Genomic DNA, 144,179 nt, shown 5'->3' with positions numbered 1-144,179 from the left:
AGACTTTGCGCCCGCTGTAGCATTTTAACAAATTTCTTTGAAATTTGGACGATGCATGTAAAACTGTACTCATATAAGAATCAGAAACTTAACTAGGATTCTTACCAAATTCTTGAAACTTAAAGGTGAACCTCATTGAAAATAAAGTTATATATCAATGGAAAGCTTATGATGTCAGGAAGCAGAAAAGAATATTTTTTATTTGCCTAACGTACTAGGCTAGACAAAATCTCCATGCAAAGATTGGATATTGGCACCCTCCCCTAAATTACAAAACGAAATCTTTCAAATTGGGCGCTTTCGTTGATGACGCCAGCTCGGGGACACAGTTACTTCGGGTTTGATTGTAAACACAATGTCCATGCATTACTGTGGCATGCATCGGGCCAATGCAAGAAATCAGTCATTGTCAACTTACTTTACATGAAAAATTTCTTCAATAAAATAAGAATAACATGAAGGAAACATCATGATCAAATCAAGAATGAAGTTCCTGAATAAAGTGTGTGATAAAAATGGAAAAAGTGCTGGCCGGGGTGATTTGGGATAGGCCAAGCCATCCACGATATCATAGGGAATATTACAAAGCACGAAGAGCGAAGATTCGCCGAAGAACCGGAATGAAAACAGATTGCAAAAAATAACTGCTAGTGCTACCAGTTCAGATCGTCACACCAAGTTGAGATAAACTTATCACAATGAGAAAATGAAGGAATAGAATAAGGTACATGTACAGGATTTTTTAATTATTTCTTAGCTTTACAACCGGTCATGTATGATAGGCGAACTCGTAGATACATCCCGGGAGATACATACGGGCCATGAACTCAGTGGCCGTCGCCGAGTGTTCGGTATCCGCGACTGTACTGTACTTGCAGACAAAATGACCGACTTGATATTCACATTCTGATATTTCCAACTTATTGCTACTTCATCAGCAAAATTTATTCCGGTAAATGTTCCAAATATCAAGGAACGATTGATCAAATCAACTAATATACAGAGAAGTGCTCCCGGAAGTTGTGGTTGTGGTACGACCCTTTGTTGTGTACATATCACCGTCCCGCACGCTGTGTACGTACTGTGTGTTATGAACATTGTGTATGCGTTCGACTAATAATTCCATCGTAATAATAAAGCGCCGGTAATTCCGGCATTTTATTCAAAATCTCGGATTTTGACAAAACGACAGCAGCTAGAGTCTTGATTTCTGCAGTGTATATTGGGTTAATAAAGTACAATTTAATCGTGTAAAAAAGGAATTTTAAAAATTCAGTGAGGGCGTCTTCCTCAGCAAATGTTATAATATGACTTTAATATATATGGTATATTATCGTATATATGCACATTTTTTAATCTAAATGGTATTTTACATAGAAGTACAAGACCATGGTTAAATTAAATGTAACATGTGATGAAATATATTTGCATAACACTGTGACACTCTAGGTTTGGAATATATACTGTAAACATTTCTACGAATGGGGAATTCCGGCAGGGAATCTGAAACTTTCGGAATCGGAGTCACAGCAGATTTGAAAAGCGGATTAAAATGGTACCCTAAATGTGTTATAAACAAGTTTAAAACTACCCCTTGTCATGAAAATCAGGTTTTTTTTGCCCCTTAACGCGTCACACACGTAACATGCTCAACCAAGAAAAAAACACCCCTTTTCACACATTTTTTTGGTCACGCATGCTTACATCATTATATTTGAGTGCCCCCCACCCCCCGGATAATGGGATGTACAATGTGACCAGGTTTATGCCATGTGTATGGCATTGACAGAGGTGCTCAAACAACACCACATAGGCTAGAACTATAGCCCCGTTCACACACCGTGATGCTTCTCGAATAGCGAGCATAGCGAGGGCTACTATTGGTGGAATATCTTGGATCATCATACATGTACATTGTATATATAGGTATCAGAGAGAGTACAACACAGTGTGCTACATATGCCTATAAAAGGAAAAATTTCTAGCACTGCATGGTGTCATGCATTGATTGATTCTCTCACATCTGCACAAACAGGATTTTGACAAAACTACAGCACTAGAGAGTCTTGATTTTTGCAGGGTATATTGGTTTAATAAAGTACAATTTAATCGTGTAAAAAAAGGAATTTTAAAAATTCAGTGAGGGGCGTCTTCCTCAGCAAATGTTATAATATGACTTTAATATATGCACATTTTTTAATCTAAATGGTATTTTACATAGAAGTACAAGACCATGGTTAAATCAAATGTAACATGTGATGAAATATATTTGCATAACACTGTGACACTCTAGGTTTGGAATATACTTTAAACATTTCTACGAATGGGGAATTCCGGCAGGGAATCTGAAACTATCGGAGTCACAGCAGATTTGAAAAGCGGATTAAAATGGTACCCTAAATGCATTATAAACAAGTTTAAAACTACCCCTTGTCATGAAAATCAGGGTTTTTTTGCCATGCCATTTAACATGCTCAACCAAGAAAAAAACACCCCTTGTCACACATTTTTTTGGTCACGCATGCTTACATGATTATTACTAGAACTATAGCCCCGTTCACACACCGTGATGCTTCTCGATTAGCGAGCATAGCGAGGGCTACTATTGGTGGAATATCTTGGATCATCATACATTGTATATATAGGTATCAGAGAGAGTACAACACAGTGTGCTACATATGCCTATAAAAGGAAAAATTTCTAGTGGTGTCATGCATTGATTGATTCTCTCACATCTGCACAAACAGGTTATAAATTAGCTAGACTTGTATCCGAGTCTACCTCATCTGAGTCAAGCCGAGTCCATTTGAATCCAAGTCCGAGCCAAGTCCTTTTGTGTCGAAGTCTGGACTCAAGACCAAGGTGCCGAGTCTGAGCCAAGTGTGAGTCCAGTAAACTATATGAATTGAGTACGGCTCAAGTCCTGACTCAGTCCGAGTCCATGTTCAAAATTGAAGTTACAACGTAGGTAAGAAGGTGTAGAAACCTGTCAGCTTCAGGGGGGCTCTGCGTCTGCCCCTTGACCCCAGCCGGGCGCTGCCCCTGGACTAGAGTTGGGCGACTATCACTTCTTTTCTTGGTCGACAAGTCGGCAGCAAATAGTCGCGACTATCTGTGGTCAAAATTGGACCGAAAAATCGGGTCAAAGATTGGTGCAGTAGTCTACCTGTAATAGTTGCAACTAATGACTATTAGCGACTTAGTCGCCCAAACCTACCCTGGACCTCGCCAGGGGCCCTTAAGCAGGCCCTTGGACCCCAGACGTGACACGCTGCATATCGGTCGCTTTTCACCCTAAGCTGGCAGTCCATAACTTTCAGGGTTTTTGATATGAAAGTAGTTCTCATGCCTGGTATACATCAAACCTGCAATCTGATACCCCAGTCCCCCAGTACTGAGGGTACTCAGTACAAATGGGTAGCATTTTCAGCCTTTTGGTATTAATGACCCCTTTTTCTAGGCCAATTTTGGTATATATGTGGGTCCTTTCTCAATTTTTTCGGAAAATTACTCATTTTTGCCTCGATGTAGCCAGAATTTTTTGAAATTTCGCCAGAAGTTGGGAGGAAATTTGTTAAAGGGCAGCTCTATTGCAAAAACAAGTTGATCACTATTCAAAGAGAATAATTATTACATTACAAGTTGACACTTGTTGCAATTTTTTATGCATATTTCTCCTGAAAAAAGAAAAATTGTGTGGGTAAATTTCGGGCTCGTACGTGTTCTTCCCCCATTCGAAGGGAAATTAATTTTCAAGGCAGCGGGTTATGACGTAAGTAAATGAAGCGGACACTATATCATGCTCTCCTCATACAATCACAATCACTTTGACAAGTTTGACATTAGCAACAATGAGTTGTACTATTATTTACCATAACAATACTGCAAAACAATATGCAGACTATTGTTCTCATTTGGGAAACAATGCGTCACACAGTATTGTTACTATATGTTTGCTTTGTAATATTTCATCCAACTGAAACTATAATAACTAGAGCATTGCAATATCGCACAGGGAAACAGATACATGAGTTTGTGGACTCAACACGGTTTATATGCTAGTCTCAGATTGATCACGCTGAAATTCTAAGCTCAAATTATTTTTTTATTTTTTAGCCCAAATATTTCTCATGATATTGATATATGAATTGTAATATCACAATTTACAAATTTATATATATAAAAAGAGAAAAGATTTTATCCATATGTTTTTAAAAAAACATTAAATTTGTAATACTTAATTCAGAGGTTTTTTTCTGTGAACAACAACAGTATACGTTCTGTGCATTGAGAAGTCCCTTCTGGCAAAGCAGGCACAATCATTTCATGACGTCAACCTTTTTCTAGGTCAAATTTGTCTTGTTCGAAGGAATTCATCGCTTAAGTTGTTTTTTGCGGAATATCAATTTTACGCGTCTTATTTTCATTGTCCTCATAATATTAGCTTGCCAATGATATGATGTTGTCCGAGCAATATATATGACCTTTAAAACTAAGACAATTTGGGTTAAATTCTGCCAAAAATTTTGACTGTTGGTATATATCGATGGGTCCAAATTTCTTGAAAAATTGTAAAAACTAAGACAATTTGGGTTAAATTCGGCTGAAAATTTTGACTTTTGGTATATCGATGGGTCCAAATTTCTCGTATTTGTTCTATTCTTGTGATGTTGACCAATCCTTACTTCTTTGATGTAATTTTTTTTCCAGTCTGAGCAATTATCGCATGATACATACATACCTGGTTTAAAATAGCTTCACAGTTCATATTTCTTGGCCCAATTTAATTTGCTAATGTGACAGTAAATATTTGTTCTGTTTTTATTATTTTTCAGATTTGATTTCAAGGAACCTACGGTACCTGATGATTTTATGTATGCATACAATCCATGCACTCCTTTTTCTAGTGGCGATTGTACCAATGTAGCAGTGAGTAGTAATTTTTTGTGTGCACCATGTAATTCTTATTATCTCGCCTGAATTATGTTCAGGGAGAGACTTGTAATTACTATGGTGGGGGTGGGTCCGTGTGTGTGTCCGTGGACGGTGACCAGGTAAAACCCTACAATCGGGGACTTTTGGTGATTTTTACTAAAATCCGGAATTCACCCCAAATGGGGACGTCCCCAATTGTAATAATAGGCGTATGGGGTCACTCTGTGGCTGAAAAGGCCAAAAATGGCATTATCACAACTGGAGACTTCCTTCAAGTAGGGGTAGGTCCCCAATTGTACACACATTAAAAGCCCCAGATGTGTGAAATTTTGCACAAAAAAATCCCCAGTGGGATTTTTTTTTAATGTGTGTCCCCAGTTGGTCACTCAAGCGGGAGGAGGGGTGTGTGTGTGTGTTCGGAAAAGCTTGTGAACGCGTTATCTTGAGAACTGTTAAGTGCTATGATAATGAAACTTAATATGGGGTCTCGACCTGATTAGATTTTGAGCGCAAAATATGGTAATTAAGTACCTAATTTGCAGAATTACCTAATTTGCAGAATTTATGCATAATAGGCAGAATAATAAACAGATTACCTGGAGATCCATATGGGGTACAGTGACGTAACTTGGTGGGGAGTAGCAGGGCCAGGTGTTCTCGACCCGATTATTATATAGCCTAAATGTCACTGTTTTAATCAGATATACAACTTGCAGTGATACAGTATTTGTTTCATCTTGATTTTATTTTTGTTAGGTTTGTCAACGCAGTAAAGATTTATCTCATTATTATAATATTGGCAATCCAAGCACAGCAGAATTTAGTGGTACTGGTGATGCAATAAGCTATTCAGGTGGTGAAGAAGGAAGGTAAGAAAAATAAAGACCCAGTATAACGTAGCTCCCAGTATAGGGCCAAAAGGACAAGCTTGTTTGCAGGAGCAGGCCTGAAAATTAGAGTGCAATGTGCAATGCTTTTTGTTTTCTTTATACAAAAAAGTGCAATGCAGTATTTAAAAAAAGTAATACAGGAAAATAGAAAAACACACGCAAACAACACCATTGGTATCCTTTTAACATTTAAAATAAAACAGACAAAATTCCCAACTGTGCAGTGTTCACCAAAACTACTCCCTATTCCAGAAAAATACAGAACTAATTTTTTGGGATTAAAAAAATATAATCCTGTTTTGCCAAATTAAACATAGCTAAATCCTAATCATTTAGTTAGTCCTAACTGGCAATAAAAGTTAAATTTTAATATTTGGTAAATTTTTGGAAATAAGGGCCAAAAACATGCATTTTTAGGGTGTTTTTCGTATGCTGTGACAATCAAGCCCAAAGACTTGTACCAAGACTAATTTCAGTTTATGCAGTCTAATTTTTGGAAAAGAACTGTTTCATTCTGATAACCGATAATATCATTATCTAGAGAACACAAAAATGTGAAAATTATAGCAACATTTTGGCATATACATGTACTCAAGATTTTGAATGCTTAGACTTGTTCCAAGTCTTTGATTTTTGTGACTCGATTGTCAGAAAATATGCCGAAAATGCATGTTTTTGGCTCTTTTTTCAAGAAATTAGTAAAATAGTGAATTTTTTCTTTTATTGCCAGTTAGGACTAACTAAAGGATTAGGATTGAGATGTGTTTCATTTGGCAGAACTTGATAATCGGGTTTTGATTGAGCAAACTTCAATCAAAACCAAAATTGTCATTGGCGTAATAAGCCCTGGTTTTTGTTGAAAAGGGTTTCATTGTCCTGTAGATCAATAAAAGGTGGAGCCATGCGTGTTGTGACATCAGGCCGACACCTGTTGTGCATCCATGCCCTGTGTCGAATACGAGTCGGCGTGCCAGTAGCCAATCACAGGCAGCAGTTCTGGGGCGTGGCTGTTTTCTCAGAAATTATTGCCAGGAAAATTCATAAGCTGTTTTGATACCATCCGAAGAGGTCAGGAAAATTTTAAAACCCACCCACCACTCCCTTTATGAAAAATATGATATTAAATGGCGTTGTTTCTTTTGCTTTTTACCATTTTGTCCAATATATGAATCAAAATGGAGATAAATTGCTGCATTTGGGCGAGTCATTAGGAATGTTTTCTCATACTTAATAATTAATGTCCATTCCAAATTAGGCTGTTTGGAAATTGATTTGGGTCATCCCACTTCATGACAAAAGGTTAACTGGATAGTTAGTTAAATGCCCGTTTCAAATTAGGCTGTTTGGAAATTGAATTGGGTTGTCCTAATTCGGAAATGAGTGATTGTTTTATATTTAATTGTCCGTTCCAAATTAGGCTGTTTGGAAATTGAATTGGGTTGTCCTAATTCGGAAAATGAGTAATTGTTTTATATTTAATGTCCGTTCCAAATTAAGCTGTTTGGATATTGAATTGGGTTGTCCCAATTCGGATATGAGTAATAATTGATGTAGCTGTATGATGCAATAATTAATTGAATATCCATTGCTTAAAGGGCTATTTCACGTTAAGTGTGCACTTTTCTAAATGGTGCTGCAGCATTTCTGGTTACCTGAATTTGGAGCATTATATAATGTGGGTGATTTTATTAGATGGGTGTTATGGAGGAGAAGCTACAGGAGCATTTTCATGAAATTCTGACAACTTTTTATATCAGATTTTTGCATTTACATGCATTTTCAACACATTTCTGGAGTCCCACTTCATATTTTGAATGACTTGTGAATGATTTCTTAGGAATATAAATAAGCCTCCTTTGTAGCTATTGCTTTGGTAACAAAGTATGAAGCATACACAATGCAATGCAAGTTATTTGGCATAAATTGGTCCAGTATTGCGAAAATTATGACCATTTTTGTAATTATGTAGATTCTGCGTTAAACAAAAAATGCGATGTCCTCTCCAAAACAAGTACTATCAAAATTGAAACTTAATTGGTAGTTCCTGCCAAAACTTGCATCTGTAGAATCTTCAGGGTGTTCCCCAATCATAAAACAGGACAATTAGTTCTGAGGATATTTGTATAAAATATCACAACCTGCCAGTTTTGGTGTCTTGATTCCGCGTTAAAAGTGTGTCCTCTCCAGAACAGGGGTAAATCGGCAATTGACACAAAATCAAGGGTAAATGTTTCACTTTATTTCAACAAAATTAACCTTCTCCTTCCCTCTAACAAGACAAGGCATTAGTTTTTAATCACAATACTCAAAGTAGCCAATATCTGATGATATCATGTTGTTAAACAGAATGTCGTCTCCAGAACAAACAAAAACTGTGGTCCGTAACAGCTCACAAAAAGCATGTACTTTTATTTCAAGTGAATGTTTCATCTAGATATCATATTGACAACACATCTAAAGTGAACATTTGTAGTCAGAAACATCTATTTTCAAGATATGTTTTGATGGTGAAAGTGTGGATTTCATGCCTCACCAAATAGCTGTGACCTGTGTCTGGATTTACAGGAGCCTGCATTAAAAGTAAAATACAAGAGATGGTATTCTTTTCCAGCAGTATTTGTGTGTAATAACATCTGATGAAAACTTTTAGACTGATGAAGATAAGTATGCTGCTTGAATATCAGTGAAAAAAAGTGAAAAACTGATTGTTAAACAAAATGTCCTCTCCATACGTTGGAAAGCACAGAAAACACAAGTTCTACTGAAAAATATGGGAACTTGACAATATTTAATTAAAACACATCAGAACTAACATTTATGATAAGAAAAATGATACACAAGAGGATATACTGTTATAATAAAGTAAGAGTTTCATGTTTTTTCAACAATCGTTTAACTTGCTTCTGGATTTGCAGAAGCCGGCACTTTAATTTTAAAACAAAAAATGTCATGTAGAATGATTAAAAAATGTGTATTATCATCTGATGAACAATGTAAACAAATGCAAATAATTTTAACCCATACATTATTTGAACTACATAGCGCTGAAGTGGTTAATGTTGTTTTGTTAAACAAAATGTCCTCTCCAGACGCCATGCATTTTCCCATTGAAACTTTAGTGATGAATTTAACAATATTATTGATGATCCCACGCTCTGATATTTTGGAATTGAATTTGGTACATCATGAAGTTCTAAAAATCATAGAATTTTTATGAATTTAAGGACTTCTAATTTTGACCCTCTGTGGGACTGTAAGTGTACGCTTAACGTGAAATAGCCCAAAATGAGTAATTGTTAGGTCCTAGCCAAATTATGCTGTTTGGAGAATGGGACAGGTATCAGATGTTGTAGCTGTCTGATACATCTGAAGTAATATACATGTAAGAACCTCAGATGATATAGCTGTCTGAGGTGATATGTGATATTGAATTAAGTATGAAGAACACAGTTGACACTTGATCAGGTATCAGATGTTGTAGCTGTCTGATACATCTGAAATAATATACATTAAAGAACCTCAGATGATATAGCTGTCTGAGGTGATATGTGATATTGAATTAAGTATGAAGAACACAGTTGACACTTGATCAGATATCAGATGTTGTAGCTGTCTGATACATCTGAAATAATATACATTAAAGAACCTCAGATGATATAGCTGTCTGAGGTGATATTGAATTAAGTATGAAGAACACAGTTGACACTTGATCAACTGTGTAAATGAAAGGAAATAAAAGATTCGGATGGTAAAGATCCAGCTCCGGCAATAGTTGTGTTTGGTCTACTTATTGCGTCCATAGGACAATATTTTTTTTAATCCCAAAAAATGAGTGCTGTATTTTTTGTACCGGGGCCAGCAAAGCTGGCCACGGTACTTATTAATTGGTTCAAGTTTGTTGTTGTTTCTAACTTTCTATTTGATAGTTTATGAATAAAGTGCTTTTCAAGCAGGGTCAAGGTTATCTAGCAGCGATCTTGCTATAGGTTAATGAAAATGTTTTGATGTCATTACACATCTATTCCAGAAAACTTACACATGAAAATTAATTGGCAGTTGGTGGGAGATAGAGAATAATTGGCAGGACAATTGGTTCTACATTTAGGAGTTTCACATGATAATAATAATATGTGTATGTTATGCCCTTAATCAAAAGTCTGGTATCAAAAGCTACAATGTATTTGCACACATGATAAACAATTACCTTCTTTTGGATAAGTTGATTAACTTCATATATTTTTGTCTATAACATTATGATGATATACAGAAAAATCAGAAATCAGTAAAATGTAGCTTTGGTGCAGATGTAACGAATTATGTTCCTACATATATATCACTAGTCTTTAACCATGCTATAAACAAAATTAATACAATAGCATTGGGTTTCAGTATGTGTAGGCCTATAATATATTTGTTGTTTATATTTTCCAAAAATAATTATTCTTGATATAGTGTTTAACATTCTGTGTGTTTAAATTTTCAAACCAGATTGTTATGAATTAATCTATACTAAAAGATGCGAATGTTGTTTGCTTTTACAAATTTCATTTGTGCAATCACAATTATACTATATATAGACAGTTTTGACGTAAGTATAGTGTGAGAGAGAATACAAAACAGAGTGTAACATAAACTATTGGGCAAAATCGCCAATGAATTAGCTTCCGAAATTCTTGAGGATGTAGATGGGATCACATTTGGTACCAAATGTTTGGAATCTATTCCATCTTTTTTCAAATTTATGTAACAACGTAAAGACTGATGTTGAAAGAATAGCAACAAATGGAACTTGGCTCAAAATGTTCAAACAACCACAATCTTTACACTTAAAAATTATTTTTACTGTATATTTATATTTTAAAAAAGAAAATGGTTGTTACTCAATGTAATTCATCCTTTTGCGGTACATCCCTTTTAAAGGGATTTTTTTTATAGTATTTGCCTATTTTGTGTTGGGCTTGTGTTTGTTATATTACTGCCACAGCACAATTAGCTGTTGTTGTGTGTATATGTTTTGAGTATAGAAAGACATACTTTAATTATAAAAAATATATAAGTAACAAATGTAGATCACTATTGGAAAGTATAAAAATGTTCAATTTTGGAACTCTAGCAATTGCATACAATAAAACAAATATTTCTGGAATGTTATAAAAGGTGTAGGTGAATTGATGGCACAAACTTGGATGAGTTATTGGCAATGGGTACATTGTAAAGGAATCACTGTGATCTACTTTTTGTTATATAATCTTCACATGAAATCATTCCTGTCCCGGTACATCCCTTTTTAAAGGGTTTTTTATCTGGAATAGGGAGTACATATATTCATGCTTCAAATTGAGCTGAAATGTCAGCATTTTTTTTTTCTTTCTTTTTTTTTTTTTTTTTGGGGGATGGGGGTTGATGGGAATATGTGTATTAGGAGGGGCAGGCTCTGATCTAATACAGTGATGGGTGTCGATCAGCTCAGCTGTATGGTAGATTGACCAATTTTGTAGCTGTAAACTATTGGCCAAATGGGGAACCCCAAATAATATACTAAAATTATGCTAAAATTATTCGATCTTTGTTACTACTGTGTGTGTCAATAAGTCCAAACTCATGCTGTGAGGATATACATTGTACATGTTACCATGGTTACTTGGCCTTATGAGTCTTAAGGGTGTTTTTTGCCTAATATAAGCCAAACAAACTTCAGCTAGCTAGTTGCATCCCATCAACACACCTAAAAATACAAATCCTTATTTTATCATTGAGAATCATTTAAACTTTTCACTTTGTCTGCAATGCTCTCTATTGTTATGATATGTGTCAATTAATGCCACATGACCACTGCACACCGACATCGCCTGGTAAATTATTACATTGTACAGCAGAGAAACTAAAATCAATACCTGGGATCGATACATGTGTACTGTCCTATGCACTATTTGATATTCAGACGATAAATCTTTGGATACCGGGGTAGAAAATGATGAATATCTCCCGTAATTTTTTTATTCTAAAGAAGCCAATTTCAAGGCTTGCACTTGAAAGAATATGATAGTCGTTAGCTTGCATATTGAGAAAGAACCATGCGTTTTGAACTCAAAAACTGACAAAAATTCAGATTTTATATGTGCCGAAAAAAAAAGAAGACAGCTGCCCTCATTCGTAAACACTTGGGTCAAGGAAGATACACAGTACTATAGCGCAGCATAGGCCACTGGTGGAGGCAGTCTAAAAGCAGATGACCTCATGGCGTATACCATGCTCACTGACATCTACAGAGGTCAGGCGCCATGTATTGTCAATAGCCTTAGTCGGATGTCCCTCGGCCCATTATGCATCTCAAAACTATTAAACAGGTCGGAACAAAATGGCCATGCATGGCTGTGGATTCAACCTACCATCATGGGGATTTCTGCCATGAAGATATCGGGGCGATGACACTGTGCACTGCACTGGCATGATTTGCGTATGCATTTGTCAAGTATAGGCTTATAGCTTTACCATGGACCTAAGCATGAAACTTCATGTTTTTCATATGTAGTTATTTGTATGGACCCACTATCTTGACTCTTTAAATGCTTCATATTCTTGAGAATAAATTTCAATCTACCTTAAAGGAAGTGTCCGGTAATCACAACATTAAGTCTTATATGTTAGAAAATAATTATCAAGCACGAATCCCTTGGTTTTATTTAAAACACACTCATATTACCCAAAAAAATGAAGAAAATGAACAGCAATCTCGATCTCAACACGCGATATTTAAAATTCCCACATCGAAATGTTCTAGAGCAATGACGTCATGGTTATTTGTGCTCATTTGTCGCCAGGCTTCATTGAATTATTGGGATGTCATTGCTCAATTTCGGCTCAGGAATTTTGAATATCGCGTATTGAGAGATGGCTGTTTTTATTCCGTTTTTATGGTTAATATGAGTTTGTTTTAAGTAAAACCATGTGATTCGTGCTTGATAATTATTTTTCGAACATACATGTATAAGACATTATGTTGTGATTCCGGACACTTCCTTTAAAGGATGGGGTATTAGGGGTTGGACATTATTTTTTGTGGAACATGAGAGCACATCAGACATATCGAGTAGCATTCTTAGTGTGAAGAATGTCCTTCTGATATATCAAATGATTTTGATAAGGCAAAAAAAAAAAAAAAAAAGGTTTGTCTCACGAACATTTGCCATTTTTTTTTTTTTGGTTTAGAAGCTATGCTAATGCGTTTTTGTTGTTGTTTTTTTTTTGTTTTTTTAGCCTGAGACAAATGAAAATCACAAGACAGGTATTGGAAAACTACAAGTGGTCTTACAATGAAAGAGAAGCAACAAATTTACAATGTTAATATTCTGTAACTGTATTTTATTTGCCTTCCTAGAGCTGATCACCGATGCAGTGCCCAATTCCTCAGCACAGTCCCCCTGTTTTAACTATACTGAATACGAACAATCATGTTGAAATAAATGGTAAAAAATTCGTTAAAAAACAGCTACAAAAAATACAAAAATTTATGAAAACAACATGGCCGCTCTCGGTCGCAGAGTTCTCCGTAGGCTAAGTCCTTTTATATTGCATCCACTTTGCTTCGTCGGCTTTACGCTCCGTGCCGTTGCAAGGATGGCGTGAAACTAGCGAGACTGAGGCTACGGTGTGGGTTACGGGCTATCTGCAACACTAATGGCATACGCGCTGCCTGACATTTTCGATGGTTTTCTGACATTGAGGAATTCATTTTTACTACGTTGGTCGAACTATCGGGAACCGGAAAAATCGGGGGAAAAAAAAAAACCTTTAAAAAAGCGGTCAGCAGCGTGACAAACGCGCTGTATCGCTTTCACATACTTATGCTTGCGGTTCGTGAGACAAACCTTTTTTTTTTTTTGGCCTAATTTGAAATTCGCAATGTGATACACACAGACCCGTGCACGCAGGATTTCATTTGGGGTGCTGATTTTGAAAAAATGGACTTTTTTCCAAGGGGGGGGGCAATTTTGTGAAAAGTGGACTTTCTTCCCAAAATTTTGACCTTTTTTGTCCCAAAAAGCGTAAAAAAAACGATTTTATTGCTCGCTACGCTCTCAAATTCAGAAATTTTGGGACTTTTGCTCTACTTTTCCTAATTTGGGGGGTGGGGGGGGGCATCGCCCAGGTTGGTCCGTGAGGGACACATGCATGCTATTATGCTAAATATGTTTTCTAATTGGCCTTAAAGTGGGTGGTTCTTGGTAGCCAAAGCAGGTAATTTGATCACAGCAAGAAAACTTTGTCAATGGATGGCAAGGTCACGGTTATAAATAATATTTTGTATTCTTATTCCATGTTTATACAGGCAAACAGATGTTCAACTGCTTTGTAATAAGGATGCAAATACTCATAAATATGTGGTTGATGGACAGATAAGTGACAAGCACTATGTAAGTGGTATGACTTCAAAATCGCACAAGGTGTAGGTGACATTCTGTCGGTCGCAACACATAGTGGCGTACGTGAAGGACAAAATATGTTTCCGAGCAAACCGTTTTGGAAGGATATGCTACTAGTAACGGGGTCTATATACTTCTCCACTGTTATCTCTCAGTGGCCCAATTCATTTTGAAATTAAAGTTTAATGTTCAAACTATTAAATTGTGTCTTTAATAGTTTTAACAAGGAATAACTGTTATAGGATAATAGTTAGCTCTAAAGCTATATGCCACTATGTGACTGAATCTTTGGAAAATCACTCTACGCCACTATGTGTTGCGACCGACGATTCATTTAGTGACAATCAATATGATCAATGACTTTCTGTGCGAAATATTTTGCCTAAAAGTGTGTCCTCGTTTGTATATTGGTTTATCAATCATTTGATAGACATGAATACTTTATGTTGAGAGCTAATCAATATATAGCTGTACTGCATAGTACGGAGTTGACAACTTAGCAATACGGTGTGAAAATTATGTGCTACTCTCGTCACACGTTGAAGGTTACATGTACATACATTGCTTGCTGGTGATGGCATGCGCACTTACACCTTGTCTGGGAAGTCCTGCAAAAATGAAGAATCATGCATGTAAGATTTGTAGGATTTTGTGGGTATAACTTGATTATTTATTTTATTTGTTTAAAAATCATGAAAGCAAATTGGCGGGGAAAATATGTAACCAGAATGTGCGAATACGAAATATTGTGATTATGTGCGCGATTTGTGTTGCTTATTAAAGGTATACCAGAACGAAATTCAAATTTGGCGATATTTTTGCCAAACGAATTAATCTGCAAGAAATATTTGGTACATAAACATTATGTAGCCAGAGTATTCCAGTGATATAAAAAACTCTCGACTTTTTTTTGAGAAAAGTGGGGGGATGAGGCAGTGGATCACAAAATGCCCTTAACACTGGGCAAACCTGTGTGAATGTCCAATGCAGTCAAGACGCATTTGGTATCACACCGGCAAACTTGTGTGAACAAAACAAAGATTTGCAATTGAAATTCAACTTAGATTGTTGAATTATTTTGGATTTTTGGTGCACTAAACGCAGACAATTTGGATTCATATTGGTGCAAAAATACGCAAATTAAGACCATGCATCAGATACAGTTTTCACAAGAATTATGAAAGTCTTACCGTTTTAAGATATGTGGACGTTTTGTGCATACTTTTTACATTTTTTTACTAAAAGATTGATTTCTCAGAGTTCACTTTTGACAATATTGCACAATTTTTGATGGTGACAAGATAACTGGAAAAAGGTAAACTTTTTGCATCTTGGGAAGGTTTTCGCATTTTTCCAAAATATATTTTTTAAACAAAAATATATGCCATTATTTGCAATTTTTTGCTGACTAGAGTGACAAAAATCGCTCATGTTTTTTTTTAATATTTCAAAAAATGAGGTGGATTTCCAAAAAATGAAAAGCTAACAGAAAAACTTATACTTATCAGAACTGATTTTTATTCTTCCACCTCAATCAAGGCATAATATTTTTGCATTATCCATCCATCTGTCCGTCCCTCCGGATGCAGTATCTCAGGCATGGATGGGCGGATTGACTTAAGATTTTCAGGATAGATGGGTCATGGTCAGAGACTCTGGATACTTTTTGGAGTGGGGTTTGAGGTCATATACTGAGGTCAAAGGTCATTTGAGGTTAACTTAAGTAAAATACCATTTTTAAAAGACTTTTGGTAAAAAATTAGGTCTCATATATGAACAGTTAAAATCCTAGTGCAACCAAACTTGGGTCACAGCTGCACTATGGAAACCATCATCTATTGGTGGTGTTCAAGGTCATTTACTGAGGTCGAAGGTCATTTGAGGTCAACTTGTAAAATACCATTATTTAAGACCTTTGGTCAAAATTAGGTCTTTTATGAACAGTTTGAATCCCAATGCAACCAAACTTGGGTCATAGCTGCACTATGGGAACCCTCAGCTGGAAGTGGTATTCAAGGTCATATATAGTGATGTCAAAAGTCATTTGAGGTCAACTTGTAAAATACCATTATTTTAGACTTTTGGTCAAAATTTGGTCTCATATGAGCAGATTAAATCCTAATATGCAACCATTATTATGTTTTAATGAATCCATATCAAACTTGGGTCCTAGCTGCATTATGGGTACATCAAGTATTGGTAGTATCCAAAGATGTTTTACTTCAGTTAAACAAGATGATCTGATCTGTACACTGACATCCCCTGTCCCTGTTCTCTTCCATTACTCTCCCCTTAAAGGTGGGTAGTCTAAAGGATCGAGGAGCTGTTAATTTTTAATACATCTTTCTTTTTTCCTTCAACAGAAATTGCAGGTTACCAGCTGTCATGCATGTAGAGGTGGATGTCCAGCAGGTAGTGGCAAGAAGGGTCTAAGTTTTGGTTCTATTTTATGTATACTGTAAGTATTATGTTGCAGCAACGCGTGGCTATAGGTCTGAAACATGAAAAAGGTGTGTATCCACAAAACAAGTTAACCAGGTCTACATGTAACTTGTAAGTCATAATGTACGATCTCAGAATATGAAATTGGTTCCTTTTTTTCAAACCTGATTTTTTGGCATATTTGTAATGTTTACACATGTCCCAAATTAACTTGCACCTAAATGGAATCGGCCAAATTTGTTGTGTATGTAGGTCAACAGAGCAAAGTTCGACATAATGTCATAATTCAATTAGGGATTAACAACGATGCGGCCGCGTCGTCTGCGTAGTTTACTTCGCGAGGGCAGCTTTAGCTGCCCGAGCGAAGTAAACCACGCAGACGCGCCGGACGGGAGCTGTTAAACGGTGATGAACAACGGTGATACGTGATTGAATCCCTTTCAACAACGCAAAGAAGCTAAAGATCGTATAATTCACGATTATTTCACGGGGAAATGTCAGTTAATCATTGTCACTAAGCCTTACAAAAAATTCGATGATTTCTCTGTTAATATCATCAATAAAACTACAGAATAAAACAGCAAAATTTAGCCGCTATCTGAAAATACTGAATTCAACTTGTAAGCTTGCATACGCACAAAGGTTCCAAGCATGACGAATTTTACGGCGCTCTCGCGAACGCGTAGTCTCGCTTCGCGTTCGTTAGATACGCTACAGTAAAAGTGTGGATTCATCACGGATTAACAACGGTTGGCTCCTGTACAAAGGTATAGGAAGAGTTGTTGAAAGAATAATGACATTATGTCCTCCTATAGAACTGTGTGTTAAACGGCCAAAATAACCAGCAGGGTTTCTTTCACTTTACCTTATTATTTCAGCTTAAAATGGACAGAAACCCTTCCCAATAATTATTACTAGCATTATTTCAGCATTTTGAGTATATAATAAAAAATTTAAAATTTGAAAAAAATCGTACATTAAGGCTTTCTCGGTCTAACTATGGATATGAGTATATATGGAGAATGAACTTTTCGGTATTTATATACCTTATTCTATATTACTGTAGATCATGTCAATGGCAAATCCATGTAGCCTAATATTAGATGGGTGCAGTTTAACTTTTGGGCTAGCTTTGCTGGGAGAGGAGGAAAAGAAAAGAGGAGATATATCCTCTCTCAACCTCCATAGTTAGACTAGGTCTAATGTTAGACCTGGTCTAACTTGTTTTGTGCATACGGACCATAATGTTCAATTTTCTCACAGCGACGCCTTCCAATTTCTTCTTTTTGCACGATTGTAATACCCAATGATGTAGGCCTACATAAATACCATGTGAAAGACTAAGCCTGAAATGCTTTAATTAGGCACTGGAATGATAATAGCAATTTTCTCAGTTTTACCTCATTTGTTCTGCTGCCCGAAATTAAAAGAAGACATATCAGATAGCAAGCACCAAACAATATTTGGGGGAAAATAAATATCTACTTTTAATGCAAATCACACATACATTATGTAAAGGCATCGGTGAACATCATGATCCTGATGAAAACATCAACACCATGAAATTTATATGAATAGCTTCCAAGTACAAGTCTCAGAAAAGACTTGAAAATAAGAAAAATGTTTATGAAAAAATTGAAGAAAATAATGTGGAATTTGTTGTTTATTTATGGTTTTTTTGCAGATTTGTAGTACTAGTCTTTGTGTACCTAATCGGTGGTATAATATTTAATAGATATGCCAGAGGAGCATCAGGCAAGGAAGTCATACCAAATGTCAGCCTATGGGAAGAATTCCCATTACTTGTTAAGGTAAGCCATCATTTGTGTCATATATTAAAATGGATCTGGACATAAACATATAGAGGAGCAAAACATGTTAAAAATCAAGTGGAGGTCATTTGAGGTCAAAGGTCATCTAACGGTTACATTTTGAAATTGCCCTGATTTGGCTCAAAGTTGGTGGACCTAAACATGAGGAGGAGAACATGTTAAAAATCAAGTGGAGGTCATTTGAGGTCAAAGGTCATCTAACGGTTACATTTTGAAATTGCCCTGATTTGGCTCAAAGTTGGTGGACCTAAACATGAGGAGGAGAACATGTTAAAAATCAAGTGGAGGTCATTTGAGGTCAAAGGTCATCTAACGGTTACATTTTGAAATTGCCCTGATTTGGCTCAAAGTTGGTGGACCTAAACATGAGGAGGAGAACATGTTAAAAATCAAGTGGAGGTCATTTGAGGTCAAATGTCTCTGAAATTGCTCTCTCTAAAATTGCTCTGATTCGGCTCAAAATTGGTGGATATAAACAGGAGGAGGAAAACATGGTAGAAATCAAGCGGAGATCATTCACTTGGGGTCAAAGGTCATCTGGGTCAATTTTTTATAATGGCTCTTAGGCTCAAAGTTATTAATTAAAAGCGGCCTACCAATATGTGTAATTTAATGATCGCAACAACAGAACCGCACAAGCCGAGAACCGCAGAATCTAGTTGTTCATACTAGGCTGATTTGAAGAAAAATAATGCTTTTGATTGTTTACAGGCGATCCTATCATCTTTGTCATTGTAGTAAAAAAATACCCCATGCAAAAGGCCTTTTGAATAAAGGTGCTAACGGCCTTGGAACTTTTGCATGTGAAGTCAATAGGAATTCTTTGCTTTTGGGGCAATGACAGTATACACAAGACCATGTCTAACTTTAGACCTGGTCTAATTTTGAAGGTTAGAGAGAGGGATCCCTTCAATCTTTTCTTTTCCTCGTTTACCACTAGCAAAGTTCAAAAATTAAACTGCATCCATCTTACAGTAAGCTACATGTACATGTATTTGCTCTGAACAGGATCTACAATAATATAGAATAAGGTATGTAAATACCAAAAAGTTCCTTCTCCATAGTACTAATCTCTATTGTTAGCATCCTCTTATCATCCTCTTAAACCCTCTTATCCTTGGTTCAAAAGTGATAAAAATGAATGACCCATTAAAAAATCAAAACTTTGTTTCTCAGTAGTAACCTAATGTTCACTTACTGTGTATTTCACTGTACTTTGCAGGATGGATTTGTATTTGTGGCCAGCTGCTGTAAGTCTGATTCGTCATATGAATCCATTTAACAGCAACAAAATATGAAATCAATATTTGGAGGTAAGTGATGCTTGAATCATTATTCTGTGAAAAATTCACCTTACCTTTATCAACAGAATTCCAGTGATCATCAGCAAATCCAAATTGTTGGTGCATACTTGGTTTAAGATATTGTAAAGACTCCATTGCATGAGGAACTAAGCCGCTTATGGAGTAAAGCTGTATAATCCTTCATATAGAGGATCTAAATCTTAAATAAAATAACAAAAACGACAAAAAAATGGCCTACAATGAAAACACAAATTCGTTTTATGTGAATACAGATTAAACATTAAGGGATCTAAAATGAGCGTTTATTGCGTTTCGACAGTATTTTTTGTGGGACATGAGAGCACCTAAGACCTATCAAATTGCATTCTGAATACTGAAGCATGTCTTTCTGATATCAAATAATTTTCATTTTTGAAAATCACAATGTAATACAAATTTTATGACAAATTATAAAAATTTGATATTTTTCAAATTTTGATATATAACAGTCCTCGAAGTAAATTATATAAATCTAATGATATATTCTTAAAGTGTATGTAGCAGGAGGAAAAGCCGATGGTCAATTGAAAATTTTGACCTTTCATATTGAAGATATGGATTTTTTCCCAAAAAGACATATTTTTTTTGTGTTTTGGGGAAAAAATCCATATCTTCAATACTGAAAGGTCAAAATTTTCAATTGATCGTCGGCTTTTCATCCCACCTACATACACTTTAAGTATAAATCATCAGATTTATAAAGTTTACTCAAGTACTGTTAAATATCAAAATATAAATTTTAATGATTTGCCATAAAATGTGTATTAAATTGCGAATTTCAAAAATCAAAATATTTGATATCAGAATGACATTCTTCAAATATTCAGAATGCAATCGATATGTCTGATGTGCTCTAGTGTCCCAAAATAAATACTGTCCAAACGTTCATACCCCAGCCCTTAGTAACATATTGCAAGATTTCTGTGCTAGACTAATTCTGTGCAGTTTTATTTGAAGGATAACCAAATTTTTGGCCAGATGAATTCCTCATGAAATGTTGTGACCCAAAACATGGGGACACACGACTATACAGGAATGAAGTCGGATTGCATGAGTATAATCTGCAAAGATATTATACCCACATATTATCAACTCAAAATTGTACATATTAACGCTATGCCAAGTTTGTTTGTTTGTTTGTTTGTTTGTTTTATTTCTTCTTTAACCTGGGACAGTCAATCAGTTGAAAACACAATTAATCATCAGTTCTTCCTTGAGGCACAAGTCCGCCATCTTGGTTTGTTGCTCATGGAGGCATTTATCGGCAAGGGCCCAAAATCAAATGATAATTTGCATAATTCAGTATGGAAGAATAGACTTTTTGCAGGACATCCTCCTATTACAGGCAGGATGTCTTGTCATAGCAGGACAAAGTACTCTATTTTTCTCGTAATTGGAAGACATCCTTTTTTGGGTGACTTTTTGATAAAATGTGTCCTGCAATAGAAGGAAATCCCTTAAAACTATCTTGGTATTTGACTGTTTTAACCATCAATAAATAATTTTTTTCTCATGTACATTGTAGGTAAAACTTTTTGATCATAGTTTTTAATCCATGCAATATAACCATGTTTTGAATGGTTTTTTGAGTGAAAATGTAAACTTTTTCCACTTTGAGAAAGACTTGTACCAAGTCTAACCTACATGTAGGATGTTTTTACCTGGGGAATACACTAGTATACAAATATTAACTGTCTATGAGTGTGATAGTCAAAATATAATCACAAGGTGAAAGATGGATTGTTCCATTCCACGAGCCGGAATGGCGAGTGGAATGGAACAATACATCTTTCACTAAGTGATTATATTTCGACCATGACACAAATTTAAGACAGTTAATATTTGTTTTATATCACTCATGCATAAATTCTATTACTTAAAAATACTATTTAAGAAAAGGAATACATTTTTTCATCAACATAACACCATGTTTTAGCAATTTTGGTGTCCACTCCATAACTAAATCAGCGAGTCCAAGAGTCAGCGCACGGCCTGGTGCAGGCGCACTACGGCGCAGCACTATGATGGTAAAAACTATCACACAGAGAGGCTGATGGTAAAAATGATAAATGGCAATCAACCAATGAACTGTCTAGAATTTATGTATGAATGATATAATACTATTTAGAACATGCAAGAATGCCTGGTTTAGTGTTCAACAGGGTCATGTCAAAACATTGTCCCGCTATTGCAAGATTTTCTTAGTACATGCATGCATTGCATGTATTCTTCCGTACTGTCTTTAAAGTTTGAGCATTTCAAATGTTTGCAAATGCAATGTTTGGTGTGTTTCTGGCATAACACATTGCCCACACAACACGAACAACTACACGCTTTGAATAGATGTTTGCTAGGCGCATAGCGAAATTAATTAAGTGGCCTCGAGTGACACATGAACATGGCGGATACTCTTTGATTCATTGATAATCTCCCATCTAGAGTAAGTGACCTTGTATACCCAAGTGAGCATAGTTACTGTGATTAGAAGCAGAAAACTTTGTTTTTGTTAGATGCAATCACTTACATTGCGACCAAAACCGTTGGTATAGCAGCTGGGAGAATGACCTATAAATCTTGTCATCCGAGGTCAGCCGTCAAGGAAGTTACTCAATTACCCAGTCCCAACCATGACTATTATAATGCTAGCCACCGGCTCCAGTTATGCATTGTTGAGCTACTCTCACTGTGCCCAACAGCTGATTCCTTTTCCAGCTGACCTCGGATGACCCTAGGTCATCAACCAGCTGAAGACCAAAAGTTCTGTTTGCAATATGTCAATGGTTGCATCTAACAAAAGCAGTAAATTTCTGGTGGACTAAAATAATTTGATCACAATTTGAATAATTGAGTTTATATTCCAGTTGACACCCATACACATCCTATGGAAAACATGACCTAAATCTCCCTCACAGGTGTGGATTTCAAATGGAGTCACCCATTCAGGTAACCCCATTTGGAATTCTCACTCCCTGTGTGGAAGGTTGAAGTCATATCTTCCACAGGGGGTGTATGGATTACAACTGGAATACCCCATTAATTCTCCCTGATGAATGACAGTGTAAATAGTGTGATTATGCAATCATTTCTTACCACCATAACTTGTTTTTTCAGATGCAGTACTCTTAGGTTTTTCTACCAGTGGGACATTTTGTGATGGGAAACGTTTGTTTGTAGTTTTGTACATATCATACACAGAAAGTTCTTGTTTGTAATATGATGTCATTTTAATGCTCCCATTTTTATAGGGCATCCATCGGGAAGTAATTTCAAAACCTAAAAAATCACATGTACTGTAGAAATGTATCGTTGTTGGGCAGGAAAAACTTCCAATGTACTTGTGGCCCCTGAACATGCTTAACACAAAACTGCCAGCAGGTTACATAGGAGGTTTTGCTTTAAACATGTTCAGGGGCCAATGACACATACAAGGTTTTTCCTGCCCAATGACAGTATGCAAGTTTGTAGCAAGATGTACAGAGCATAGCATATACAGGTTAAAGAGTTGCCATGATGCCAAAAAATAATTGTTGAGTTGCCCTCAAGTGGGAAAAATGGGAAGGTTGGGTTGTTCAGTCGATTTTCTTTCTTTTCTTCTTTTTTTGTAAACCTTCAGTTTTTAAAATTCCCCACAAATATTAAATAATGCTTCTTCCATTAGGGACATGTGTCAATTTGACTACTGCATACTTGTTAGATAATCAATTTAAGAATAGTCTTTCAATAAAATATTAATTTTAGGTGAAAAACATTCATTGATTTTTTGAACATATTTGTAAAATCATCATTTAAAATGTGACCCTGATTTTTCAAGATTTAGATCACTGAGGGCAACACAACAAATTTAAGGCCTACTATGTGACATGGTCAAGAGGAGTGAGTCTAATGTCACACAGGCCTAAAATTGTTTGATTGGTGTAAACAGACCTACAGCCTTGTGTCCTGAACTCGCCACCCTTAGCGTTACATCACAAACATGAATTTTTACACCAATCGAGTTTCTAATTAGATTATCTCCACAATTATTAACCCTAAACTAGCAAAAGTATACATTTTTGAAAAGCTGAAGGCAATATACACATTTCAACGCAATATACAGGGTGACCTTCAAGTTATACAGGGTGGAATAAAAAAGATTCGGATAAAAAATGGGTTACTTAATGCATTGCTTATTACCAACTTGCAGTAATAAACTGGAAGTAAACAACATTCTTTTGGTTAGAGGACAGGGGGTGCCTATTGACTTTGGAAGAACCAAAATCAGAAAATCTTGACCTTCCTCTTGATCATGTCACATATGGGATGTAACATGAAGTAACATAGCAAAAATAACATCTTAACTTAATTATTCCAGGTTTTGTGGAAATGGGATACATATTGTAATTATAGTTGGGTTAATTATGCGAAAATGCCTTGGCTTGGGTTAAACTAATGACATAATGAAAACATTCCTGTGTTAAAATAGAAATTTTTAAGTAATAAAGTAATTAATAATGTTAATTCATAATACTGTTGAAACCTTGGAACTTTGATGCTCCCCCAATACCCCCTCCCAGGAAAAAAAAATCTGATGCGTCACTGGATGACAGTTGTGGTTTTATGGGTTTTATGTGAGGATATATATCTGTTTGTTACGTGCAGCTTATCTGGGCAAACTGTTGTGCTCCCAGAAAAAACACAGAAGCAGTGAAAATGTTCAGATAATTTTTTGATAAAAACAGCAATATTGATAAAACAACATTTCTATCATTATTAGTTGATAAAAACAAATCCACAACTGGATATTTATGTTGTTGTATTTGTAAATGTTTTACAGATTATACATGTATGTTTACTGTTTACGGAGATAAAGGTATGTTGAAACAATAGGCCAATGTAATTGGTACATTTTGTATGTTATTTGTAAGTTTGTAACATTAAATTTCACCGAGCTGCTGTGTATAAATTGTTGAGATAATTATATTGTTAAAAAAAATATGCCAGGAATATAGTTGAAAACGAATATAGATTATTTCTATCTTAATTAATGAGCAGAAATTTAACACTACTCTATTTTTCGTTCACCTGCAACGTTTTCGTAAGATTGACTAGCTTATTCAGCAAATGGTGATACTGCGCTGATATCTTGTCTACAATCAGAATAGTCCTTTCTGATTTCTGTCTGTACATTGATAGGTCACAAGCAAAAGAAACAAGCGATACATTGCTTTTCAAGATAATCGCTGTTCAAAATCTATACATTACTGCCGCTTTAACTGGTCAAGTATATATCCATCTTAAGTTTGTGTAACTTATGTACAGTATAATTATCTAGATATTGTATTGTTGTGATTTTTGCAGAATGCTGATTAACAGTTGACTTTAACCCCCTGGGCACTACCTGCCGATCTAACATTGTCTCTGATTGGTCAAGTTCATGATATCTTCACTTTAATCACCAATCAGAATGGAGCTTAATTCCAAATAATTCACCCCAATTTTTTTGTGTGGTGAAATTATGCTAATAATGTTGCTGATTGGGCCAATTGATAATGAAAACTTCTTTTTGTCCAATCAGCAGGTAGTTCTCATGCATGGGTTAAACCGTCCCTAACACCTGAGGTGCTTCACACTAGCCGAGCATTAGTAGCGCCCTCACTTTACAGCCTGATACAATACAATAAGTTTATAGTTGGATGTTAATCTGCAATATGCTGTTATCACAATGGTATATGATTTAAACTGAAAATCAAAAGTTTATTTTTATGTAACAATATAGTAGGTTTTGTTAACATTATGATATTGCTAAATCACCATTTATTTGTGAGCACTTAACACTTTTCATTTGTTTTATATATCAACATATATAGGTCTATGTACGTTACTTTATTGTATCCTTTCAGTTCTGTATTGACCAAGTATATCAATCATGCATTTCGCAGAGTGCCGAAAAGCGATTTGTCTCTGTTAAATTCATTTTACACATTCTCTTGAATTAGAGTGCTGGGGATATAGTGAGTAAAAAGCCAACATATATCACCAATTTAACAGTGATTCACCTTAATCAGTAAGCGAAAGTGGGCATGCACGGTTAGGTAATGCACCAGCTGATCCCTGGTATTCAAGAGAATTCATGCCTAACATGATATTAACAAAGAGAAGAATCGATATTCGGCATTCTGCCAGACTTACAACGAATAGGAGATCTATGTATCCTTCCATTATCAGTTTAGGGTTTAAATATATCATCACTTTATTTATGTACAAAGTCTATGTACGTTACTTGTACCCTTTCAGTGCTGTTGAAATGTGGCAGAGTATGTTCAGTCCTTCATAATTGCAAAAACATGTGGTTATCTCAAATGGAATTTACCAAGAATAATTTGTAGAAAAAAATAGCTATGAAATGCAGTTGTTTTTAATATAACCAAAGTATGAATGCTGTCAGTGATTTTCAACCAATAGTGTAACCAGCAGGAAACAGGGGCAGGGAAAAATTAGATTAAAATTGGGATGGTAAGAACAGAATGTATGTTCAATCATCCCCTTTTGGACCCTGTTGTTTCCCGTCCACAACTCTGGGATGATCCATCCACAATTTCTGGGACTTTGCCCCATTAAAATGATCAAGTTGGTTACATACCTGTTGTCAACAGGACAGGGCTGACAGTGACATTTCCAAGATTCTGTATAACATTCTTATTTCAAAGTTGCTTGTTTAAAGCCATAATGTATGATTTCGGTCAAATTTGTATTCTTTATCCAAATTGCTGAAATAATTATTAAATTATTAGTAATAACTGCCAGACAGAGGTTCCAACAATTGACCAATTTCATATTATAAGATCATACATTAGGGCTTGTAGATTGCATTTGAGTTGCTAATGTGGTTTGGGATTCTCTTTTGGTGCCATAGAGATTAGAACAGGAGAGTCTGCACTCAGACATGTTTGAGTGTCATGATTGGAGTGAAAATAGTGTATCTCCGCATTGTTTGCCAGGGAGGAAATCCTTTGTTCAAATTTTTCTGATTTGGGATAGTGCCTTATGCCAAATATGTTTGCTAACTACTATGTAATGCATTATGCCAATTCTGCATGGAATCAATGCCAGAGATAGATTATTTGTTACCCATGCATGACAATCAGATATGGCAAGATATCTCATTGTGTTGCATACACTGGGCTATATGGAGTCTCCCTAGATATATTGTGTGTATCGTCTCAAGTTGAGAGTAACGCCATGTTAGATTTCACAGCACTTTGAATTTGTGAATGTACAAGGTTGCATCGCCAGCGTACAGGAAAATCGCCCTTCTATGCATATGTATACGCCCCACTTGATTAGGTTAACACACTTGATTCAAATCTGCCACTATGGAATCCAACGGGGGTTACTCTTAACTTGAGACGAGATGACTGAAGTTGAACCGTTTCAGATTTTTAGGGTTGCAATTTAGTTGCAGATGCAGTTGGGGATTCTTCTTCTAAAATAAAAGTAAAAAGTGGAATCTCCTTTATCGAATTCACATACATGTACTACTAATCATCGAGCATTTATTATTTTTAACAAGGTCGGATGGTTTACGTTTGACCTTGGCCGCCCACTATGTGAAGAGTAGGCTAAAAGGAATTTAGCATTTTAGTATTATACAGGGCAATGTAGTTGGGCATTCTTGGTGCTTAAACATGGAAAGATACATCTTGTAATACCAGGGTCACATTGAGTGCTTCAGAATATGAAAATGTGTTATTTGTGTTTTTGTTTGTTAGTTTTTATTATTGTTCTTTTCTGTATATCCATTTTGTTTGTTATTAGTAAAGTTAAATCTGTATCAACCATGCAATGGGTTGTGTGCATTTTGCATTACAAAACTTTGCTGAAATTCTGCAATAGGGAAAAGTCCAGATTCGGCTGTCTTTAATATTCTTTTACAAGTACAACTTTTTATTTTATGTAGATACAATTCAGACATGCATATAGTGCATATTTATTTTCTTTAGATACATGTATGTATAGTTTTTTTAGTTTTTCTTTCAGTAGTGTATGGACATACTTCTCACAGGTGCTAAAGTGTGGCTTTCAAGGTGACCCTGAAGAACTGTTCTGTTGAAAACTTGCATTTTTGAGTATTTTAATGTCTGAATCAAACATGACCTGATACTTGATCAGTAGCGTAGCGAGCATATGTTTTAAAGGTCAGGGAACATATTTACAGGTCTCGATTCCCCTGATTGTTCTAAAATTTCCGGCTCGCCTTCTCTCGCCGCAATAGCTTATTCACCAATTTTTCCACTGATTGAGGGCGTTTCCCCCCTACTTTTTGACAAAAGTGGGGGGTATGTGCCCCTCCCCCTTTGTGCATGCCATTGTACTTGATGCCTTGCACAGTAAAACAGCTTCATATAATTGTTTAATTTTGACAATTTACTGTTTTTGAAATTTAACAATAAAAAAATACCTCCATATTATGTCAGTTCCATGAATTCAAATAGCAATCGGTGAGCTGTATATGGTACTTAGTACTGAGCAGGGGGCATCTATTGACATGATTGTTCATATTATAGTTTATGTTAGACTCTATGGAATAGATTACACATGGGGTGATTTCCAAATTGTTATAATTCAAGAACTGAGCGGTCAATTGTCAAAATTGTCAAAAAGTATGTGATAGCTGTTTTATTGCTCAACAACATTTCTCAACTATTTAGTTCTGTATGGTTCAGTCATTAAAATACCATAGTTTACAGTTCTTTTAGGGATACCATGTATATGGACATACTTTTTGCAGGGTGCTAAAGTCAAGAGGTGGTGGGGAACTTAATCTTGCTCATTTCTATCATCCAGAGTGTCAATTAGTATAGCAAGCAATAATTTAATTATGACAAGGTAGTTACTAGTATTAATGACTGGGCAGCAGAAAGAGGTTCTGCTGCTGAACCAGTGGCAGATCCAGGCAGGGGCATACCCGGCCCAAACACCCCTTTTTCGGCTTAAAACAAAAAGTATTTATTAAAAAAACTGTGCCAGGCACTGAACTTTTTTACATCGCAAAAGTAAATTAAATTAAACAAGTTAATCATCATACCCAGTGCCATCTTATACTGTTATCCATAGGCTCTAGGCGCTGCATCACCTTCAGAGACCCTTCCCCTATGTACTAAGTAAAAAAAAAAAACAACAATTTGGCCTTCATTTTGAATCTTTTTTCTCTAAATTATGAGGGGTGCATAACTCCCTCTGACACCCCTTGCTTCATACAAAAGGGGGTAACAAAAACTAAGATTGTACTCCCTCCCACCCTCCCAAATTCCTGGATCTGCCACTGTGTTGATTCACATGCAAGACTATTGTTATTGCAACTAAGGCATTGTATTGTGTACATGTAGTATATCTCAAACCTAACTGCCTGAAAAAAGATGTACATCAGTAGGCCTGTAGCCAGGGCGGTTCTCGGCAGATTGTATCAAAACAAGACAAGTAAAAGGGAAGAGAGAGAGAGGAGGAAAAGAATCGATATCAAAAGAGCAAACATGAGCCAATCAATAACCTGAACAATCACAAGTGATAAACAAATTCTGTTGTTGCACTCATTGAAGTCAAAATTATATGAATATTGGATGGAAGTAGACCTGTTGCATTCTCAATGTGTACAAGTTGGGAGAATGCCTGTCTCATTAAAAGTGTGCATTAATTAAAATTACACCAAATTTAGACTCTTCTACTCCACTCCCCCCCCTCTGTGTCACACAAGTGCAATTAGCTCCATTGATAAAAGATAAAACTGGAAAGCCTGGTTACTTACTGGCTTGCTCAGTATGATTGAATAACAGGGTTTCTTATATGATAATTCATTCAACTTGGCAGGATCATCAGAAAAAATGTCATGACTAAAACCAGTTTCTTATGGAGACAGAAAATTGTAATAAGTATACACATACCCGAGTGTGCCCTGCAGTGGGAAGACACTTCAGGGACACCAAAATTGTGTAAATTGAGTCACCAGCTACTCAGGCCCCAGGGTTTAATGTTTCTGTGCACATCATGCAATAAAATGCATGCAATATACAGAGGGTTGACATGCTGGCTTTAGTAGTTTTATTGTGTCACTGAAGCTCCGTAACAACCGATTGAAATATTATAATAGGGTTTTTGTATTACACCTTGTGCATAGATGTAAATGTCATGTGTTGTAGGAAAGTCTGACTTCAACTTATATTTTCTGTTCAGACATTTTTGGTGTATTTTATTTCTGTCACAGACATGTATATTTTTTATGTAAAATTTATATATTTCAAACTAGAGGTCTATACTTTGAATTTGTTTATATTTCAAACTAGATATAATGAAACTTTAATGCACTTCCAATTCCAGAAAATACAACACAATTTTTCCAAAATTTTAAAAATATTACATGATAACTTTTGATATAAAATTGGATAGTTTGAACCCAATACACAAATTTATTGGTCGAGCTATGAGTTTTAAAATATTGGATGAGACAAAGTCGAGTCCAATATTTTTAAACTCATAGCGAGACCAATAAATTTTGTATTGGGTGAAAAAAAACCATCAAATTTTATCATTATTATGTTTTCAGAATCTTTTCTTGGTCAAAACATGACTTTTGGTAAAAATGTGATTTTTGTTCAAAAATGTGATTTTTGGTTAAAAATGTGATTTTGGTCAAAAATGAGCAAGTCAAAAATGAGTTTTGGTCAAACAATTGTAGAAAACAAAATTTTTGGGGGAAAAGTGAGCCTATCTAACACAGTCCAAGTTTTGAGTCCAAGTGTTGATTATATTGGACTCTTCAACTCCGTACAAAGTATAGGAAGGAAGATTCTGAGAACATAATAATGTTTCAAGTTGTCTGCAAATTCATGAAAATGTGTACTTCATTGGCATATTGTGTAAAAGATGTTTTTGAGCCGTATTTATGCACTTAAGTCTTGTCTAATATAATTATTTTGTCGAACAATATTGTCTTTTTATGGCATTTTTTGGGAATCAGGAGTAGATTTGAATGTAGTTGTATGATAGTAAAACTGATTGAAAATCACTACGGTATAACCAAGATATGTTACAATGTTCATGGCCTTATATTACGAGACACTGGTATAAGTCGTTTGGCAGTATATTTCTCAAGCTTAATCCTATGGGCACTAGTGGCCACATTATTGGCCTCAGAACTATTTTGAAATATTTGACGAAATGCAAACCTGTAAAAAGGTATGGGTAGCCTTATTCCTTTTACACATATGGACCAACTTATAGCATCATACGTCATTGCGTTCAATCACAAAGGTTCATTATGTAAAAAAAGAGACCGTTTTAAACCGTGTTAAAAGTTGCATCCGAATCCATAGGAGTCAGCTCTCAAACAATAGTAAGCCAGGTCTTTGTGTGTTTGTTACAGAAAACCTGACTGCTATGAACTCAGCTGCAAGTTTTAAAACGGCCTCTTTTCTTACGAACGCAATGATGTGCGACGCTACAAATTGGTCCACATGTGTAAAACAAATAGGGCTATACAGATACCTTTTTACATTTTACAACTTATTGAAAAAAGTATGAAGGGTAACTTATAAGTTGCGGACCCTATAGTTAGGACTGAAGGTTGTTATAAGATCTAAATTTTGAATGGTTCAGATGATTTTATCATGTAATTATTCAATCCGCTGGGCACTAAAAAAATTGGTAGCGCCCATAGGATTAAATGCTGGCATACAAACCCAGAGTGGTCACTCATGGGCAACAAGAACATCTCAGGTTTACATAACATCCTAAACTGATATCATACACATTTTGGTGGAAATATGCAAATATTTGACCAAGCTATTATGTTTTTTAAAGCGATGTTGCACTTCCAGGCATGTATACTACTTGCTGTTCAGTGCCCCATTCGGCTCGGGTATGTATGCTAAGCATTGTTTCTGTATTTGGCTACCTGGCATGAAGTTATTTGTCCCGGATTGGGAACAAGAAATGCAGCTGATTCTAAGATCTGTTCGTTCAACACAATATACTGTCAAATGTCATATACCTTAAGATTTATACATTTAAAAGATGTTTCTGTAAAAAGAAATGGTATGAATTGTCAAAAATAAAAACCATTACGAAAATATTTCTAGAAATATTGTATCTTTTGCCTTGTTTAACTTTAGGTGGCATGTTTTGTTGATCAAATCATCTGGGTATGGGTGTATGTAAGGGGTATAGTTGCATCTGCATTCAAACATTGGAGGTATGCATATTATATGCATACCAACTGTAGAGCCATATCACAACTGTGGAACTCCACGGTTGGAGATAACATAAAAATATGTGTCTTTGAGCGAGCCATCAAGGGGTTATAACACCCCAGTTTGTGATACGAACACCCAGGCACGTAGCCAGGATTTTTTGTCGGGGTGCTGATTTTGAAAAAGTGGACTTTTTTTCCAAGGGAGGGCAATTCTGTGAAAAGTGGACTTTTTTCCCCAAATTTAGACCTTTTTTGACCAAAATAGCTTTAAAATCAAATTTTGTGTAAAACGGTCAACGTCCCTGGTTAGGCACAGAAAATCAGAAAAAAATACAACCCTGTTTACAGATCCAGTATATGGTCCCATTTGTAGGTGTGTGGGGTGGGTGTTTATAGTCAAATTGAATGTGTGAGATATCATGCTGAACACAAGACTGCCTCCATGTATATTCGGATTAGGTTTTGAAGTTTTACACACCTAATAACAATGCTTCCAGTTTGTTTTTGTATCCCCTATTTGTGAAGGCACAGATTTTATTAACAGGTCCTTTTGATGAGCCGGAAGTATGACCAAAGCATCTGTGTGTATGGACGTGTGCATGCCTGGCATATTAGTTTCGGGGACTCCAAATGAGCAATACAACAAGGACACCAAGCATGACGTGGCCCTAGACATGTCCTGGAAACGTAAGGTGTTAAACTGAGCATAAGATTTCACACCACCAAATAGAATTATATCGCTGTGCGCCCTTAATTTCACTTCTTAGAAAAACCCATGGATTCTCAATTTAACATTAAAATGAGCAGAAATTTGCATAATTTTAGCCAAATTTGGATTGGTCATGATTAGTAATATTATTTCCTGCAAGTGTACCACAGATGGGCGAGATCAAATAACTTTTAATGATTTTAAGCAGCCTTTTCTTTACAGAAACACTGGCATGGTTTTGCCTGTAAAATAGGCAATTCCCAGACATCGTGAGACTTGAGGGCCAGTCGTAAAAAATAATGACGGTCAACCTATATTTTTTCCCAGCCAGAGGGATCAGGCAAGGGCTGATTTCAACCATCATAGCTGTCGCTTAAAACTGAGTCGCTCCTGTGAAGAAAAAATGATGTTTTCTAAAGGCAAATTTAGCACATATCTCTATGGGACTCTGATTTGGTGGTGTGAGATCTGAATGGAGCTGTGTGTGTGAGTCTCAACTTTTGATTGAGCAAGTTAGCCAAATTTGCGTTTGCATCCACCGAAGAAGTGCATTGACTGAATTTATGTAATTAAAGGCTAAAATTGAAGAGAACTGCAACATTTGCTACTAATATACCAGTGCTAAGGCGAGTTTATGACCCAACATGTGTGTTTGAGTGAAAGATTCCATTTCAGAGAGTGACTTAGGCCCATGCAATGTTTACAATCATAATATTTTGTAAGCTTACATCATCAATGGCATGCAATGACTCAGTGCCAGATAGAGAAGACATTGCAGTATGGTGCTAGGGTACTGGTCGGAACTCATGAAATAGGCGCCTGGATCAGGTAAGCTTACGGTGTGTGGGGTGTGTGTGGTGGGGGGGGGGGGTAGGCTAAGCTTATGATTCCACTACTGATAACCCATGTAATGTTTACAATCATGATGGTATGCAGTGACTCAGTACCAGATGGAGAAGACATCAGTATATGGTGGCACGTGGGCTAGGGCACTGGTTGGAGCCCATAAAATGTGCCCATGGATCAGGTAAGCTTATGGGGGGGGTAGACTTAAGATTTCACTAATAGGCCATATAATTCAACATTTATAATTCAGGCATTGTGGACATGTTCTTCTTTGTTTCTGTGTGTCTGCCAGGCTTCTTGTCCCTCTTGACTGTAAATTGCTGAAAGCCTAAGTCTTGGTGAACTTTTAATTTGGTAATCACAATGCTATCTTCAGTAGATAGCAGATGTCAGAGACACAATGATTCTGCTTGAAATTTTTTTTTTAACCAGCTTCTTGCTCAAATTATGCTAAAAATAAGTTAATTAGATTAAAATAGTCTGAAATTAAGGACAATCAGAAACATGTTGGATCATTCAGATTTCACACCACCAAATAGAATTATATCGCTGTGCGCCCTTAATTTCTCAATTTATCATTAAAATGAGCAGAAATTTGCATAATTTTAGCCAAATTTGGATTGGTCATGATTAGTAATATTATTTCCTGCAAGTGTACCACAGATGGGCGAGATCAAATAACTTTTAATGATTTTAAGCAGCCTTTTCTTTACAGAAACACTGGCATGGTTTTGCCTGTAAAATAGGCAATTCCCAGACATCGTAGACTTCGAGGGACAGTCGTAAAAAATAATGACGGTCAACATATATTTTTTCCCAGCCAGAGGGATCAGGCAAGGGCTGATTTCAACCATCATAGCTGTCGCTTAAAACTGAGTCGCTCCTGTGAAGAAAAAATGACGTTTTCTAAAGGCAAATTTAGCACATATCTCTATGGGACTCTGATTTGGTGGTGTGAGATCATAATACTCCTCCGGGTATATTTGGAACAGGTTTAGAAAAAAAATAGGTCTTTTGGATCAAGGGTCTTTCTTGGCTTTCTGGTTGAAAATTGCCTGAAAAACATACAGATGAGTGGAATGAGCACTGTTTTTCAGTTCGCGCCCAGGGGTCAAACTTAAGGGCTGGGGTATGAGCGTTTGGACAGTATTTATTTTGGGACATTAGAGCACATCAGACATATCGAATTGCATTCTGAATATGAAGAATGTCATTCTGATATCAAATAATTTTGATTTTTGAAATTGCAATTTAATACACATTTTATGGCAAATCATTAAAATTGATATTTTGATATTTAACAGTACTTGAAGTAAACTTTATAAATCTGATGATTTATACTTAAGGTGTATGTAGGTGGGATGAAAAGCCGACGATCAATTGAAAATTCCGACCTTTCGTATTGAAGATTTTGATTTTTTTTCCCAAAACACCAAAAAAAATTAGGTCTTTTTGGGAAAAAAATCCATATCTTCAATATGAAAGGTCAAAATTTTCAATTGATCGTCGGCTTTTCCTCCAACTACATACACTTTAAAATATATCATTAGATTTATATAATTTACTTTCGAGGACTGTAATATATCAAAAATTTGAAAAATATCAATTTTTATAATTTGTCATAAAATTTGTATTATATTGTGATTTTTAAAAATGAAAATTATTTGATATCAGAAAGACATTCTTCAGATTCAGAATGCAATCGATAGGTCTGAGGTGCTTTCATGTCCCACAAAAAAATACTGTCGAAACGCAATAAACGCTCATTTTGGATCCCTTAAAACATCAAAAAAACAAACAATACATATTAAAATACATTATAAAAGTATATACCAGATTGCACATTTTAACAAAATTATGAATACATTAAGAACTACACCAGCTAGGCATAAAATTTGCATACAAACAACAATGATATATGAAAACAGTGATATTGCACTATAGGACATCATAAGGTGAATTTTTACTTGCAAGCATATTTAAAATAACCGACTGTAGCTGGCAACGGATTTTTTGCTCTGGTAGGAAGAAGATTAAAGGACAGTGCACCTCTGGAGGATATCTATAAAACACTGAATTTAGGGGTCTTATGGAGTTGAAATGATCAAGGGTATTTCGGAGCTCTACTTTGGTTAAATTTAGGGGGTCTTTGAGCTGTGAAATCCAAAAGGGGTCTTTCCGTGGTCTCCCCCCGTTTTAAACATTTTGTATAAAAACACACTACAACAACGTTCTTAAAATATTGTCATATTTTTGAATGTTGGTTACCCTTTATACAACCCAACATTTAAACCATTTGAACCTAGCAATCTTTTCTAACCTTTTGCGAAAAATGTCGGAAATGATACTGTTAGTGTTAGTCATTTGATGATCAACAATCTCAAAGTATACCAACTATTTGTTTCCCTTGATTTTATGGCAATAGGATAATTTAGACCCAATGAAAAATACAATCTTGATTTTGTGTGTGCTTGAATTGTGTATATGCCATTACTTGACAGACATTTGCTATGAAGTGGTGCCCTCAATGTGCATGATGTAGGAAGTTGGTGGCTTGCCATACTGACCTGGTGCTGGCTTATTCATGAAAAAATCTTGTCAAAGGTAAGAATTACGAAATATTGACATTGGCCGTTGTTCAATTACTGTGATGCCCTCCATCAAAAAAAGTCTGTTATGACTCGACTCTTTTGCCATCCTGGTGACCTGGAGGAAGTGGACTGATCCAAATATCTATAAAACACTAACATATTCCAAAATTAAAATAAAATACAAGAGACACATAACTACCGTATACAAATGGTTAGACATGATTTCTGCCAAAAATTATACCTCTATTGCAAATCTTGGAAAATTGTCAAAAATACATATCATTTTTTAAGGATCTGATAAAGACCCCTTTGAGAATGTCATGTAAGGGTGGTAAGAGCATGGGGACCCTAATTCAATACCAACAGACCCCCTCCCCATGTAACTGTCAACCAAATATGGACCAAAATGACATGTGGTGGAATGGGCTATTCCATTTAAAATTCACACTACCCCTGTGGAAGATTTAGCTCAAGTCTTCCACAGAATGAGTATGAATTTCAAATAGATTAGACAGTTGGGTAACTTCCATTTGAAATACTCACTCCAGTGTGGAAGATGTAGGTAAACCTATGATCATGATACAGGGGGAGTATGGGTTTCGGGAATGATTAATCCTGACCAATTACATCCGAAAAACATACTCCCTATGGAAGATATTTCCAAAATCTTCCACAGGGGTAGTGTGGATTCAACTGGAATAGCCCAATTTGACAAGCACCTCAGTTTGAATACAAGATTAGACATTTTGAATATTTCTCAACAATTGCATGTCTACAGATAGCTAATAGTGTATGTATTATGTTAACCAAATTGTGATTTTAACACAAATTGCACAAGTGCAAAAACATATCAGCTGTACCAGATGTGCCAATTCATCATGACTCAAAAAAGTAACAAAAAGTTGGAGATGAAAAAGTGTATATTATAAAATGTATACAAAATAAATTAAAACAATATAAAAAGGGGGGAATTTACTCAAGTTTTCATTGCCTTCCCAGTTTTACCTCACCCCCCCCCCCCCCATCTGCCCCAAAAATCACAGAAAATCCACTATTTTGAGCTAAAATTGACCAATTTTAGGATACTTTACAATGTTTTCCCCCTAAATTTCACTTCACACGGGCCCCCTTTCCCCCGAAGAAAATCACTGTGTTACGACTGATCAGATGTATAAATGAATCCCAGTTATGAAATCTGGGAAGTTCTTTATGATCCAACCCTCTCAAAGTGTTAACTGTACATGTAGGCCTACATAAATATTTATAGGGACCTTTAGGCCTGCAAGAAATGTGCAAAACTGTTAGTGGGTATAAAACAATTGAAAAAGATGATGTTTTAAATTTTACAGTGTGATAAATTAATGATGCAAAAATTACCACTTTCATAGAAGTGAAATCCTAGCTGTCATTTATTATGCCCCTCACTTCTGCCTACAAGTACAATGATTCAAAGTCATAGATTTTGATGCATTTGAAAAGGTCTGAATGGTTGCCAGTTTGTAACAAAACATGATCTAGTTTAATGTTCTGTGTGCTAGCCATTCTACATAAAAAGTCAAGTTTTGAGCTATCTCAAGAACCACTGAACCAATACTAGGCTTGTTTGTATTCATTTTAATGCATTTTTCCATGCTGATTTAAAATATGGTAATGAAAATTTACAAAAAAATTAAATTGTCATCTACAGTTGACATCTGCAAATATCGCTTAACCCTCACGTCCCAGTTGCTTTTTGGCGAGGGGAAGGAAAGAAGGAGGAAAGAAAAAAGAAGAAGAAAAGAAAACTTTTTTTCTCGGGTGCGGTTCCGAATCCCTTCGTCTGTGCACTGGCCTACCTTGCCACGGGGAGTAGCTTGCCCGCCAAGCTTTCCAACCCCATATGACTGTTCGCATGATGACGCAATAGCATCACATGGGATACCTGCTTGTGCCTATGCTTTCTGAATTGAGGTTTTTTATGTTTAGTAAGGTTAGGGTTAACTGGGTGAACAGTTATTTGTTTGCTGATCAGTTATTTTGAATTTTCAGGTTGTACATGTACAATATATGATTATATATGTGCGCAACACATATAAATGACAATTAGTATCTCATTATAGAGACATGTGATAAGTTTTTGCCATCTGGCAACCAACAATGTTTTATGTTCAGTGCATTACCTTGTTTTTATGCAAATAAATTCATATCGGGCATCTGTATCAAAGTTCAATTATGCAAAAGAATTGTACATTTTTATGATAATTAATTAGTAGACTAGATTAGAAGGTTACACGTAGGCAGGCAGGCGTACAACACCAATACATAAAAATTGTTGGTTTTCAAATTACACACAGGCAGGGCAGGCAGGGCGTATACATGTTGGTTTCAAGTCTGGATTCTCATGCTCCAGGTTTAAAGCAATTTCATGTCAGGTAAGAACAGCTTTTATTTTGTCAGTATTTTCAACTTATTTTGTTGCCAGGGCCGTAGCAAGGTCGAAAAATGTGGGGCGGCCATCACAAATATGGGGCGGCCAAATTACAAATCTATGCCCATATTGAAATAAAGATACAAAGAAAAACATAACAAATTTCTCAAAAAGTGGGGCGGCCATGGCATCCCCGGCCGTCCCGCTTGCTACGGCCCTGTTTGTGGCTTCAAGGTGTGTGGGACAGTTTTATCAAAATGGTGTCTACCTTATGTGGAGGTACATCAGCCAAACATTTTAATTCTAAGTTTTGATTGGATATCTATAACTTCTGGGCCTGTGTGCATATGTCACCTAATGAACAAATTTAAATTTCTTGAAAAATCTATAAATATTTTTTGTAGTCTGTTAAATCCCAGAAATTGAGGGAGGTGGGGGATTAGAATCAAAACTACAGCAGTATTTTAATAGGGCTGTGCAATATTTACATACATATACCCCAGGGTGGTGAATTCTCAAAATGGTCTAGCCCCGGGGTCTAGCTACCAAAAATTGCTTAGCCCACCTTAAGGGACTGTGCAATAATTATCTGCCTGAGGAGAAATTTCAAAATAGCCTGCCCAAAAAGGTTTGCTCCCTCGTCCTGCCAAAAAAAACACACAATTATTGCACACTCCTATAAGAATAGGTCGATTTAGATTATGCTTTTTATTTTGTCATAAAGTGGATGACAATTTCGGAAATATGAAACTCGAAGAAGATGGAACTCCGCTACATTATGTAGATCTTATTTCAAACACATTAACTTTAAACATACTTAAGAACAAAATATGCATGCAATTATTTGGACAAAATCTTTTCAAACAATATTATTTTAATAACATCTTTTCAAATAACTGTTACTGCAGCTCTTTGCAAAGTATAAACAAAATTTCACAAATGAAAAAAGATAGCTAATGAACTATATCACCAATCACTTGTATTACCAAATTAAAATATGCCTTATTATTATAAATGTAATATTTAAATGCATTTTACACAGTTGAACATATTATTGCATTCTTGTACAAGCAAAAAGGTTCGTACCATCCCCCTAAGGGGCTGTAATAATTATGTGTACCCCAGGGTGGTGAATTCTCAAAATGGTCTGCCAAAAATGCCCCCCCCCCCTTTTGGCTGTACCAAAAAATCTTTGCCCCCTTTCAGCGCACTAAAACCTCCCTTCCCATTTTGATATGGCAAAACAATATCCCCCTTTATACTTATAGTATAATGCTAGTGCAGTGTACAGGAAATTTTGCATATTTGAAAGTTTTCCTACATCTTTTTAGGGTGTAATATAGAAACAGTGCCAAACATTTGTGCCAAAATTCTTATGCCCCCCTTTCGACCTGCAAAAAATTGCTTGTCCGGCCCCCTTTCGACCTGCCAAAAAATGCTTGCCCCCCCCCCCTTTTGTCTTGCCAAAAAAATCTTTTTCCCCCTATAATTCACCACCAGGGTATACATAATTATTTCACCACCCCTTAGGGGCTGTGCAATAATTATGAGCCCTGGGGGAGGGTAAATGGGGAGGCAAGAAATTTTGGCCAGCTGAGAAGGGGCAAACAATTTTGGCACACATTCATGGGGCGCTTTTAAATAAAACGCACTAAAAAGGCTTAGGAAAACAGTACGGAAATGCTTTAATATGCAATTTGATAAAACCTTTTCAGCCTATCTTGTAAAGTATCCAAAAGTCTCCTGTAAGCTACAGAAAACCATGTCCCAGAAGTCTCCAACGATAAAATATGTTTGGGGAGACAGAAGTATCCTGGGCAAAAGTCTCCAGGGGGGGGGGTTTGCAACTAATTGGCTTCTGGCAGAGAGACATAATTTATATCCCAGAAAAAAAGAATCCTGCAGCTGGGAGGACTCAAGGAAGCACATTTTGATAGGCAAGCGGTGAATGATTTCACATGACAAAAATTCCACAGAATTGAAAGTGACAGTTATCATATAAATAACACTAGTAGCAGTAGCTAGCATTATATTATACATGTACCATGCATACATTATGCGAAGAAGAATATTGTATTTTGAACCTTCTGAACCTTGCTAATGATTTATAGTCATCAGGGCAGTACACCCAACTTTGTGTGGGTTGTGGGCTTACAGTGTAAGGGATGTTGTGCTTCATGAGCAAGTTACAGTGTTTTCTCCCATGGAATATTCCAGTTTTTTTGTTTTTCTTGTTGAAAATGAGTATGTGTCCTCTTTTCTTGCGAACGGATCTTGTGTGAAAATTGTCCAGGGGAAATGTGCCATTTAATACACCTTGCTTGCAGACTTGTTTAAGGTATGTTTCAGATCTGTATGTTTTAATATAATGGCATTGATATAATTTAATGTGTAATTTGCAGGTTTATTTAGGAAGCTTTTAAGGCTATATATAGTTGAGTCACCAATGTATAGGCATAGGCCTACATGTTGTGGTTTATACATATTCTGTCATTTTCAGGCTTATAAAGACAAAGCCCAGCGGTTTCAGACAATGAAGGCAATAGAAACAAATTAGTTCTTTCGATCGACCATTGATGCTTGGCCGATCCTTATTATTTATGAAATCAATTACTATTAATAATTGTGATAAAATAGTAATTTGTGCCTGTATATTGTCCAATATAAATTTAGTGTTAATTCTGATTAATTTGCTGATATAATTTGTGTAATTTGCAGGTTTATTTAGAAGCTTTTAAGGCTATATATCAAGCATCGAAGCAGTATCGACGGTTGATCTAAAGATCAAACAAATTTGTTTCTGGTGCCTAAGGCTGCGATCATATACGGTATTAGGTATTCGCTATACGAAATACGCTCGTTCGATCAGGCTGAGTTCACATAGGAGTATACTATGCGAACTCAGCCTGATCGAATGAGCGTATTTCGTATAGCGAATACCAAATACCATATACCGTATATACTTCTATGTGATCGCAGCCTAAGGGGCATGATTGTACCATCATTGTTGATCCATCCAAACTGTATAGAGTCAAGCTGACTGGTTTAAAAAAAACCATGCTGGCGTATAATTTACTTTGATAATCAACAAGTAGTAAGCTTTCAATGTGAATTTATATACATTTTAATATGCATAGATTTGACTCAAATTGTGATGAGAATTAAGCAGCTCAAGCCACAGCCTTAGATATTGAGGCATGAGATAAGAATTTTCAGTTTCTTATCTCTACAAGTAAAATTGTTACTTTAAGGAGTATTTCATGATCATAGCATCCTCTTTTTATTCAGTAGATATCTAGGAAAAAAGCTTATTCCGAAAATTTAAGTTGATTCCGATTTTGCGTTTGCGATCGAGTTATGCATGATTATTTGTATTACACTGCTACATAGACCATTGTTGTAATTTCATTCTGGTATACCAGAAAGAAAATAATTTTGACAATATTTTTACTAAATGAATTAATCTGCAAGAAATTTTTGGTACATAAACATTATGTAGCCATGAGGTTTCCAGTGGTATAAAAATCTATACTTTTTTTGAAAAAAAAGTGGGGGAATGAGGCTGTGGATCACGAAATACCCTTTTAAGCAAAGTTTAAAACTTCCAGACCTGTCAAATTGTAAATGAGTTATTTCGTTCTTTCCAGATACTGATTTTTGTTTCGCCTGATATGGCAGGAGACTATATAATCACTTTTACGTATGTCCGTGTGGGGGTGGGTATATGGGGGTGTATATGTATGTGACAAATTTGGTTAATGTCAAACTGCCTCTCCTGTCTCTATTTTTTAACTCAAGCATTAGTACTACAAAATGTATAGCTCAGTTCGCTGATCGTGATGCCCTCATCTTGCTACAGTAGGCCTACACTGCCAAATGGCAGCGAGCATACTGATCTATTTTAGAGGGTATAAAATGGCACTGAGCCAATTAGTGTTAACTGATATGATGGTGTGATACACTGTAAATGCCAAATATTTAATGCATTATGATGATCATATAGTAGTTTTCCAGTGTTTTTGTGGACTTTGAATGTTAACATGGTTAACTCAGAAAGAGTGTATCAGATGGTAAATAGTGATTGCAAAAATTAACATAATCTACACATGCACAATGAACTGTTATTTGCTTAATGAGCATTCTGAAGAGGAGGGTGGTGTACATCACACAGCATTGGTGTGCATGCATTGTGGGTGTGGGGGACCCGTACCCGTACTCGAGTCACAATTTCCGTACCCATACTCGTACCCATGGCTCTGGACCCGTACCGTACTCATGCCCTGTTTTGACTTCGGAGCCAGACCCGTACCCGTACTTATGGACTGGGACCGAACGGCCCGCCAAAAATCACATGAGCATGAGTTTGTTTATGTTTGTATCGGTAATTAATTTGCTCAAACTCCATCATATTATAATTTTGCTGATGGATGGTGCCTGGATTAATTTAGCTTTCACCAAAAGCACTATATATGCTTGTAAACGAGATTTTACGGTAGTTTTTGCATGGACTAGGGAGAGATAAGAATGAACCTGCTCTTGTTGTATGGTTATGGTTCCCAGAGACAGTTTCTAAAATATTGCATATGAGAGAGGTGGGCAAAAGTAACCTTGAAGCTGTTGTCTCTGGATATATGTCTATCTCCCCCACCCCCCTCCCTCCCCCTCCCTCCCTCCATCCCTCCCACAAAACCGTAATAGTCATAATACGGGATGTCCCCACTACATCCCATATAACTATTATGGTTTTGTGGGAGGGAGGGAGTGAGAGAGATTTTTTGAAAGTGACATGTATGGATGTATGCCTATATTGCAGCGCCGGTAGAGGGCCCCATATTTCTAATTCTATTTGACATCCGCGACTCTCTCTAATCACTTCCAGACTTCCAGTCTACAAGCTGTTATGGCAATGCGAAGGTGGTCACATGCCTATTTATAAATATGTTTTTATAAATATAGTCGAAGCATACTGCTTAATCTCCAAATGATCTCTCTCTCTCTCCCCACTCTCACTCTCTCTCCCCACCTCCTCTCCATCTCTCCTTTTTTCTCTCTCGTCAATTTTTCTGTTTCTCACTCTCATGTGATTTAAGAAGATTTGATAATGACACCTTAATCTTGTTTTCTAACAGAGAAAAACAAAATGGCATCTTCACCTGGTCCTGGTTTGACCCTTATTAAGGGCAAAGACATCAAGCTAGGCAAGAAACTGGGACAAGGCGGCTTTGGAGCAGTGTATATAGCCAAACATGTCAACTGGGGAGATGTAGCTGTGAAGAGATTGAAAGGAGTCACGTAAGTTATCTTATATACATAATATGAGGCAATGTTTGCAATTATAAAAAAATAATGTTTTTGGTTTTGTAAAGAGTAGGGATGGGCTAATTAATAACATATCTGAAAGAAACTTGTGGTACGCAGGGAGCATCAAGCTCTGCAGTCTTGGACTTTCTTTCACTAATCTTCAAAAAGGGGCAGCACAAAAGCAGCTTGGGGGTATTTTGGGGGACTATTTTACCCAAGGCGCGGTCTTGGGATTCCCCCTAACTTTTGTACCCATCCAGTGTCAAGCCCGGGTGTCAAGTAGGAGCGGCACGAAAGGGACATGGGTGGATTTTACCCTCATTTATTGTCTTTGCAAGTTTGCTGCCAGTTGTCCTCCTTTCAAATAGGAGCAGCATCCCAGAGGCGGCACGTATTTGCCCAATGTCTTATACCCAGTTTTCGCCTGTCAAACAGAGTGGCACGAAGTGTGCTTGAGCTTTTTTCCCAGTTTCCTCCTGCCAAATAGGGAAAGTTGCCACTTTAAAGGCAAAAATGGGTTTAGCCCCTTGGACATTCACTATGCCTCCCAATGCAAAAATTTCAAAAATGGGTAATTTTGACATACCTTTTGCAACGTTTTTTTGACTCCCAGGGGTTACCCCCTCAGGCACCCCCACAATGGGTAATGCAGCGCTACAAAATAACTTGATCAGATACTGTTATAAATGGGTGATTTTACATAAATTTCGCCTATTTTTTCTCGACTCCCAGGGAAACCCCCCTTTGGGCACCCAAGGATGGACCATGCAGCACTACTAAAACATTAGTCAAGAATCCCCCCCAGCAATAAGGGCTCTAGATCTGCTGCTGGGTGTGGTTGGGATTGTGACAAAGGTCATTTGGCATTTGGTCAAAGGTCATTTGAAGTCCACTTGAAAAAACTTTATTGTGATGGTGGTGTTTGAGGTGAGGTCGAGGATCATGTTCCAAATCCAATTTGTAACTAAACTTGCCATAGCTGTGCGGAAGCTTAATAAAATAGGTGGTGTTCATGCACTACCTACATAGTGTTTTATGTTATATTGGTACCTCAAATATGAAGTCTGATTACTTTTGTAAAAATATTTTCTCTTTAGCCTTACAGCTGATGTCCAAAGGGAAGCAGATAGGATGTTGCGAGTGGTGTCATCTCCTTACCTAGTTAGGATCATGGGCTTGATAAAGAATCCGGGGGATATTGGCATCGTCATGGAGTTCTTTGAAAATGGCTCGCTGAAGGAGTTTGAGACAAAATACATGAAGTGTGACTGTTTGGCGAGAAAGGTGAAAATGGTTCGAGATATAGCATTTGGCATGAATTATCTCCACACACTAAACCCACCGATAATACATCGCGATTTGAAACTAGAAAATGTATTTGTGGACAATGCATTTGATGCAAAGGTATGTTATAGATTTATCTAATAGTTGAAACATCTCAACATAAGAATATCACTTCAATGGGATCTGCCCCCGGGGGGGTCACTCCCATTGTGGCCTGTACACCATCCGCGATAATCAACTTTTGAAAAGCACCCTACACAAGGATTGAACCCTTGGCTAAAACGATACCCTGGGCGATACCCTAAACAGGGATTTTATTCCTTGCATCAAATTTCATACCCTAAATTTCCTTTCCTCGTATTAGCATTTGCAGTTTTGCTACCCTCCAATATTTCATGTTTTTGACACCCTAAACGCGTTACGCGCGTATCGTGCCTACCCACGAAAACTACCCTTTTTACGCGTTTTCATTATCGCGGATGGTGTACAGGCCACAATGGGAGTGACCCCCGGGATTTGCCTGTTCATCACACATACTGCTATAATAGTCTCAAACAAAATTGTCATGTGTGTATGAATATATATGTTTTGTGTTTAGGCGACGAAAAAAGAAAACCCTGTTCTACGGGCCCGACCGACCCAGATTTTGAACAAATTGGGAAACATTTTTTCCTGTACAAATGAATGCCGACTCAAATTTCAGAAATTTCAGGAACAATTTTTTTTTTGTATTTTCTCAAATTATTTACAGATTTTGGTGATTTTTTGGGTCATTTCCCAAAAAAAAACCGACCGACCCTACTTGAAAAGTCTGTTCGCCCGTAGAACAGGGTTTCTTTTTTTTCGTCGCCTTACAGACATTTTTGGTAGGTCAAAGGTCACAGGACGAAGGTCATTTTAGGGCATTTTGCACAAAAAAAATTAGTTTTTTTTAAATGCTCCTTTGTCCACAGAATCCAATGTATTTGATGTAACTTTGGTAAAGTGGTCCTTGGGTGAGAGTTCTTTAGTCTAGAGGTACTTTGGTATATGGAGACAAAGGTCATCTTTACTGTGATCAACTATAGTTATAGGGCAGAATTGTTCTTTTTTTTTTGATGGAATTTGGTGCAACCCCGGGGGCAACTGCATCTATAAGGGATCATTATTTTGGTGTAGTTCACAGTAGTTATTAATAATTATGAGTTTTTCATAATTTTCCTAATTTTATATTCTCTATACCAGCTCCAGTAAAATTAGCATTTTACTTTGAAAAATCATTGGCATTTTACTTTGAATAATCAATATGACATGGCTGTACTAGTACTACAATCCCGGTCATAATTGTTAGAACACTTTAACATGGGTACTTCAAATATGACCCCATTCCCCGATCACTATTGGTAGTTGTTTTTTGGGTTTTTTGGTCATGCACCGGCTCCTAGAAACATCCAACAGTGATTGGTGGGGCAGGGGAGGGTTGTAGTAGTAGGGAAGGGTTCAGACTTTACACCAAAGAAAGCAAAATTTTAATATGTCAAGTATAACAGAAATACAGTTTCAAGCGGTCCTACTTTGATGCAAGTGTTCTTACTATTTATGACCGGATAGTTTCCATGCCCCTCCAATGAACATTTGCCTAATCCTACCCAATACAATTTGCATGAGGTGTCACTGGTTGGCCTGTATGCAAGATTTTGGGGGTACTGATTTTGAAAAAGTGGACCTTTTTTCCAAGGGGGGGTGGGCAATTTTGTAAGAAGTGGACTTAATTTCTTCTGAAAATTTAGACCTTTTTGACCCAAAAAGCATAAAAACACAATTTTTTCCCACTACACTCGCAAATTGTGATATTTTAGGATTTTTGTATACAATTTGAGGTGTGTGGCCACTGGAATGTGGTCACTGGAATTAGAACAGATAATAGGTCAAACATATATCATCGGGTCAATGCAAGAATGTTGTAACTGACATTTTGGTCAAATTGAGTTCTTAATGGGTTGTGAAATGGGAGGGGGTGGTAAATGGGCATATTTTAAATTATATTTCAAGTATCAAACTTAATTAATTCAGGCCTGGTGAAAACAAGAACACTGTATCTACCACATACAACATTCTTGTGTGACACCGGAATGGAAATAAAATTGTTAGTGCAAGAACGTTGTATGTGGCTGATAACATCTTTCTGCTCTTTTCATTAGTAAATGATAATAATCAATCATGTTCAAAACTTGAAGTCATTTAATATACTTGGCAAATTATCATATTCACAATCCTTCCTTAAGATTTTAGTTGCATTCAGATACAATTACATTTCTGCACTTGTGAATTGCTTCTAGCTTTGCGCAAGAACATTGTGTGTGACAGATATGATGTTATAGCTTGCGCCAAAAAAGAGTGCAGATACGACACCAAAATGGCAAAAATACAGATCTGACATCCTTGCACTTATATATGTATTGTTAGAAGCCTAAGATGATATCAACTAAAATAGAGAACAAGAAAGCAAGCAACACATGTGATCTGTTGATCTCTGTGTTATTATTATTATTGTTATTATTATTATTATTTATTTGTGTAGATCGGAGATTTGGGTCTAGCCGTCAGCAGTATGACATCCCGTCGATATGCACATGTGTCTGGAACAAGATCTCACATCCCACCTGAAGCCTCAACCCCTAAAGCAATTATAGAACCAGATGAATTCTGGGATATATACACGTAAGATTAATAATAATCTTTTATCCTCTGTCATCATGCTCAAATATAAGACACCAAAATTACACTGATAATCCATAAGGTATAGTGCCAGTGGGGTGTGGGGGTCAGGGGCGTAGCAAGTGGGGGACAGGGTGGACAAAGTCCATGGGCCCCGAGGGTTCAGGGGCCCTGAGCACAAAAGCAAAAATTAAATAAGGGCTGATAATGGAGAGCAGGGCTGGATTTACCATTGGGCCAGATGGGCCCGGCTCCAGGGCCCGCAAAATTTGGGGGCCCCAAAATTGCCCTATGCATCTTTCTTTTAACTCCAATAACAGCATGTTTTGGGCCAAAATAGGGCAAAATTGTAAAATTTCATGCTGATCTCGGGCTCAAATATTCTGAAATTGAATTTTTTTGCATGCTTTGCGCGCAAATGTTTTAGTAACATCGGAACAAAATATGTTGGTCCCCCCTCTATATTATACGTAAACCAAAACTTGGCCACTGACTTGAGTGCACATGCCTTCCTCGGCACATGAGTTCGGCCACGGGCATCCAAATTTTGGCCTGGCCCAGGGCCCCCATATGGTAAATCCCGCAATGGTTAAAAGGGCCTGTACTTCTCCTTGTCCATGGGCCCCTGATGCTCTTGCTATGCCCCTGGTGGGGGCATCCATCTTGGTTTATATTATAGCTTGCCACCACTATCATGTTTGAGCTTGGCTCGAGTGAGGAACTATTCTTTTTCATATTTAGACACTTGTGGTTTGCGAACTACCTCTGTATCTTGAAAGGATTGAATTTGTTTGTTTCAGGTTTGCTATCACCACATTTGAACTAGTCAGTGGAAAGGATGCATGGCCACAACAACAACAGTGTAAGTCATTAAAACATTTCATGTAAGTGTTGTTTTTTCATTTAGACTATTGAATGATATAATAGTTATATTACTACTAGACCTGGGCTATGCACAAAAATAAGCTGCACCATTGTTTTGTAGCTAAGCCATCTGAAAAAGCTGCTTTAAAATCAATTAATAAGTGCATTTTGGGTATTGATACTTTGAAATGCTATGTTTTCTCTCATTATTTGGCATTTTGGTTTTAATTTGCACCTCTATCCAGTATAACTCTCAGCCTCAAGGGTACATTGTCATTTTAAGGTACCTTCAGTGCATCAAAACAAAACAATTTTCAGGTCAATATAGGTTGAACTTTCCATCATTTGGGATCTAGTTTCATCTGATATTGTTGGCTTTTAACTGTGAGTTCTGTATATAAGACAATTCGTCGGCTGTATTCCATATAGTGGCGTATAGTGATTTTTGGTCATTTTTTTGTAAATTGGCACATATGTTTTTAATGATGTTCTCTTTCATTTTTTCTAAGTCTCATCAGTCATAATTAGCTAATTAATTAGTAATTAATTAATTAAATGTGGCGTATAGTTACAAAGTGACATTTTTGTATTCCATAGTGGCGTGTCGACCATACGCCACTTTTTATACACATTTTATAATTATGAAATATCGGCAAAAATGAAAAACATCGTATGTCATAGTGGCGTGCGCGTGATCGGACCTATACGCCACTATGGAATACTGAACGACAAAAGTAACGCCATAGGGATTACACGGCGACCAAGGTGGCGTACGGTTAACGTTAGGTTAGGGCAGGCTTCCTCAAATAGATTTGTTGAAGCGCCACATGAAATTTAAAAAAAACTGCAAAGCGCCACTCAATGGCTGTGAATTCGCGGGGGGAGTCAGAGGGGGGTTTCCCCCTGTGAAGCTATCGATTTTTTTAATTTGAGGTGCAAATGACGCCATTTGGTGCAACATTTTGTACTATTTTAGCCTGTCTTTACAAGGATAACATGGGAATCGCATTGTTTATTTATTTATTTTTAAATCTAAACGGCGCCGCGCGCCACTCGGGAAGCTACGGCGCGCCACATGTGGCCTTGCTACAAGCCGCCTATTTTGAGCCCTGGGTTAGGGTATTGCATTTTGTTCATTTTCCATAGTGACGTATAGTTTTATTTTCAGTTTGCCAGCAATAGTATGTATTTATTTCTTTTGAAAAATATATAACAATAAAATCTATTTAGTTTACTACAGAAATTTCACATCATTTACAAAATATAATGAATGTCTGATTTACACAACTCGATTTTAAATTGGCATTTCTTCAAACCCGATTTTCTCAAAAAGTTGTTTATTCGCGGCGCCCCACTATACGCCACTATGGAATACGGACGACGAATTCTCCACAAATTTTTTTCCATTTAAAACTCTAGCTTTAATCGGCAAAAATTACGATATGGTTGCAGAACCAAAATACTTTACACAATATTAATTTAATCTGTTTATAACTTAAAATAGAAATTCATCTTGAGCGATCATGTTTTGTGGAGGGCTTATAATCTCATGCACATCTAACAATTTTGAAAGGTGTGTCACTGGATTAACAGCATCATTAAACATAAAAAGGATTTCCACTCATAAACATTGTCAACAACAACTTTATGCAGTAAGTTTGATGATGTGAAAATTTGTGAACTTTGAGATAAATGGTTTGTTCACACCCCTTTTAATGTTAACTGACGAGTTGGAAAATGCTTGGCTCGTAACTTTAAGGTTTTGCTACTAAAATTTGCAGCCTTATAGTGGGTCAGTTGTGGAAGGATTTGCAAGTTTCAACCTGTAAAACTGGCAATCATATGTTCCAATATACCTGTATGATATTGTCAGTATTGGGCTATTACAGTTGAAATCCATACCCCCTATGGTAGACATGACCTGTATCTTCCACACAGGGGATGTGAATTTTAAATGGGATTATACCTGAATAAGTGACTCCATTTGAAATCTATACCCCCTGTATTAGAATAAGCTTTCCTATGTTTAGCAAATATCTACCTGTGCAAAAATTATATCTATCTGTGCAAATTCTGACAAATGGTCCCAGAACACACATAGATTGCAAAGGCCAAAATCAAATGTTTTGAAGTTAAAAAATTCCAAGAGTACCCGAGCCTGCGCTCTAATTCATGAATTGGATAGTAAAATTAGCAGGCACACAACTTGGGCTAGCTACAACCCTGATAAGGCCTTCTTCCAAAATTATTCCCACTGCGCCGGCACGTTCACCAAAATTACTAATATCGTTTGCGACTCGGTTTTGAAACTAGGGAGTATGTGATTTCAGAGACGTCTCTGAAATATGATACTGTTATGTGACATGACGCCTCAAGAGTATTTGATATCAGAGACGTCCGTGAATTATGAGTGCCCCTGAACTGAGATCATGTAGATCGGTTAATTTTGAATTGTTATTGCTTTTTAGTTGCCAATGATGCTCTTATTGCTTTGTGGGTAATCCAAGGACATCGCCCAGACTTGGAAGCCATCCCTTCCGAAGTTCCATCAGAACTCGTAGATATCATCAAGAAGTGTTGGGTTGGTGAACCAAAGCAAAGACCCAGCTTCAAAGGTATAACCATGGCAACAATTTTATTTTTCTTCTCACTTTAAGGTTATTAAATATTTTAAACTGTTGTGATTTGGTAGTTCACAGCATCTTACGAATGGTAGTGAGCTTTGGCAAAAACTGTATTGCTCAATTCATAGCGAGTGTGTAGAAGAATTAAAATATCACAGATATACTTTTATACGTGCTGCGGTTCTTGAGTTACGTTGTAAAGAGGGCTGAAACAACAACACTTTTGTAAAACGTACATAACTCATTAACAACAATAAATTAAGCAAGTTTGCAAAGTATAAGATTTGTAGAATGAACTTTTGCAAAACATCAAGGTGTTATTTTTCAATAATATATTGATCTAGATAATGAAAATCGATTTTTAGGTTGTTTCACCAACAATACCTCGTCTACCCTTAATACAAAATATATACATCAGGAGGAAAGGGGGGTTAAATATTAACTTTGTGATATGTTCACAATTATTGTGGTGCTTTGTTTTCGCAGGGGGAAAAATAGCATGTTAGAATGCGGACAAAAATCACTCACTGCATAAATTGCCTTTGAGCAACCTGCCTCATTTAAATATGTAACAATGCTATTTTCCAAATTTGTTTTGGGGTGTTGTTTTTTAATCGTGGAATTGTAATAATTTATTCTTACTTATGGGTAAGCTTGTAGCCCATCAAAAGAAAATGAGAGTTTAATCATAGCCAATGTGTTATCAATTAAAACTGATAAGACAAACAAAAATTAACAAGTATTGATGCAAACTCCAAATAAAAAATTGGAGAATGTGTTGATACAGGAATTGAACTTGCAAACTTCCTCGTGCTAGGCAGATGCCCTACCCACTAGAGTATTGCCCCGGGGGGTCACTCCCATTGTGGCCTGTACACCATCCGCGATAATCAACTTTTGAAAAGCACCCTAAACAAGGATTTAACCCTTGGCTAAAACGATACCCTAAACAGGGATTTTATTCCTTGCATCAAATTTCATACCCTAAATTTCATTTCCGCGTATTAGCAATTGCAATTTTGGTACCCTTTTTTCCAATTTTTCATGTTTTTGACACCCTAAACACGATACGCGTACCCACGAAAAACTACCCTTTTTACGCGTTTTCATTATCGCGGATGGTGTACAGGCCACAATGGGAGTGACCCCCCCTGGGAGTATTGGCTATCCATAATAAACACAGCTGATTCCTGTGTGTATTTCATGAATCATGTTTCTTAATCTCAAATCACCCCATATTTTGTGAGTTTTTCAAGCATGCCTACCTGCAGATACATGGAGTGTGGGGACCGGAGATAACCTAATATGATTGCATTTTGATTATTCTTGTTTCTTGCAAATGTTAAACTGTAAAAACCTGTAACGTTTCAAAAGCTAATATTTTGTAACTTTCATTTTGTAGATATCTTGAATTCAGTTACGGAATTGTTTGAGGCAGAATACAAGCAAGGACTGCGCAAAGCAGATAGAGCAATATTTGACCAAATGGACCTTCAAGTAAGTGAATAAAAAAAAAATCATCTGAAATTATTTTAATAATGAGCGAGTGTTTAAAAAACCAGTAGAGATAGTACAAAATATCTGTCATCCAGTAGTAGTGTACACTAGCGTTGGTTGAAGGAACAACATACAATCAATCAATCAATTTATTTCATCCATTCATATACCATACTAGATTTCGCGGTTCTCGGGTTGGGTGGTTCTCATTATAGGCCTATCTCTAATTACCAAACACCCGTTACCCATATACCCGCCCTGACCTTTTAAACTACAATGATATAGGCCTGCGTCTTTAATAGTGATCAATATAATGGGCTATAGGCCTTACCTGGTTCTGGTCCGATGAGATGCACCTGTAAATTAGTCACATGCACACTGTAATGCTTTGCGATACCCAAGCACTGCGCCCGTCGGTACTCGTTGATACTCGGCGTCACAGCGCTCTGCGAAAGCATCGCCGATAGCTCCAACAGCGCCTGCCGATAGCGCCATGGACAGACGGACAAACTCTCTATAATTAGCTCAAATATTCTGAAATTGATTTTTTTTGCATGCTTTGCGCGCAAATGTTTTAGTAACATCGGAACAAAATATGTTGGTCCCCCCTCTATATTATACGTAAACCAAAACTTGGCCACTGACTTGAGTGCACATGCCTTCCTCGGTATTAAGATAAGGGAATGGGGCACTTTTATTATTAAGTCAGGGAAAGTGCACCCATGCAGTTAGGGGAAATGCACCGATTGTGGTGAAATTTATGTGCCCCCCCACACTTTTGTCAGTCAGTCAGTGGAAATGTATATGTATTTGGGGGAAATGTTTGGGGCACCCACGGACAGGGCCATTGCTAGAGGAGTGCAATAGGCAACAGAAACACCAGTTAAAAGTATCAAGAAATTACAACTTGTGAACAAAAATGAATCAGGACCTGTGATCCCCCACTTTTGAAAACCTGTGTATGCAACTGATGTCATCCACACAGTATGTCCATTCCACCTCAGTCAAATGTCATAAATATGTGAGATGTGTTTGTGCATTCAAGAGGCAAAAACATGTATTTGTACAGACCATTCTATCTGGCCCATGCTTAAAACAATACTATAACATTTCCATAAAAAATTGATTTTGTGTTCCGTGATTGTATTAACAATCTGAGATTTTGTCACAAATACAGCACCTTAAGCCTTGGTTTGTTTGGAGTATGTTAGTTCATTATTAAGTACATTATTACAATTGAATACCTGAGTGGAAGAAGGGCCCAACTCCATCAACACTTTTTTGAGATACTAACAAAAAACACATTATTTGGAAAAGTTTAAAGAGACAGACTGTTTTAACTTGAGGGGACCTTGAGTGCTGGTACATGAACATACATTATAACATACATTTGAAATGATATGTGTTGCAATGGTAACGGTACAGGTCTTTTAAGATAAGATAAACTCATTTTGGTAAAATGGAGTTGGGCCCTTCTTCCACTCAGGTATTCAATTGTGAAAATCAAAATCAAAAATTTAGGTTGTCCTCCTCAGCAAATGTTACATTATTGATTTAATCCTTCAAGTGTATGTGTATGTCTTTTTATGATTATGAATTAAAATCAACTACTTCAATTCATGCACTCTGATCATACAGGATAGAGATGATGCCAGAGCACAGCAGAGTGGTTCTTCTACAACTGACAGTGGAGTGGACTTCTGGGGAAGTTTTGAAGGCAAAGATCGTAACAGCACCAAGGTAGCTACAGCAACAAAGAGTGCAAGTAAGTATATACATTGACCTCATCAAGGACAGATCATGAATCCAGTAAGTGGTGTTAATCACAGTACTCTGGTATTGATGTGTTAATATGACCCGCATGACAATTGTACATGACAGTGTCACAGTATTCAAAGGACATCAGTATCACACATATATCTCATTTGCACGCATTTCATGGGTTTTTTTCCTTAGTATTTTCAATAAATGTTTGAAGATGCATACATTTGTTAAGCCCATACTGTCTCTACTTCTCTAAAATTCTCTATGCAAAGTATTAGGTACATGTCACATCATATTTTGCAGAAATTAAAAAAAAAAAGAAGAAAAAAAAAAGATATTTCGACCAACCGACCCAGGTGTTGGTACCTAATATAAAGGGCAAGTCAACTTATTTTTTTAAAGCCTCAATGTGAAGTAATACATTAATCTGTTTCTTGATACAGACAAGAAGTGGCAGTATAAGCACACAATAGACCCAGCTGACACTATTATTGCATGCCATACGATCAGTCAGAACCACCTGGCGGTATGTATAGGAGGATATGTGAAGGTCTACACAGTGTCTGCAGACACCTCACACCTGGCATACACATTAACAGCTGAAGAATGGAGACAAGGGAGAGGGAAGTACACCACAGGTGCTGCAGTGAGTGAATCACTAGCGGATAGTGTGCTGGTGATATGTGGAAACATACCGTATGTGTATCAGTATCCACTTCACGAGTCAGCAAAAGAAATCAAGACATATCAGATTAATGTTGAGAAGTATAACCCCGGGTGTATAGTAGCTAATGCTAGTGTTGCTGTGCTTACAATGCCTAGAGTCAATTCATTTATAACCTGTAAATTACCACAATTTACACAACAATCCCGTGCAACAATGAGTTTTGAGCCATGTGATCTGAGCATCACATCAGATTATTTGCTCTTAGTGGGGAGGGAGGTGATGGTAGTGAGGGCATTATCTGATGTGATGCGGGATGTATGCAGGGTGCAGTCTCCTGATGGGTGGGAATTCAGGAGTGGTTGCTTCAACAATGATGCCAGGGAAATATACGCTGGTTGTAGTCAGGGTTATACCAAGGGCTGTGTGTATAGATACACATGGAACAGGGCGGGCAAGCCAGTGTATATCAACTCGGGTTGCATCATTGATGGTTTAGGAAATGTGGACAGCAGGCACCTATCAGTGACATCTGATGGGTTACTTGCTGTGGGGCAATATAGTGTTGTGAAGATATACAAATTCCAGTAGGTCATATTTAACTTTTAGATCTCATCAGATTGCTTTTGGGTTTATGATACATTGGTAGGCGTTGCAAAATATGGGGGAGTTAAACATCGCAAAAAGGGAATAACTAATCAGTACATTAATAGGGGGTGTGGGATCAAAATTCACCTTGATTATGTCTAAATCAGTGTAAATTTTGCCATAATTTATAGGTTCAATAATTAACTTTTGTTTAAGTCAACGTTAACCTCCCTTCAGTAATAGAATTCCAGACCAACTTCATCATGATCCTTCTATGTAAATTCTCTTACTGTCTCTTGCATACATGTGGATACATGGCACAAAATTCTGTAGCATAAAGTAAGAACATATTTTTATTACACAAAACACAGGGCAGTGAGTCTGATTATGACATGGGTCATCAAAACTGACATTGGTGAAACATTAATTCCCATTCAATATTTTCATTCACCCTCGCATCCACTTAAAGTTTTCTGAACATTCCCCTTATAGTTCAAATAGAAAATTTAGATTGCCCTCAATGACCGTCAAAAGTTTATGGATTCTCCCTCAATTCTCCTCCCCTCCCCACATAAATGTTGACATGTCCCTAAAGTAAGTAATTTAACACTGGCACCTTGGATCTGATATGCAAAATATTTATGTAAAAATTTAAGTTCAAAAATATAAAGGTTATGAAAATGTTTTTAAAACCTTTTATACAGAAAACTCTACAACATCATTTTAAAATGTCAAAATGTTATTGTTTAAAATGTTAATTTGGAAACGTTTTGCAAAATATTTTGACAATACTGAACTTTCACAATATGTTAAAATGTTTTGCAGCAAGTTTAAAAAACTTTCCTTTCTATTACCCAACATTTAAATGTTTTCTGTAAAACATTTTGTGTTCTATCGGTCAGGGCCGTAGCAAGCGGGGCGGCCGGGGATGCCATGGCCTCCCCACTTTTTGAGAAATTTGTTATGTTTTTCTTTATATCTTTATTTCAATTTAGGCATCTATTTGTAATTTGGCCGCCCCACATTTGTGATGACCGCCCCACATTTGCTACGGCCCTGATATCGGTTATTATTATTATTATGAAAATCAGATTTCCAACAAAGTGTCATGATGATTTTTGTTAGAAACTGGGTACACCTGTCTGGGCAGCTCATCTCAGCAAACTGTTGTGCACCCGGGGAAACGTGGTCAAATATGTGGTGCATTTTTTGTGATAATATTTTATTTATATATCTTTATTTTGTTTTTGTTTTGTAAATTTTGTATACAGCATATGGAATTTTAAAATGTTGAAAATGTAATTGGTAATTTTTGTAATCTTGTACTAATGTCACTTGTAATCTTGTAATGTAAGCGTTCGACATGTTAAGGCTGTTATGTATATAAACATCAAATTTTGGTGGTACCGATTAAGTTATTCTGTGAGGCCTGTTCCTATAGCGGCTATCAAAATTGATAGCTCTAGCTCGATCATGATTAGTATTATGCTAAAGCAAGAAGCGTGAATTCACTTTTCAAGAGTAGTTGCCCAATTGAAGCATATATCATTATTACTAATCAAATGTATTGATTCAGCTTGAGTTTGCAATGTCAGTCAATGTATGATATATATAGATATTGTATCGTTGTGATATTTGCAGAATGTTGAGTAAGTTAATTACTAAAACCATCCATACCTAATACCTGAAGTGTTTAACACTATTCATGTAAGAGTGTATATGCACCAAGGCAACAGCTTTTCACTGTAAACAAATTGGTATAGCATGACCCTCTGTTGACTAGCTAGGATTCAATCACTCCTCATCTGCATGGTTTCTGCCCGAGCAAAGTAAACCATGCAGATGCACCGGACACGATTTGTTAAATGGTGATGAACAACAGTGAAACATGATTGAATCCCTTTCTACAATGAAAACAAGCTAAAAGTCCAGTTCACATGATTATTTCATGAGAAATGTCAGTCAGTCATTGTCACTCAACATCACAAGAAGATCAACAACTTCTCTGTTGATATATCAGCAATAACATATTACAGTATAAAATGGCAATGTTTAGCCACCTCCTGCAAAATAATGAATTCAACATGCAGAGTGTATATGCATACAAGTTCCAGGCACAACAAATTTTACGTGCAGTAGCGTAATGTGTATATGCGCTTCCATTAACTTGCGTTCAGGTATACGCTACTATGAAAGTGTGGATTCATTACCAATATTAAAAATGTTTGGCTCCTGTACAAAGGTATATACCAAGAGTTTTTGAAACAATAATATTTTTATGTGTCAAAGTTAACTATATCATATTGTTAAATTACGTTGTATTGGTGAAAAGGCATACATTTTATATATCATAATTATGATTTCAGCAGAGTGATGAATCCAGAATTATGAGCAAATTGAGTTGCTTCAGAATTATTTGAGACATGTGTACTAGTTTTCAAAGCCAATAATTTGTGTTCAAGAATTATTCGCTGCCATAGTGCACATTAGAATATGACCATTGCTAGGTCACCTAGGTCGCGCTTTCTTTGTTACGAACCACTGATCGAAATGATCACAACACAAAGCCTATGGCATATCAAAATCGGAACAGGTGTATGAGCCCAGGCTCAATGGTTACTAACATGCACTACGACAGCAAATTAAACCAATTAAATTGACAACTCGACAGCATGAGATGTATGTACATTTATGATTGCCCGTTGTGTGTACGAGTTCAGTCAATGGCCTCTTCAAGAATTTTTTGCCACTTCCCTTGAAGAAGACAAATGTGACCTTGTAATCATATAAGACAAATCAAAATAAGAATAAACAAAACAAACAGATAGCCAGCAGTACATATAGAGTATCATGCTCAAGAGTTTGTGATCACAGTCTTAATTTAGCACCCTGCCATTGTTAAACAGTGTTTGAGTTGGTGTTGGGGGAAAATAATCGATAGTCGATAACTGATAATCAATGATCATGGCATCAACCAGCGTGCTAAATTAAGACTGATCATTAACTCTTGAGCAAAAAGACAGAAGAAGAGAAACTGAACTTTGCATTTTGTCCGTTCTTGAACCACAGACCCCTCAGGTGCCAAGGGGGATAGCTATCCATGCATGTTTCACCACTGGCCAGGCCAGCATTTTCATGTGCTTGGATGATTGTGCAATCTCATCACGGGTCAAGTGCTGTGGGATTTGGTGAGATCAGCACCAAATGTAATCAAGACTCCACTGAAACTCCCTTTCCCTTTTATAAAGGGAATTTTTTATTTCTTGTGTTTTCTTATTTTGATTTGTCTTGTGATTTTATGAGGTCAGAGGTGTCACATTTGTCTTCTTTAGGGCAGGGCCAAACCGAAAATGTCTGGAAGAGCCCAATTAATGCACATTGTAATTTCTGTATGAGTGCATGTATTATGCATGAGAAAGCCTATGCATAACACATGCAAATTATGCAAACAGCAGCTATACATTAGTTCGCCTCAAGTTTGGTAGTGATGTAGTTGCATATTTTGGTGGTAGCAGCATCAAATTGCGAGCATTGTGTGTTAATTGTGTGTAACATACACACACAGGTTTGTTGGAACGCTTGCAGCGCAACTGCGAAAAATAACTGATGTCACTATACCAAACTTGAGAGGAACCAAAGAATAATAATGGACATACGTCCTTCTGCTGCTGAATCATCAGATTATTTGTTTGTTATTCCACCAAAGCATTGTATTAACTCAAAACTTGAACAGCTTGAGAAAGATGTACCAAAGAGGTCTCAATATTTATTGTGGGAAGCTGTTATAATCTCTTGGAATTACCTAGGCCTTTTATAAAATTATAATAAATATACACTTGTCCCAAATTATACATAGGCCATGTGGGTTGGGGAAGCTTTGAGTGGGGTTTTGAGCACACTTCAGCCACTCAGGGAGACTCCAGGTTTGAAAGTTTCCAGGCACACCCTTGATGTAATGAATGTTAAAGACTACAGCCAGAAAGCCCCATGTTGATGGTGTGGGTATGTTTTGTTTTGCCTCAAGTTTGGTAGTGACATCAGTACTGTTATGCAGTTCGTATACATGTGCATATGCATATATTTGCTCTGGTGGGTTAGGTTAGCAGAGCATGTGATACTGCGACCAGCAAAATATGCACCTACAGCACTGCTAAACACAAGGTGAACCAGTTGTACTTGTGTTGTATGGCTGGAGCTCCTTGACAGCTAATAAATACAGTTTGTTTTTGTTACTTGTACAAAGATGTAAATATCATTATGTGTTGTGAAAAATCTTCTACTTATATTTTCTGTTTAGACATAATATTTTTAGTGCATTTTATTTCTGTTGCAAACATGTATATTTTTTATGTACAAATTATATATTTGAAACTTTTTTTGATATAATAATATGATGTACTTCTGATTCCAGAAAAGACAACATGAATTTTACAAAATTTTACAAATATTGGATGATTGCTTTTGTTTCAAGTTGTCTGCATATCATAAATATGTGTACTTCATGACAGCATTGGCATGTTTTGTCAAAAATATTAGCCATATTTATGCGCTAATATATAGTCCGTCAACTCAGAAGTACAAAGTAAATAGACCTCGGAAACTGGAGGTATGAGAATAATTATTTCAGTGCAATGCGTGTGTAAATGCTTCTTTGGCGCACCAACTGATGCGCAATTTGTACTTGCTGAATGCACCATGCTCTTTATGCGTCACATTTTTAAACACACAGTGCGTGTGACGCAAAGCATCGACCCCTGATGCCACAGATTTACTTTGTACTTCTGAGTTGACGGACTATATATGTCTTGCTTATGGCATATTTTGTCAGACAATATTGTGTATATTGGGCAAAAGGTATTGAATCAAGATTAGACCTTAATGTAGATGTATTACAAAAACTGATTGAAAATCACTACCAAGTATGTTACTATGTTCATTGCCTTATTACGAAGACACTCATATGGGCCATTTGACAGTATTCCTTATGTTTAACCCAATAGGCACTACCAATTCATTATTTCATCATATGTATACAATCAAATGTGTAAGATTTATACATTAAAAGAAATAATTTTAAGGCATATATTTTCAAAAATAAAAACCATACATTACGAATCTTTCTAGAAATATTGTTTCTTTGACTCCTTTTACTTCATTCAGGTGTCATGTTTGTTGATCAAAGCCTGTGTTCAAGGGGTATGTGTGTTGTGCATGTACTGCCTCTAGTAGTATCATACAGGGTGCATCTTAAAAATGTCACAATCCAAAGAAAAAATATAAGGGCTCTCTTTACACAGCTCATATGTCAGTAGTCTCATTACTCAAAACAATCCCATTTTAAACATCTACATCCAAAGATATGGAGATTAAGGGGGTGTACAAATATTATGAGCTGATGGGAGGGTAACATTTCCAAATAAGCTTGCCAAAAATTGCTTGCCCCATAAAGTTGCAAGTCAGAACAGACAACAAATGGACATATGGAAAAAGGGGAAGAAAAACTTTTGTGACAAAGTCCGAGACAAAAGCAAGGAAATTTGTATAATATACAATATATTTATTACATAATTCTTTGCAACTAATTTAAATACAGCTTATAAGCCAATGACTACTTACAATATTATTTCCTTTTTATACATTAAAGAAACACTTCATTGGGGTTCCTAAAAATATTCCTGCATATTGATGAATACCAAATGACTATAAACCATCCCTTTATAACCAAACTTGTAACATGTCATGATTCGAAACTGGACTTCTTAAAAATGAAATGACTCTGACTCAGATTTTCAAATTGTCCCAATAGAGAATGTACAGTGACTCAAGTCCTTTGAATTGACTCGAGATATTGCTAGAAATGACTCGACTCGACCATGAAATAACCCTGAGTGCCTTACTCGATTATCCCAGAGTGGCTTTGCACTGATTAAGCCATTCTATAATATAATATAGCAATTATACTAAGGGATAGTTTATAACTATCTGGAATTCAACAGTCTGCATGAGTCACAACAATTACTTAACAGTATAATTTTCTCTCTCAACATAATATCTTAATATGTGTGGCCCTTCTTTTCCTGCCATAACAGGCCTATGCTAGTCAAATGATCAAGAAAGTGGCCAATAAATCTATATGCATGCATATAGCTCTTAAAATTTACTGCATTTTGATCTAAAATTTTAGGTTTTAAATTTAACAGTAGGAGGAAAATAAAAATGTGACGGTGGAATTTGGAGCAATGAAACTAAGTGCAGCTGAAAAGAAGTCCTGTGTAGATTTAAAGCTTTCTTTAAAAAAAGGTCAAAACCAAACCTTTGATGACACCCTACAAACAAAAGTGCTTTTGTTAGGAGCTAACCCTCTCCCTCCCTATAATGGGATATTCCTTTTAAAATCCACATTCCCCCTGTGGAAGATTTGGAAATATCTTCCACAGGGGGAATATGAAATTCGAATGGAATTAAAATATTAGCAGCTCCATTTGAAACTCACTCTCCCTCAGGGAAGATCCAGGTTGAATATTTCTCAGAGGGTGTATGAAATCATTTGGAGCTGTCTAATGTGGTCATTCCATTTGCAATTCATACTCCACCTGTGGTAGATATTTCCAAAATCTTCCACAGGGGGAGTGTGGATTTTAAATGGAATAGCCCAATGTAAGTGTGAAATGTTGACAATTCCAACCCAAAAGATCATGCAGCTTTGACCAATATTTTAACTAATTTCTACACACTTCTTGGACTTTTTGACCCCCCTCCTCATAACGAAAGGACTTTTTATAGGACATCACTGAACTATTGGTTTGTTCCCTAAACGGAGGAAAAGAATGGAAAATCACATCTTTCTTATCAAGGCCAGTGCATTGCACCATTCATTTCCTTTGCATAAACTGTAGCTAAACAATTTAATTTTGACTGGTATTTCTGCAAAACATTAAGCCTTTAAGATACGTTTGTACAATAATTCAAAATTGATTTTAACAGATAGTATACTTGAAGTGTACAGTGCTTTGTTTCACACTTAATGCAGCTGATAGCTGCTCACACTATCTAGCTATTTACCAATAATTAAGAAAAGCACATACATGTAGACACTCCCAGTTTGAAAAATGTTTTGAAAACCTGCCTGCGGACCCCTTAATCCGAGCCCTCATGGTATGACGCAAGTCCAATCTAGTGTCACTAGAGCATAAACAAATCCGAAGACCGCCCCTTCCTCTAATCACAAAATCTTTAGTAACAACTTTATTGAGGATCATCTGAGCTAATGACAACCCTATTATAAACTGGTGAAATATCATGAAGTACTATAGATATATGGCTGGAACAAGTTACTAACAATGCTTGTCAATTATAAAGCAATTCACAGAAATGTTAAATATAAATATACCTTCTATACAAAAACATGTTACATAACATGATCACAATGGATTATACACAAACCTGACATTAGCAGGTATATCTTCTGTATATTATATTCTAACATCTGGAATAACTTCACTTTTATCTATTATCATAAAATACTGCTGACTGAATGGTAAAAATAATAAGCAAGTCCTATAAAAAATTGATACCATCCCTGTCTACACTCAGTATGATACAGAGAGATGTTGGGCTATTCCAACTGAAATCCATACACCCCCTATGGAAAAAACATGAACTTGATCTGCTACACAGGGTGTGTGAATTTCAAATGGGGTTTACCTGAATGGTTGAATTCTACACAACCTGTCAAGTTCATGTCTTCCATAGGGGGTGTGTGGATTTCAACTAGAAGAGCATATTTATAGGTTTAGTTATCACATGTTCAGCAGTATGAAAACCACTTAAGGTACTACTATAACCCTGGTTGACATGTATTATGTCTACAATATATGAAGAGCTTTGTTTCAAAACCCCTTACATCCACTTTTGGCCGAAATTGAGTTATTGACATGACATTATAGTGTGGGTAAAAATACACATTCTGGTGGTTGTTTGACCTTCATACCACCTTCCCTTCCGAAATATCGTATATTTCCGTTTGGGAAATCTTGGGAATTTCCGAAATCTGAACATAAAATGAACATAGAATTTCAGGAAAATAATTTTTGATGTATAATGATAGCCTTGAATGTTCTTCAACTATTAAAACCAAAAGGAATTGTTTTGGGGTCACTATGTTTGAAAAAAATCATTGTTATTAACAAAAGCTGTAGCTCCTGAAATGCTCAAAAATGTCATTTTCCCGGATTTAATTAAAAATTCATAATTAAAAAAGTAAATGAGATATTTCAATTTTTCTTTTTGATTTTGAAAGCATTAGTCAAGTTACATAAAGTAGTGCAAACAAATGGGCTCAAATTTGATTGCAAAGGTGGTTTCTAGAAAAGGGGTAAATTTATTTTGTTGCAAAAGCCCTTACATCCACAAAAGGCGCAATATTAAATTAATAATAAAATAAATAGGAAGGCTTGAAAATTGTACCAAACCTATTCTTTTAGTTTCTATCCATCAACACTTTATCCGAACCCAAATTGAATCAAATCGAACAAGCCATACTTCCACAATTGAAAAAAGCTGCTTTTCTCAAAAAGTCAAAAATGGATGTAAGGGGTTTTGCAACAAAGCTCTTCATATGCTGTCCATACCAATCACATTTTCCCTTTCATAGCCTTCAGAGCAAGCCATTATATGAACAAAGGACAGACTTGGTATTTGAACCAGCCACAGGGAATGAACTGAATAAACCATCCCATTTTGCTTTTTCAGCCCTGGTGGCAGTCAAAAAAGAGGCAAACACTAAGTGGCCCACATAAAGATAACCATAGTAGGCTACTAGTAGCCACTCCACCTATGCATGAAACAAGTGACTGTCCACAACAAATATGCTGTAATATTGTCATTTTCACTTTTTGAGACTTTGAACAGGCAACCTTTCCTCAAAATAAGCTTTACATTGATATGTTACATTGTTTGTGAGAGGTTCAATGTACCGTATCTCAAAACAGGCTCTGCCAAAATTACAGCCCATTTGTGGCGGATGGTCAGTTTTATATGAAAGGATTACAATACCTCAAAACAGTGCAAGTGAATACATAAATTTGTTATATGCAGGCATACATCTTCTGTTTGAAAATAATAATAGTAGGCCTATACAAATAATAACCGTCAAAAAGTGTGTTGGATAAAATGTGAAAGATGGATTGTTCCACTTCACAATGTACACTTGTACAGTGAGTAAAATGAGACAAAAAAGTATACATCTTATATCATTGCTATTACGAAAATTGAAGTCAGTTGATTTTTTTGTTTGTTTTTATATCACCTATACATCAATTCTATTACTTGATCAAGAATATGTAATATAATACTCATTTGCCATGGCAAAATTCATATTCCATACATTTACCACAACTTTATCGGAACTCTCAAGAGGTAAATGCATATGCAAGTCTCACAACAAGGAAGCAGTCTCTTTCCTGTACATGGACAATACACATACTGTGTGTGGCTAAGGCCCCCAATGCAGGATCGATATTATACAAATATTAACTGTCTATGAGTGTGATGGTCGAAATATAATCACTCGGTGAAAGATGGATGACTAGGTTTAATAAGGTAGGGTTTGAAAATACAAATAATATGGAATATATGCAAATAAGCTCATTAATATTCATTAATATTCATCAATATGCAAACAACATGACGCAAAACTACCATATCCTATCACCATACCAAGTTTGATATAATATTGGATGGCTGAGCATGATACCATAACATCGAGCCAATGGCGAGTTCGATATTTTTATGACGAATCCGATATGTTATGGTATCATGCGAAATAAGCCATCCAATATTATCATTATTAGGTTTTCTTAACTCCAAATAACCCTGAAAACATAATAATGAAGTTAATCAGTTATTGCGTTTAAGCGGCACAGTGGATTAATGGTTTTGCTTCCGCCTGGAAGTCCCAGACAGGCAGCCAACCACACAGGCAGGCAGCCAACCACACGGGCAAGCAGCCAGCCAGCCTGGCAACCATCTGGATGATAACATGAACCCCACATTTGTGTGGGGCCAAAATATTGAATTGCAATCAACCAACGAACTGACTACAATTTATATACAAGTGATATTCTCTGTTTATAATTTGATATACGGCAACATAAATTCATGTAGTTTTTGAAAGACGAAAATTGAAAGGATTCTTTATAGGGATTACACCTACTCTAACATACTGACCACTTACAACATACCGTAGAATTCCATGTACAAGCATCTATGCCTATAAATGTATCTATGCATATAAATATTTCTAAGGCAGACACCTTTCACAAAAAACATTATTTGGAGTTTGAGCAACTATAATACAGGTGGCTGACTGGCTATACAAACATGAATTATTGTAAACCAATTATGTCTTTGTAGAGGGTGTCTGCCTGTTGTTTCTGTCTTTAAAAAAATCCACTCCTTTGGAGGCATATCTTCTTGTAGATGGTTTATGGTATATTACATATCAAATTAAAGCAATTTGCAAAATACATTGTAAATGAACATGATTCTAATATATGTGGTGTGATCAAGCAAAATCAGTCTGAAGTCGATCATATTCAATTTTCAGTTTCTTATAGGATAGTAACAAGCATTTGCAAAGCTGCATTTTGCAGAAAACCCTGTTGAAAATAAACAACCAGTTCAAAAGATATGCTGACTATATCTTCTGTCTTCTGCAAAACATATCTCAAAATCATTATTTACAACTTCCAACTGATTTTGCTTGATTACATCACATATTATGGTTTGATATAAAGTTGGCACTCCAGCTACTGTTCCATACCAGTTTTTCCCCATTTTGTGACCCGCAACCAATTTTGTGAGATTACTCCCAGTACTATAAATATTGTTATTTTTGTGAGGGATTTATTTTCGTAAACCCACCCACAGCCGCAAAAATAACTGCACACAAAATGTTTATTAATGCATTGCGCATAAAGGGGTGGGATGCAGCAACAGCCAATTTAACCAACTGCAAATTGCTACTTTGGCTCCAAATCGCAAAAATATCTCTACGCGATATATATTATTATATACTTTGGCTCCAAATTGCAAAAACGTCTCTATGCAATAAATATTTTTGGCGTATACAGCAGCAGCAAATATCAACTTTATTAATGGAAAGTCTGCATTCTCTCTCCACACCAGTAGCAAATTAACGGAAGTTTTCAAGCCATGTAAGGAAGAAAAAATAGGGACATACAAAGCATTTACTGTCAAATATTTCATTAAGTTAAGAATCTTCCACCCCCTGCCCGTCAAAAAACAACAACAGCACACAGCCATCTCTGAATTAAGGGTGGGATATGTACAGTACTCTTTGGAATGGCTCTTTGGTCTAGGTACAACTCATGGCTGCATACTAATGCATCTACAATCAAAGTCCAATAGACAATACTTGACTTGGCTGTAATATATTATATATATAATTTGAAGCTCCCCATAGTGTCTGGGGATAGGCAGAATGAATGACATAACGAGGGAGGAGTACACCAATGGACGAAAAAGATAACAGACCGCGTCCAAGCAGTCAAAGTCTCAGCATCACCCGATAATGAGGGCCGATTGTTCCATGAAATGCGACAGGCAAAACTGCTACGCACTTATACCGCGTTTTTTACAGTCTATCGCGTTTAGGCACGCAACGCTTGCGTGATTGTAAGCCACTGCACAATCAAACAATCGGCCGTCTGAACATGCGAGAATTCACAGCATACAATGTACAGGGACTTTGACTGTTGATACATGATCTGTAGTAGTCTGTGAATACGCCACTGACTCATGTCATACACCCTCTGATCATTTTTAGAACGGGCCATGCTCACAGAATAAAGTGCAGCTCAGGGTGGCGTGGCGTACCATATTGTAGACTTATATTCTTATTTCTCCTTTCATTTATGTCAGGACTGCAAAACTCATTGATAACCCTAAGAAACCCAGTCGGGACAGATTTTGAAATCATCTAGCACCAGTCATTCATTGTGTTCTACCTGACTCTTGCCCTCTCCATATCCTCCACACTAGCTAATAATCTCTGCCTTGCTTTCTTGTTGTTGATGGCACAGTTGATAAGACTGGTGAGTTGTTTGGATGAATACTCCTGCAAAAAAGAGTCAATTTAAGTGAGTTAAGGCTAAAAAATACATGATTGTGCCTTGTTGGATTTTAATTTTATATTTGAGTCATCAATAGCTGATGCTTAGATACATTGGACGTATCACAAGACGTAATGGTGTTTAATTAGAAAATGTGATCATGCAAAGTTTAGCCAAAGGAAAGATGAGGTAAGGAAGACTAAGGGCCCAGTGGACTAACCAAAACCTTGTAAGGACCCTCTCCATGAATCTTATTCTCTAGCTGAAAGCAAAATCCAGTACAAAGATTTTCAATGCTGGTTTCTTGAAATACATGTTTTCTTACATAGAACAGTATGTGATGCACCCAACGATATATAAGAATGTAACTATTTAGCATCTTAATCGGATTGTGACTGCGTTTGAGTCGGGGAGCGGGTAAATGCATCCCTGAGTCCCTCATTGGCTTTCAAAACCTTTGCAAGTTACTAAGATGGTGGTCCAGAGGAATGTCACAACAGGTGCAACAAACATGAGTAATATCTTTAAGAGTTTGGCAAAATGCCAAACCGTGATTGGTTAAATTCATGGTACACACTCTTTTGACTTTGAAGGTAGGGTACTAACATTAGTAGTCACAAGGCAGTATGTAAATTATTTAACCCCAATTCATCCATATAAGCTAGTGAAAGAGGGTTTGTTTAAGTTAATGGTGCAGTGCTGCACCACCTGACCATTTTCTTTAATTTAAGAGCATATTAATGCGTAACATAAATTTGGCAGAGACAAATCAATATTCAGCATTTTGCCAAACTCATAACGATATGTACAGGTGCAAAGCTAAAGTGTAACATGTACATACCCTATGCTCTTTAATCCATGATTCCATATCAGCTTCTGAGAGGTAGTAAGCCTTCACATATGTCTCTACATATTCTTTGTCTGGAATGGGCCTGTGAAAAATAATGCAAGAAACAAACAGCTTTGTATCAAAAGCTTTAACTAGAATATGCAAATCACAAGGTTTTTTGTTCAGAACAATTTGTACAATTGAAAAAAAATTAAACTAAAAATTGAACTAAATGCTAATTAATATATAGAAATATCATGTGGCATGTATATCAATATCTTCCTGGTGGATGATAAACAACAATAAAATGTATCAGAATAAAACTTTTTCCCATGTCAGAAGGAACCAGTTTTGGCCTATTTATAATGTTTCACATTTGGAGTATTTTTATTTATTACGATCTCGCACATCAGCAGATATAAAAACATCAGCTTGACATATTTTGTAATTCAATCACACACAAATGTCATTTTGCGCTGTATCTATTTTCAGTTCCAGTTATATTCCTTTACTCTTTGGCCCGTTTTCATTCATTCAAAGGGTTGCGCATCCCCAGGGATCATAGAATGGCTGGCCAAGCTGCCAATTTGATGCTAGGCAACCAAAATCACAGACTGACATGCCCGGCGGTCAACTGGATCTAAAATGACAGATATGATTAAAATTATATTCTTTTATGATTTTCAATTTAAAAAAAATATGCAAATCAATTATTTCCAAGAAAAAATAAAAGTCTCACATTTTTCCCACCACAGAATTTCATTTAGTAAAACAAACCATTTGAAAGTACTATTGCATCACCCACAACATTTGTTATCGTCAACACTCAGCAAAAAGCAGTACCCCTCAAAAAGAAATAGCTTGAATAGTATGCACGCTACACCTCAAGGTCCAGAGGGTTGAATAACACAATCTCCTCCACAGAGGTTTTGCCTATGATGCATTATACCGTCAATATGGTGTACTACTGAAGTTCCTTCAACATAACTTGATGCATGGTATCAGAAAACAATATCCAAATTTCAGTTATTGCCCCATTTTTTTGGCAGTAGTAGGACATGTCAAATTGGAATGACTTTATCATATGGTATAGCACACTGTTTGATTCCTTTGCTCTGAGTCAATCGATAAATGAAGAACCTCTATTGATAGGCTTTGTGATTTCCTGGGACTTCTAGTGATTTTCATACACCTTTTTGAAAAAGATTCAACCTGAATCTTCCACAGAGGAAGGGTAAGTTTCAATTAGAATTGGTTAATGTGCTAATTCCAATTGAAATTCATACTCCCCCTGTGGAATATATTTACAAACTTTTCCACAGGGGGAATGTGGACTTTAAATTGAATAGCCCGATAGGTTTCCACATTCAGCATGTTTATAGTGGGAGCAGATGTGCGGTACATTGTGGTATAATTTCTATCCGGTCAGAAATTATCCGGAAACTTGCTCAGTGTAGACACTACCCATATTTGTATGTACTGGACATCAATATCCTTCTCAACCAAAGGATATTGGCACGAGATAATTGAACTATAAACACACAAGAATAAATTGTGTGTTTACTGGAAGTAGCAGCTTCCAGGGGCGGGTCCAGGAATTTTCAATAGGGGGTTCCATGACCACGGCTCGGTGCCCACACAAAGTCAGGCACAGCTCTGCAAAAATTAGGGGGGGCATGGCACCGCTCTGCAAACAAAAAGTTAGGAGGATACCCCCCTAAATCGGCCTCTGGTTTCTTCATGATGCGTAGGATGCGCGCAAGACATTCGGAACGCTTCTCATCCCAAGGGTTATGAAAACAGAAGCTACATGTTCTCCACTATGAGCATGCCGAATTGCAACAATTTTACATACAAATTCAACACCATCAAAATACTCAAATACGAGAAATTACGAAAATATCAAAATGAGCATTGATGACCAGCACATATGCCCCATACATGCATACAAACACTAACACACACCCAAGCACCCCCACACACATCTCACCTGCACACCCCCACCCCCATGCTCCCACCGCACATCCCACATGCATACACCCTCAGTAACACCCCCTCTCACTCGCACAGAATGCACACCCTACAACACACCCCACACACACCCTACACTTAAAACCAGTGACCTCTGGGTCATTGAAAAATATACGCTAATGTTAGTTGGTATATAATTTGTGCTGTAACTGTGTCTCACTATAAACAGCAAGAGTTTCGGTACATGTGATATGTCGATGCGATCTAGCAAAATCAATCGGAACTCGGAAATATTGATTTTGAGATATAGCCAAACAAAGTAAATATTTCCTTTTGTTTCCTGATGTTTTGGAAACTCTTTAAGGGATCTAGAATGAGCGTTTATGGCGTTTCGACAGTATTTTTTGCATTCTGAATACGAAGCATGACTTTCTGATATCAAATAATTTTCATTTTTTGAAATTCACAATATAATACAAATTTTATGACAAATTATAAAAATTTGATATGTTTCAAATTTTTGATATATAACAGTCCTCGAAATAAATTTTATAAATCTAATGATATATTCTTAAAGTGTATGTAGCTGGGAGGAAAGGCCGATGATCAATTGAAAATTTTGACCTTTTATATTGAATATATGGATGTTTTTCCCAAAAAGACCTTTTTTTTTTTTTTGGTGTTTTGGAAAAAAAATCCATATCTTCAATACGAAAGGTCAAAATTTTCAATTGATCATTGGCTTTTCATCCCACCTACATACACTTTAAGTATCAATCATCAGATTTATAAAGTTTACTTCAAGTACTGTTAAATATCAAAAATATCAATTTTTAATGATTTGCCATAAAATGTGTATTACATTGTAAATTTCAAAAAATCAAAATTATTTGATATCAGAAGGACATTCTTCGTATTCAGAATGCAATTCGATATGTCTGATGTGCTCTAATGTCCCACAATAAATACTGTCCAAACGTTCATAACCCCTTCCCTTAATTGCTCATATCTTTGGAACTGGTTGTTCAATTTCAATGGGGTTTTCTGCAAAATCCAGCTTTGTAAATACTTTTTACTATCCTATCCTAAGAATTTAAAAATTTAATATTTCCGAGTTCCGACTGATTTTGCTTGATCGCATCACATATATACAAGGACTATCATATACAGTATACTCAAATTATTCACTATAAACACCCTGATTGATACATTGCATGTCCCTATTGCCACACATGCCTGTTACTGTAAGTCTAAATTTTTGTGCTGCATTTATTTTTATGCCTTCTGCATTATAAGGTGCTACAGTGAAAATAACAATGCACAAATAAATTCTTTTTGTGTTTAGGTTAATGTGAGGAAGCTTAGCGAAATATTTGAAAAATTGGCTAAGCGTGAACAAATAATCGCATCAAAATTCCCACTTTTAAGTGGTTGTAAAAAAAATCCAAATTTAGAAATCCAATGTTATCTTTTATTTATTAAAAGAAACATGCCATTGACTGATGACATGCCCCAAATTGGTTCTGCTGACATTCACGCCAATTTGTGTCAGTCATAGCCACAAATACATGTACCACTTTCCCACTTTTGTACTGTTGGAGTGCTTTTTAAAATCATAAACTTCCTTGCACTTATCTACACACAAAAGGAATAATTTCCTGCTGCAGCTACTTGGATCACGACAAGCACAAAAATAAATGTAATATGAAAATTAAAAAGTTTGTTCAACTTAGGCAAAAATTATTCCGGCTTCAATAAAGTCCCAACTAACGCTCACATAAATACATATAAGTGTACGCTGGTCACGCATCAAGCAATGCGTAAGCACTGCGTCTAACTGTATGTACATCATTCTATATCAATACAGGGTTATAAGCCGAACAAACTTGACAATACTAACCTTATTTCTGTGAGTGTCTCAAGTTTAAGGAGGAACTGTTGAAAATCTAACTGCATCAAAGCTCTTCCTTCATTGCTGCATTTCCTTGCACTGGCATACCTATAACATCAAATTTATTGAAGACATGTACACTTTGAGTATCATATTAGCATAATTATTCCAATACTATAACATCAAATAATACAAACAGACACAAGCAATGGTAATTAGGAGATGATAAATCAACCTTTTTGGATACTTTTTCCCTTCTATACTTTGTTTGACTTATAAATTGCAAAAATTATTTGTTCTTTATTGATGCGAACATCAATAAAGTGCCAACTTATGCTTGTGTAAATTCACATAAGTATGTGCCAATCACAAGCTACGCAAATCACAACTATTATGGGTACTGCACTTCTGTGTGCTTGCTTTTCTATATCAATCCACAATGTTATGAGTCCTGTCATTTATAAGTCAAACACAGTGACCTGGCTTTAGACCCCTCAGAATGCAGAGGCTGGTTACACGCCTGATATCATATCAAACTTGATTCAAATTTATTGTAACATCAAAATATACTTTCACAAAAATACTCAAACAATGGGCTATTCTGTTTGATATCCATACACCCCCTATGGAAGACATGAATGATCTTAATCTCTCACATAGGGGGGTAGATTTCAAACAGAGTCACCCATTCAGGTAACCCCCGTTTGAAAATCACACCCCTGTGTGGAGAATTAAGGTCATGTCTTCCATAGGGGGTGTATGGATTTCAACCAGAATAGCCCAATGATATTGCGGAGATGCTCATGAGGCCAAGAAGACCAGATGTGACCACCCCGTAAACTTAATGTTACAACACATAAAATCAAGTAACATGTCACACTTGTAAAACAAGATATGACCCAAAACAATATAGTATGCGGCTACGTCCTTCAGCGGTGTCTGACTGCTCTTCCTAATTATCGCGTAAAAAGAAACTAGCTTTAGGCAGTAAGGTAGATTGAAAGAATTGTTCCCTTTCAAGTTAAGCTGACATGTATATGATGAAATAATATATTTAAATTGTACTGTTTCATTACATTACAAAAAATGATATTTTATATACATATTGATATATATATATCATAATTACAAACAAAAGGAACAAAGGCAAACAACAGGTACACTACCAACAGCAACAAGCCGGAGAAAGGGCCTGGATCTCTAGTGAGATATAATGATATAATTGTGACATGATCAAGGGGAATGAGTCACATGTTGACACTGGTCGAAAAAGAGTTTTACATATGTTTCTAAAGAGGACATTTAGAGCTTTCAGAAACTGAAAGCCCCAAGTTGATATGACTTTTCTTTGCGAAGTTACATCAAATAATCAATCGCTGAAAACAATATAAAACAAAAGAATTTTGACACCTTCTTTGCCAATATCTCAAAATCAATATTAACGACATCCGACTCATTTCCCTTGATCGTGTCACAGTTCCAACAAAGTTTAACAGGCCAGTGTAAAGTTATGCACAAAGCTTTCGATTAAAAAATTATCTTCAGTGTGTTATCACTACAGTCTATACTCTACAACAGCAATCACAGTAATGACTGAAATCATAGTAATGAAGGAACAATTAAAAAATTATCTTCAGTGTGTTATCACTACAATCTATACTCTACAACAGCAATCACAGTAATGACTGAAATCATAGTAATGAAGGAACAAAATTTTCAGTTTTACAGAATTGTTTCGTGAGGTCTTGAAACAAGACCTCACTCTTTCACTTTAAAGAGTGACTTGTTCCTTGTTTGTAATTATTATAATGCTCCCAAATGGTTGAGCACTCTACCAATCATTGGTTTTACTCTCACTTGGAATTATGATATATTATACAAAATAATACATGGTTATTATAAACCAAATTATTTTCAAAAAGTGCTCAACTTAGATAAAGGAGCAATATGAACAACTTTATAAAAAAATATACAACTTAGAATAAAGATGGATTAGATAATGTTAATCATTTTCATCACATTTTATTCTAACAAACTTGTTTTGAGGAGTTGGTTATAATTACCACCTCTTCTCATCGGGGAATTCTGGCAATTATGACAAAATAATATATATATTTGCTATAACAATGTTGCTTCATTAATTTTTACAAGTTGTACATAAAATGATTGACAGGCTTATAGTTATTCACCATTACAAACTTTGCTCTTTGTCAATTTTTGGCTACTGGTTGAGCTTATGTACAATTGCTTGAATTTGTGATAGCCATTTTACAAACAGAAAATATAGAAATAAAATTGAACTTCATCTTCAAAACCTTGAATGTGTAAATACAATTCAATTCAATGGTAAAATTAAAATTGAACCTCATCTTAAAGAACTTCATTGAGTAAATTGCTTGAGCTAACAACATGTTTCACATACAAGCAGGGGTAGCACTAGGTTTTAAAACCAGGGGTTCTCAGAACCCCTGAACCCCCTGAAAGTGTTAAAAATATGCGCTCAAATCCTAAAACGAGGGTTCTCTAATCTGTCAAGTATTGAATGTACCATTTTATATGTATCAGTATCAGATTTTGTGATTTTGGCTATAATGATGTGTTACCGGTACCATTGGTATAATAGTTGTTTAGCCCAGCAAAAATGTGATCTCGCTTTTCACGGCACGATTCTCGCCTGTAACCAGCTATCTCGCTTTTTAAGAAAGTTCCCGAGCAGTTTACTTACTATAAAAGTGTTGCTTTATGCCATAAAAGTTCGCCGAATTCCACAAAATGCAGTTCAACTTCGGCAAAGTGCAGAATTCAACACCATTGGCACCACATGGAAGCAATGCTTTACTCAATAAAAAATGACATTTCATTGCAAATGAGTTCAAGTTTAGGCCAAATATTATGATATTTATTGGATTACTGGAGTATTATGACTATAAAACATAATTCAAGGGCAGATTTTTGTCATTTTTTTCTTCTACGGCCGATCATTGTGTCGTATTTCACTGATGGCATATCTCTACACACCACCCACAAAGCATTTCTTTCCGATCCCTAGAATTAGAAATTACCAACTCACGTACGTGTGTCATCATTCAGTACTGCAATAATTCATCAGCAGTGATTCTAGACAATATCGCAATCTGTGTAATTATGCCGGTGGTGTGTATTTTATTTCTATTTTTAAATTATGTTACAATGCTACGGCGACTTCAATTCAACATTTATGTTACATTGCATTTTATGTTACATAATTTCTGGACGGGCCGTAAATATTGGAGATCGAAGCTTTTATTTTTCTTTCACATGTTTTCATTTTTCTGCGCGCATGAAAACCCCTGAACTGATATGCAAAAATGAATATATGCGCCCAAACTTAAAAATATGCGCTGTACGCGCAGAAACGCAGGTTAGCGCGACCCCTGCATACAAGTCATTGATAATGAGTATATATAAAAAGATAAAATGTATCCTCAAAATGTCTTAAGACAAGCCATGATACAAAACTAAACAGTTCAGTGATATTTAGCATGAGTAACAATCTCATACACTTTACAATCACCCTCACAAATACACTGACAGTCTGTTTGCACAGTGTACTGTGTGCAACTACTAGAGATTTGTGATAGGTATTCAGGCCTTGCCGTTTGAGGTGACACACCACTCGCCCTAACTCAATTTCTAGCGAGCGATTTTCCACTCGCCATAGACACAAAATATCACTAGCTGTGAATCTCCCAAAATCAGCCATCAAATCAGCCATTTCAGCATATTTAAAATCGATTCTGTGTCCCCTCCAAGCGTAGAAAATCAAAACTTTTAGTGCGCTTTGTGCGCATTTCAACTTAAATACATAAATAACTACTTTAAGACCGAAGCTCTCCTTGATTATACCCAAATAAGTGACACATGTGTATAATAGTGCAAACATTTTTACCAGATGACAGGGACAATGATTACTGGACTTTGGTGCCTGGATTGATAACTTTTAATGCAAAATGAGGTGGAATGAAATGGGATTACAATCTAATGATCCAGAGAAGATATCACACACTTCCCACAATGCATTTCTTCCATGTACTGATGATTTGCTATTCAGTGCAACATGGGTCAACAGTATTTCTTGTCACTATCGGCTCATGTTGCACTGAACAGCAAATCAGTACAGGGAAGAAATGCTTTTTTTTTATGTTGAGCATACCTAGGCATTAAAAGCTGAAATCTAAGAGATAACGCTAACGAAACATCCACCAGGCACAAGTGACCTGGTGAAGAGGGTTGCCGTAGATAGCTGGTCGGGGTATTTTTACAGGACAGGCAAGTGTAGCTGACAATCGGGCATTATGCCCTGATCGGAACCAACTGTAACAAGGTCTTTTATCATGGATCATCTGCCCCATCTCTAGTCATGCAAAGTATAAATGACCTCAAATGACCCCTGGATGACCTCTGATGACCCCGAAATGACCTTCCAAAAATTTGGCCCTAAATGTTGACTGTACCCACCAAGTTTCATGCCCATACAACAGTTTTTACTAATTTGACCTCAGATGACCCCTGGGTGACCCCAGATGACCCCAAAATGACCTTCCAAAAATTTGGCTCTAAATGTTCACTGTACCCACCAAGTTTCATGCCCATAGGATTTGAATTGTTCATATGAGACCGAATTTACAAGTTGACCTCAAATGATCTTTGACCTCAGTATATGACCTTGAACCCCACCCAAAAAAAAGTATCCAGGGTTTCTGACCATAACCCACCTATCTATGAAAATCTGAAGTCAATCCGCCCATCCATGCCCGAGATATAGCATCCGGACAGACGCACAGACATTGCAAAAACAGTATGCCTCGCGGTGGAGGCATAAAAATATTTGTTGTAGAATGGGATTTTAAAAATACTTTTTAAGGAGATGCTGACACCTTGAAACATTTTTAATAGTTTATCCCAAAAAGAAACAAACTGTTTGAAACTTTCAACAACAAAAAAGCTAAGAATAATCAGTGTGGTAAGCCTTGTCTTTTATTTTAGAATCTAAAAAAAAGAAACAAATTTACCCACAAGTCCAGACCTTTTGAGATCATCAAGCCTTTTGACAAAAACTTCTTATTGCATCTGACAGCATGTTTTATGTTTTATTTTGTCCAAGTTTAAGAAACAATCAACAGAAATTGGGTTTCTAAGAGAAAACATTAGATGGAAGTCAAGCCACCGGTCATTCAATATTAAAGTCTTGTGGCTCTCGACTTGGAACTAAAACATTAAAACTGCACATATTCATATCCAACAAAAAGCAAGACCTATTTCTATATTTCAATGTTGATGAAATTAACCTTTTTTAGCGAAGGACTATCTAATGTTTGTCAATTTTATTCTAATTGTACATGTATATTGTGCTATGTTAAAATTTCCATCATTATACAAATAATAGATTATGAAAATAAATATTTCATAATATCATAATATACAACTCGTCTAATAGCTCACAACACTATTGTGAATTTAAATAATAAAATCAAACAACTTGATAAGCCAAAATGGGTGTCAACATCACCTTAAGGGATCTGGAATGAGCGTTTTGAGGGTTTCGACAGTATTTTTTGTGGGACATGAGAGCACATCAGACATATCAAATTGCATTCTGAATACAAAGAATGTCTTTCTGATATCAAATAATTTTAATTTTTTTAAATTCACAAAATAATACAAATTTTATGACAAATTATTACAATTTGATATTTTTCACATTTTTGATATATAACAGTCCTCGAAGTAAATTTTATAAATCTAATGATATATTGTTAAAGTGCATGTAGCTGGGAGGAAAAGCCGACGATCAATTGAAATTTTTGACCTTTTATATTGAAGATATGGATCTTTATCCCAAAAAGACCTATTTTATGTTGGTGTTTTGGGAAAAAAATCCATATCTTCAATACGAAAGGTCAAAATTTTCAATTGATCGTCGGCTTCATCCCACCTACATACACTTTAAATATAAATCATCAGATTTATAAAGTTTACTTCGAGTACTGTTAAATATCAAAAATATCATTTTTAATCATTTGCCATAAAATATGTATATACATTGCGAATTTCAAAAAATCAAAATTATTTGATATCAGAAGGACATTCTTCATATTCAGAATGCAATTCGATATGTCTGATGTGCTCTAATGTCCCACAATAAATACTGTTCAAACGTTCATACCCCACCCCTTAAATGTTTTGAAAACTATCAAGAAGGTGAACAAATATGATGTTTGATTTGTAGCATGAGAGAGGAGTGGATTGGCTTCATCTATGGAGTATGTCTCAGCATCATGCGGGATGTCTTGAGGGATTGAAGAGATTTCCAGTTTCGCCATGTCATTCCTAATTTATTATTGTTTGCTGTTGGCCCAAGGTATTGACCATTCAGGTTGGAGTACGCACAGGCATTATACCACCAGGCACCTTTGCGAAATTCAGCACATTGTATACTTGTGTGGCCATCATTGTCCCTATCATACGTTGTAAATTGCATGTTATTATGCCAACCCAAAGAGTCACCAGCATTACCACTGTATGACCCAATGGTTAGGACATAATTTGATGATGAATCACCCACAGTAAATGATTCATATTCAGCATAAGCTTTGTCACCATCAAATGCTTCTAGTTCTATGCGTAAACGTGGAGCATTCCTTGAAGATGTTAGTACATGTAGGAGTCTTAACCCTGCCCAATGCTCACCATCCACATTACCAAAACCATTCTCATAGTCATCCCATCCCCTGTAAAAGCTTACAGACCCTTCAAATCGTCGCTGGAAGACAGTCCAGCCACCCCCATCTGTGTCCATATCACAGTATACATCAACATCTAAGGATTCTGAGGGTTTGATTGTGTAAGAACCTGAAGGGTAATTCCCTCTTGTAGCAAGATCGGCGCAGTCACGTGGATGGTCTTGTTGTGTGACAAGTTGAGTTACCATTGTAGAGGCCACATTCACCTGTTGTTGACTTTGTGTCTCTGCTGCCTGAGTTCCCAAAATATCTCTCATTGTGTTCTTCGGAGCCGTTGAATTCAGTAGTTGATCTTCAACAATAATGCCAGAGTTATTAACAGGTACAGGTAGACGTTGATTTAAGAGTTCAATTTGATCTGTTTGCTGGTCTAATGAGTGAGAGATGTTCTCAAGTACAGATACCATGGTATTCATAGAAGCTGATATATTATGCAATTGATGACTTTGCATCTGTAGGAGGGTCACTACTTGGTTGAAAGTGTTAGCCATCAGAGATTGAGTTTCCCCTATCTCACTCAACTTAATTACAGTTTGGCGTTGCATCTCAGCCATCTGATTTTGTGTCTGAGCCATCTGGCTTTGCGTCTGAGCCATCTGGCTTTGCGTCTCAGACATTTGGATTTGATTCCTTTCCATCTGACTTTGTTTTTCACCAATCTCACTCAGCTTATTTAAAGTCTGGCTTTGCGTCTCTGCCATCTTCACTTGATTTTTACTCATCTGAGTTAATGTTTTAAAACTCTCAGCCAATGTATCTGATTTTTCAGTGGTAGCACGATTCTGCATCTCTGCCAGCTCATTTGTCCCGCAAGTCTGGTTTGTTAAATCGCGATTCCGCACCATTTGATTATGAGTCTGCCCTATCTGAGTCAGGATACATAATGTCTCGTTTATTTGAGTCAGTGTTTTTAAACTCTCCACGTTAGTGCTACACACTTGACTCAAGGTACTGGACATTTGATTCTGAGTCACAGCCATCTCATTCTGAGTCAAAGCCATCTCATTCTGAGTTGCTAACATCCGAAATTGAATCACAGCCGTTTGAGTCTGAGATTCCGCCATTCTATTCAGTGTGTTTGAACTCTGTACTTGAGATGTTGCCATCTGTCCCATGATGTGATACATATTCTGTAGCAAGGTCGTCGTCTCATTGTAGCATTTATCGTGTGAACTCAGAAAGGCTATAATTAAATCAATTATGTGGTCTTGCTTCCGTATCTGATTTTGAAGTAAATCGGCATTTTCGACGTGGTTCCACTGCTGTTTTTCTAGTTGATGTTGCAAAAATCTTTCAATTTCAACAAGAAAGGATGCCAGCTGATCTACTGCATCAGTCTTATTTCCAAGTAGGTGATTGGTCAGATTCTGTAAGTCACCATGGTTCTTCAGCAAACTTTCAATGTGTGGAAGAATAGATGACATTGCAACCGATGTATCGGTAACATTTTCAAGCAGAGAGATAATCTGCTCAGTTCCATCGACATTCACCGTCAATAATTGGCAGTTGATATTTTCCAATGTTGTCATGACAATGAAGAGTATAAACACAAACTTGATCACAGCCATGATGATTTCCAAAATATTTGTGCTTCAAACTGGTAAGAAATGTGAATTTCAAGAAGGAAAAAAAGTCCTGATTTTACGCCAGGTCTGATTCACTCGATACACTGTGAAGTTGTAATGTTTCCTGTTGCATGAAATCAACTTGATATATGATCACAAGCAGCAATGCCAAGTTGCTGCTATTAATAGGAAGAGGTTATCTGGAGAGGTCATCATTGTTTTGATTTGTGGCACTTATCATATATAACTTACAATGTTTTATATGTGTAACACATACATAATATGTATAGTGCGCGCCAATAAAGTATCCTTACTCTTGGAAAAATAATCACAATTTCAAAACTGAACAATATTGGGGTAAATTTGTTTTTTTTTAATAGATGCATTAACTAATCCTGCACATTTTGACACCGCATTGAATCCAATGTGACCTCAAGAAGTAAAGTTACAAGCAATTGAATAGACGAAGGGCCAGTTTTAAAAGTGACAAACTGGCCTATACAAGGGCAAGAGAGACACCAGTTTCTTCAATGAAGCGTCATTTAAAGCAGTTTTTATTTCGGTTTTTACTTCTCTGTACTTTTCATAACTTTCATTTTATTTGTGAGTTCTTTTGTTTCAGTTTTCTTTTGTTCCTTTTAAAGCCAAACGCATAAATTAGCCATTCACCAGATGTCTAGTCTGTGGACTTTTTGAACAGGCCAGTTTGTCACTTTTAAAACTGGACCTTCGTCTAATCAAATGCTTGTAACTTTGCTTCTTACAGTCACATTGGATTTAATGTGGTGTCATAATGTGCAGAATTAGATAGTGCATCTATTAAAAAAACAAATTTACCCCAATATTGTTCAGTTTGGAAATTATGATTATTTTTCCAAGTGTAAGGATACTTTATTGGCGCAGTATACAATGTTTTGTATGGGTAACATAATATCTACCAAAACACGTTTCAAAACGTAAAAAGGGGCCAAGTTTAAAAAATCTTTCCTGTGTGGCTTTTCACCCTTTTTTAAACTTGGTCCCATTCAGTAAAGTGGTACCGTAATAACATGAATAATGAGTCCTAATTTCTACATGCAACAATTAGGTTTAAGACTGTTCGAAAGCGGTGCAATATGACGTAGGCTATGTATTATCAAAAACATTTGAAGGTTTATGTTTCATTATATTGTGTGTTCATAAAGAGTAGTAGAGTATTACATATACTTAGCAAATTGACTGTCTGTCAACCTGTTACATATTATAGGCCCTACATCTGTACATAAGGCGCAGGATCGCACAAGACGATGAAGAATTTAACAAAGTGAGTATTTGCTACTTTTGCTTAAATCAAAATACATTATAACGCCTTTACGGAAAAACTTCAATCAAGCACCTAACATTAATTAATTTACTCTACAAAATGAACACTGACAACTAAGAAAACAAACAAGTAGCCTAAAGATGACTTCGTATGAGTCTTTAGAAACTTTCATAATGGGACCAAGTTTAAAAAAGGGTGAAAAGCCACACAGGAAAGATTTTTTTAACTTGGCCCCTTTTTACGTTTTGTAACGTGTTTTGGTAGATATTAATTCTTTTTTTGAGGTAAAAAGATATTGCGCCAGGCCATGCATTTTAAGGCGCGCGAGTGCGATCGCGCGCATAGAGCCCACCTTAAATCACTTTACCGAAAAGCGATTTATAGCGCACCTTGTCACCTGAAGGAGTTTCCAAAGTTGCAGCCTTCAAATTCAGCCTTCAAATTCATCCCCGTAATATTCTTCACATGCATAAAATATATAACGAAAATAGTACTGATGACCGTGTTCCTATAACGTAATTAAAAAAAGTCACTTGCACTGTCAGGTCGCAGTTCACAAGCAGGTCAACAATGAAAATTTCAATTTGCGATTCGCTGATAACCGCGGTGTTTCCATGCCGTAGGTTTCAAGTCTAGTGAAAACTGAAGCTCCATTACATGGTACCAACACACATGATTGGCACTTGTTCGCGGCAAATTTTGACGACTTTCTAGTGAATTTGAAAGTGGCGATTTCGAACTGATTTTTCGGAAACTACTCTCCAAATATCTAACTAACAGAGTTTAACAGTGAGTTAAATTGTGCACACGGTGAATAAATGTAGTTTTTTGTACATAAAAATGTTTGGTTAGATGAGATTGGAGGGGTGCCTTGCGCAAAAAGTGAGTGAAGTGGCACTTTGTGTAGTACTTAATTTGGCGACTTTTTTTTGCAATGGGTGAATATAGTAAACATGTTTTACGGGCATGGTTTGCATAGTAATTGTTGGTTTATGATTATGTACGAAATAATAAATAATTTTATGTATTTAAGCAGTGTATTTATGTTTTATTTAGGCCCGTGGTTTTTTTTTTTTTTCCTTTTTTCCTTTTCTTTCTCCTTCCTTTTTTCTCCTTTTCTTTTTTCTTTCCTTTTCTTTCTTTCTCCCTTCCCTGTCTTTCTGTACATTGTAATCCCACATTCAACACCAATGCTTCTTATCTGAATATCAAGTGCAATAATTCAAATAGCCCACCTAAACTTCTTACCGAGTGCAAATGATAGCACACCTAAAATCCTCACAGAGTGCAATTAACAGCACACCTGTAGCTCGCCTGACTATTTCCAGGAGTGCGATTTGTAGCACACCTGCTGTTTTTTAAAATTCATGCCCTGTTGCGCGGTAAGTGGTTCTTTGTAGCCATGCGAGGCGAAGTAGTTGGATATCCATATTTCGCGGTTAATGGTTCTTTGTAGCCCTGCGGGGCAAACTAGTTGGATATCCATATTTCGCGATGAGTGGTTTTTTGAAGCTTCGAGGGGCAAACTAGTTGGATATCCATATTTCATGGTTAGCAGTTCTTTGTAGCCCTGCGGGGCAAACTTGTTGGATATCCATATTTCGCGGTTTGTGGTTCTTTGTAGCCCTTCGGGGCAAACTAGTTGGATATCCATATTTCATGTGAGTGGTTTTTACAGCTTCGAGGGCAAACTAGTTGGATATCCATTTTTTGCGGTTAGCAGTTTTTTGTAGTCCTGCGGGGGCCTATGTTCGATATCCTCATTGCGCGGTTAGTGGTTTTTAAACGACCTGTAACCACCCCAATCAGCTGCATGGGGTAAAAGAATTATTTAAAAAAATAATAGCTGAACCCTATAGTTCAGCCAGGGACTGGAAACAACATATTGATGACTATATATAGAGTGTATTCAATAAACCCAAGCGGAACGAGAGCTGCTAAGTAACCGCTATCCTAACCATAAACACATGCATTATCAGACAACGAGTGTTCCATTTCCTCATAGCTTCTCACGCTGTACACACGTCAGTCGAATTTGGCGGTGTTGGTTTGTTAGCCCTCCAAGTTATAACATCGCTCACTTTGTGATGATATCATTTCAAGAGGTCACTTCCGATTAACATGATTAAGCTAAACAGCCCATGGAAGAATTTTATGCATGAGCATTGAGCAACCACATCAATGATGTAGTAATGAATACCCTCTATTGTTATCGGATTAATTTTTACGACCTTCGATTACATGGGAGTAGCAACGAGGACACGGTGTTTGATTTCACTCACATAATAGATCAATATTGACCTTCATCCAGCAAGGATCAGCCAAGCACTACAGTGGCCAAGCACGAAAGGTTTCTTGTTATCTCTTCAAGTATTTTTACCTTAGGTCTATAATCATAATGCAGGCCTAAATCCCGGGCCTTAATTAAGTGTACTGTTCGAGTAGGAGGATTTGTTTGATATTATTCTTGATTTTGAATAATATTATAGTACCTGTTTGTTTCCATATCGGTTATTAAAATTACAATTCACCACATACACATTCCAGTCTGCGAGAGGTTTATAATGAATAAATGAATAGGTGTTATTATTTCAATTATAATTATTTAGGGAGAGTGTTTTAGGATTTTGTTAGAAAAGGGATGATTGTTGATCATGTTTATTTTATTGTTGTATGTATTTTCCTGTCATTTCCTGCAAACCTAATAAAGATATTTTGATAATTGAAAATAGTCTGTATCATAAATCGTAGAGGTTGAAAGAGTCAACAAGCGCCAGAAATTATAATTTGCCATGGAACTTCGGGTCATATTTTCATTTGAAATATAACTGGATGTTAGGGTCTGCATGCATGGTATGCATAGTATGATGATATACAGACACTGACCTTTCCCTAAAACTATTAAGCAGCAAGTTGTGTATCACACCCACCATGGGTTCGAACCCCTTTATTGTATTTTATTGTTAAACCTGAATAGCGTGATTACTTTTGAATGAGCGGCAGCACACATATTTTTTTCCTCACATCTTCTCTGTAGTACAAAGCTCTCTTTTTATCTATAGTTTTTAGACAATGTTTACTCAACCATTGCTATCAATGGATGTTGCCATTTTTGACTACTTCTAACTTTTGAAATGCCCAAAATGAATCAATAAAACCGTATATAAGATATTTGCGGGATATTTGGGCGCGATTACAAAAAATTAGAAAATAAATGGGCACTTCTGGGTTGGGTATCTATCTATAGAGGCCCTGCATGAAATTATTGATTGGCTCCAAACAAAGAATTTGAACCGGTGTCCTTCACCGTAGTTATGGCAGAGTACAGTCCATTCAATCAAATGTTGTCATCAACCTATTTGTTCGTAGTGCAGGGTTATGTGTGTGAGACGAACTGTCACGGTAGATTGCAATCATGCTTTTGTTGAATGCATTTGAGTAGTCTGCCATATTTACGGGATGATACGTCACATGCAATGCCTCTATAGATTCTATAGAATTTAAGTATGATATATTTTCGATGGTAATATATTTTCACTTTCAAAGTTTGTAGTTTTCATAATTGCAATTTCTGAATAGTATATAAAAAGCGGGACTAAGTCTATAAATGTAAGAGTATGGGATCATTTTGAATGTTAATAAATGCTAAACGTCAAGCGGTAGACACCTGCAAGATCAGGGATTGCCGCGATTCTTGCAGTAGCTTTTATGAATAGAATACAATAGTGGATACAATAGCGGATACAATAGCGAACAATAGAGCTCTCTTACGGGTAAATAAACCTCGTCAAATGCGCTTTTGCTAAATTTCACTTCTTCTTTTTCATGAACTAACCGTTATTTCATTAAGTAACCGTTATTTTTTAAAACTTGGCAAAACCTCGACGCGAGGTTTTTAATGCATGTCTGAATAAGAACAAACTTTGACCTGTGCCAGTTAGAAATAACTTCCGTTTAGGAAGTGTAACTTTACCACACATCTGATACAGGGTGTCTCATAAATAATATAAACATTTGCAACATCTATATCAAATATGGTACACATATCCTATGCAAAGGAAAAAGGAACAGTTGAAACCCACACAGCTAATTATCTTGATTAGGGATATTGGGCTGTTCTATTTAAATCCATACACCCCTTATGGAAGACATGACCTTAATTTTCCAAAATACGAAGTGTGAATTTTATTTGAAACTCCATTTGAAATTTACACTCCCTAAGTGGGAGACCAAGGTTGTGTCTTCCATAGGGGATGTATGTATTTTAACTGGAATAACTCATTGTTGGTGGTGGCTGGCAGTAACTTTGGTGCTTAGATTATATATATTTTTAAGGCAAAGTGAAAAATTTGATTAAAAATATATATTTTGCACATTTTAGCAGCCCCCCCCCCCCAAAAAAAAAACTTGGATTTTGCCACCTCCTGTCAAAACATCAATTTCTCCCCAGATTTCCCTTTGCCACCCACCACCGTGCCACCCACTGCCCCCGCCACAGCGTAACTTGTATTGCATGCTTATATATCAAGCATTTTGCTTGAGCATGGTCCCATCAGGACCCAAGCATGTGTATCCGCCCAGACTGACTAGTTAAACAAACAATTGGTAGAAATTTCTAATAGTCATGTTACAAACAGAAATTATAGAATTAAAATAGAACCTTAAGTGCTTGATTGAGTAAATTTCTTGAACTTAACCTGTAGGGGCAAACTTGCTTTGCTCCCCTGGTTAGCAGAAGCTTGGTACTAAGTAATACAATCTTCGATGACTCGAACCAACAACAAAAAGTGACACAAATCATCACAAATCCAAGGATACACTTTAGCTGGATCGGATCTTGATGATGTTTATTATCTTCACTTGCTATTCTTCTTCTTGTTCTTGTCACAAATACTAATTATGTTGGTTTAGGTAAAGATTAATTGTGTCTTTACCGAGAGCTTCTACACTACAATACTTCAAAATACAAGATGACAGCCTCCAGTGCCAAATTCGCACCAAATTACATATGTGATTGATGGGCTGCAGGCTATATTTAGCTTATACTTCAAGGGCGCTCATCACATAAACAAACATGCCATAGGAATGCAATGATTAAGGATGCACAACACTTAAACAAACTTTGATTTTGGTAAATGGCATCAACATTCCGGGCGCCTAATTGTCTGCTACCAGCAACAATTACTTCTTAAAACATAGTTTTGGTGTGCCATTTACTGACAAAACTGAACCTTTTACAAGAGGTGCCTTTGTGACCCCTTAAACTTCAAAACATCAAACTTGACTGATTTTGAAACATGAATAAAGTTTATGAAATCAAAAACCTTTATCTGATTCACTTGTGTGATAAAAAACTTGTATCAATGCTATGATTCAAAACAAAAAAAACATTTCAAAAATTTCAAATGATTTGATCCAAAAGAAAAAATAAACTGAGTTTTGGACATTTCAAAGTGATTTTAACTTCACATGAAAGAATTATTTAGCTTCATTTTACAAGATAGATGATGCTGCACTCAAGAGATAACTGCCCATGCCAACCAAAATTACTTGAAACAAAACCAAACAAAAGCCCACACAACAGGCACATTTTGGTGAGATTGGAAAAGCCAACAGAACACATGGGAGATACTATTTAAGTGCAACATGATCACAACATATCAACATGAACACAACAATGTTTAGTTTGTAAACTAGAAATGCAGTCTGTTGCTGTCCTTTAGATGAAAGTACATAACTCCTTGCATGCGAATATCTTGTTTGGTACACCTTGTAAATGAGAATACAACTTGATATAATATGACTGCCTGTGCACAACCATAGCAGCCATGAGAAAAACACAACTTGATATAATATGACTGCCTGTGCACAACCATAGCAGCCATGGCCCAAATTTGCAAATTCAGTCAATCCAGGTTATAGTCAAAACACCAGATGCTGATAGGATGCATTTACTTGCAAAGTACATGTAGAAGGGAATACACAATTATAAACTTGAGTGAAATTATTTCAGACCTCGATCATGCATACCCTTTGATAAATAGCAGAGCAACAATTTCAAGAGAAATCAAATTTGAGCATTATCGAGATTCCAAAATACACGCAGAGAACATTACTTTAAAAAAGGGTGTATCCCAAATATGGTTTACATGCTATACTGTACACAACCAACAAATTGTGCACACATTGCAGTAGAATACGATGTAGAATCTTGCAAATTAAAACTTCATGGGCCTGTGGTGTACCAAACTTTAAACAAACTTGCTAATGATGCACACTGGTTCCATCGGTACAAATTGCATGCATAGGATTCTTCTTTACAAAATCAAATTCACAGATGTGGTGATGTAGGTGTAAAACATGTTCATTCTTGATCTTGACGATGAGTTGTATACTGAATCTGGCAACTTCACACTAAACGCAGACACGCCGCTGTAGAGACGAATCACCAGTCTTCACATCTGTAGTACAGGTAGGTTCATCTGTCGTCACATCTGGTAGATCTCATGATGATGAATTTGACAGTTTGCATCAGTTGTTCTGAAGCGAAAAGCAAGGTGTCAGCTTGCCTTTCAAGCAAATTAACGTAAACTGATGTTTAGTCTGTGACTTCCGATTCTAACAGCAGACACAGTTTATCAATGGGTCTGGTGAGAATGCTTGTCCTAGTTTTCACTCGCACACGCCGAACCAGTCCATCACTTGCAGGGAGTGTTTCAACCACCCTGCCTAGGGGCCATACGCTTTCTGGGAGTAGATTCATTTACAACCATGACGACATCTCCCACCTTGGCATTTCGCTGTGGCTGAATCCACTTTTGTCTTTGTTGTAACTGAGGAAGGTATTCTTTGCTCCATCTGCGCCAACAGGTCTGCCAGATACTGGACTTGCCTCCACCGACGCTTGGCATACTGACTCAGCTTTCCTGCAGCAGCGGCTGGTGGTAAGATCATGTCACTCTTTAGTTGAAGAAGGTGATTTGGTGTAAGTGGCTCTAAGTCAGATACTTCTCCTGGAACACTGGTGAGTGGTCGGCTGTTAACTATGGCTTCTATCTCACACAGTAATGTACGAAGAGAGTCATCTGTTAGTGTTTGTTCCCTTATAACAGAGCACATCACTTTCCTGATCGTCCGTATTTGACGTTCCCAGATGCCTCCATGGTGACTTCCTGCTGGTGGATTAAAGGTCCACTCAATCTCTCTTTGCAGAAGGTAGTCATGGATTCTGTCTTGATTCCAAGCGGCAATTTCTCGGCGTAACTCTCTTTCTGCCCCTATCAAATTGGTGCCATTGTCAGAGCGGATCTGTTTCACTTGGCCTCTTCTGGACACGAATCGTCGTATGACATTTACGCAGGCATCGGTATCCAAAGACGCTGCCATTTCAATGTGTATGGCTTTGGATGCAAGGCAGACAAACACTACACCATATCGCTTGACTATACTACGGCCTTGTTTAACTTCTAGTGGACCGAAATAGTCCATTCCGACTCTTGAAAATGGTGGCTCTCCTGGAGTGACTCTGTCTTTGGGAAGATCACTCATCATCTGCTGTTGTACTTTTGCATTCCTCTTTCTGCAGGTGATGCAACTGTTGATAACCTTTCTAGCTGCTGCATTGGCATTTGTTATCCAGTACTTCTTGTGCAGATGAGCCAACATGTGGTTTCTGCCCCATGTCCAGTTGCTTCATGGACGCCATGTAAAATCAACTTTGCAATGTGGGACTTCTTTGGTATGATTGATGGAAATTTTGTCTTTTCAGGTAGAGCTGACTTAGCCAGTCGACCACCTACTCTGATTACTCCATCTTCTATAAATGGATTAAGTCTGTAGAGAGGACTTGCTTTCTTAATCTTGCTAACTTGTCGCAAGTCGCCTTCTGGCTGACTGTCATTACTTCTCAATTGCAGCTCTTTTAGTGTCATAATTTCTTCTGGATATGCCTTGGTTTGGACATATACTATCACAGCTCTTTCTGCTTCTTGCATGTCAGCAACATTAAGCAAATCTGTAATGTTGCCATGCTCTTCATTCTCATCATTCTTTCTACCATCATCATCTCCATTATCAACTCTATCATCATCTCTATCATGACAGATCTTACGGAGATATTTCTTGACTCTGAGGATCCATGCAACACAACGACAAAGTTGATACCATGAGGAGAATCGTGTAAGTAGTTTCTCCATTGTATCTGTTGCTTCTTCTGTCAACGCTGTGTTGACTACTAATTTCTTTTTAACTTCTGGATCATCAGCTAGCTCTTCAGCGCTGTTTCCAATGGTAGTCTTTGGCCACTGGTTTTCTGCTTTGTGTAAGAAGTCTGGACCATCAGTCCACCTTCTATTCTTGAGGAAGCAATCAACGGCTAAGCCCCTTGAGCAGTCGTCTGCAGGGTTTGAGCTGGTTCCTACATACTTCCATTGGTGTGGCTGGGAGCCATCTCTCATCAGTGCGACTCGATTAGCCACAAAGGTGTGGAATCTGGCGGTGTCATTGTTAATATACTTGATCACGGTCTGACTATCAGTCCAGAAGTATGTGCTTTCGACCTTCAACTGTAGTTCCTTTTGCAACATGTTGTTGACCTTTACTGCCATTGCAGCTGCAGTTAACTCTAGGCGAGGTATAGTTATGATCTTCAAAGGAGCAACTCTTGCCTTGGCTGTCAGGAGAGTAAGATGCACTTGACCACTCTCGTTAACTAATCGTAAGTAACTCACTGAACCATACCCCTTCTGACTTGCATCACAGAAGTGGTGCATCTGAACTTCACTTTCTTCAAAGTCCTTGGGCTTGAAACATCTTTCGATGGTGAAATCTGACAATTTCGGTACTTCATCAAGCCATCTTTCCCAACGGGTCAGAAGCTCACTAGGAATAGACTCATCCCAACCAAGCTGCAGCTTGCTTAAGTTCTGCAGTATTTGTTTTGCTGGCAGGATTGCTGGAGCAACAAATCCTAGCGGGTCATAGATGGAGCTTACAGTTGCTAGGATGCCTCTTCTGGTAGGAGGTCTCTCTTTTACTTTAATATGGAAGTTTAACCTGTCGGTTTGTGGTGACCATAGCAACCCCAGCACCTTTTCTGATGGTAATTCTTCATTCTTCAAATCTAGTGTCTTTGTAGTCTCAGCTCTATCGCCTTTCAGGGACTGACTGCAACACTTCTCTTGAGTTACTCAACCACTTTGTCAACTTGAAGCCACCATCCTTACACAAGCTGGTGAGATCACTGACGAGTTGAATAGCTTTGCTTTCACTTTCGATAGATTTGAGGTAGTCATCGACATAGAAGTTGGACAGCACTGTGTTGCATACTTCTTCGCTGTATTTCTCCTTACCATCATCAGCGGTCTTTCTCAGTGCGAAATTTGCACATGAAGGTGACGGTTACGCCCGAACAAGTGCACATTCATCCTATATTCCTTCAGAGGCAGACTCAGGTCACCGTAGGGCCACCATAGAAATCTTACTAAGTCTCTGTCTGGTTCTGGTACACGCACTTGATGGTACATTGCTTTTATGTCTGCTACAACTCCAACAGGGTGCTCTCTAAACCTCGTCAACACACCTACCAAGTTGCTTGTCAAGTCGGGTCCTTTTAGTAGTTGTGAGTTTAAAGACTGGCCCATGTACTTCGCCGCACAATCAAATACAACTCGCAGCTTGCCCTTGGTGGGGTGAAACACCCCATGGTGGAGGACGTACCACACCTTGCCATCCTTTCTATTGCATGCATCTTTGGGCACTTCTTCTGCATAATCATTTTTAAACATATCATTCATGAATGCAGTGTATTGGTCGTTGAAAACCGAGTCCCTTTCTAACTTCCTCTTCAGATGGCATGCCCGCTGTTCGGCTTGATGTATATTGTTCGGCAATTTTATGTCATCATCTTTGAGCGGGAAACCTACTTGGTAGTGCCCATCTACATACTTGATTGATGCTTCTACTCTGTTTAGGAATTGTCCTTCACTCACGCTTCTCTCTGGTTTATCATCAATGATTCGCTCATTGAACTCAGCGTTGTAGAGTTTCTCTAATTGCTGGTCAATAGTGTCATGTGCCTTAATTCTGTGGATGACTGATGTCCTTTTGTGTTCTTTATTTTTGACACCATACACTGTCCATCCGAGTCTAGTTTGGCAGGCTAAAGGTCCTTCACCTTGGCTATATACTACATGTATTGGCTCAAATGCTTTAGGCACATTATTTCCTATGAGGAGACCAATATGGCATTGAGATTCATCATTTAATCTTCCTAGCTTAACTTCTTCCATATAAGGAATTGCATCAATATCATCCTGGTTGATGATGTCAGCCAAGTCACCAGGGATCTTATCTTGTGTATATGCCTTTGGAAGAGAGATGATATTATTTCTGTTCATGTCAGAAACTTCTAAATCTTGGATGATTTCACTGTCTACTATGATATCATCTGTTATGGTTTCAATTTCCAATTTGGTTTTCTTGCCTTTAACATGCAGTTCCTTTTGCAGCCTTTCAGAACAGAATACAGCATCACTGCCGTTGTCGAGATAGGCGTAAGTTTCTACAGACATTCTGGAAACTCTTGAGTAGACTATGACTGGTATATGATTCACTAGATTTAACTCCGGAGCCTGTAAGCCCACATGTCTGATTGGCAACTTCACCTGACTTCTTTGTCTCTTCCTGTTTCACATGCAGCACTGTTGGATGGCGCTTTTACATGTCTTGCAGGTAAGCTTGTATTTGCAGATTTTACTGTAATGTGTTGCTTTCTTTAGGCAGCCAAAACAAACTCCCAACTCTCTTAGATACTGCAACCGGTCACTTATAGGCTTTTCCTTCAATTTGTTACACATTTCCAAAGTGTGATCTTTACCCTTGCAATATGTACACGGCTTGTCGGCTCCTGGGCTACTTGACGACACATTTGGCCTGGCTCCTGGACTATATGACATTACATTTGGTCTGGCTCCTGGACTATTTGATGTCACACTTGCCGACACAGCTTCTGTGTTTGTTGCTAGATTTCTTCTAGCTTTATAAGTCTGATAGTTTGGGTTTTTTACCCTTTCTTCCTTCTTAGTACTATCTTCCTTCTCCGTCACACTTCTACCGTAGAGGCAGCATTAGTTGCGATTCTAGCCTGTTTTTCTAAGAAGGAGGTGAAGTCTTCAAATGTTACCACTTTGTTTCTTTCTTCTTCTACATAATCTACTTGTCTCCTCCATCTGTCTCTCATACTATATGGTAACTTCATCATCAACATTCTAATGTTTGCTGTACTTTGCAACTCATTAGTATAGCCCAGGCTGGTCATGGTATTTTTGCATTCTAACAAAAATAATGACAAATCTTGTAGCCCTGAACTATCACCGGTCACAGTCGGCCAGTGCCTCATCTTCGCTAAGTAAGCCTCTGCAATCTTGTGCTTATTACCATATTTCCTTTCCAGCAACCTTTTTGCTTCCAGGTAACCAACCTCATCATCCATGTGAATACAACTTTTCACCAAACTGTTGGCTTCACCTCTTGTGTACTGTTCAAGATAGTACAGACGGTCTCTATTGCTTTTGCTCTTATTTTCGATTATGAATTCGAGGCTCGTATGAAAGTAACATACTGAAGCGGGTCTCCAGTGAATGTCTGTAATGTCCGCTTTGGTAGACTCGCTTGTTTATGTTGTTCCACCAGCAGCCTTGTTAAGTTGTCTTGGTTATGCGTGCCAAATTTTCTATACTGGTATCTTTATCTTCTTCTTTCACTTCTGTTGTATGTTGCCGTGGCAACATGACTTGTTTTTTCTTCACATCAGGCTCTGGTGACGGTTACTCTATGACCATACTTTACTGATGAAGGCCCGTCATGTTCATACTGTTCACTGTACTGTTCTTGACCATACTGACGATACTGTTCATCAATATTTTCATATTTCGTGGCTGACAAATAATGTGGGGGTATTCTGTCCCCTGTACTTTCTGATTCCTCAGGTGCTGCTGCAGGAAACAAGACTTCACTTTGTGGTGGAAAATTGACTTGCATAGTTTTACTGGTTGTTAACATGCTTCTAGGTTGAACTTGTTGACCTAAATCAGCATGTACTTTACCATCAGTAGTCATACCCACTGCTGGCTGGTCTTTAGCAAATCCCGAATCCATGTGAGTGTATTTTGGTCTTGCCCCTGGATTTAGTCCTACAGCACCAATTGTATCTTGTTTAGCTAGGAACTTGCCATCAATTTCTTGACCTTCTCTAGTGTTGTGGTTCAACCACTGCCTCACTGATGTGTTTGTATCTGGTTGAGCTTCTGTGAGGTCATCAAGCACCGATTTTGGTCTACTTCTTAAGCTCTGGGATTTATGTTCATAATCCTCCAATACATCTATTTTAGCTTGCTCTATGTTTATTTCGGTCTTCATTTCCAACCACTCTCTTTGTTGTTGCAAGTCCCTTGCCCTGGCTTGCATTTCTTGTTCCAAGTCTCTTGCCCTTGAGTGGATATTAAATTCCTCACTTTCTAAAGCTTGTTTTTCCTTCAATGCTTTGGCTCGACATTCTAGTTCAACCTTTCGAGTTGCAGCTTGCAATAATGCATATTCTGTACTTTTTGATAATGCATCACTTTTATAAGATCTTCTGCTTCTTAATTCGGAACCGCTTTTATGACTCGACATGATGTTTTCGATAGTACCGAAACGAACGAATTAACGAAACGACGCCGATGCAAGCAATGAAGCGCAATACTTTTCTAAAGTGAACAACGGTTCACAAATTTGTGTGAGAAACTATACGTAGGACCTGTGTAGGGTGTGCCTTGTGAGGCTACATGTGTCGAAACCTGAAATAAATGCGAATGTAAGTATACACGAAACTTCGCTTCAATGCAGGCCCTACGTTGCTTACCGACGGGTGGGAGAAAGCTCGATGCACCCGCTTTATTGTGTGCCGACGGGCGGAGTAAGCTCTTTGTCCGCTTATTGATAACAAAATACCACAAAACTCTTTTTTAGGTAGAAGTCCTGTGTCAGTGTTGTATGATTCTATGAGTTATTCCTGCATGCACTAGCTGTGCAACTGCAAGATTACTAATGTCAGTATTAGAGGCGTATATGCAGGCACTTTACTACCAAACTTTATTTGAATTGTCGTAAGCGACTCATGACGGGTGGGAGTAAACTTGTTACCCCTTTATTAGATATTTATTAAAAAATACCACAAAGCTATTTTTCAGTAGTAGTCCCGTGTCAGTTTGTGCTTGTGTTGTCGTAAGCGACTCGTGGGAGTGTTAGAAATGTACATGCAGGCACTACTACTGATATCTTTATTTGATTTCTACGATTCGGATTCATAGGCCTTGATAACTTCTTTGAAGTTCTAATCTATAAGCTTCTACCAAATGTGCATTTATCTACATGCACACTCATTAATATTTGCTATATTCAGTGACGTCTGACATGACTGGAGGCTGTGGTGACTGTCTGTGCCAATGCAATGTTTATGTTTACACTGCTGACACGACCTTAAGCTTTTAGCTATTTTTAGGTAAGCTTACAAAACAGACGCTCAACTGAACCTTTATTTGGTAACTATTTACCAACTATAGCATCTTCTTACAGATAATTAATCTTTACAAATGTAGGGGCAAACTTGCTTTGCTCCCCTGGTTAGCAGAAGCTTGGTACTAAGTAATACAATCTTCGATGACTCGAAACCAACAACAAAAAGTGACACAAATCATCACAAATCCAAGGATACACTTTAGCTGAAACGTATCTTGATGATGTTTATTATCTTCACTTGCTATTCTTCTTCTTGTTCTTGTCACAAATACTAATTATGTTGGTTTAGGTAAAGATTAATTGTGTCTTTACCGAGAGCTTCTACACTACAATTAGTGCCGTACTATTACGCTATGTTTTGTATTTGGCGAGGATGACGATATTTACATCCTGAACTTGCAAACGGCCACAATGTGTTTTACTTGATATTTTTCACCCCTAAATAATCTTGTATAATTCCCTGCAATACCCTATATGTGATAAGAACTTAATTATCTCTCGAGCGCAATACTTCAAGCTTCTGGATGGGTACTGAAATGTGCAAAAAAAAATCCAATTTCTTGCGCTCTCACCTTCGAAATTTCCTGCTCATCGCGAATCTTGTTTGCATGGACAACGGAAATAAATATGGCCGACCCGTATTTAGCATTAATCTTCAACTGCTACGCACGGTCATAATGAGAAATGGCCATTTCGCTTCCACTATGTTTACTAGCTTCAAAATCGGGGCCGGAAGACTTAGGTTAAAACTAAATCGCTAAGCGATAGCGATTTTTTTGGGCCAATGAGATAGACCTCTTTTTTTTTTATTTTAAAAGCGCGTATCTCATTGGTCAAGTACTGATCGGCGATGGAGTATAAATTCAGCTTAGCCGCGCATGCTCATATGCCAGTTTAAAAGTAAATACTCGAGCATGCCACGAGAGAAACTGCGCTGAAAACGTAAATCTACAAATTGGTTTTTTAAGGAATGCATTATGTCGATTGTACACCCAAACCTCGTATTATATACAAGCAACAATTTGGAGTGGTTCATATAAATGCAGGTGAGACAAATTCAACAAAAAGTGACATAAATACGGTGAAATACCACCATGGACTTTAGCATTGTAACCACTTCAGTCGCTATACAGATGTTGTATAGCGACTGATTATTCGGTCTACACTACAATACTTCAAAATACAAGATGACAGCCTCCAGTGCCAAATTCGGCACCAAATTACATGTGATTGATGGGCTGCAGGCTATGTTTAGCTTATACTTCAAGGGCGCTCATCACATAAACAAACATGCCATAGGAATGCAATGATTAAGGATGCACAACACTTAAACAAACTTTGATTTTGGTAAATGGCATCAACATAACCATTCACCCATTCCATGGTTCCACCATCTGCGAGGAGAGCCTTGATGAATGGGAATTGAAACAGTCATATAACATTGCGTCAATTTATGTAATTCTTCCTTTTATGTCATGCCAGTTTGATGCTCTCCTTGCATCACGACGGAACTGTGCAATAGGCGAATAGGTTTGAAATACAATTCAGGTAATAGGTAACTATTAACCCCATGGACACTTCTTACAGAGCCTCTGATTGGTTAATTACATGATATAATCATCTGAGTAACCAATCAAAATAGGCTGCTATGAATGGCTCAAAACATGATATAGCCCGTTTTGGAACAAAACAGTTCTTAGATGTCGATAATTTAATTGGTACTACCATGGGGTTAATGCTGCACCCAATAAGGGAATGAACCAAATGATTGATGAAACCATCAAAGTAATTAGATTTGGTAATAACTTGCCCCCTCCATCCCTCCCTACCTCCTTCCCTCTCTAACTATAAGAACACAGGAAGTGGAACAAGATAACATCTATGTTCTGAAGTGTATTTACAAGAAATATGATCAACAATTCTACTCCCTCCATCCCTAACGAAACAAGTTTCCCTACCTCTTGCAAGATCATAAAACACTTACCCTTCAACAAATGTCCTATTAGCCAGCCTAATAATGTGCTCCCATAGGATAGTGTACACCTCAGTGGGGACTGGAACACGTCTGTAAGTCGGAGGAAAAACAAGATGACGTTAGTATAAGCCAGAAGCATATTTCATTAGGCAGTGTGAAGGGGCCTCATGGTTCTTACCTGGTAGGCCAGCAGAACTCAAAATGGCAGAACAAAATGGCAGTTAGCATCTTCTTTTCGACCCATTTAACACCAAAAATCACTTTTGTTATGTTCAAAATAAAGTAAAATGTTTGCACACTACTTGTGCAATCATTCCAGTTGATCCTCTGCATGATACCATACGCTTCAAGATAAAAAAAAGTATCAAGTTTTGAGACATTTTCTCAAAATATCAAGAGCTATCTTAAGAACCACTGAACCAAAACTAGGCTTGTTTGTACTTATTTTAATGCATTTTTTCATGCTGATTCCAAATATGGTCAGGAAAGTCTACAATTTGTTTAATTTTTAAAGTAAATTTGGAACTTGTTCTCTGCAGTCGATACTCATGCGTGAGAGAGGATCAAGTCCATTTTTGGAGTTGGTCAGCAGGAAGACTTTACATCACCTCCCTTAAACTGTGAAATAGGGACCGCAGCCCCAAATACATGTAGGTTGTCCAAAATATGGATAGTAAACACCAGAAATAGTAAATATTCATGCGAGACCTTTTTTTCCCATTATAAGCCTAGTTTACAAGTTGACTTCAAATGACTTTTTTCCTTAGAGTGTACTTTAAAAACCATAACTTAAAAGTTCCCATAGTGAAGCTATAGCCCAGTTTGGTTGCAATTGGATTTGAACTGTTTATGAATAAGGCCTTTTCCTTCGGACGACCTAAAAACAGGGTTCGCGGGTTTTTGCCGCAGGTAGAAAAAAACCCGCGGTTTTAACCACGGTTTTAATCGCTTGACAAAAACAGTTTTTGCCAGTTTTTGCCGGCAAAAATGGCAAAAACTAAAAAAGTGAAGAAAGAAAAAAAGCAAGGTACACCAACTTGATGTGAGGAAACAAGTAAAATGCAGACTAGACAGTATGCAGGAGGACAAAAACAGCAAATGTAGGCAGAAGAAGTAGGTAAAGTTCGATAGCCAAAAATTACCAGTTCCAAGGCCCACAGAAGTAAGTGCTGAACCTGCAAAAACAACAAGGATCAATGGTAATACAAAACTGCACTGGAACAAGTGATGAAAATCACTGTGCATATAAACAGACACGCTAAACCAAACATCCAGAGTAGGCACAAAACAAGCAAAGTTCGATGGCCAAAAATTGCCAATTCCAGAGCCCACAAAGGTGTCAGGAAAACAGTACACTGGAAGTGATGAAAATCACTGTATACATAGCAGTCAAACACTGAACAGACAAAAAACAACTGACGTTTCGAGCAGATAAACTGCTCTTCTTCAGGGACAAACAACAAAATATAAAGCAAACAACAAGAACTACATGCTGTAGTTTAAAAACAAATTCAAGTCAAACATTGAAGGCAAGTTCAAATTGAAATAAGTAGCAAACAAAGACAGCAAACTCAGAGCAAAATAAGTTGTGTCTTCTCTCATTGAGAGCAAATTCACTAAAAAAGTGATTTAAAGTTCAGATTTTTGATCTCAAAATGAATTATTAAATTATAAAAAATTATTTTCCGGAGTGTAACAAGGCCAGATTTTGTAATTAAAAATAGCATATTAAGAAAATAAAGGCATGCATTTTCATTGCTCACTTAGTGCATTTTAAAACTGAAATCTGGCATATCAAATTAAAAACTTTTTCATTTTAAGGACTTGATGAGACAAAAAATATGTTGAATGATTCATTAAAAGTTGTATGTTTACTGTTTATGAGCTTTCTGTGTACTTGTTAACATTTGAGTGACTATACATAAGTTTTTGCCAGTTTTTGCCATTTTTGCCAGTTTAAACCAGGCAAAAACTGGCAAAAACAGGTTTTTGCCAGCGAAAACCGAACCCTGCCTAAAAATGACCAGTACATATGTTACTGAACATGCCAGGCCATAATGATGCACACCAGGAAAATGTTTACCCTCCTAAACAACTAATCCCTGATAAGCCCTCTGGGAGGAAGCAGTTTTAACCAGCGCCTCTAAGCCAAATGCATATAAAGCTGACAAAATTAACATTTCTGCACTAAATTTGACCAAATATTACAATTAATTTTCCTCATAAATAGGCCTCTGCTGGTATGATGCACACCACCTGGAGTTCAGGAGCTAGCCTGACCTACTCCAATGGAATAGGGTGAATAAAATTAAGTTGAAGGGTCATGCTGGAGCAAAACTAACAGACCGGAGTTCCCCTCTCTCTTTTTCCATGGCAATTAACCCAGGCTTCCTAACTTGTTACGGCGGTTTGCCAATTCCCAGCATTAGAATGCTGATCCCCTTTTATGCCACTGTATGGACAGAAGTAAATGGCCCTACAGAAACATCATGTTGGTACCAATGAGATTTAAACCTGCAACCATCCTACATGTATCTTGAGGCAAAGCCCGTCTCGCTGCACCATGCCCTCCAAATAGAAATGGTAGATGTTATTTACATGGAACAGAACCCATTATCATTCCTACTAACCTGTTGACATCTGTAAGACGATTACTAAAAATCTGGAATTCCTAGAGAGAAAAAAAAGTACAAAGTGTCAAAATAATGTCAGAGGAACCCCACGCCAATTATGCTTTGACTAAACCGGTAAGAATTATTGTACCGTATCAAAGAATTTACTGTAATTTGAAACTGACTTAAAAAGACTAGTTTGCACCTGACGTCAGGACAAAGGCACAATGTGATTGGGTGGGAATGAAATCAAAACTCAACCATCGGGTGACCGCCGGTTCCGGGCGGTTCCGTCCTGTTGGAGCCAGTTTCTATCTTACTATAAATAGGCTAATGTTGTATGTATGTATGTATGTGGTTTATGTAAAAGGCTCCGTCAGTTTCGATCCAAATGTCGCCAAATTCATACGGGAGATCGAGGAATATACGGGAAATTGCCTGGACTTTATTTGGTTGAAATCGGTCAAGAATTGGCTGCAAAAACAGTGAAAATATGGGTAAAACGGGTTTTTGCTATGAAAATCAGTTGCCAGCCTGCGCTGTCACTGCAGCTGGCAGGCAGCGCGTCGCCAATGCGCGCGTAAACGGCGCAGAGCCACGCGACTTGCGAGCCAGAGACCAGTGGACATGATAATACAGAAAGAAGGACAAATAAATAAAAAATTAAAGGACAAAAAGGTACATGGACGGGTCATGGGATTATGATAACGATGAACACGTCCGCATAGGCCGCATACACGCTATGAGAGGGCGTATACGGGAAAAATATGTGTGTTGTATAAACAAAATGAAGCGGTAGACCTACTATAAAGAAAAATGAAATTAAAATGACAAGAGGTACGAGTAACAGGCCAACGGGTTAAAGTAACTAAATGAAACGGGAATGGAAAGAAACTAATCAGGAAATGTAAGGAAAAAAGAAGCTATAATAATTATAACAGAATTAAATAAAGAAACATGGAAACGGGAAATCACAAGCAGCAAATAAAAAATGAAGCTGAAAGGGAAATGTAACAAATAACAGATTTAGAACGGGCTTAAATAAATAAATAACATGGAAACGGAAAATCACAAGCTAAGCAGCAAATTTTTTTTTTTTATGGGAACAAAATATCCCCATGTAGAAGAAACTGAAAAGAAAGGAAAAAAGGAAATGTAAGAAGAGACAGATTTATGATATAAATAAAATGTATCTTTTCGATGATTCTACCTGTTCAGTAATTCTTCCTGTTATAGTGAACGCTCCCATTTACTCATCTAGCGGGGACCCGCGCGAAGCGCGGGTATCCCGCTAGTTGTTCTAAACAATGGAACGCGGTTCAACCGGTCAACCACTGGTTGAATTTTGATTTCATCCCTTGCTGACCGGCGCAGTGCAGCATTTTTGGTCTAGTTCACAGGAGGTCATACGCAAATCAAACTAGTTCGTTTAATTTGGTCTCAGATTATAGCATCATGGGGTTTCAACATTTTCAAAGTGACACCGGTTTCAAAATTCTACCAATAAACTACAAAAACAAAATCATTTTAAATTGACAACTTTGTTAAAGTTTATTTTTTTGTGATTCATTTTTGCACATTGCTAATTTTGAACTTTTTCACTTGTCTTTAAATTCACAATCCTAAGCATCCTTACACTGACCTATACACAAAAGTAATAATATTCCCACATTGTTATTTTCGTGGTAGCTGCTTAGAACATAAAAAGCATGAAAATAAATGTAATGTGAAAATTTCCACTTTTAAGTATATGTTTACCTGTAGAAGAACATCTACATATGCGCTATGCTGAGACATGATGTCTTTGATATCCCATTTCACTGTAAACATCAGCTGTAGGATCTTCTCAAAATCTATACAACGTGAGGCCACGCCACGATACACAGGCCTGCGTAATTCACTGGCTACACTCACCGTCTGCAAAAAAACAGGAGCAAATTGACTAGATTATTAAAAGATACTTCACCAACAGGGGTTAAATAAAGTCCATGTATTTTGCATTATCATTATTATTATTAATATTATTATCATTTAGAGCGTTCTACAAACACAGCACTTTACAAAATGCACTCCAAATACATAAAACAAAAACACAATAATGCAAACAACGATTAACCTGCAACAAATGAGTTTTCAGGAGACGTTTAAAAGCGGAAACAGACTCCGCCTCTCTGATATAGACCGGAAACTCTTTCCAGAGCTAGGGACCCGCAACCATGAAAGAACAATCCCCAGCCTTTTGTGAGAACGAACAGCGTTGAGCCTTCTCTTGTCAGTTGAGGAACAGAGTCTGCTCTCAGAATGGGAATGAGGATTCTTGCATAGTCATGAGGGTCAATCATTCTAACACATCATGCATGGTGTTGTGTGCCTATGAGTTTTTGACAATGATATCAACACTGCGCTTTGGTAAATACGCTGGAACAGGCGCAGTGCTGGCATAGTACTTTTGTCTCTCGCACATCATGCAATGATAGGCCCTCATTAACAGATGAAAATGTCTGTATGTTATTAATATATACATCTTTTGGTAATGCAAACTATTGCGGCTTCATCAGCGCAAGTTAAACTGACTTACTAACTTGTATAATAGAAATTATATTTGACAGTTTAGGCTAATATTATATTGATCAGGACTCTGCAGGCACAATGTTGACAACCAGCGTATGCAGATGTTCTGCACTCACTCTAGTGATTGAAGAAGATACCAAAATTATACCACTATGACAAATTTAAGTTAGTGATATCTTCAATATTTCCTTCAGGTGGTCTGAAAACCAATCTGCAAAATGCAGTTTTGTATTTTAGGTCAACATTACTAACATATGCCTGAAATTGCAAATATTGCTAGTCAATTATAAAATTGGTTTATTTTGACAAAAATCAAAGTTTTGTACAGCACTGTGGGTTGATTTTTATTGTTTTTGTTTTGTTTTTGAAATATGTTTTGGCATGAAATGTTTTTTGGCATGAAAATGTCAATTTTACTTGATTTTTTTAACATCCTAACAACAAAATGTGGTACAATTGCTTCAAAAACAAAATGCCTATTTTATAAACTTACTGACTGCCTTTCATAGTAGCTGTGCTCTTGGGAGTAAAAATATCAAAAAAGCCTGTAATGATCCACTTACCTGTGAATAGAACTGTTGTAGGAATGGTTTCTTGGATGCTGGTATGACTCCCTCTAAATGAGACTGTAGAGACTGGAATTGTTCAGCTAAGAATACTCTGTGTACAATAATAAGAACAGCATATTAGAACTGTTGTAGGAATGGTTTCTTGGATGCCGGTAATACTCCCTCTAAATGAGACTGTAGAGACTGGAATTGTTCAGCTAAGAACACTCTGTGTACAATAACAAGAACAGCACATTAGAACTGTTGTAGAAATGGTTTCTTGGATGCTGGTATGACTCCCTCTAAATGAGACTAGAGACTGGAATTGTTCAGCTAAGAATACTCTGTGTACAATAACAAGAACAGCATATTAGAACTGTTGTAGAAATGGTTTCTTGGATGCTGGTATGGCTCCCTCTAAATGAGACTAGAGACTGGAATTGTTCAGCTAAGAATACTCTGTGTACAATAACAAGAACAGCACATTAGAACTGTTGTAGAAATGGTTTCTTGGATGCTGGTATGACTCCCTCTAAATGAGACTAGAGACTGGAATTGTTCAGCTAAGAACACTCTGTGTACAATAACAAGAACAGCACATTAGAACTGTTGTAGAAATGGTTTCTTGGATGCTGGTATGACTCCCTCTAAATGAGACTAGAGACTGGAATTGTTCAGCTAAGAATACTCTGTGTACAATAACAAGAACAGCATATTAGAACTGTTGTAGAAATGGTTTCTTGGATGCTGGTATGACTCCCTCTAAATGAGACTAGAGACTGGAATTGTTCAGCTAAGAATACTCTGTGTACAATAATAAGAACAGCATATTAGAACTGTTGTAGGAATGGTTTCTTGGATGCCGGTATGACTCCCTCTAAATGAGACTGTAGAGACTGGAATTGTTCAGCTAAGAATACTCTGTGTACAATAACAAGAACAGCATATTAGAACTGTTGTAGTAATGGTTTCTTGGATGCTGGTATGACTCCCTCTAAATGAGACTGTAGAGACTGGAATTGTTCAGCTAAGAATACTCTGTGTACAATAATAAGAACAGCATATTAGAACTGTTGTAGGAATGGTTTCTTGGATGCCGGTATGACTCCCTCTAAATGAGACTGTAGAGACTGGAATTGTTCAGCTAAGAATACTCTGTGTACAATAACAAGAACAGCATATTAGAACTGTTGTAGGAATGGTTTCTTGGATGCCGGTATGACTCCCTCTAAATGAGACTAGAGACTGGAATTGTTCAGCTAAGAACACTCTGTGTACAATAACAAGAACAGCATTTTAGAACTGTTGTAGGAATGGTTTCTTGGATGCTGGTATGACTCCCTCTAAATGAGACTGTAGAGACTGGAATTGTTCAGCTAAGAACACTCTGTGTACAATAACAAGAACAGCAATATTATTAGAACTGAATGGTTTCTTGGATGCCGGTATGACTCCCTCTAAATGAGACTAGAGACTGGAATTGTTCAGCTAAGAACACATTGTGTACAATAACAAGAACAGCACATTAGAACTGTTGTAGGAATGGTTTAGGTATGACTCCCTCTACATGAGACTGTAGAGACTGGAACTGTTCAGCTAAGAACACTCTGTGTATAATAACAAGTAAGAACAAAATAATGTGCAATGTGATACTTGGTCTTCAATATTGTACTTCCAAGAAAATGAAATTTACTTTGATTTGGTCTGTATTTATGTAAATACTTAAACGTTGTTATTGAACATTCTACCAACACAGGTGAGTTTTCATGAAGACTCAAATATTGTTCCATACGAGTACACTCAGCATTTTTTCGTTCCTTGTTGCAATTTTTCACTGAAAAAATATTCGCTCTGCTCTATCTTCATTCAGCAATCAATCCCCAGAAGAATATTTAAATATCAAATGGAAAGACAAAATGACAAACACTGAACTATAAGATAAAATTAAACAAGACAAATGGAGTGAAACAATCAAAACAAGAAAGAAGACTAGTGGTTTGGACACCTTATGAGACTACACCAAGAAAAACCAGCAAAGCAAGCATTAAAGGAAACTAATCTAGCAGTAAAGAGACCAGCCGTTGGATCAAAATTAACATGGATCAAACAGATGAACGACCAGTTGAAAAAAATAGGTATAGCAGATGACAACAATATTGAACTTTTGACCTCTGACCAAACTGCCTGTAAACCAGTTTTTGGTGGGTGCGTCAAGTTGATGTCAAGGTAGAGTTTAACTGATGATGAATATCTTTTGCTTTACATATTATAGACACAGAAGAGAATGTGACAAAAATGCACACAAGGCATCCAAGTGCAAAAAAGTCTTAAATCATCTTCCAAAATAGAGGTCTTCAGAAACTATTTTCAAAGAAGGTAATACTCACACACATCAACCACCCCTGCATGCAAACAAAACATGCACACCCATCCATTAATGTGCACCAAGGAGTAATAGGCACATTCTTTTAGCTTTTGGTGATCAAAATTACCATTTAGAAGTTGCTAAAGGGTCATTTGAACCCTTTCAAATGTATTTCTATACTTTTAGATCAATAATTTTGACAAATTTGAAATTTGTGACCTTTTGTTTGAAAACCTAACAATACCACTGTACGCATCCACATACACAATATGCATACCCACCAAAATAAACACATGCATGTACTTACAATGACTCTGTACCCACGACCCTCTCTGCCAGTCCATGTAGTTTGTCCATGCCAGTCAAATTCACCATAGGAGAGATGTGAGGAAAACCAACTTTCTCCTGAAAATGACAATGAATGATCAACATTAGCTCAACGTTTCTGAATCAGTGCATAGGTCTGCAGCTAAAAGTCACATAAACAAGAAGCATGGGGGTCAATCAAGTAACGGTGACTTAACCAAAAATAGGGACCCATATCTAAGAATTTTGGTCAATATATATCCATTCTGATTATAACACCTATAATTTGCATGACGCATGCAGAAAAATAGGATTTTAATTTCAAAATTGGTTAATTTAAGTGTTTTTGTATATAGCAAAGTAAATGTTTCTGTGGAGAGCCATGTCTAAAGATTTCTTTCTTCAAAACATATGGCTCAATATGTCTAAGGATTTCTCACGAAAAAAAATACTCACTTGAGCAGCACATCCTTGTGTGTGTAGCCCCTACACAACTGACTTCAAAGCCACAATGAATTGAAAAAATCACCTAAATCCAGTTTCCCCCTAAATCAGTATTGGTGTCTGCCCACATCTGATAACCCCAGACCTTCATTTTTGAGGAGCTTAATTGCACCAGAGCTCCTACAACTCTCCTTAACAACATTTCAGGAGTATGATTTACTGAGCTCCTCGAGTACTTTAATCCCTATGTTTAAAATACAGATATTAAAAGATTGAGCTCCTTGTTGAGCACCTTAAACTCAGGAGAGTGATTAACAGAGCTCCTGCAATTTAAAAAAATGAAGGCCAGTAACCCATGACAAGCCTCAAAACACAAGTTTTGCAAATTCAAAGAAAAATTTGTGGCACGGCGCAAAATCGCACACCACAAAAATCATTGGAACCTGCTCATAACCATTCAGAAATGGTGTTATATGTTACAGTTGACAAACAGCTTGTTTGGAGAGCTAGCAGAATCAAACTGGAGACTGGAGGCTGAGGAGAATACTTTCATGTCTCTCCCCATGATTACATAAAAATAGTTAATATGGCTTATCATTTCATTTCTTCTTTTTTTAGTACATTTTAAAGTAAAACAACAAATTTATGAGTTTGGTTACCATGGCTACCCACCTTATTCTCCATAGGATTAGGCATCATTCCAGCTGGTGGCTCATTGTTGATCAGATTATCGTTGATCCTCTGTAGAGTAGTGCGGATCTTGTTGCTAAGGCTTAATCCCAGTGCGTCACTCTGCCCGATGCGTAAATAGGAGGGATGGTGTTTATCAGTAGTCTATAACAACATGTGTGCAATGAGAAATGGATGCAACAAACAAACAGAAAAAACAAACACAAATAACAAAATGTGCAAAACTAACACCATGTAACAAAATAACAAAACTAAAGCTGAATTTATACATGACCGCTGAGCGATTGCGATGCACCGCTTTTGGAAAGTGATGGGCAATCTGCGAATTTTGCAATACATCACTCATCACTTTTGAATTTATACTAATCACGGCAATAGCGATGCAGATGACAATTAAAATATTTAAAATGCCACAAATACATTTTTAAAATTAATTCATTTCCGAAAGTTAATGATCGAGAATAGTAAATTAATTAATTAATTACCAAACTAATCCAGTTGGTAGGAATGCTTGGTTGATGCATTCACATGTCAGGCGAGATCGCTCGGGAGGTGAGCGACATCGTTTTTGCCTGAACGATTTGTATTGATTGATCAGCTTGACACTCGGAAAATTGAAGTACAATGCATGCAAATCGCTTTTTTGCAAAAGAGATCGAGTCTAAATTCAGCTTAACATGATGGCATCAAAGAACTCAAGAAAATTTCTGATGAGCGAATTATGAGATGATAGATTGTTCTTTCAAACCTACCCCTGTTTAGATCAACAGAGATCAGAACTTTCATACTTTTATCACATGACTTCATATAAAGGATTCAAATTGGCATATCCAGCCATAATGCAGTCTATTCAGATAAACTGTTGGGATCAACCGATGCTGCACATTTTATATTTTCTGTAGGGAGCTTTTGGCATGCTTCTATTGAACAGAGTTGAACATACAGCCATGACTGCGGTTAACTACACCACATGCAGGGCCTCTATATGGCTTATCTTTATATTGGGATATTGGCTTATTTCAACCACATGTATTTAATTGCTATGTGTATCCACAATCATGAGCAGGCAACTATGTTGATCAAAATTCACAGAGTTCAGTTGCAAAATCTGATAAATGCCATTGTCCTGATTGGTGTTGATCTACCTGCTGTGAAAAATTGACTGTAATAATGACCGAGAGCAAATGTATCCTGTTGTATTCGCTGCAAGACACAATATGTCTAATGCACAATGGATGGATACCAGAGTATCATTTTCTAAGCAGAATGTGATGAACACATATTGACTGCTCAGTGCCAGAAGTGGGTAAGTGCAATAGCTGCCCTGTGAACATCTGGCAAGTTACACACAGTATTGTACTTATTTACACATGGCAGCTATTACACTTACACATGGCAGATATTGCACTTACCCATTTCTGGCACTGAGCAGTCGATATATCCTGATTTGGCGTTTATCGCAATTTGTATCAATAGTCTTACAAATGTAGCTTTGGATTGTTTGTGTACTTGATGAAAATGGGATGATATTTGAAATAAAATTGATGTGGAATGGTAGACATTGTAATATGGTATGTTATCCTATAATCTCAGCACACATTCCACACGTATCTCAGGAGTGCATGATCTTTCCAGTCTCAAAGGTTTCCTTATAAAAGAAAGTTGTGTCCAAAAATTTGACATGTCTAAAATATGTGCCGAGATCACAAAATGAATGATAGCCCATTTGATGCAAAACTAAGCATGGTAACCAGTATGTTCAATATACATGAAGCACAACATTATTTGATATGGATCTGGAGTAAATAGCACTGAATACATGAATACAAAATTTTTATGTAACACAACAAACATCAAACTTACGCAGTATACTTAAACTACTAAGTACACCTGCCAACACAGAGAAGCCAGAAATATGGACACATGATCCAATCTAGCCAAGAGGCATCATCCTAAATGTGACTTGCTGAGATCAGTCTGCTAAATGCTCTTAGAGTGATCATATGAACATGAGCAAGAGCCAGAAGAGGTTATTTAAATTTAAATGGTTGGCAGTTATACTTCAGCTTTTACAAAACTTCATTTAAAAGAATGAAGTTTTCATGCATATCAAAGTAGGCCTAAGCTTATCAACATGGATGACAGATTAGCACAAAATTAAATTCAGTCAAAACTCTAATTTAATACTAGGGCACTACATACATGTACCCCTCTACTTTAAAGCTTGAAAAAGCAAAAGTTCACCATTTTATAAAATTAGAATTATATGTTATTTTTTGCTTTGTTTTCCATTTTCTATAAAGCTTTAAAAACTTTACAAAATTTTCAATATTGTTTTTAATTTTCTGAAGATGTACGCACAACTGTACGAGGGGGTATCCAAAAGTTTTGACATCACCCAGAAGGAAAAGAGCTATATTGATGAAATTTTGTCAGTGTAATCACTGGTCCTTATGTACATTATTTTCCAAAAATGGTCTCATAAGTATGTTTAATTTTTTACAGGTGGCGTTATGTTGGGCAGTAGGCGCATAACCTTTTCATGATAAGATCCTCCACTTTCTTGAGTTTCTTCACTGTGGCCGCATCATCCGTAAATGATTGACGTCCACTTCTTGGCTCATCTGTGAGGGACATGTGGCCAGTTTGGAAATTCCCTTTTCAAAAAGCAACAGTGACATATGATGGGCAATCATCACCATATAGATAGCTTTCATTTCATCATAGATTTTCTGGGCATTGTAGGCCTAACCCTCCAAAATTTGGCAAATGCAGGAACTTAATCACGCTGCGTGCCTCAATTTTCACCATCTTGCAAGTTATGCGCCTACTGCCCATCTAGTTCCACCTGTAAAGAAAGTAAACATACTTAGGAGACCATTTTTGGACCATAATGTACATAAGCACCAGTGATTACACTGACAAAATTTCATCAATATAGCTCTTTTCCTTCTGGGTGATGTCAAAAACTTTTGGATACCCCCTCGTATAATAAGCACAGTGATTTACAGTGTGCTACACGCAGGCATAAACCCACAAGCCTAAAAACACAAACAGGAATTGACCATTTTGGCACAAAACATACCATATAAACCACTTGTAATGTGATCAAGCAAAATCAGTTGCAAGTCAGAAATATTAATTTTGAGATAAACTCTTTAACTGCTCATATATTTTGAACTGGTTGTACAAATTCAATGGGGTTTTCTGCAAAGTGTAGCTTTGTAAATGCTGTTTGCAATCCTATAAGAAACTGAAAATTGAATATGTCAGACTACAGACTGATTTTGCTTGATCACACCACAGTTTAACAACAATCAGGGGCTTGCAGAAGCGCACACCCTATACATGCCACAATAGGCCATCACAGCCAGGATCAGCATCGCGAGTAACCGAGACAATACGCAATAAGTTCCTTGCTCAAGGGAATTTCAAGTTAGCTCAATTATGTAATTTGCAAAACACAAAAGCACCCGAGTCCAAAGCATTCCTCTTTGAGCTAACTTGACTGCTGCTCTAAAGTAAGCAACACTGAACAAAAAGATCCAAGTACATGCAACCTAGGCTATTCCATTTGAAAGACATGCACATAATCTTCCACTTGTGAATTTGTGGCACAATCTGCATGGTCCATGGGGGCCAGAGGTGGCAAATTTGAAATTGAGATAAAGGTAAAAATATGGAGTAAAAAAAAACAATAAAATATATAAGAAAATACACATCAAAAAACTTTGTAACTTTAAAACCAAGTATGCTAGACCTTTGGTGTTTTCAGTAAATGATAGCCTATTGTGTGTATAATGTAATAATTACAGTAGCTCAATTTTCAAAAATGCCTCCTTTGGCCCCCATGGACCAGATTGTGTCACATTTTAAACAGGGTTACCTGAATGGGTGACTCTATTTGAAATTCACACTGTGTGTGGGAAAGAGATTAAGATCATGTCTTCCAAAATCTTCCAAAAGGGGGTGGGGTATGGATTTCAACTAGAATAGCAATGTAAGCTGCCAACTTTATGTTTGGAGTGAAGGTCACATTATTACAAGGCTAAACATACTTCTCGGACACAGGTGCATGTGCCTGGCATCATGTCAATGGGTGTTCATACATTACAGAAGCACACCTTAGCAACCTTGGTGACAGGCTGCTTCATAGCAACAATGTAGCATGATTGGTTTAATTTACAACATTATAAGCTTATGGGACGCACTTGTTACTTGCAAATGTACATTCCGTGTCCGAGAATTAAATATAAGCAACAGTAATGACTGCGAACTGGCTCTGTGCTGATAACCTTTACTTACCAAGTCTGTGGAGAAGAATGTGTAGACGGCATACAAGTAATAATCAAAGAGTTGTGACATACAAATGACTACATCAAATGCTATAGGCTTCAGCACTGCCACCATCTGCATGTATTTACCTGAAAAAAGGAAATCAAAGAAAGTAATTTGTGATGAGACTCAAGATATCCTGAGAAGGACCATAGGAGGCATCAACCTCATCCCAGTCCTTAAACATGGATGCACAAATCACTGTGAATCCACTTAGGTTACATATATCCTAATATTGCACACGAGTCCACATTTCAAAGAACCAATTTATTACTCAGCAGGCACTGGAGAACTTCTGTCAATTTTGGCGCCATTAGCAAGTTCAGGTTATTTTCTATTTATCAGGCCCTTTTTGTCAATATAAATGACTCACATTTTACATGCAAAATTTATATGAAAATCTAAAACTTTTATGCAGAAACATTATGACAATTTGAAACACAATAGTTTAGTGCATTCCGATTGGCAAAATTAAATTGTTATGAGTTTAATCAGTTATAAATATTTTAAACAGTGAGCCATTATTGTTTTCCCAAATTCAATTGCCATAAAAAAAAAATGGACTTTCTTCCATTGATGCAAAAAAGCTAGCACAAATTACAGATGTAAATTTTCCATTTTTATACATGTTTTGCGGGAATATCTTTTTTTTTTAAAACAAATCGTAACTTACCAAATAATCTGAGTATATTTAGAGTTGTGTTTGATAAAATTGCAACTGGTCCCCTGAAGTGAGTTCTATCTGATTTCCGTCTCTTCAGCGAGCTCCTGCAAAGAAGAAATTCTGTTAAAATTTATCTCCACAGTTTCAACAACATATAGATTTGTTTTCAATATTATTTTCTTGTCAACTACTATGATCTTCATCCTCATAATATTGAGAGCATTTATGTCAGGCTGGGAAATAAGAAGCGCAGGACCAGGGGCTACTTTGTACAAAAATAGCCCTTGGTTCACTGGGTTTACAGGGAACCAGGGGCTACTTTCAATGAACCAGGAGCTATTTTGAAAGTAAAAAAAAAAAAAAAAAAAAGCGCAGTGATTTATAGTGCGCTACGCACAGGCACAACGCCTAGACGTTGATCCACAAGCCTCAGCACACTTTACAGGTTGTCGCTGACCACTATGGCCCACATCATTCCATAAACCATTTAACAACAATTCAGGGACTTTGCTGCTTCAAGAGCGCACACCCTAGACATTCCACAAATAACCTTCGCAACCAGGATCAGCTCCCCGAGTTTCGTATGGGTTACAACGGGACAAATTAGCAGTGAGTTCCTTGTCCAAGGGAATTTCAAGCTAACTTAATTTTTCCACGAGAGCGTACTAGGCACCGCCAGGGTTCGAACTCGCAACCTCTCGCACCATAGTCGAACGCCTTATCGATTGAGCTAACTTGACTGCGGATACATAATTACTGATGTTCGACAATGTTATGATAAATGCCTTAATAACCAGATGAACAGGCAGAGAATGCAATAAAAAACATAAATTCTATGAACAAAATGCACAATTCTGATTAATATTCAAAATGACCATTAGGGCCAGGGGTCAGTTTGAACAAAATAGGTGCCCCCTGGTCACAGGTATTTACTTTGAGAACCAGGGGCGTTTGGGGGCTTTACGGGAGCCAAATGGCCCCTGGCCCCCACTTATTTCCCAGCCTGATTTATGTTCTCCCTTTGATCTATCTTGCATACTGTTGGTCCTCTGTGTGTTCATCTATATACTTGTAAGGCTAAAAAATTATGAATTAAAATGTCATTTTCGAGTGTTCAAAAGTACACAGTATGAAATTATGGTTGATATACACAATTGAAGTACAAATATCAATTGTTTTATACCTAAACAATGCGAGTATCAAATCAAGTAACTTTTCTTCCAAATTTGTCTCAGAATTTCATGATTTTACAGCAAAAAACTTTGAAAAAAAGTTCGAAAAATTAAAAAATAAATTTTCCATTTCAGCTGACATGGACGCACTAAGAAAAAACGAACGCGCGTGTGGGCTTTGAGACATAACTTTACTCTAATAAAACCTAAACCTAAGTAACCTGTCATAGAGTTACAGTGACTCTTCACTTAACAATGTGTTCCCATTACTTATCATGTGTATCAATCATACATCTCCCCAATGTTGCAACTTACGATCATGCCATAATAATAATAGTACATGAAATTTATTAAGCGCCTTATATTGCATGCAACCACAAGGCGCTTTACAAGAAAAACAAAATACAACTCTAAAACTCTCAAATTAATCTGCAACTCTAAAATTACAATAAATTATTTACCTACAATAAAAAATTAACACTATTGAGCAAAATGTACAATGATAAAATAACAAGGTAAAAACACATCAGTTCAAGCTCATGCCGTGCAGTTTGTCAGGAGAATTTAGGAAAAACGATCACAAAATCCGAGCAAGAACAAAAGAACAAAAAGGCAGCATGAAATTGCACATGATATTAATTGCACTCAGAAAACATATTGTTTTTACTCCCACATCAGCATGGGCAAAAAACATCTGGAGCTAAAACAAACAGTTTTCATGAAGTAGTTAAACAAACAATTTTATGTCAAAAAAAGAATATACAAAAGCAAATTTAGCAACAACATCAAAAATTATCACAGTAAACATTTTTTCTTAAAAACACAGTGAACCATCTGTATACAGCGAAAATAAAGGAAGTTAAAAGAACGGCATTCCCCGTTATTGTCCATGATAAAAAGTCACAAACGACGTTTAAATGAAGAATTAAGTTAAATTAAAAAGGTGTGTTTTGAGACCTTTCTTGAATGCACTTTGACTAGAAATTACACATAGTCTACAGGGGAGCTTGTTCCATATAGTAGGTGCTGCCACAGCAAAAGCCCTTTCACCATAAAACTTGGTTTGGGGGAACTTAGGAGGGCATAGGCGCACCTCAGAAGCCGATCTCAGGGCCCTTCTTGGCTTGTGCTCCTCAACTAGCTCGGCGATGTATGTAGGCGCTGTACCGTGCAGAGCTTTAAATGTAAGCAAAGCAACCTTATACCTGATTCGCTGTTGCACGGGTAGCCAGTGAAGGTCCCCATAAATGTTAGTGAAGCATCTGATTCACTATCTTGAGAATAACACTTATATTCTTCTCTTTATTTCTTTGTACCCACCTTGCATGCTGTTGGTCTTCAGTGTGTTCATCTATATATTCTTGTTTCAGCTCATCAGGTACATCGCTGTCATCCGATTCATTCCCTTGAGAATCACGCTCTTCATCTTCATACTTGGGGTGAAGAAACAGAGAAAAACAATATAAGAATATTCAAAATAAATGAAATTTAACATCAAATGAGCACCAAATATTAACACAATTGAGTTTTATATTATGCTATATTCATTAAGTTGAAAATTGTTTCCAATTAATGATGCACATGCACATGTTTTCGCCGTAAAGTGATGTAATAATCAGATCAACTACCATAGCGATAGGTTAAAAGAATTTTTGAATATATCGTGCTGAACTAGTACGTTCATGCAGTACCTATGCATTGAACCATATTCATAACCTTATTGATATACGCGATGTGTTTAATCCAATCACAGATAATAACTTTTAAATATGCGGACGCAAATGCAGGTTATTGAAAAATTATAATGACCGCGTCTCGTGATGTAGCTAAAAATACGCTTTACAATGACCGCGCCGTGTGACGTGTTATACATTTAAACATTTGGACATTGCATGTCCCCTGCGTCCCTCATGATATTCCTCGATTCCAAAGCACAACGTTTCAATATTTCACTGTACCCTCAAAACAACTGATGCACAGTCATTAACCTCTAATTCAAAAATTGTTTTTGCATATTGCTATATAGTAGCTAATCCAATTATTACATCACTTATGTAGCAAATAGGACATTTATTTTTAGAGGACAAAGTCTTATTGGTGAACTGATGTGGGACATACCCCTATGGTTGACTCCTCCAACCTCATCATCCAATTTCTATCATCTTATTCCACTATCAAATGACCTCCCTTAACCCTAACCCAACTGAGTCTCACTAAAGCTCACTATTAAAACCACTCTGCGTGCATGCATTCCACGTGACTTGATGATGCAATCAGCCTAAGTCATATATACCCAGATAAGAGAATTACTGCCCGGGGCAGCCAAACTTCGGTAGCTACATGTCAGTGATCGTGTGCGTGGGGTCCGGGGTTCGAATCCCAGGGGTAACAAGTGACTTCTTTCTTCACCTTCTCTCCTTTTTTGTTTCTTCTTTCCCTTCCGATAGCAAAAAAACCATGGTTAGGGTTAGGGTTAATGTGCATGTTTTTTCATAGATTTAGGCCTCCTTAACCCTAACCCAACTAAGTCTCACTAAAGCTCACTATTAAAACCACTCTGCGTGCATACATTCCATGTGACTTGATGACGCAATCAGCCCAAGTCATATATATACCCAGGGAATTGCTGCCCGGGGCAGCCAAACCTTGGTAGCTACATGTCGGTGATCGTGTGCGTGGCATGCGAGGGGTCCCGGGTTCGAATCCCGGGGTAACAAGTGACTTCTTTCTTCACCTTCTCTCCTTTTTCGTTTCTTCTTTCCCTTACGATAGCAAAAAAACCACGGGTAGTGTTAGAGTTAATCAGGAAGAACTCTGTGCCTAATTTATGCAGGACCTTAAATCAAATTCTCCTCACCCTATTTGTTGCTATAACATCCTCTCCTTCTTCATCATCCAATTCCCTATCATATAATGTTCCACTTTAAATCAAATTCTCCTTACCCCATTAGTTGCTATAACATCCTCTCCTTCTTCATCATCCAATTCCCTATTATATAATGTTCCACTTTAAATCAAATTCTCCTTACCCCATTAGTTGCTATAACATCCTCTCCTTCCTCATCATCCAATTCCCTATTATATAATGTTCGACTTTAAATCAAATTCTCCTTACCCCATTAGTTGCTATACCATCCTCTCCTTCCTCATCATCCAATTCCCTATCATATAATGTTCGACTTTAAATCAAATTCTCCTTACCCCATTAGTTGCTATAACATCCTCTCCTTCCTCATCATCCAATTCCCTATTATATAATGTTCCACTTTAAATCAAATTCTCCTTACCCCATTAGTTGCTATAACATCCTCTCCTTCCTCATCATCCAATTCCCTATTATATAATGTTCGACTTTAAATCAAATTCTCCTTACCCCATTAGTTGCTATACCATCCTCTCCTTCCTCATCATCCAATTCCCTATCATATAATGTTCGACTTTAAATCAAATTCTCCTTACCCCATTAGTTGCTATAACATCCTCTCCTTCCTCATCATCCATTTCCCTATCAAATGGGCTCCTTGAGCCCCATACTTGGTGAAGTACCCTGATCTTGTGCAGTGGTCACGTTTGGGTGACGGGGAAGCGGGCGCCCCTTTGCCAGGTTGGCTGATTCCTGCCTGTCGTAGATAGCGGAACTCGTGGAGGTTAAGAGCTGTAAAGTTGGCTCTCACCGGACAGAGTTCCCAGCCTTCGTTCTCAAGGAACATCTGTAACTCCTCTATTCTCGCCCTGGATTTTTTTAAAAAAATCAAGATTTAGTTGATACCTTAGTTCTGAACATTTACTTCGAGTCTTAATGTGGGTCCTATCAGTAAGATTTGTCACTGGACTATTCAGTTAAAATCCATACACCCCCCTTATTTAAAGAATAAGACCTGTTTTTGCTTGTGTTTATTATCTTTGCAAATAGATTTAAATACTTGTTGTTTTATTAGCACAGCCCGGATACACAAATCATACAACAAAGAGTACCGACTCCACCATATTTGCATGTCGCTCATGACGGGCAAAATAATATACCTCCGGATTATTTTCCCTATGCGCCAGCAAATTTTATTTCAGAGTGTGTGGTTGCTTGCATTCTGTGTATAATGCATTGTGCCAAAAACCATGTGCTAAGGGCTGCATATTACACTCCAGCTTAAAGATGCCCATTTTTGTTTCATTTTGACATTAATCAATGAACACAGAAGGTATACTATTTGCCCTCCATAGGCGATAAACCAATCTGGCAGATTTACCATAGTGTTACACACATGTAATTTTGAGTCTAATCAATCTTGGATCAGCCAGATAATTTGGCAAGTTTTATGCAAACCGGATTCATCACCTACCTGTGATAATTTTTGAAATAGTTGAGACTCTGTTGTCGGATGGAGTCATGTAAACCTTCAGATTTGCTTCCGCAAAATTCCTCTCCAACTGTGATTAACCTATACAAGAAAACATGCAATTCCCTATTTAATATAATACACAAGAAAACTGCTATAACTGCTTCCCTAGATTGACTCCTGAAACAGGGCGGGGATGGGTAACACACAGGGTACCCCAACCCCACCCATAGAATGGTTAGGGATGTGACCTCATATGTTCACCAAGTGACAACTTCCATATCGACCAAAACTACCACAGCATGCATATACACATTCTCTACACACTTTCTGAAGTGCTAGCAGGTGAACCTGAAAGCAAATCCACACACTACTTAACTGCCGAGCAGCATCACTGCCCTGGGCTAAATTGCACCTTCAACGTGTCTGTGGTGCGGAGTGCCATCTCGGTTGTCAACTTGACCAATGTCTAGAGGCAGGATGTAGGAATGTACAGCCAGTGCCTTTTGTTAACCAAATCGCACAAAATACCACAGAATAGCACCACTTTTGTTATATGAAATGGGGTTGCGACCCACTTGTTTGGAACCCACTGGGCTATTCCAGTTCAAATCATAATAACCCTCCACAGGGGGAGTATGAATTTCAAATGGAATGAACACATTAGGCAGTTCCGTTTGAGTTTCATACACCCTCTGAGAAAGATTCAACCTGCATCGTCTTGAGGGAGGGCAAGTTTCAATCAGAGTTGGTTAATGTGCTTATTCCATTTGAAATTCATACTTCCCCCATTGCAATGCAGGTATTTCAAATCTTTCAGAGGGGCAGTGTGAACTTTAAATGGATTTTTAGCCCATATGTGACATGATCAAGGGGAATGAGTCACATGTCGACCCTGGTCGAAAATGAGTTTTTCACATGTTTCTAAAGAAGACATTTAGAGCTTTCTGAGATTGAAAACCTCATGTTGCTATAACTTTTATTTGCAAAGTTACATCAATTTATCAATCGCTAAAAACAATATAAAACATAAGAATTTTAACACTTGCTTGGCTAATATCTCAAAATCAATATTAGCGACATCCGACTCATTTCCCTTGATTGTGTCACATATTATGTTCTGATAGTGAATTCACATCCTTTCAGTTAATTGATTTCTGCACTAGCATTTGTCTGGACTTTTAATTTGGAGCAATATATGTACTGTGACATAACAATCATTACAATACAGTTGAAGTCTACTCACCTATTGACAAGATCCAAGACATAGATGAAATCATCGTACTTGAAACTAGACAAGTCCGTCCCTAATAAATAAAGCTTCACTTTCTGTTGCACGTCCTACAGGAAGAACACAGATGCAAGATGAGCAACAAATCCAATTAAAACAACTTTTTTTTTCAAATACACAACATACCAATTAACATGGGGACAAAATAACATGGGTGCAAAAATAGTGTATCTAGGGAATGAATCCGCCAAATTGATTGATAATTGGAATCTTAACACATGAGCGTTAAAAAGGTTTGTGTATGTACATGTTGGACTTGGTGCCTGTTATCACCAAAGTTACTTGGCTATTCCAGTTGTAATTCATACATCCCTTATGGAAGACATGACTTTAATCTCCTACACAGAGTGTGTAGCTTTCATATAGCATCACCTATTCAGATGTGGGAGATTAAGGACCTGTTAAGGTTATGACAACTATACAGGATGTATAGATATAACTGAAATAATCCATTACAAACTAGAAGCAAAATAATATGGAGAACACTATTTTGCCCTTCATAAACACGGTCTCCTGATCTAACCTCCTTGGGTTGACTCAATGTTGACCAACTTTATCAACAAAATAAACCACACAACAAGTGTTTCAGTATTATATGCCAACACTTACCGTCCTACCTCTTTTATTTGCATGTACAGAATTATGTCTAGCATAATGTTACTTATACTAAGACTTTTTCACATGCTCTTATTTTAGCGCTTCCACATGACCCCATCCACTCACTTAATGACGAAAACAAAACCTTTGCCAAACTAACAGCATGTACTGTCACATAGGCCTAAGCTATTAATTGGACAATGTTTTAGGGGTGGCTCCAAAACCCAACCAACAGTCGACTGCAGGTGTCCTGTCAGAACTGGCTATTGGGCACATTTCTATTGCTCAGAACAATAGCATACAGCTAAATAGACAGTTCTGCTAGGATGCCGACAGTCGACCAGTGGTTGTGTTTTGACACCATGCCTTACCTGCCATATCCTTGTCAGACCGTGTGTTAATTTCTGCTTAATATATTTCTTGTTTAATTGAGCTTCAACATTGCCTAAATCACTTGCAACATCTGAAATGAAGAAGAGAAATGTATGAAAAAATATTTAAAAACAAAAAGATTAATGATGCAACAAGTTCAGTTTTAAATTGTCACATTTTCTAAATCATCTAATATAAAATACTCGGAGCATTGGCTGTGCTGAGAAAAGTGGTCCAAAATGCAAAAAGAAAATAAGAAATCCCAAGCAGCATGCAGCCTTTTTCAACTACATGTATAAACAATCAAGCAAAGAAATACATAAAAACAATGCATAACACATCAAGTAATATTACAAGATTTGCTCAAGAAGCCTTCAAGATTTTCTTAAAAATTCTGATTTGTAGATGATTGTAATGTTTTTTAAGCTAAATATACTCGGCAAAACAACAAAGCCAGTAATAAATCAGATTCCCAGCTGGGATTTAATCAATCAATCAGATTATTCGCATTTATGGTGCAAGTGCTGGAATAAATGAGCTGTTTTACCATGTTAGTTCAGCTCAAAGGTAAATGGAAAATGTGTCTGGTAGTAAAAGCTAATAAAATTGTTATCATTTTGTGGGCAAAAAAGTAAATTTGTCCAACATTGCTTTAACCCCCTGAGTACTACCTGCAAATCTAACATTGCCTCTGATTGGTCAATTACATGATATTTTCACTTTAATCACCAATCAGAATGGAGCTTTGCAAATAATTCACCTCAATTTTTTTGTGTGGTGAAATTATTCTAACAATGTTGCTGATTGGTCCAGTTGATAATGAAAACTTCTTTTTGGCCAATCGGCATGTAGTTCTCATTTGTTTGCTTTACCCAAATAATTACCTGATTCCTGCAATGTGGGGCTGATTGGTTCATCATTTGTCTCATGCCATTCAATGATTTTATGATAGCTCTTCACAATAATTACCTGATTCCTGCAATGTGGGACTGATTGGTTCATCATTTGTCTCATGCCATTCAATGATTTTGTGATAGCTCTTCATCACTTCCCATAATGCTTTGCACAAATCAACTAGACATGGAATGTAGGTATCTGTTGTGATATGCTGCAAATATGAATGGGAAAATACAGGAATTATATGGCATTCAAGGTATCTCATCATTATTTCCGAAGGGATGAACACACAATTATTTGAAACTTTCTCTATGAAATCCGCGAAGTGCATATTTATGAAAGTAGTGACCATAGCTAAAACAACTTCACACTTGAAACAAGGGTGGTTCTCAAACCACAAAATTGGACCCTAATGGGGCTTGAACCAGCTTTTTTGACCATAGCTCAAACAACTTCACACTTGAAACAAGGGTGGTTCTCAAACCACCAAATTGGACCCTAATGAGGGTTGAACCAGCTTTTTTGACCATAGCTCAAACAACTTTGCACTTGAAACAAAGGTGGTTCTTCAAACCACAAAATTGGACCCTGACAGGGCTTGAACCAGCTGTTTTGCTGATCAAAAATAATTGTAATCCAAGTGCTGATAGGCTATATCTCATTACAGGTTAATCACTGTGCATCAGTTGTTTTGAGGATATTGTGAAATATCTAAACATTCCAAGGTCCAAAGCACAATGTTTAGATATTTCACAATCCCTGAAAAAATAACTGATGCACAGTCATTAACCTCATTCACAACCGTCACTTTTCACTTTTTTAATTCAATTTACGCCGAATTTTCTTCTTTTTAAATTTGAAAAAAAAAAACACAATTGTAACTGTCTTTAGTTTTCCATGTAAAAATCGAATAGCCTAAGAAATACCGCTAGCGACCAATCACACTAGCGCGCAATCACACGATGTCCAAATATGGTGGCCAGCATCTGCGTAAATTGTTTGATGTATAACATGTCACATAACGAGGTCATTATAAAGCGTACTTTTAGCAACGTCATGAGACACAGTCATTATACTTTTTCAATAACCTGCATTTGTGTCTGCATATTCAAAAGTTATTATATGTGATTGGATTAAACACATCGTGTATATTCACGAGTTATGATTATGAATGATCATCAGTGGCAACATAATTAATTGTTGCAGTGTGCTGCAATTGTTCAGTAAAGTGCATGTTAAATCACTGACATTTGCAATTTGAGTATGGATAATAAGCACTAGATAAACAGTCATTCATTTTGGGCAAAGTGTCTTGCTTTGCCATATGTTTGATCTATTCTATTGGTTAGCTAGCCGGTGCCCAAAACATTTTTTATCTAGGCATATCTAGGCATTAACAGCTGAAATCTATGAGATAACGCTGACGAAACTTCGGCCAGGCACAAGTGACCTGGTGAACGAAGGGGGTCGCCGTAGATAGCTGGTCGGGGTATTTTTACAGGACACGCAAGTGTAGCCGACAATCAGGCGTTACCCTGATCGGAACCGCCTGTAAACGAGGTCTTTATCACGGATCATCTGCCCGCCACTACCAGATGAACCAGGGGGAGAGCGGAGATTTTTTTTTTTGGTCCTGCGGGGAATTGAACCCGGGACCTCTCGCACCAAAGGCAAAGACCTTAACCAGTGTGCCATACTGCTCCCTCTGAGACATTCTCTGAGATATACAACCAATGTATTTCAAGTAATCTTTTTTAAATCGAGAAGCTTAAAGATCTTTTTGATGTCATGACAGTATCTGCAGCTGGAGAGGGAGGGTTCCCTGGACCAATGCGCTCTACCCACTGCTGCCCGTCCCAAGTAGTAGACTGAGTGAACTGACAACTGGATGAAGTATTACCTGGGCTTGATAATACTAGCATTTTCAAGACTGTGCACATCCCTAAAACATGTTGATGAAGATTAAGCCAGGTAGCGGCCACACCCGACCATGGTTTTCTATCTCTTATAGTATTATTAGTTATCCATCTACTTACTGTACATAAATCTCTATAGTGCATCTTCTGGAAGTTTGTATCCTGTGAGCCACTGACAAGCTCCACATAACCAACTACTATAGTAAATGCTGTGTTGTGTATAGCACTGGTATAATGCATGTGTAATTGGTCCATGGCAGTCTGAGGAAGAGATGTTAAAACAAACAAAACATACAAAAGTCTTAATTTATGTAATGAGACTGTTTTAGTAAAATAATTGTTTAATTTTACATTTAGCTGGAGAAAAACAACAATGCAAAACACTAAACTAAAAGAAAGCCCCAACATTAATTAATTATTATGGGCACTATAACCATAACCTACCAGTTGGTTAGGATGGAGGTACCCAATATGTTGCCTTTGGCCCCTGCATCTGGTGTTGGGCTTTGTTGCACATGACTAGGTTAGGTATCAAATCATTGATTACATCATTACATCATTAAATTATTTGGCCAGAAAAAGATGTTTTGTCTCAGAAAATGAATTTTAAAAAATTAGGAAAATGGTATACAATGTGCTATTTTATTTTGGGCCGCCTTTTTTTTTCTTACTTTTTCCCCTGAAAAGTGAAAAGAGAAAAAATCCTCAAAAACATGGAATATGAGACAACCCTTTATTTTAGGCCCTAATTACATGCAGCGTTAGCTGATTGACTAGGTGTCTAGTGGTCATTTTTAAAGCCTACCTGTGTTTTCCCCAACAGCTGGTATGCTGTCTGCACCTTTTCATAGTGTTCAATATCAAAGTTACTACATGTCTTGGCTAATGCTTGGTCCAACTGCTCCTCTATCATCTCCATCGTATCTTGTAACTTAGAACTCAACTCACTGAAACACAATAACATTAATGCTTTATATGCATTTGCTTCATGTTGACACAATGATAAGGTTTTGATGAGTTGCCCTATTGTTCTCATGTGGTAAGCGATGAGTGCGCCCGAGGATGCAAATTATTGTTTGATTTTTGGTTCTTGCCGGAATAACAGGAGGTACACGATTTGTCCTCCATGAGTAACAAACCAGTATGGCGGATTTACCATGGTGCTACACACAGGCCAATTTTGAGTTAGTTCTCTTTGAGTATAAGGCCAAAGAATATTAAGTCTTTGTCTCACGTCACTTCTGACTTCAAAAATTTAATGCAGAATGAGGCTTTACGAGTCAATTAACATTTGAGCTAGACAAAATTGGAACACCAATGTTTTTGCTTGCTAGTGACTCTAAACACCCTCCTGAACAACATATCCAAAAAAAAGAGATAAAAGGAAACAGGGTAAAAATTAGGGTTTCATTCATAGGATTGAGGGCATGATCGCTGTTTATGCCCGAGGCATACCCAACATTCTTAGCAATTCAATACAGATGAAAATAATAAGGGTTTACAAGTTTAAATAACATTTCCATACCGTTTTCCTTCATAAATTGGAAGAAAATGAGTAGGCCTACTTGCAGGAAGCAGCTCGGCTCATGAGGTCAACGGCCGGGAGTCAGCGCGTGATACGCGTCATCTTTTTGCGCTCCGCGTGAGACGGGCGCAGTGACATGCGTGTGTACGCAACACTAGCAAATCGTGGATCGTGTTAATTGGGTTCCAATGCTGCGTGACGCAGCTTGTTTATGCCCTGCGTACTGGTCATAAACGGAATTTATGACCAGCAAAAAAGTGCCCAAATCCAATCAGAAACATCGTTATATCGTGAGTATGTATGAATGGTAATTTGCATATATCCAACAAACTATACCTGATACATCTGTAATGTCTGAATGTACTGGCAGCTTTCTGACACTCTAGACACAACTGAATTGCCTCAGGGTAGTTCTCCTCCTGTAATCAATCACAGATACAAATAATACCATTCATTAATCTTTTCAATTCTATACCATTATGGTTGTACGACTTCAGCTTTTTTAGGTACTCGACTGCAGACAGAAAATCATTTGAATGAATACTGGGTGTTGCGATGTTTTTGCAACATTTACACCTCAATGTTTTCTGTTAACGTTGACAACAATGAAATTATCAAATTGTCAATACTCTTGACATGAGAAGGGAATAAAATAGTACTTTTCTAATACTTAAAATAAACACCCTTACCTCCATCATCTCTCTCAATCTGATGTCAGTTCTTTGCTGGAAGTGAAAATCACAATAAAACCAACAAATGTTAGTACAAATATAACATTATACAAAATGATTCAAAGGAAAGTGTAATTGATAACACCCCATGTTTTCTACCCCACACTGAGGCCCATCACTCAAACATTCTTAATCCTAGTTCTGAGTTCAATTGCTCCAGCGGTTTAGATACTAGAGGCAAAAATGTGATGTGATCAAGCAAAAGAAGTCGGATGTTGTGAAATTTGATTTTGAGATAGATACCATATTGCCTGTAATAAACGGTCCCCTCTAATAAACACTAGACTAGAGGGGACATGAGTTGAGAAACTTCATCAGAAAGGTCACAAATACTCAGATTTGTCCTGTCCCTGTGCAGAGGATGTTTAAAGACATTCCCACAACCCAATGGGGTTTCTGACCTTGTATGTCTGGCTTTTGTACACATGTGGTATAGTTAATCATACCTTGCATTGGGATTGTGTGCAAATATCTAGTGTTTTCATCCTATTATTTAACATTCAAAACATCAAGACTTAGGAATAAAATTAATGCAGTGGGACAATATGAATGTTTCCTGTAAGAAAATCAAATATCAGTCCTAAGTCTCAACTATTAGCTCGTTGGCTGCAGTTTTAAAATTACCATTTTGTGTGTGTGTGGCAATGGGGACTTTGCCTTTAAAATTAGGTTATATTGATCAAATTTCCCAATCATAGTGCATTGTAGGAATGCCTTTAAGCCTCCTCTGGTCCCTGTGTGAGTGGTCGAGCTTTTGGCAGATGTGTCTCCGACTTCATCAGGTGTCCTTACACATTTTTCAGATTGTTATTGGGAAAGGAACAAACTCATCCACTATGCCAAACACATATGTGACACGATCAAGGGAAATGAGTCGGATGTCGCTAATATTGATTTTGAGATATTGGCAAAGAAAGTTTATAAATTCTTTTGTTTTATATTGTTTTCAGCAATTGATAAATTGATTTAACTTCACAAAGAAAAGTCATATCAACATGGAGGTTTCAGTTTCTGAAAGCTCTAAATGTCCTCTATAGAAACATGTGTAAAACTCATTTTCGACCAGGGCCGACATGTCACTCATTCCCCTTGATCATGTCACATAATGTGACATGATCAAGTAATGAGTCACATGTTGGCAATTTTCAATTAGCAGTTTTTTAATTCCTTTTTTGCCAGTTTACAAATGCTACATTTTGATGCAAACCCCATTAAAATCGGACATCTGGTTACTGAGTTATGAGCAATTTACCAATGGCTGAAAACAATATAAAACAAAAGAATTTGACCACTGTTTTTGCCAATATCTCTAAAACAATATTAGCGACATCCCATTCCCCTTGATCATGTCACATATGGTCTATAACATGGGTTCTCAACTTTTACTTGTTTAAAGGCCACAAGGGAGCCAAACATATTACAAACATACATGATTGAGGACCATATACACCCCATGGGCTGCCTGTTGAGAATACCTGGTCACACTTTTATAGGAATTTCTTGAGTCTACTTAATGGTATGTATAGACTCAAGACTTAAAAGGTGTAATATAGAACTTACCAATGTTTTAATGGTATGTAGACTCTTCAGAAGACTTAACAGTTGTAATCTTTTCTTATGATTAGCTAAAATACTTAAACTAGCAACAGTGAAACCTTGTTTGGCCATCTCCAATTGCCTGCAAGAAATATGAGGAATTTTGTTTTAAAAAGGGGCACATAATATGAGAAATACAGTATCAACAAGTAGACCGCCTAATGTGTCTTACGTTATTTTGCTCGTTTTGTATTGCAAGGAGATCACTGTCTTACGCGACGCTCAAGAATGTTTAAAGAAAATTCTTCTATTAAAAATCTCAGTGTGTAAGTGCATGTACAATATACACAATTATTGGTGTGGACTCATATAATTATATGCATTTTCACATTTCCAATACTATCACGACTGTACGCTTGTACATATATGCTCGTACAATTGATGCAGTCACTTTCTCTTTAACTGTTTTTTTACCCTCAAAGTTATATATAGGTGCATATGATGATACTTCCATTTCATAAATTTGATTGACAGCTGCTAGCCTTTAATTGTAATTTATTCCAGATGTGTGAGTACATTTACGAGTGTAACATAATGGAAGTATACTTATTTGTTTACAGAAAGTACTATACTTCTTCAATCAAATCGAATCATAGAGGAAATCAGACCCCTTCATTATTTACTTGTTTGCTATGAATTCTTGACTATCCCTTTATATCTTTTTGAAATAATTCTACATACCTTCTGCCATTGCTGCATATAATGTTAGCTGTTTGTAGTGATGCTTGAAGATTGGTTACTCTATGCAACTCCTGGGAAAAATATAAAAGATAAATTAATTTTATTAAGAGACATTTTAACACACATCTGAAACAAAAAGATAGCACATGAAATCAGTTAAGTGTAGAGTTTTTAAAATTTATTTGATATTGTTCACTTCTTTGAATATGTCAGGCCCACCACATACTGATTTATTTGACACAACATGTCAGAGATGAAATCAAAACTTGACAGCCGGTTGACAGGCGGTTGAACCGTGTTCCAGTTTTTTAGAAAGAAACCGTCTCCAACAGGACAAAACCGCAGTCGACCACCGGTGCAATTCTGATTCCATCCCTACTCAAAAGATTGCTCAATTAATTTCCCTCATAGAGCATTTTTATGAAGACAAAGGAAAGTTTTGGTGAAATTTATGTGTCAATCTTTTGAGTAACATTGTTTAATATGGTATTTTAAAAACTCTTACGTGTGCCCTTAACTTGGAGATGCTATATCAGTGATTTGATAACTCAGAAAATCATCATAATTTTTGTAAGAAGGATAGGTGTCCTAAGACAAGTCCATGCGTTCAACACATTTAGACTTTCAGGTGAATCACATAGTGTCTAAATTAGTTGCCAGGACTATAATTGACCATTAGCAAAACAATGAAAAACAATTTATTCTTACCTTTGAATATGCCGAGTGATTTTCAAGAACAAGGTCTGACACCTTCTTTGAAACCTGCAGGATTAAACAGATAGTGTCTTTCAATCAAACTTGCAATAAAACACCTTTATAGACTTAAGCGGAATTTATACTAGATCGCTGAGCGATAGCGATTGGTTTTTAGCCAATGAGGTCGAGCATTACGAAAAATTGTAGCGTGCTTTTTTGAGCCCACCAGTCAGATTCACATGGGACTAAAACAATCACTGGTGGGTCAAAACAGGTTGCCCCTACTGTCACACTCAATTAAGTAGAATTACTAGTAAGGACTTGTAGTACTCCCAGACTTGAATTCAGGGTGAAGGTCAGCTCCCAGGTCAGCTGCAGTTTATACATTCCATTTGTGATTTGTGAATTGGGTTATTCAACTTGCAATTGGCAGGTCTTTTATTAAATAGTGAAGTTTCCAAAGAAAGAATTTTGTTTCAAAAATCTTCATTTGAACAAATAATTTAAACTTACAAGTTGCACCAGAGATATGAGACAAAGGCAATTATTGTATATTGTTCCACATTTTAAATGCTTTAATTATATCTGGGTTGTATGGATAATACAGCATACATTTTAGTTTGTGTCTTGGGTCTTGTTTATATTACTGAAATATTTTTTTACAAATATTATTTGTCTACAACATACTGAGGATATATACATATATGCATGCATGGCATCTTTTGATCATCCATGTATCATAAAGAAATCACACATTGTCCATTTTATTTTCATTGTAACTTTAAGAACACATCTGCTACAACGATCAATGATTATTATGCAGCATTGGGACACATAAAACCCTCCATTATCTTTGTGCTTAATTCAAATAAATACAAATCTAGCTGCAACTTTTAAATTTGGGTATTTTTCTTTTAAAACACTGCTGTGTTTTTAATATTGAACGAAATTGAATGAATGTGGTATCAAAATGAATCATCCTTCTATCTATGTTGCAATATTGTGAAAACAATTATTAGTTCTGAAGCTATAGGCGTATTTTTCGGCAGGTTACCAATTTTGAGGTTTTTACATATAATTTAGAGATATTTTGCTCCACAACGCCATTTTCACTAATGAAATCAGACATTCCTTAGCAAAGATATTGAGTTTGTAAGTTATGGTATTATAAAATTAGAAATTGAGATATCAGCCTTTAAAAATATTATTGACAATGTTGAGAGTAGGAATAACCTTGAAAAATGTCTCAAAAATACAGGATGCCAGTTATATTCCGGTCTGAAACTATCAGACAATATTTTAAACATTAATAACATCACAAATTCGCAACAAACCCAAATTGTGAAAAAAATCACCCCAGGCAGAATTTTGGCTATTCCTCCATTTACGATCCTGCCCAAGAGTGTCTGCTTTCGATATACCACATCACAAATAATCTTAATTTTTAGAATAATTTTTAACCAAACAGACGATTTCAGTAATACCACATTGATAATTTAAATAAAGATGCTTAATTACACCCTGGGGAGATCCATATTGAAAATCCTAAAAATACATCTCATAGGCCCTATTCATATAGTCACATGCAATATAATCCTTGCATTTTGATAGCTTAACAGGCTAAGGCCAAAAAAAAAAAATATTGTTGTGTTGCCCTCAAGTGGGAAAATGGGAAATTTGGGTCGGACGGTCGGATTTCTTTTTTTTGTTTTTTTTTTCAAACCTTCAGTTTTTAAAAATCCTCCCAAATATTAAATAATGCTTCTTCAGTTAGGGAGGGACATATTGTCAATTTTGACTTCTTTTGACCTGTTAGATATAAATTAAAGACTAGTCTTTCAATAAAATATCAATTTTAAGTGAAAAACATTGATTTTTTGAACAAATCTGTAAAATCATCATTCAAAAAAAAAAAAAAACAAATGCCGACCCTGATTTTTCAGGATTTAGGGCCGGGCGGTTGAGGGCAACACAACAATTTTTTTTTTTGGCCTAATCCAGATGATGCAGTTTACGAACAAGTGAAAAATATAAGAGGCACTCTCTCACGCCACTGTTCCACGATATAATTGTCGCCTTCGATGTATTCCTTAAAATAACCTGGATGGTTCTTTAATGTTATGTACCTCTACCTGGGACCTCTACGCTTCCATTAATGACAGTACATATTTCCATGTTCATAGATAATTTATCTATTCCATTTGGTTTATGGCATGCAGATCTGTATTACAAGATGGATGGAGTGATTTAAGCGTCAACTTTGCAGTTACACAATTCTGAAAATAATTCTGGTGCATGTACAATCAAGTTTGATGACAACGTCAATAGACTGTTTGATGTGACACAAAGGCCTTTCCTTCGTTTCTATATTTCAAATTGTTCTGTAAAGTGTGCGGAGGCTTGTGGATCAACGCTCTAGGCGTTGTGCCTCAAAGTGCGTAGCGCACTATAAATCACTGCGCTTTTTTTTATATATTCCACAGTGAATGGAAGTGGATGATGAGATAATCATGTTGATTATTGCACATTGTTGAATCCAAGTCAAAGGTTGATGAGTAGTTTTTTCACCACATTCTATCTTCCTCTTCTTTGAAAACCTGCAAAATATAATAAAAAAAACATAAGAGTCTATCCCATTTTAAAACAAACATGCCTATTAAAACCAGTAGGCCTAAACGAGGTCAGTTCATGCATGCATATCATTAATAGTCTACCAAACTCCCTGCACTCTTGCTCTGTTAATAATGGTTTTGTGTGTCAAGTTCACAAGCATACTTATAAGTTTGTAATGGAGAAAGTCAGGGGCATATAGCCAGTTTTCTTGGTCAAGGATAGAAACATTTTCTTTTCCTTTGACTTCCCAAATTTCTCTTTCATTTTTTGTCAGGGAAATACTTTTCTCTTTAATTGTTTTTTGTCAGGTGGGGGGGGGCCTCTCTGATTCCTGCCCACTGCTGGCTACACTATTGTAGATGATGTTTTGAACTTGCAGTTTCCATTGGAGCCATTGCTATAGGCCTACTTTAAGGTGAATATTTTCCCTGATTTGGTTCACATTCATATTACATGCAAAATTTGTCTTACATTCTATTAATTAAAGTAGTTTAACATAAGTATTGAAATAAATGTTCATGTTGATTTCAAATATTTGTATGCCTAATATTAATCCAGATAGTTTTCATTTATCAGGTTAATATTGCGCCAACACCACCAATGGTATCACATTTGAATTCCTGAAGCATTGCAAAGTACATCACAAGCAAAAAATAAGAGTAAGAGTTATGCACTGTAAATGGTAAAAAGATCGAATAGGCCTAGATATCCTAATATTCTGAATTTTGGCAGTTAAAATTATTTGCATTGTTTCAGGTTTTATATGACAAGGTTCAAGAACTTGCTCCCATTTGACTGACAAAGGTGTGAAACCCGGTGTGAAACAAATATTTTAGGTTGAAAATAACAACAAAACATGTGCAAAAAATCTAGGTCATTTCTAATGTAAAAGTTTCTGTACCTATTACTTAAAACCTATCTAGTATAGTCAAAACAAAAATGATTTTGGGTTATTTTTCTGAATTTTGGCAGTTGCATTGTTTGCAATTTTATTATGTGACAGTAACATGCAGTTAAAGTTTGAAGTCACTTTACACATGGATAACAATTATTCACATATTGAACATTTAAAAAAAAAAGAATATACTGAAATTATGTACTCACCATATCTCGACGAACATGTTTTTGTACGCACTCTCTGTTTATACTACCAAAGATTAAATGATGATCAAATCAAATCCAACCTAAACACATTATAATTTATATCATGTATAGTAGCCTGACATAGCTAGTGTAGTGCTGCTGTGCTAGTCGGAACAAAAACTTTAAGCATCTGACAGAACTCAAGCAGTCCTCTCAACATACATCACTAGGATCCACAACATGTTCATCTATCAGGGCACAGTTCTTTAACCCCAATACATTTGTACATTCATTGAATGACCTTTGAAAATTTGAGTACACAAACTCATACTCCGCAATTAGAGGTCAAATTTTGCAATATGAGTGGTTAATTGAGGTTATTGAACTATGCCATTGGGATGAGGCCACTGTGGTCCATAGTGCATGTATCAGTTTGGTATTAAATTTCAGTGTCTCTGACCTGTTCAAGTTCAAGTTCAGGTTGTAATTGGACCAGCAGATGTGTTTATGAATGAAACTTGATAAACAATACACTTGACCTCCATGACCTATCCAATTACTGATTTCACCCACTACAAGATTTCTGATCAACAAGAGTCCCCAAGGCCTGTCAAAATTTGATTTATGGATTGCAGTCTTGTATAGGGATTTTGCAAGCCAGAATTCAACCCAGCACGCTAAACTTTTCGTAATGAGCATGTTTTGTTGCGTTAGGAAATCGTGCTACCTCATTGGTCAAATGCCAATCGCTCGTCGCTCAGCGATGGAGTATAAATTCAGCTTTAGTGTCCCATGTCAACTCCACAAGACCTCTGCACAAGTTACAAATTGTCATTGCCCATGACCACTCATGACTGTTTGATGTATATAGAATTGGCTTCATTATTAACTGAATGCAAACTATTGATGGCGCTATTTATCCTAAATCATATTTCTTTATTTGCAAGGGTTAGGTGATTAATACCGCCATTAAAACAGCTGGAATAGGTGAAACAAGCAGCAAGAAAATTTTATAAACATATTTTATCAAACAATAAAAGGAATTATTTGTATTAAAAGCTTGAGAGGGCAATTTCCAGTAAATAAATAGCACCACCAATTTTGTCATTAATAGATACATTTTATATCAGAAAAAGCTTTAAAAAATACTATAAAAGTGAATAATTTTGTAAAAGAGGTGAAATTTAAGTTTGAGAACGACTCAAAAGCATCCGTATACATTAGCACGATATCACTTTTAGCTGTTTAAGCCTAAAATTTGGTTATACATGATGTTTTGTTTGAAAAACTAATAAATGATTCCATCAAACAACCGTGCACTGGGGCCGCATATCATTCCATAAACAACTACTCAGGGACTTACAGCTAAGAAGCACACACCCACAATAGGCTATTCCAGTTGAAATCCACACACTTATGAAAGACATTTACACCCCCTCATCGGGTGTAAATTTCAACTGAAGTCATTTACACTCCCTGTGTGGACGATTAAGATCATGTTTACCATAAGGGGTGTATGGACATCAACCGAACAGCCAGTTGCAGCCATACCTTTGCAGCCAGGATCAGCTCCCTGAGATTCATATGGGTTATAACGGGACAATCAGCAGTAAGTTCTTTGTCCACAAGTAACCTCAATTTTTGACAAGAGCAAACAGACAGCACTGCCTGGACTCTAACTCATACCTTCACGCACCAGAGTTTAATGCCTTTATCTTGATCGCTTACAACTTTATACTAACTGTTGATGCCATTTACCACAGTCTTTGATAAGTTTTCATTATGCTCCTTGAATTAATCTTGATTTCTCTTGTATCATCACATCCACCTTGGTCTTTATGAAATGGTGGGTAGCAAATGCCTTGCAGTATTTATGTATTGACATTCCCTTGAAATAATTGGTAAAAGGCATAAGTAGTATACTTACTGAATTACGTTGACGTCTAAGAAGGTCTCTATCTTGCCCAACCTTGTTTAAGTCAAGTTGATCCAATTCAGGTAGTTTCTAAATGAGAACAACAAATTGGACTTATGTTAATCCATAGTCAGCATTATATATTAAACTTAAAGACACCAAAATAAAACATAATTTCAAGAATATTTTTTTTTTTTTTAATGAACAACATGGAATAAATATATGATATCATTCTTAATTGTCTAATTGATTCAGGTAATGACAAAAGGCCTCTCATTGGCTAATTGAAAAAAGCACGCTCATTACGAGTCTCAACTGATAGTCACCCGATAAAAAGAGTTACCAATTTACTGAGAAATGGCCATTTTTCTTACGAAGCATTAAACCGAAATAGATAGACAGTACACGCACACAGATAAATTCTGTCAAAAATAATTTGCCTTACTGCTCATTGATACATTAACAAAAATCAATTTGATTGCCAATTTATGATTTTGATTAAAAGAGTGTCTGCATACTGCATATAATACACTATACTGATAATGGCATTATTAATGAACACTACATGTGGCAGGAATATTGATACACTGCAGCAGTCATAAGTACATCCAACTGTGTGCAAGAGTTTTGGTTTTCCAATAATCCTTCTTCCCATCAAGCAGCTGCGGCATGACCTCCTCCAACCCTCATTGCAGCTCTGTCTGTTGAAGCATTTCGGCATGGGCTTGCTAGTATTCACCTACCACAGTTTGCTGATGCTAGTTTATACTGCATTATAAGTACTAAATAATTTTCCTCGCTCAGCACTATAGCACTTTTGTTCCTCTCACCATTGAAGGCACTGTACTTAATGAAGATGCAGATTGTGCATACCTTTGTAATGCTGAAGCATAAAGATATCAATTATCAGCACTTAAATGTTTAGTTTCCATATGCAACAATCCAAAATGGGCTATCCATACACCACCAATATGGAAGACATGACATTAATCTCCCACACAGGGGGTGCAGATTTGAAATTGGAATCACCCATTCACATAATCCCATTTAAAATTCACACACCCTATGTGGACGATTAAGATGAATTCTTAGTCAGTGGGAGTGGTCTAATTTGTAGACACATTTCTGATTGGACAATTGCATGATTTCGGTGCCGCTTATCAGGTCGTAGACAACCCCACATCATCGTGACGCCTCGATAATGTGTAACACGCGTGTAGAGGTGCGCAGTATGTATCGCGCTGGATGCGTGAGACTAGTGCGGAATACGCGAACGCGCTAGCAATACGCACAACAGAATACGTGAAGTTGTAAACAAGTTTCGCTTCATTTTATAATGAGGGAGTTTTTATGACGGTAACTTAGTTTTTGCTTAAAAATTGGTTTACAGTTATTAAAATAATATTTAACTGATTAAGAATGAGAATAAGCGATAGGAATTTTTATTTTGCCTATCCTCTACCTATGATAGCGACAGGCAGGTCCAATATTTTTATTGTAGTGGATACGGCTGCGCCGCATCCACTACTCAAAATATTGGACCTGCCTGTCGCCTATCACACGGTAGAGGATAGGCAAAATAAAAATTCCTATCGCTTATTCTCTAAGTCTTCCATATGGAGTGTATTTATTTAATCAAATGGAATAGTCCAATGGCAGATTTACCATAGTGTTACACATGGGGCTATTCTGAATACGCATTCTTTAAGTCTACTAAAATCTCTTCTCTTTAGGTTCTCCATTAATTCTTACTCACATTGAGTTCATGAAGATTGCTGTCAAAAGTCTCATCACCAAAGTATACCTTCTCAATGCTCTCAAGTACCTGCAACAAAAGAACACAGTAGGATTGTCAATGCGGTATCATCCGTAACTTATCCTACATTTGTATGTATGTATGTAGTGAGTAAACTCCGATAAGGCTACTGTATTCAACCTAACTAGACGGCACTCAGTGGACATTTCGAACTTATAAAGCGCCCCCTGTAAGCATGCAATTGCGTAAACAATTGCTGGAAAACACACATCCACACATAAAGAGTGTTATTGGCTGTGACATCTGTTAAACAGTTCTGCGCATTGTTGACATGGTGCCTTCAGGAAAGAATTACTAAGATCTAACTATTGTATGTTTGAAGGTGCAAAACTAACCACACATGCATGCTCCTTTTCTGCTGCAATCACAAATTTCAATCATCACGACATATCGTAAACAATCCATTCCGAGTTTGATTGACAGGTGACGCCAAATGCGAACTAGTATTCTAACTTTTATTCTGGGGCACTAAGTAGGTCAAATATAATGTACAGGGGTTCATCAAATACAGTGGCGGCGCCAGGAAATTCTTTTCGGGGGCATTAGGGGGGCAAAGTGAATTTCAGGGGGGCAAAATCAACAAAATTTGCGCAAAATTACCGTAATAAGTTGAAATTTTTGTACACATAGATCCAAATACAAGGTATCATATTTTATCTTAGAAATTTCAGATGGTGCTGATGAATCATTGGGCTATTCCAGTTGAAATTCATACACCCCCTATGGAAGAAATGACCTTCATCTCCCACACAGGGGGTGTAAATTTTACAATTCAGGTAATTCCATTTGAAATTTACACTCCTGTGTAGGAGATTAAGGTAATATCTTCCATAGGTGTATGGATTTCAATGGGAATAGCCCATTTCTCACTGCATATTGATGGTCAACTTTTGATACACTTTTGTTGAGAGTTTAACTGCTCATCTTTTTAGTTATTTGGGGGGTATTGTAAAAAATCTAAACATTTCGCCGCTGGAAATGAGGAATCATATCTTGAGGCTTGTAATCGTGGGAAATATTCTAAGGTCTGTTTGTGTGTTTTTGTGCATGCTAACGAACAATTTGATTAGAACATATATACATGTTAACGTCCCTCACAAAGGTTATGAATTTGTGATAATTAATTACCTCTGCATCTTTCATTGGGTCATTAGGAAATTCACGCTCCTCCTACAGATAGAAAAACAAAAAACACATATAAGTTAATGCTTTAATTTGAATCAATTAAAAGTTTCAATTCAATTTTAGAAAGCCATATATATCTAAATGCCAACAACCTTTTTTACACAAACTAAGTCTTAATCATAAATGAGTAGATCTCTGAAACCGGGAAAGGTCTGCAAATGACCGCAATTGCATGTGTAATGTATTCGCGAAATATGTGAGATATAACGTCCGCAGTTGCTAGGCAAAATTTCATAAACACAAATATACACACATTCACAAAAAATGGCGGAAAACGTCCTTGGTATGTCCATTGAGTACGGATTCAGATGGCTGCATTTGCATAGTCTTAAATGGCATCCATGTTTGGAGGCGATTTAGTCAATTACACAGATGGGGTGGGTTAAATGAAGCCTTTACCCGTTAGTTTTAATAACCAAACATTTATTTCAATCGGCTCATAACTTTTGAAGATATGCCCTTTTAAAGAAATGTATCTGTTTTTTATTCTTTTTTCGGAGGAGGTTTGGCTACTTCAAAGATTGAAAAGTGCATATATCATGCATGAATATAAAACATTCCTCGATGATAACTTTATAACATAACAACTTTATTTTAGGAATGGGCTTTACCGGTGGGCTTGATGGGTTATAGATTTTGTTAAGTGTCATTAATTTGGGCGAAATTGATGTGGGATGGGACTTCTTTTGCTATACTTGCAATTACTTATGTTTTTCTCGGTTATTTTATGCCTTTTTGTTTTTATTATGTTTCTTACTTTCTTACTTTACTGTTTCTTGCTTTCTTTTTATTGACAAGAGTGAAAAACAGGTACATTTCTTAAAGAGGGCATATCTTCAAAAATTGTGAGCTGATTGAAATAATTGTTTTGGTTTATTAAAGCTATTTATTAAGAGCCAATCTCCCTTATTATGTACCCATCTGTGATACAAAAAAAAAATAGAATTTTCTCTAAAAAATAATTTTGGTACATATTAGCACCAACAACTCACATGTAAAATATGAGCGTGCACAGCGCCCTCGTTCAGCTTAAAAAATTCTTGAAATTTCAGCCTCTCTGAGCCTTACTTGCAAATGGTAAACTTTGGAGGTGCATAACATCGATGCGCCATCATCATCCCAACCTGCATTTTGCATTTTTTAAAGTACCAAATGGTTACATTACAAAAACCAAGAAAAAAAATTGGGATCTTGATGGCGCACAAAATCAGCAAATCAATGATTTGATGAAAAGCGCCTCGTGCAAACTTCAAAGCATCATAACGGGCTGCGCCATCAAGATCCCAAGTCCGAACAAGTTTGAAATTAAAGACCTCCATGGCAAGTTTCATTTTTCAGCAAAATTTTTTTGGGATTTCGTTGGCGCACAGATTTAACAGAGGTCAAAGGTCAAAATTTCCTATTTTCGCACATTTTTGCACGCCTGTATTATTGCGCGCCAACGTCACCTGACTCTCCGAATAGCATTTCATCAAAGAAGAAGTAGTTCTCTGCAAGAACTGAAAAAATTAGCTTGGGATCTCCTGATCTTCATATTTTTCTGATTTTTTTGAAAATGGACTTAGCCTCATTTTGGAGGTCAATTTGACCTCTTTTTCCCACTCGCTGCACAATGTGGGCTTTTTACTGCATCACAAAAAGATGCGCCAACAAGATCCCAATTTTATTAGTCATCGTCTAGCTTCTTTGGCGACCAGTGGATAAAACACAAGCAACAGCTAATTGGGATCATGTGGGCGCACTAATATAAAAGAGGTCAAAGGTCAAGCTTTGTGCCAAAGTGATGCATATTTGCCTATGTGCAGCACGAAAGTGGAACTTTGACCCGCAATAAAAAAGTGCGCCAACAAGATCCCATCTTACTTTTTGGATGATTGGATAAAGGGGCTTATGTATAACTGATAAAAAGTAAAAAAAAAGTGGGATCATGTGGGCGCACTAATTCAATAGAGGTCAAAGTTCATACTTTGTGCAGAATTGGCATTATTTTGCCTATGTGCAGCACAAAAAGTGGATCTTTGACCTGTAATATAAATGTGCGCCAACAAGATCCCATCTTACTTTTTGGATGATTGGATAAAGGGGCTTATGTATAACTAATAACAAGTAAAAAAAAGTGGGATCATGTGGGCGCACTAATTCAATAGAGGTCAAAGTTCATACTTTGTGCCGAATTTTTTTTTTCAATGGGGATCACCAGACATGTCTCATAGAAACTTGTGTGAGTGCATTTCAGATGATGCTGATTCCATCATGGTAGTTGGTGAGAGTAAAAAAAAAATTTGTCAAAATACTTAGTCATATTTTGCCAAATTTGAGTGAAAGGTTGCTGAATTCGGGAACTTTAGGCTAAAAATCGCTTAATTTTGTATGAAGTATGAACTTTGACCTCTAATGAATTAGTGCGCCCACATGATCCCACTTTTTTTTTTACTTGTTATCAGTTATACATAAGCCCTTTATCCAATCATCCAAAAAGTAAGATGGGATCTTGTTGGCTTACATTTTATTATGGTCAAAGTTCTACTTTTGTGCTGCACATAGGCAATGTAATGCCAATTCGCACAAAGTATGAACTTTGACCTCTATTGAATTAGTGCGCCCACATGATCCCACTTTTTTTTTTTTTTTTTTTTTTTTTATATAAGCCACTTTATCTAATCATCCAAAAAGTAAGATGGGATCTTGTTGGCGCACATTTTTTTATTATGGTCAAAGTTCCACTTTCGCTGCACATAGGCAAATATGCATCACTTTGGCACAAAGCTTGACATTTGACCTCTTTTATATTAGTGCGCCTACATGATCCCAATTAGCTGTTGCTTGTTTTTTGTCTACTGGTCGCCAAAGAAGCTAGACGATGAAAAATAAAATTGGGATCTTGTTGGCGATCTTTTGTGATGCAGTAAAAAGCCCACATTGTGGCGAGTGGGAAAAAGAGGTCAAATTGACCTCCAAAATGAGGCTAAGTCCATTTTCAAAAAATCAGAAAAATATGAAGATCAAGAGATCCCAAGCTAATTTTTTCAGTTCTTGCAGAGAATTACCTCTTCTTTGATGAAATCCTATTCGAGAGTCATGTGACGTTGGCGCAATAATGCAGGCGGCAAAAATAGGAAATTTTGACCTTTGACCTCTGTTAACTCTGTGCGCCAAATCGAAATCCCAAAAAAATTTTTGCTGAAAATGAAACTTGCCATGGAGGTCTTTAATTTCAAACTTGTTCGGACTTGGGATCTTGATGGCGCAGCCCGTTATGATGCTTTGAAGTTTGCACGAGGGCGCTTTTCATCAAATCATTGGACTTGCTGATTTTGTGCGCATCAAGATCCCAATTTTTTTTCTTGGTTTTTGTAATGTAACCATTTGGTACTTTAAAAAAATGCAAAATGCAGGTTGGGATGATGATGGCGCACGATGTTATGCACCTCCAAAGTTTACCATTTGCAAGTAAGGCTCAGAGAGGCTGAAATTTCAAGAATTTTTTCAAGTTGAACGAGGGCGCTGTGCACGCCATATTTTACATGTGAGTTGTTGGTGCTAATATGTACCAAAATTATTTTTTAGAGAAAATTCTATTTTTTTTTGTATCACAACCCCCCTGATTTGGGTACATAATAAGGGAGACTGGCTCTTAAAACGATTAAAGGTTTCTTTGCATACCAAAATACATTTGATCAACTTTACAGAAATAGGAGAAAAAGAGGGCACAATGAGGGCCTCTTTTTTTTTTTTTTCCCTGTAGCAGCATAATATTACCTTCAATGTGTGTTCAATTGATTTCATAGATTCGGGTGTGGTGGCTGCTTCTCTGTTGGACTCCTGTCCTCCTTGAGCCACTTCCCTACAGGAATGAAATAAAAATAAAATTGGAACAAGTGTTAAGAAAGGTGAAGTAACTCCATACCAGGAGCAACCGCCACTCAGCTCAGGCATACTTGCTCCATCTTGCACTCTCGGACACAAAGTCAAAGTCAAAGGGGACACTTACAGTTGTACTCAACGGGGGGAATCACAGAACATGTCATTACATAAATACCTATTCAGGCTATTGTGAAACAATTCAAAAAGTTCAATTTCTTATCAGCTCCAAATAATTACAAAAGGAAAAGCAATTATTGGAGTTTTTTACGTGGAGAAAATTGACTTTCGAGACTGTACAAACCAATAGGGATTTAACGAAGGTGTCATCTTGTCAGACGTGAGAAATGGGTAAGTGCGCTGCCGCTGGATAGAACAACCCCAACCAGAGAATGTAGAAGCTAGTAATAAAGTCAGAGATAAAAAGACTAGTTCGCGTCTGACCGTGACGCCAGGGCAAAAGCATGCTGTGACTGGTTGTCGACCTGCACAGTACCGTAAGGCATTTTCTGCTAAGTTGTCAGAATTTCAGACATGAACTAGTCTTTTTATCTCTAAGTAAAACTAACTCTTTCATAGTCATACAATCAGAAACGAGCACATCCTGTCTAAAAGTGGGTTTTCTTATTTCTAAAGATTGGTACAGTAGCGCATTCATGAGGTACTAATTTCTATTGTCTTAATTTCTGTTGTGATGAACATGCATCTATTCAATTCTCCTCACTTCCATGGACATGGTGAATAAAATGATGGCCATCGAGGTCGCGTCACATCATTGAAGTCATGAATATTCATAAAAGGAAGGTTTATTTCAAACTCTAATCGTGGACGCGCAGGTCAAATTGCTAGAATTGTACATTAAACACACCTAAACAGACACAATGAAATTTGCAGGCAGCAGCTTAATCAGCACCAATATTGCAACATTGAAACAAACAACTATACAAACATCCAATCCAACCCAACCACATCCCCCCAAGTAGGTAATGAGGATAAAAGTGCCTTGCCCAAGGACACAGCACGTTGGCACGAGCATGGCTCGAACTCACAACCTATGTATTATGAGTCGGGCGCCTTATCAACTCGGCCACACGTGCTCCCATGATATTTGTATTGTTCTCAGAAAAAACCTGCTTTTCTAACTATGGCGGCATAATGGCGCCTAGGTGAAATACAGCAAGATAATGTCAGATAGTAAAATGTAAACCTGTATTTTAGCTATGTATGTTAAGGTACTTTAAAGATAACAAATACTGCCTCTCATAATTCATATTGTGCTGACTCTAGGTTATTCACTATACTGCTTAATACTATCATGACTAGATACTACTGCTAAAATATTTGTTTACTTAAAATTGTATGGTAAATTAAGATGGGTTCTTTGTAAATCTTTTTTTTTAAATGTTTATGTGTATATTCGTTGTTTTGATTAAATTATAATTAATTGTTAGTTAAAAGGTGGTACATCGTTATCAGGCCTCGGCTTTGTGATGTACCTGCCTTCATAAATATTTATTAATACACAATAATTGTAGATCGAGGCTGCCGCCGCCGATAGATGGCTCCACAAATTCGCCGCACATTTTACTCAAATACAAAAAGCTTTGGCGCATAGCAGTTTTTGGAATATTCAAACATCCAAGCTCCCTACCAGATACGCATTTCTGCAATTTTCACCTGGTTTTAGGAATTCTGAACCAAAACACCTCATCACTTGGTTTGTACACAGCGCACTACCAAACCGAAGTACTGAATCTCAGTATTGTTGACATTGGCGATCATCATTTCAAAATGGCGGCGCCTATGGAAGGACGATTTTTCGCTGTATTACTGTTCATGGATGTTGCCGAGTCGGCTAAATACATCGTTGGCAGGTTGAAATTGTAACATCAAGCTATTGTTTCCACCTGGCACTCAAGTAAGCTTGTTTTTAATCCAATTTCATTATGGAAGCTCAGAAAGTGAAACGTCAACATTGTCAATTGACTTGGCTACCTACCCTGTACATTGGCTACCTACAGCACATCCATGACATCATCATGCATCGGTCGCGATATTGTCTACATTTTCGCTCCGTGGCTAGCCCACTTTTTATCAATTTTCTTTAGTTTAATTCTTCGTATTTTGGATTATTTCGCGATTCTAAGTGTTTTTGAAACCTTCGAGTACCAGTAGATGCTGTTTTTGAACTCACAGCTTTTAACATTTTGGTGTATTTTGAGTTGCAAAATTTTCAGTTTCAGCGGTAGCGCCATTTTTATCTACGTGTAAACTCGCTACTTTGTGTGCTGACTTGTGGAAAGTGGATTACGTTAACTGTATCATTTCTTCGTATATTTCTTCAATACTGGATTATTTTCGCGATTCTAAATGTTTTTAAACCTCCGTGTACCAGTGGATGCTGTTTTTAACCTCGCAGTTTTTAAACATTTTGGTGTACGGTATACTGAGTTATAAAATTTTTCATGTTTCCCGCGGTTGGCGGCCATTTTTAAATCTATGTGCAATTTTCGTGAATTGTATTATACCATGGGTCATTTTGAAACCCATTATTCGACATTTGTTGCTATTATATTGTGCCTTGGAATAGGTCTATTCAGTGTGGACCATGTGTTGCAGAATTGCCACCACCTCGATGTGGATCACTGGACTGCGCCGATAGATGATGCACTTGTTTCCCGTAACTGCCCCGCATTACAAACAATTATCGTCATTCAAAACGTTTTACCATACATAATCTGAACCGTACGTCTAGATTAACTCTTCTGCTATTGCTCGCTGGGGATGTTAACCCAAACCCAGGACCACAACAATTAAAATACCCCTGCCAAATTTGTAACACAGCTGCCAGGTGGGGCCAGGATTGTATTGAATGTGAGAACTGTAATAACTGGTTCCATAAATTTTGCCTGGGCATGAGCGACGAGGTGTATGACGTTCTTGCCAATCATGCATCTTACTCATGGCTCTGTAATGGCTGCGGATTACCTAATTTTCACTCCTCGTTCCTCATGGACCTAAATGAGCTGAAATCAAACAACAGTTTTGATGCCCTCACCGATTTGTGTGATGATTCCATCGATAGTTTACCTACGGACTCCAACTTTGATAGTCCTATGAAAACTTCTAGCCCTGTTAGAAGTGGACACACTATGACTGATAAATCAAATAAACGCAAAACAATGAAATCCAAACCTAAAACTCGTTCTCTCAAAATATTGAATGTTAACTGCCAGAGTGTGCATGCAAAACGAGCTGGCTTTCAGTACCTCCTCCAAGAAGAGGAACCTGATATAGTTGTGGGTTCTGAATCATGGCTTCACAGCAATATTACCTCCGGTGAAGTTTTTCCATCTCATTACAATATTTTTCTTAAAGATAGAGAATAATAATAATGATAGCCACGGTGGCGTCTTTGTGGCCGTTAAAACT

The 144,179-nt window shown here is 36.9% G+C and overlaps 4 protein-coding genes across 4 annotated transcripts in view; 2 read left to right on the top strand and 2 right to left on the bottom strand.

Moving 5' to 3' along the window:
- The window catches only part of LOC140150856 (cation-dependent mannose-6-phosphate receptor-like), a 33,239-nt gene extending 1,271 nt beyond the window's left edge, over window positions 1-31,968 (top strand). The window contains exons 2-8 of the mRNA XM_072173003.1: window positions 4,836-4,929; window positions 5,692-5,804; window positions 14,155-14,239; window positions 16,612-16,706; window positions 18,375-18,501; window positions 19,745-19,835; window positions 22,977-31,968. Coding sequence (XP_072029104.1) covers window positions 4,836-4,929; window positions 5,692-5,804; window positions 14,155-14,239; window positions 16,612-16,706; window positions 18,375-18,501; window positions 19,745-19,804 — 574 coding nt within the window. The 3' untranslated portion in view covers window positions 19,805-19,835; window positions 22,977-31,968. The remainder of the gene's footprint in view (window positions 1-4,835; window positions 4,930-5,691; window positions 5,805-14,154; window positions 14,240-16,611; window positions 16,707-18,374; window positions 18,502-19,744; window positions 19,836-22,976) is intronic.
- An 11,805-nt stretch (window positions 31,969-43,773) lies between these two features.
- Window positions 43,774-59,448, top strand: LOC140150860 (uncharacterized). Its single transcript, XM_072173009.1, has 8 exons — window positions 43,774-43,933; window positions 45,040-45,346; window positions 47,787-47,926; window positions 48,724-48,785; window positions 51,256-51,402; window positions 52,814-52,908; window positions 54,547-54,673; window positions 55,116-59,448. Exons 1-8 carry the CDS (start codon window positions 43,782-43,784, stop codon window positions 55,925-55,927), a joined length of 1,842 nt encoding a protein of 613 aa, XP_072029110.1. The 5' UTR covers window positions 43,774-43,781; the 3' UTR covers window positions 55,928-59,448.
- A 4,578-nt stretch (window positions 59,449-64,026) lies between these two features.
- On the bottom strand, window positions 64,027-140,711 carry LOC140150855 (syndetin-like). Its single transcript, XM_072173002.1, is given in 29 exon segments — window positions 64,027-68,063; window positions 68,900-68,990; window positions 72,759-72,857; window positions 97,941-98,021; window positions 100,562-100,602; window positions 102,302-102,460; window positions 103,678-103,774; window positions 106,335-106,432; window positions 107,450-107,569; window positions 111,773-111,891; window positions 112,476-112,570; window positions 114,959-115,071; window positions 117,098-117,156; window positions 117,159-117,370; window positions 117,976-118,074; window positions 119,219-119,313; window positions 120,232-120,323; window positions 121,202-121,340; window positions 123,166-123,306; window positions 123,851-123,992; window positions 124,907-124,989; window positions 125,260-125,295; window positions 126,862-126,979; window positions 127,579-127,649; window positions 128,287-128,340; window positions 133,898-133,975; window positions 135,642-135,710; window positions 136,830-136,871; window positions 140,646-140,711. Coding segments are annotated over 29 exon segments (2,784 nt in total). The 5' UTR covers window positions 140,673-140,711; the 3' UTR covers window positions 64,027-67,949.
- LOC140150854 (angiopoietin-related protein 7-like) lies at window positions 78,864-80,459 on the bottom strand. The gene has a single exon (XM_072173001.1). The coding sequence runs from the start codon at window positions 80,374-80,376 to the stop codon at window positions 79,045-79,047; it is 1,332 nt and encodes a 443-aa protein (XP_072029102.1). The 5' UTR covers window positions 80,377-80,459; the 3' UTR covers window positions 78,864-79,044.
- Window positions 140,712-144,179: the final 3,468 nt, after the last annotated feature.

The sequence above is a fragment of the Amphiura filiformis genome, chromosome 4 (assembly GCF_039555335.1).
Source record: "Amphiura filiformis chromosome 4, Afil_fr2py, whole genome shotgun sequence".
In the NCBI taxonomy this organism is placed as follows: Eukaryota; Metazoa; Echinodermata; class Ophiuroidea; order Amphilepidida; family Amphiuridae; genus Amphiura; species Amphiura filiformis.
The sequence above is the reverse complement of the archived record's forward strand: the minus strand, read 5'-3'. Positions and strand labels throughout refer to the sequence as shown.

What these genes read in the sequence shown, in the direction of transcription:
- LOC140150860 (XM_072173009.1), top strand. Translation starts at nt 43,782, where the DNA reads ATGGCATCTTCACCTGGTCCTGGTTTGACCCTTATTAAGGGCAAAGAC. An exon ending in TTGACCAAATGGACCTTCAA is followed by an intron (nt 52,909 to 54,546) that starts GTAAGTGAATAA and finishes CTGATCATACAG; the next exon opens with GATAGAGATGATGCCAGAGC. An exon ending in TACAGCAACAAAGAGTGCAA is followed by an intron (nt 54,674 to 55,115) that starts GTAAGTATATAC and finishes TTCTTGATACAG; the next exon opens with ACAAGAAGTGGCAGTATAAG.
- LOC140150854 (XM_072173001.1), bottom strand. Translation starts at nt 80,376, where the DNA reads ATGGTGCGGAATCGCGATTTAACAAACCAGACTTGCGGGACAAATGAG.